Source organism: Leptopilina heterotoma, unplaced genomic scaffold (genome assembly GCF_015476425.1).
Source record: "Leptopilina heterotoma isolate Lh14 unplaced genomic scaffold, ASM1547642v1 Lhet_191, whole genome shotgun sequence".
Taxonomy (NCBI): domain Eukaryota; kingdom Metazoa; phylum Arthropoda; class Insecta; order Hymenoptera; family Figitidae; genus Leptopilina; species Leptopilina heterotoma.
The window spans coordinates 1,515,433-1,656,656 of record NW_025110910.1 but is presented as its reverse complement, the minus strand read 5'-3'; the positions used below and the strand labels follow the sequence as shown (position 1 = coordinate 1,656,656).

Genomic DNA, 141,224 nt, shown 5'->3' with positions numbered 1-141,224 from the left:
TTGTAAAAAATTCTCCCGAAGTGCGTTTTATCTGGAAAGACATCTGCCTGTCGAGGCAAATTAGCTCCGCCGCTGTCTACTAGATATAAACACGGTAGCCTATTTTCTTGAGCAATTTCTTGGGCACGCAAGTGCTTCTTCACTGTCATAGGATAATAAGTCCCTCCTTTAACTGTCGCGTCATTTGCTACTATCACGCACTCAGTTCTGCAAAAGAAACCCTCGTTTTCACTATTTATACTCTCGAAAATCATCGATGTTCATTTTTCAATTATTCAAAAAAATATCCAAACGTCTCATTATGGAACTTATTTATCTTTTATTATATAAATGCTCGTCATATTAGAATATCTGATTATTATCATTACATTTATTCTTTCTTTGCAAATTATTCAATCAGTTTTCAAAAAAATCTCTCACATCCGTTTCAAGTTTTTACATGCGATAAATTTTTATAGTGACGTTATTCACTGTAATAAATTTGTTACTTTTTATTTACCAGTGGAAGTGTACCAATGGGAATAAAAAATGAAATTCATATGATGATGATATGAAAAGGAATAGAGAATAGATTAATGAAAATGAGAATGAAAAAGTGGCGTAAGAAGAAATTCCGCATACCCTTCGACTCTTCCGATGCCTGTGATAATTCCTGCCGCCGGTACCTCTTCATTTTCGTACATCCGATAGCAAGCTAATTGGGAAAATTCAAGAAATGGAGAGTTTTTATCGAGTAGAATGTTTATTCTATCACGAGGTAACAATTTCCCTTTGCTTACATGCTTCTCCTTTGCTTTACGACCACCTCCATCCACTATTTTACTCGTAGTCGTCTTCAATTCATCCACCAAAACTTTCATTTGTGCATAATTTTCCTATTAAAAGCATTACTTTCTATTAGAGTTTTTAAGGGGACTTCTATGCTGTGTACAAAATTTAGATAGTAGATTGCAACTAGAGTAAGAATAAATTCAATTTTTGAGTTAAAGATCTACTACAAATTAATTTACTCCCTTCAGAGTTATATTATGACCTACCTACATAAAATATATCGGAGCTTCAACAATACCGCACATCTGCAAATTCATTAAGGACTATATTGTATAGCAAATTGCATAAAAAATAGCCTTTAAGAAATTTGCAGTTACACGGTTTTGCAGTAGCCCCGCAACCATATCATAAACCTGAAGCGAAAAAAATGAATAATAAGTTAATTATTTGAATAATTTTCGATTATGCGTCTATACCCTTTGAGCTTTCGGAGGAAAAAGTGACAAGAAGATAAGAGTCTGGGACAAAATTCGTGAGAATTGATAAGAGACTAAGCAGTGTAGTAAACAAATAGCCGAGATTGAAAACATCTGCATATGATTGCAAATATTAAAATAGTGTGCTAAATTATCTAATTCCAGTTCCAATTCGGTAAATGTATTATTTTTTTCAAATTTATAATTTTAAATAAGAAACAAAATCAGAATAAACCAGTAATCAATTTACAATCAATAAAAAATAATTTAATGCAACACTTTTTAAAGCTCAGTCATTGTTCTTCAAGATACGATAAATGACAACACTTAAAAATATATATAGAAAGTAATTTTTATATTCAAAATTTCAAAAAGAATTTTAAAAATTTTAAAATCATAAAATTAATTATGAAATTAGAAAACAAATTCAAAATAACTATAAAAATTCTGAACTCTAAACTTGTTTTTATTTTTGAAAAATTAATATACTTCTTATAAAAAGAAGAAAAGAAGAAATTGAGTATAAGAAAAAACTGTAGTTTTGATTGAAATAAATAATATTAAGATTTAAAAAAATAAAACCGTAATTAATTTTTAATTAAATAAATATTTTTATATGAAAAATAGAATATAATCAGAGACGGGAGATTAAAAGTTTCTAATATTATTTCTCGTATACATATGTGTAGAAAGGAAAGTATAAGTTCAGGATCAACTTCTCTAAACAAGATAAACTCAATTTATTCATTTTGATAAAATTATAAACTTGATAGAATACTGAATAATAAATAAAGAAATAAATTAAATAATAATCACATTTCTTCAGTCGTACAATCAAAAAATGTGATTACAGTATAATTTATAAAAAAAGAAAAACTTAAAATAAAATTGTAGTTAGGCAAAAAATAATTTATAGTCTAAAATTCTAACCTGGTAAGTTGAAGAAGTTGTATCTTGTGGAGTACCGATAACAGAAACATTGTGATAAAATTTTGTCCTTAAAGTTATGAGATTATTAACACTAAACCTACAATAGCGTAAACTTTGAAACATTTTTACTTTAACAATTAAAAACAAAAAACAGTCACTAATCTACAATATAGATTTGTCAACACTACAATAGTAACAACAAGGTAAAAATTACGCAGCTCGAAGCTGTTTTAGCTACGTGTACATTAGGTTATGTCTTGGTTATGTCGCTGTAAGAGCCCTGACTTCGAGCAAGAACAAGTGACCACTTTGCTTCGGAGCGGTATGTGACGTCACGAACCACGTTTTCGATGCTTTGCTCCAACAAGTAACGAAGTCGCCAAGCCGGTAATTTATGCCGCGTTCAAGAGTATCGAAACATATTTGATATGTATTTTTTTTATCGAATTTCATCTAGCTAACTAACTTACAAACTAAATTACTAATTAACTTACTAATTATACTAACCAATTAACTTAGTAAGGTATTAAGTAGCGCTAAGTTAGTTATTCAGTAATTAAGTAAAAGTAAGTTCCCTCACAGCACCGGGATATTCAGGATATCCCAGAGACGTCCTGGGGATATCGATTTGTTTTCGGAAGTTTGGATATCTCTGGGATATCCTAGGGACGTCCATGGATATCCAGAGGATAATCCAGGGATATCCAAACTTCCGAAAACAAATCGATATCCCCAGGACGTCTCTGGGATATCCTGAATATCCCGGTGCTGTGAGGGTTGTTTAGTTAGCTAGTTAGTTAGTAACTATAAGTTATGTAAGTAATTTAGCTAATTAGTAAGTTAGTTAGTAATTAATTTTATTAGTTAGTTAGTAAGATTGTTAGTAACTAAGTTAAGTAAGTTAATTAGTAATTAAGTTTTATAAGTTAGTTTATTAGTTAGTTAGTTAGTTACTAATTAGTTAGTTTGTTAGTTAGTAATCGTTGACTTGATTTCGATTTGAAATATAAAATTTCAGTCATAGTAAAAAGGCCTTTTTATGGGCTCATATAAGGGTTAATGTTTTTATTATTATGATTAAGGGTTGATAAGTTAATTATATAGTATTACCATCTATCATTGCATATTTGTAAAAAGGAATCATTACTCTGGAAAAATTATTTTGTTATTTATAAATCGTAACTTCTAAGACTTTCATGTTTTAGGGTTGATACATAGGGGTGCTTTTTCATTATGATCAAGGGTTGTTGAGTTAATGGCAAACCAAATAAAAGGTGGCTTATTTGTAATTAGAAAACATAACATTTTGTTAAAAATCATTGACCAATCGAAGAAATCCCCGTATGATAGGGTTGATAAAAGTGCATTTAAAGGGGTGGGTTTTTAGGGGTTTAATCATCAAATTAACGTTTCGGTTGTTCTTATTGTTCCTTAATTTTTAAATTATAGTTGTAAATATGAATCATTTCTTCTTTACTTCTTTTACAATCTCTTCTATAGGCAAGCAAATTTTGACCATTTTTAAGCATCGTTCTTTATTAAAAACTTAAATGAAAAGAAAACTGTAGAAGATCATAAGTCCATCAGTAAAATTTAAGAAGATGACAAAGGCAGAATTGCTAATATAACCCGAACACGATGATTCTCGGTCAAAACACTCTCGAAGCACTCTGGAGCATGCAATCGATCCAACTTCGAATCAAGTATTCCTGATGTTAATCCTTCAGAGTGCCAGCTGTACAGTACAGAAATTTTATTCACAATACGCGCATGCTTAGTCAATTTTAAGTACATTTTGCTGAATGACAACAATAGCAGAAATACTAAAAGTCAAAAGCAGATATTCCTCCATGGAATTTTATAGTTTTCTACGCAGTGTGATTGTGTTTTGTAATTTATTTTTCTCTTCTTTCTAATTAGGTTTATTGGGAATAATATAAGCAAGTATCGAATATGCCGGATTTTTCAGTTATTACACACTGTCCCTTAAAGGTGAATATGATTTATAATTTTATTATTTGTTTTCATATTTGACTTACGCTTCGGATAATTTTTTAATTATTAATTGTGTATTTCGAAATTTTATGACTCATCTTGCAAAATTAGATGTGCAAATTATCAAGATTTTCATACAGAAATCTATAATTTTTCTAATTTGTAAAAAACGTAAAATTTTATTATAATGTTAACACTACCTATTTTATTTTATTTACTGTTTGTAAATTTCATTTATTTGATTAATATTAACCTCCAATATGTTTTAATATTCATTACAAATTAAGTTCTTTGTCTATTTATCTCCAAGGTAAAAATTAGGTTTAAAAATTTATGAAAATAACTTTTAATTTTCAGATAATTTTTGCTATCCACTTCTTCCTCGTCTCATGGTAGGATTTTAGTTTTAATTAACAAACTATTATAATTATTTTTAATTTACAATTTTATTTTTGTAATTCCGGTTAGTTTGAAAGATTAAGTAATTAAACTTTTATTTGGAAATATAACATTTTTTATTAAAAATAAAACTTCTTTAATGTTGGATTCCAAAACGAATTCTTTATATTTTCAGGGGCCTCCAAGGATTCTTATTTTCGCAATCAATGATATTTTACAATGTTCTATTTTTTATGTGTCTTTTTTGGGCTATTCACAATACAGAAACAGATGAATCCCTACAGTTTGTAAGTATTATTCCTCACGTAGGAACTTAACAATAAACTTCTAATATCTAAATTATGAAAAATAGTTTGCGACATAAAACTGATGAACCATTTCTCTTTGGGATTTTATTGTGAAATTTGTTGTTAAAAAGTTTTTGGATTACAAGCTTCTAAGAAAAATTTACTTCAATTCTAGGCCTTGTTTATTAACGTACTTTCCATATTATTTGACGTGGTGGCATTAGTCGTTTACTTTCCAAGTGGTAAGTCAAAAAATTAATATTTATTTTTATTATTGAGGGCCTGGAACGGATAACTGCCTGCTACGCATTAACTGCGAAAGGGACTATACCAGTCAGACAACAGTGAACGCCTCTAGGCCTCTCACTAATGTCTGACTGTATAGTCTATAGTCCCTTTCAACCATGCGTAGCACGCAGTTATCCGTTTCAGGCCCTCAATTAGTTGAAGAATTGAGAATAAAGAAATTGATTAACTTTTTCAAGTAATTTTATTAAACAAACTTTACAGGTACCTATGAAAAATTCTGCGCAGTAGGTATCATCTTCAACACCTGTGCGCGAGTATTTTCCTCAATATTCCTTCTACGAATTGGTAGAGCAAGAGGTGGACCTTTGGCGATGATGTTCCCTTCGGATCCGGCAATGGGTAACGAAAGACCATTCAATTAATCAAAAGCTTTTGCCATAGAAATTTTTTAACACCTGTTTACTTCGAATTATGTAAATAATACCGTTTCGTATTTATTTATTACAACACTCTTATATGACAAACTGAATTAAATTAATTTCTATTTTTAAAGGTTTTGGAAGACAAGACTATGAAGACATATCGAATCCAATGCCTAATAATTCCGATTTCGTTGGAATTTAAAGTAAGTATCAACAAAAAAGATATATTTAAAATCAAAAGTTGTCAAAATTTATTTTTTTATCAGGAAAAAAATTCGTAGCAAAAAAGATCTATTTTGTAAAATGTACAATATTCTTTGGAGTTAATTTAATGAATTGTTAATCAACAATTAAAGGGAAAAGTTGATAGAGTCTATAGAATGTTAAAAAAAGATTTTTGCAAAGAAATGATATTAGTCCACATTATAGTTACTATTAAGAATTCAATTAGAAATATAAGTTATTATGAATGAGATTATTTACTAAAGATCGGACTAAACTTACTAAAAGCGTAAAAAAGACAGTTGCTGATCCCATAGAATTTAATAATGTTATACTATTTATTAAAGCTTATATATTTAGTTAATAATTTTCATTCATCAAGCGAGTACATAATAGGAATACTAAATTATTGTCATTATTATTCACAAACTTGTAAATTTTATTTAAACAAATATTTGTTTATGTATTTGTGAAATGAACATGTTTTTACGCCATATTCAAACTTAATTATAATGCGTTTTTATTTTTTGCAAAATATTTAATGCAAATAGAATCTTGTGATATAATAAAATGTGTACAGTTGTGTATTTAGAAGTCTGTTTTATTTAAAAAAAATTATTTTTACTAGCACTAGTCCATTTTTTATTAATAATTTTACCAAACAGAACATATATTTTTTGCTATCATCTTAGAGTCACTTGAACAATTAAAATCTTTTGCGAATTCGGGTCTATTGGAAAATGATCCCAAAACCCTGAATTCTGCTGGACTGTATATGTCGTTAGAAATTTTATTTATCAACTCTTTGGGTCTGTATTTAGTACACCAAATTTGAGCAGTACTAATCCAGAAAAGTTGAGATTGTGTCAATTTTGTATCGTAAATCATTTCAGGTCCATGCACTTCTACCCATTTTTTGTAAGCTAAATAGGCAATTTCTATCCCCCCATTATCTGCAATATTTTCCCTTTGGGTGCTGCGTCCGTTTAACTGAAATTATTAGATGCAAAATCGTTCAAGTACCTATAATTTTGTTTTGCAATAATCTATTTTTAATTTTCGAACTGAAAATTAAAAATATGGAACTTACATTCAGACTAACATCTTCAGCTGTGTAATTTTCATATTGCTGAATAAAACATTCAACTTTTGAAATATATTTCTTTGCTTTCTCCTCTGCAATCTTCTTCATATTTATATCGAAAAAGTGAGTAATTTCGTGAGCTATTAAAAAACCGATAGCACCATAATTCATGAACGAGGGTCTATCTTTACTATAAAAAGCTCCTTGAAGAATACCTCCTGGAACGACTAAAAAATACAATTTTAAATTTCAATTAAGTCTGAATAATGTTAATACTTTATTTAGACTTCACCAAAATTTAAAATTACGAATGCTACTAAAAAAATAGACTTACGAATGCTATCAATATTCAACGAATAAAATGCATCTACAATTACTGGGCTGACGCTGAAAGTCCAACTCTCCTTATCCACAGGTTTTTTCCACAGTCCTAATAAATAATTAGTATTGAATAACGTTAGATTCAACATCGATTCGACATGATCTCCAATCGTTATTTCCAGTTTTTCATAGAACTCATCAATCTTTCCATCATCGAGGTGTTCATCGGCATAAGCAATGAAAGCTCCCATTGATTCGAGTTTGTCTAATAAATATTTCTTCGTTACATCGTCTACCCAATTCAGCTAAATTAAAATAAAAGTTACATTTTGAAACATGAGTAAAAAGTAAAAAAAGTAATAGTAAAAGTAAAAAATGTTTGTACCCTTCTCAAAAGATTTCCAAATGCATCTCTTATGTTTTCGAACATTTCTCGTACATCACTTCGAGATCCTCTATTAAAATATTTATTGACATAAATCGAACCAATACTGTGTCCAAAGTTATCCATTGCATGTAAGACACATTCTTTCCATCTAGGTTCTCTTTCTTTTTGTCCAACGGTATCAGTTAAGTATCTTAACTCTCTCATTCGGACATTGTCGTCTAGATAACTGATCATCCCTTTGACTACTTTCCACATAATAAAGTTTGCTTGATCTCTTTTTGGAACATGCTCTATTAACTTTTCAAATTCACTGAAGAAAGTGGGATTCTTGACTAACACCGAATCGTTTTCGTCAATTTGATTATCTAAATTCAGTAAACTGTTGAAGTACTGTTTCCACGACATACTAGTATACTTTTTTTCAAGTTCCTCTATTGTCAGGGAGTACAGCACACTTTCATCTCGATCCTCTGGCGTTGAAATCTGTAAATTATGAAGTGCCTTCAGATCTCTTTCAGTTTTGTTTGTAACATTTGAGATCATTAAAATTTATTAAAATTCATTTACATTCACTAAATTCATTTCTAATTCGAGTGATTTTTTCAACTCCCATTTGGCCTTTGTTTCGTCAGCTCCAAAATCAACTGCTATATCAATCATGTATTTGTAGTAAGCTTCAACAACGTTATTGCTGAAACCTTGTTTAATATTTTCATGAGTCAGATCAAGTAGTGGTTGATCAATCTAAAATTTATTATTGTAAAATTATTATGTCTGAGTGAAGAGTGTGTAAATTAAACGAACAAGATTATACAACTATGCGGTAAAGCATAATTTTACCAACTTACATATAATACTCTTTTTGAACTGTTTTTTGAATCAATAACAACTCCTGATTCGAAAAAATTAGTTAGCGGAATACTTTCTCTTTTAAATTTATAAACTAATTGTTGCCAGTTAAAATTCTCTTCTCTCCAAGAATCTCCTTCCAAAACGGGCCATCCACCTAATTTCTTCAAAATATCAATCGCAGTTTGCAAGCCCTTCTCATTTATTGCAACTAAAAAAATTAAAAGCATCTTTTTCTATTCATGTCACTTTACTTTATAAGGGAGTTATTTCTATAACCTTAGTTACTTGGGTAATTGATAATTAATAATTAATTAACAATAATTAAATAATGGTAAGTGGTAGATAATAAATAATTATTGGTAATTTATTAGTAATTAACTTATAAGTAATTATTAGCAGTAATAATTAATTTCAGAGATAATTGCACTACAACTCACTTTCATTTATGCAATTTTTATAAAAAGTCTTAATTATTTTCACATGTCTTGTCTCGTTATGTTTGATTTCCTCCTCGAGAGCATCTTTCAATTGCACTTGAATTCTATCTTCAACAAAACTAAAAGCATCAACATATGTTTTGTCATCCGGAATAACAATAGAATTTATAAATTTACCGCAAGCAAATTTGTAAAAATTGTCGCACGGATCTATGCTGTAGTCTAAATTCTCTAAAATTTTGGGCAAATAGTTAAATTACCGTTATATGGAAACAGTATAATTAAAAATTTTTTTTTCATTCTTAAGAAATTTAAATAAATACTTAATATAATTTAATACTTCTGATGTAAAACTTACCAATTGCTAAGAAGTTATTTTGTCCATTTGTCAATGTTAAATAAAGAGACGTCACATAAAATATTAATAGACCTCGTTTAGCAGATTGTCGTCTCTTCCACAAAGTGAAACTTGAAATGAAAAATATTACAAAATAAGAAATACCAAAGTATTGTACAAAAAATAGTTTATCTATTGTTTTAAATACCAAAGTAATATTTTAGTAAAATTTGTTATAATTTAAATCAAAAAGGAATAATGAAAATTTGCCTACTTGTCATTGTTGATCATTTTGAGCTTTTAGCAAAAAAGAAAACAAAAACGGAAATCACTATAAAGTGCCAAAAAGTTTAGAAATTATGTCCAGCAGTTAATTTTTGCCTTTCACGATAATACCCATTTCTGATCTATTTATATGAGTGCTAATCGAACTATTCACCACTCTTAATATAATATTTTAATTTAAGATAACAATTACCTTATTTTTTCGAATAACTCAGAAAAACCAAATATTATTTATTTACATGTTTACTTTTACCTGCGGAATAAATTAAAGTTAAATAAATAATGTCTTTTCAACGAATTTCACGCATTAAATGTGACAAAGCTAGCCATTTTTCAAATTTGTGGGTTTAATAAACTTTGACACGTGTAATATTTATTAATCAAAATATCTTATTTTCGTATATGATCAAACGTGAGCTTTTCACATTCTTTATTCAATTGGATATGTTAAAATGTGTCTAGCACATTAAACCCACGTCAGTAGTTAATTGTCTAAATAATAAATTTTATTTTATTGTATATTTTTATTAAATTTTAATTATCTAGAATTACCAATTCTTTTAAATTCAGTTTACTTAATTCATATTTAAAGATTGTATTAATATTTGATTTTAAAGCAGAGTCGCAACTATTCCAATAAATATCTTGTTTGTAAAACTATTTACTAATTTGATTCAAAAAGATTATATCGATTTTCTTTCTTTTTCAAGTATTTATTGTTACTGCATCATTTTCTTTATATTTAATGATAAATATAAATAATATAAATAAATGTAAATAATGTACAGAATTAATACTTTAAAGACCAAATTAAGCATGAAGAAAGGATTAGAACAAACTATTATGTTTGACTTACTATTTACTTATTTTAATGTATTTCAAGATATTTAATTATAATATACAAATAGAGGTTTGGAAAAAGTAAAGTGGGGAAAAAAATAAAGGAAAAGGGGACCTCCAAAATATCTTATGCAGAGTGCAATTCAATCCAGTGTATTTCATCATAATATTTCCAGCTGCTTGAACTGAACATTAATTTTGATATACTATTCTCTTTTCCTATGAACACAAACGAATCGATATTTTTCGATGCTAATAATTTTGCAAAAGCGTTTGTAACAATTTTTGCGTATCCTCTGCGTTGACAACGATCAATCGTTTGAACAAGACTGATAGCACCAATTTCCGACTGAACAGCCCAAGAAAGAAGTTGGCCCGTTTCTCTTGAAAATAAACCTAATCCCCCGTTAAAATTTATCATTGCTGACACTTGTCTGGTTGTTAATTCCGGATCCTCTCTACTTCGATGTGGCCATAGAGCATGTATCAAAGGTACATGACTATGATCAAGTTCTCTCAAATAACAGTCCTCAGGCAATCTAGTAGCAAAATCAATTGTCTAAGATTTTTAATTTTAGTTTCTTCTTAGTTGTATAGCAACAGCTGCCATTAAAAAGTATTGAGAGTCAATTGATTCAAAATTGTACCTCAATTACTTACCTCACTTCTGTAATGGAGCATTCTTCTTTGGACTTAAAGTAACAATCCAACTCTAAACACCACTCCATTTTTATCTTTTTTTCCACCTTCAAGAATTCGATGATGGAGTTAACAGTCTGAATGAGTCGGGATTGCATCGCGGGGAAAAAAATTCTTTTGTCCCATTTTATAAACTTAGTTTCAGTCACAGTCTTGTACAAAAAATCCTCAAAACCTTCATGCGCAAAAGGAAAAACTAAGTAAATTGTGATCTGTAAAAAAGTAAATTATGGATTCTGTAAAGAATCGACAATCATAGAACTGATTTCGCTTAAAAGATAACTCCCTAATCATAAGATTTTTAGATCCTTCAAGTGCCGAAACATTTAATTCATAAAAATGTTAACGCTTGTTGTCTCATCACGATGACTTCTAATTTAGGTAATTAGATCTTTAGATCGAAATTTTTATTTTACCAGAAAATTTGATTAGGGAATCAGATTTACAGGGATTGCATTATCGACAAAATACTCACAGACGATATTGCGATGAATATTCCAGAATTATAATCTCCATGTGGACAATAAACTGTAATGGGGATATTCGGTTCTTTTAATTTCCATTTTTCTGCAGTACGTAGGTAATAGTAACACTAGAAACAATAGAAAACCTAATATGGTTAAAACTACTATAAATGCTCTTCAAAAAGAGACTAGAAAGAATTAACCACACTTTGCCATACGTACTTGAATATTGGCAGGCCAATTATTCTTCAGTGTTTTCGCAAGCAATTTCCATTTCTCTAAAGGTAGTGGTTCCAAAATATCAACAGACATTTATAGTAAAAGAAATTTTTTTTTAATGTTAACTTAGAAATGAAATACAAAGAATGGGTACGAATTTCAGGAAAAAGCCTCATACAAGTGTTGACATTGAAATTTAAAAAAAAATTACATAAGACAATATTTTTTATGGATACTGTTTTATCTTAGCTGAGTAAATTGAAAATTGTTTTATCAGAATTTAACAAAGACTTTCCTTAAATATATCATATATCGGTAAACGACAGATGTTTGTCTCTAAAAATAAAAAATTATACGTTGCTTTAAAAATTATGTGTAGTTAAAATGTTAAATAATAAAAAAGGCCTTATCCAAATATTTTTACAAATAAGAACACATGGATAGCAATTACGTAATTTAATTTCACCTCGGCGAGAAATTCGGTTTCATTTCGACATATAGAATTAATTAAATTTTGACATCAGTCATATATTTGACACTTTAAAATTATATTACACAAACAAATGTGTCATCAACGTTTGAATCGACAATAACAATCATAAAGTTGCTCTTTTCAAATGTATAACCGAAATCATATTCAGGACTCTCTATCATCATCAAAATTCAGGTAAGAAAAAATAATTTTATTATTACGAATTATTTTCTTCCAGAAAATTTGGTTAAGGAAATAATCAGATTTCCAGTGATTAACAATTAACGTTTGGCTCATAATATATTTAAAACTTCTGAATTAATGGAAAAAGAATACAATAAAGTGTCTTTTTAGCTTTAATACGGTTAAACACCACGCAGAATATATTACAAGAATTTATCTTTCTTCAATAGCTAATCGGTGAATAATTTCATTTCAATTAATAATCTGCCCTACAAACAGAAAAACTATATTTTCATCATCGACGAGCAGGTAAGACAAAATAATTTGATACTACACTTAGTAAATTATTTCAAATCGTAATTATTGTTCAATGTTAGCTGTCTACATCAACAGTGATTTTTTTCGTCTGAATCCAGTCAGTGCCATGGACATGTTTCCAATTCAATGAACTAAACATGGATTCCGAGGGAAGATTTCCTTTTACTATGAACACAAACGAATCAATATTTTTCGATGACAATACTTTTGCAAAAGCGTTTGTAACAACTTTTCCATATCCTCTGCGTTTGCAACGGTCAATCGTTTGAACAAGACTGATGGCACCTATTTCCGATTGTGTAGCCCACGAAAGAAGTTGATCGGTTTCTTTTGAAAATAAACCTATGCCTCCATTGAATTGTACCATTGCTAATATTTGTCTGGTAGTTAATTCAGGATTTTCTTCATTTCTATGTGGCCAAACAGAATGCATTACATGTACGTGAGATTCATCTAACTCTTTCAAATAACAATCCTCAGGAATTCTGAAAATACAGACAAGAATTATTATTTTCATTTTGTGTATTAGAACAATAAATCTATTCTTTTTTCTTAGTGAAAAGTTTCATCAATGCATAGTATTTGATTAAAAGATTAAATACACATACACTCCTTAAAAATTTTAAAGAAAACTAGCAAAACTTTGTATAAAAATTCAGTAAAGAGAATTATATTTAAATAAAAAAATTCTTTTATTCGCATCATACTTACTATGATGATAAATTATTACATCTTCAAAATTCAGTTGACAGTATTTCAACTTATTTACTGAAGATATGACGTTATCGAGTTATTGATACAAGATAAATCTTATAGTTTAAACAATGTATGAAGAGTCAATTCCGAAATGCTTTAGAGTACTTATAAAAAACAGATTTATTATTTTAAATGATGAAGTATATTTTAAAAACAAGGATGATTTAGAACATAGAGAAAGAAAACCTACTGCACTTCTTCAACGGCGCACTCTTCCTTGGATTTAAATAAACAATTTCCAGGAACATTCCATTCTATTTCCACCTTTCTTTTAACCTTCATAAATTCAATGATAGAATAAACAGTTGGAACGAGTCGAGATTGAATAGCTGGAATAAAACAACCCTTGTTCCATTCTATAAATTTAGTTTCGGTTACGGCCTTATACAATAATTCCTCAAAACCTTCATGCGCAAAAATAAAAACGCTGTAAATTGTAAACTGTAAAAATTAAATGTTAAAATTTCCTCTTAGCAGACTCAAAGATTTAAAATTTTTTTTTGAATCCAAAAATGAAAAATTTCTTTATACAGTGCGAAATTGGAATACTTACAGAAGATACTGCAACAAATATACCAGATTTATAATTTCCATTTGGACAATAAATTGTGATAGGGATATTTGGTTCCTTAAATTTCCATTTTTGTGCAGTTTGAAGAAAGTAGTAATACTAGAAATTGAATAAATTAATAAAAAAGTCAGTCAGAGAAGCAGGCGCAATGCGCCTATACATCGTAGGGTTTTGTGGCCTAAAATGACAAAAAAAATAATAATTTATTTAGAAATTCTTTTTGAACTTAAGATTGCAAATTTTTTATTCTTACCATAGTATCGGTTGCCATGGCAACGGTTGTTATGGCAACCGTTAACATAGCAACGGTTGCCATGGTAACGGTTGTTATGTTGACTTAAGACATAAGACTTATGTCTTAAGTATTAAAACATAAGACTTAATACATAAGACTTAAAATTTAAGACTTATGTTTTAAGTCTTATTATATAAATCAAGTTTAATTCTTTTAATAACTTATATTATTAACCACATGTTTCGTAAATATTTTACTAATAAATACCAATTTTTAATTTCTTTTCTTTTAAATGCTTATAAATGCGTTTGGGGTAAAGGCATTATTTTGCATTATTTTTAAATTTCATTGAATAATGTATTTATAATTAAAATATACTAAATAGTAACTATTAAATTTTCTTGTTGATTAGTTTTAAGATAATGGAAAATAACAACCACAGAAATTTATTGCCTTGCCCTTCACGTTCCCTCTATAATCTTTGTGTTTGTTTTTCTTTTTGACTATAGAGCTTCGTCGACCGCTTCGCGGTCAACTTCTTTGCTTCCTTCTTTTTTCTATGCCAAATGTTCCTTTTATTTGATTTTAAATTGTTTATTGTGACTCATTTAAAATTACCTAAATTTTTATTTAATTTCTCTAAAGTTAAGTTAATTAAAATAAAAATTGCTACTTCTTAATAATATTGAAAAGAGCAGCAGCTCCATCTTCTAACTATGTGTGAATTTTTAAGGTACTATATTTCATTTGGATTTGGAAATGTGAGTGTGCCCTTCTATGTTTAATTTTCATTGCTATAACTGCGAGAGTACATTCGATTATTTTCGATTTAAATTCGAGATTTCTCACTCATGTCTTTTTTTCTAAAGGAAAATGTCCTTCATTAAATTTGCGCATACCTCTCTCCACGCCCTCCCTTCCCACTAATAGAAACACTCGCCGTCTCATTTTCTAAAGGAAAACTCCCTCATTCTCCCTACGAGAAAGTTGACTGGAGAAGGGGAAATTTTATTAATTTTCAACAAATTTTTCAAGCTGCGTAAAATTTTTCTTTCTTCAGTTCGCACAGTTCGCACAGTTTGCATCATCATGGCTTCACAAAGAGTGAGTATTTTCATTATGTCTCTCTCTCTTGCTCTGTTAATTTCACTATCTTCTTATCTATCTCTCTCTCTCTCTCTCTGTCTTATTCTTTCAATTTCATTTTCTCTCTCTCTCTCTCTCTCTCTCTCTCTTATTCATTCCTTCTTATTTACACACACATAAACAATTTTTAATTTTTCTTCTTCTTCTTTTTAAAACAGTTTTCTCATTAGCTCTTTTATTTATTTATTTTTTTTTTAATCAATTAATATCTATTGTCCATTTGCGACAAAAGGAATATGCGCTCCCTTTTGTCACAAATGGACAATAAATATTACTTGATTAAAATAATTCATTTATTGTAATTTTAAAAAAATGTAATAAATTTATATATTTATTTATTTTAATTTCAGAAATTCTTCTCCTTCTATTTGCAAAAATTAGTGCACGAAGATGTAATGAGAGATGAAGGAGAAGGAATTGAAGGACCATCGACACAACGAACGGACAGAAAAAGAAAAATGGACCAAGACGCAGACAAGGACAAAAGTAAAGGGAAAAAAATTAAAATTATTGACGAGAGTGACACCGATGACGAACAAGAAGAACAGAAAAATAAAATTCCCGACAATAGCAACACTTACGAGGACAGTGATGACGGGTACATTTTAGAAATTGACGACAGTGACACCACCACTGACGACGAACAGGAACAGGATGACAATAGTGACAGTGACAGTGACGATGATGACGATGATGATGATGATGATGATGATGATGATGATGATGATGATAAAACATTTTTATCAAAATTGGTGGAAGGAGTAGACTTTTATTACTGGAAAGGAGTGAAATTTCCGCTAAAAAATTTTTCGAAAAAAATGAAAAGAAGAGAGCAAAAGCAGAAGAAGAAAAATCCGGCTTACGTGATGAATCAAAAGTTTGTTTAGTTTGTAAATATTTTTTTAAAAAAATTGTTCATCCGTTATTTTTGTTCTTTTTGATTCTGTTTTTTTTTGTTTATTTTTTGAAAATGATTTACTTTCTGTTTTTTTTCTTTATGAATAATTAAAAAAACTCAATTTTTTGTTCATTCTTTTTTCTTTAGTTTGTAAACATTTAAAAAAAAATTGTTCATGTGTTATTTTTGTTTTTGCTTTTTTTTGTTCTTTTTGATTCTGTTTTTTTTTTGTTTATTTTTTGAAAATTATTTACTTTTTGTTTTTTTTCTTTATGAATAATTAAAAAAACTCAATTTTTTGTTCATTCTTTTTTCTTTAGTTTGTAAACATTTAAAAAAAAATTGTTCATGTGTTATTTTTGTTTTTGCTTTTTTTTGTTCTTTTTGATTCTGTTTTTTTTTGTTTATTTTTTGAAAATTATTTACTTTTTGTTTTTTTTCTTTATGAATAATTAAAAAAACTCAATTTTTTGTTCATTCTTTTTTCTTTAGTTTGTAAACATTTAAAAAAAATTGTTCATGTGTTATTTTTGTTCTTGCTTTTTTTTGTTCTTTTTGATTCTGTTTTTTTTATTTATTTTTTGAAAATTATTTACTTTTTGTTTTTTTTCTTTATGAATAATTAAAAAAACTCAATTTTTTGTTCATTCTTTTTTCTTTAGTTTGTAAACATTTAAAAAAAATTGTTCATGTGTTATTTTTGTTCTTTTTGATTCTCTATTTTTTTGTTTGTTTGTTTTTTTATTTAATTAATTGTTTGTAATAAAAAAATGTAATAAAAAAAATTTGTTGAAATATAAAAAAATTGTTTTTAAATTTAATATAAATAAATATCAACACTAAATTACAATTAAATATTGACAATAACGGATTTTCAGTTAAGAATAAAACTGGAAAGTTTTATATAAAATATTGAATGTACCTACTTGAACATTGGCGGGCCAATTATTTTTTAAAGTTTCAGCAAGTAATTGCCAATTTTTTAATGATAGAGGTTCCAAAATATCAGTAGACATTTTCTTTTTTTTCTTATAGTGTTCTTTAGAAATCACGCGAGAATGATAATGTGAACTAACTGAATGATTCAACAGACTATTCATCCCATTTCATCGGCGATAAAGTGCTGAGAATGGAACGAGCATGTAAAAACAAAACAATCTTTCTCTAACAGGAATGTACTAAGCGATCACTGAACCTAAGGGCAAAGGAGTTTTTTTTAAACTTGCAAATTAATTAAACATAAATAATAATTACAAATTCTTCTTTCTTTGTTAAAGATACTTTTAATAAAGAAAAACATTTACATAGACAAATTCTATTAATGAATAATCCATCAAACAAAAATTACATTTGATAATTTTTTATGGAAATGAGGATTGTGCTGTACGAAAATTCTTTTAAATAAAAAATTCAACACATGAATTTTCTATTAAATAAATTTCTTGATAAACAATAATTTTTGTAACAAAATTTACTAGAAATAGAATTTTTAATCAAAGAATCTTTAGCGCAATAAAAATTCTAATACATACTTAAAAAATATTTCAAATACAAATTCTTTTATTTGAAAAGTAATGTCCTTTATTAAATTTTTTGTTTACGTATGCATTTTGATATTTAGTAATTTAAACAAACAAAACATCTGTAAAGAAACGTTATATCTTATAAAATTCTTCCTTTTAAAAGTTATTTGGAATGAACACTAGGGGATAATCATGCGCTCTAAAAATTTGCATTCATGGAAAGAAAAAATGTTTTCAAGCACATGAAATGATTCTTTTTTACTTAAAAAATATTTTAACAAATAGTGCACCTAAAAACTAATCATATTTGTCTATATACACTTGCTTTTTATAGCAAATTAATATTGTATCTGCATGGGAAAATTTACCATCTTTGTGCATTAGGAATAAAACATATCGTAAGCAGTACAAACAAATGGTTGCTTTTGTTCCCTTGCTGCTTAATACACTATTTTTTATAGTCAATTTGTTTCTTAAAAATAAATATTTGTTTTTTTAGGAAATACTATTAAAAATAATAACTTAATCAGTTAATAAATTCTTTTTTTGAATGTCTACATTCTATTGGATAAATCATCTCAAATCAGAAAACAGCATTAAAAAATTATAGTTTAGGTAATACTTTATTAAAATTATAAATTTCGAATCTCTAATTCATTAAACGTTAGCAATGGCTGTTATAATGTCCATGAATATAATTATTCCTTTTAGAAAAACATCTTTATTTAAATATTCATTGTGAGAATGAAGAAGCGGAGGAGTATTGTTAATTGGTGTAAATCCTAATGCCGGAATCCCAATCTGCAATTATCAAAATGTGCATTTAAAAATATGTTTGTAAAATGAAACTGCAAAATCTTAATCGTTCTTAAATGTTTTCAGAACCATAAAAAACAGACTTAAAATTAACTGTTTGTCAAGCACTTACAGCTCGTAAAGAGTATGCGTCGGTAGCCCAAGGAGCAATAGAAAGATCGATCTCAACTCCAGATTTAAGACAAGCTTCTCTGAAAGGCTTCCAGTAAACATTACTGTCATCTAATCGTGTGCCCTTGACAGGCACCGAATGATTCTTGGTGCTAGCATCGACTTCACAGCCAACATCCTCCAACCATTTTTGTATCATTTCCTCGAAAGTTCGATAAATTTTAAGATCCGGTGGTATCCTGATATCGAAAGCTGCCGACAGTTCGCGAGGGACAACATTCATTTGAAGACCTCCCTAAGTAGTTTTTCATATTTTATTACATAAAATTTTTCATATTTTTTTTAATCAAAAACTGACTGAATATGAAACCAATTCAAAATGACAGAATACCTTTAGCATTGTTAAATTAATGGACGTAACATTTCCAGCTTTCACCCTTGGATCTATCAACTTCGCCTTTTCCGAAGCTCTGTAATCCATGAAACGATCAATAATGTATCGCAGTTTATCTCCAGCTGTATTGTTGAATAACGTTGAACCATGACCCGTTTCTCCTGGACAATTGATCTGTAGTTGATAAGGCGCTTTTTCCGCATATGTAACGATAATTTTGTTGCTTTCGGAAATGCCTCCTTCGTTTAGAGCAAATCCAACATTTAGATTTTTGAATTCTTGGGAGTTGAGAAAAGCTTCCATTCCAAGTTTTCCTCCGATTTCTTCATCCGGGGAAAAGTACAAGTGAACTGTTCGTTTTAGTCGAATTCCACCTAGTTTTAATCGACGAATTGCTTCGATATGTTGAATACTAACGCTCTTCATGTCCTGAGCTCCTCGAGCGTAAATGTTGCCTTCGGCATCCATTTCGGCTCCAAACGGTGAGTGTTTCCATTTGTCCTGAAGCCAAACGACAGAGAATTTTAGAATTAACGTATTGTGTTAGAATAACTGTTAAAATATTTAATTTTCTTTTTGTATCCGTACTCTTAGCTCGGAGACTTCGGCTTTGTAAAAGAAACAAGAATTTACTGATGCTAATGTTATTAAATAAGTAATTGTTTAGTTTTTATTCTGAGACGTAACGTACAAAATAAAACAAGAGGAAAAGTAACTAGTTTACTAATAACTAATTAATTAGTTTCCAGTAGAAATATTTGAGCAACTTACTGGAAAAACGGGAACGACATCCATGTGACCACTGAGTAATATCGAGGGCTTTTCAGGCTCTGTGCCCTTCCATGTTATCACCGCTTGGGGTTTGTTTGGAGCCAATTCGATTACTTTTATCGGCAGATTCAAAGACTGGGCCTGCTTTCTCAGAAAGGAAATACAGGGAGCTAATGTGGACCACCACAGAAAAAAATAGATTTTACTAAAAGGCAATTGCTTTGCCATACATTAACAAATAGTATAAAAATACTGCCCACATAGCACAGTATTTTTCTGCAAATTTGCTGCAAGTTTTCCATGCAAAATTCGCAAGTTTGTATCCAAGTTTGCAGCAAACTTGCATACATATAAAATTGTCACCCTCTTGGCAAGTTTGCAATGAAAACTTGAGGAAAATTTGCAGCAAACTTTCTAAAATACCTAAAAAATTAAAAAAAATTTTTTTTGTCCTACTTGCACGAAAAGTATGTCATTTCGGGCACTTAAAGTGGGCGCAAAGTAACTGATTCTCGCCCGGGGTCGGGGAAGCGGGCGCAAAAGTACTTTATCGCCCGCTTGCTGGACTTTTGCGCCCGCTTCGCTCGTGCCCTCAATGCCATACTTTTCATGCAGTTAGGACAAAAAATTATGTTCGCAACATGGGCGCAAAGGTGATTACGACTTTGGCGAGATTTCGGGACCTCGGGGACACTTTCGCACCCTCGGCTTAGCCTCGGGCGCGAAAATGTCCCCTCGGTCCCTTCATCTCGCCATCGCCGCAATCACCTATTTTGCGCCCTTGATACGATAATAACTATTTTTCAAAATGCATAAATATTTTGATGAATGATGCCTTACCTCTAAGGGAAGGTGACTAAAATATAGTGCGCAGCTCTAGATGTCATAGTAAACTACTGCGCATACAGTTAAGTTTTTGCTATTTGACGCAAGTTTGCTGCAAACTTGCCATGTGGGTGACATTTTTATATTTATGCAAGTTTATATTTATGGCAAACTTGTAGAAAATTTCTGTGCTATGTGGGTGGTTATTTTTTGAAACACTTAAAAAGCAGTGAAAAATATAATTACTGTAATTGACATTCGGATGGACAGATTCAATTCGAAGATATTCTCGAAAATTATCCACAGCCACTTGATCCAGATTAAAAGCAAGACTCTAATAAGAGAAGCAGTGTTTAAAAAACGAAGTGTCTATACGTCCGGCTAGTCGGACGAAATATTTTCGTCTAAACGTCCGGATATACGGACATATAGCTCCCAAAATATTTCATTCGGCTATTTACTATATGTACTGGTGATAGACGTTTGACAGTATCCGGATAAAATAATGAACTTTATTAAACTTTTATAGTAACTGTAACATTTATATAGAACTATTACTCTTCTTCAAAAAAATTATTTTATTTAAATAAATTATGTTTTATTGCATTTAGACTTAACATACATTTGTTAATTCATGTTTTACACAATTAAAAATTGTAACTCTTTAAAATTAGGTTATTATAAAATTATGAAAAAAACATAACCATTTTATCATTTGAAAGTTTGAGTGAAAAAATTCTATATCTGCTTATGATTATAGTAAATACGAATCAGATAATTTTCTTTTGATAATTATTTATTTTAATGTCAGAAGCCATTAAAAAAAATTCCAAAAGGATTCAAGTCGGAGAAAGTAGTGATTTTTGTTAAAATCTTTTTTAAATGGCTTCTGATATTAAAATAAATAATTATCAAAAGAAAAAAATTGCTTCCAAGTCAAGAAAATTAGTTAAACTAAATAATTAAAATAAATTAACAATTTACTTAAAATTTCGGGATTTTCGGAAAATCTGTGACAAAAAAAATACAAATTCACTGCATTCCCTGCCTTACATCCTCTTGAATTTTTTTTAAATGGTTTCTAACATAAAAATAAATAATTGTCAAAAGAAAAAAATGAACAATTTTATTAAGAAAACTTTGTATCCTGAACTTTTCAGAGAAAAATTTTTTCGTTGAATCAAAATTGTTAACTTCAGGTTCATTTTTACTATATACAGAAAAAATTCCTTTCATTTATCGGGACATTTTAGACTCGAAATATTTTATCCGGCTGACCGGCGATTTAGTTAGTATTTTACTAGCCGGATGTTTAGACACAGTTGTGTTATGCAGCAAAACGTCCGGCTAGTGAGACGTATAGACGCATGGTTAAAAAAAACTGTTACGTAACATGTAAATTTTTATTCTCCACCAACTTTATCAAAATTCTGATCACTTCCAAAAGGAAATTATGTGATTATTAAAAAGATAAAAAAGAAAAAATTTATAAATAAAATGAAAAACCTGAACATCCGTTGTAGCGAGTAGGAGATGAATGATGAACCATAAAAAAGTTTTACTTTCGGAAAACATTTTCAGTTGCAGTCTTGCAATATTAATTACGACAAAATTTACCGGGTTTGAAAGTATCTTTAAGAAATAATAAACAATTGTATAAGCGGGATCAAATAATTAATTTTTTACGATTCCTGATAAGCGTCGCTTTTTTCCTGATAAAGCATAAGGAATCTATATAGAAGTTCGAACTTGTTCGAAGATATACTATGTACCGCTACCTGTCGTCAGATGACACCACAAATTTTAGAGATAAATCTAGGTAAAGAAGGTAAACTATGTAATCCCCTTTAAGCTCTCAATGAGTGTTTTCGACTTCGTCGGTACGCGACGCTTGTATACTTCCAAATTTTTGGGCGAGCAGCGAATTTTCACGGTTGTGAAAACCCACTTCACTAAATATGATTGGCTCGGACAAAAGTTAATTTTCACGCAGCTTTTTGCAGGGCCAATCATATTTAGTGACGTGAAGTTTCACGACCGTGAAAATTCGCTGCTCGCCCAAAAATTTGAAAGTGTGTCAAGCATCTTCACACCCTATCCACACCACCTCTTCATTCGTTTCTTAGTGATTGATGCGACATCGAAAATTCATAACATCGATGTTTCGATGTTTTTTCACACTTCCTTTTGATTCATCAAAAAATATATTTATAAAATTATAATAATAAACATTTGAAGTAGATTTTAAAAAGATTTAAGATAAAATGGTAATTTTTAAAAGCACAATTTCCAGCTTTCAATAGAAAACTAATTATGAAATATAGAAATAAGGGGTCATTCACATATTACGTGATACATTCAGGGGTGAGAGGAGGGTCAGCAAAGTATGTATCACGCTTTAACAAATTTTCTATACTAAACTATAGAAAAAGTATCACGCAGGGGAGAAAGGGGTCTAAAATGCCTAAAATATTTATCACGTAATGACCAATTGCCATTAAAACAAGAAGAAGAAGAAGAAGTAATGACCAATTAAAAAATTAAACACTTTAGTTCAGGCATAAGTTTTTATTAAAATTATAAATTTCGAATGTTTAATTCATTAAACGTTAGCGATGGCTGTTATAATGTCCATGAATATAACTATTCCTTTTAGAAAAACATCTTTATTTAAATATTCATTGTGAGAATGAAGAAGCGGAGGAGTATTGTTAATTGGTGAAAATCCTAATGCCGGAATGCCAATCTGCAATTATCAAAATGTGCATTTAAAAATATGTTTTTAAAGTGAAACTGAAAAATCTTAATTGTTTTCAGAACCATAAATAATAGGCTTAAAATGAAATATTTGTCAAGCACTCACAGCTCGTAAAGAGTTTGCGTCGGTACCCCAAGGAGCAATAGAAAGATCGATCTCAACTCCAGATTTAAGACAAGCTTCTCTGAAAGGCTTCCAGTAAACATTACTGTCATCTAATCGTGTGCCCTTGATAGGCACCGAATGATTCTTGGTGCTAGCATCGACTTCACAGCCAACATCCTCCAACCATTTTTGTATCATTTCCTCGAAAGTTCGATAAATTTTAAGATCTGGTGGTATCCTGATATCGAAAGCTGCAGACAGTTCGCCAGGGACAACATTCATTTGAAGACCTCCCTAAGTAGTTTTTCATATTTTAACACATAAAATTTCGTTTTTTTAATCAAAAATTGACTGAATATGAAACCAATTCAAAATGACAGAATACCTTTAGCATTGTTAAATTAATGGACGTAACATTTCCAGCTTTCACCCTTGGATCTATCAACTTCGCCTTTTCCGAAGCTCTGTAATCCATGAAACGATCAATAATGGATCGCAGTTTATCTCCAGCTGTGTTGTTGAATAGTGTTGAACCATGACCCGTGTCTCCTGGACAATTGATCCATAGTTGATAGGGCGATTTTTCCGCATATGTAACAATAATTTTGTTATTTTCGGAAATGCCTCCTTCGTCTAGAGCAAATCCAACATTTAGATTCTTGAATTCTTGGGATTTGACAAAAACTCCCATTCCAAATTTTCCTCCAATTTCTTCATCCGGGGCAAAGTGCAAGTGAACTGTTCGTTTTAGTCGAATTCCACCTAGTTTTAATCGACGAATTGCTTCGATATGTTGAATACTAACGCTCTTCATGTCCTGAGCTCCTCGAGCGTAAATGTTGCCTTCGGCATCCATTTCGGCTCCAAACGGCGAGTGTTTCCATTTGTCCTGAAGCCAAACGACAGAGAATTTTAGAATTAACGTATTGTGTTAGAATAACTGTTAAAATATTTAATTTTCTTTTTGTATCCGTACTCTTAGCTCGGAGACTTCGGCTTTGTAAAAGAAACAAGAATTTACCAATGCTAATGTTATTAAATAAATAATTGTTTTTAGTTTCTATTCTGAGACGTAACGTACAAAATAAACCATGAGGAAAAGTAATTAGTTTACTAGAAATATTTGAGCAACTTACTGGAAAAACGGGAACGACATCCATGTGACCACTGAGTAATATCGAGGGCTTTTCAGGCTCTGTGCCCTTCCAAGTTATCACCGCTTGGGGTTTGTTTGGAGCCAATTCGATTACTTTTATCGGCAGATTCAAAGACTGGGCCTGCTTTCTCAGAAAGGAAATACAGGGAGCTAAAGTGGACCACCACAGAGAAAAACAGATTTTACTAAAAGGCAATTACTTCCCATAAATTAAAAAATAGAACAAAAAATACTGGTTACTTTCTAGAACACATAAAAATCAGTGAAAAATATAATTACTGTAATTGACATTCGGATGGACAGATTCAATTCGGAGATATTCTCGAAAATTATCCACAGCCACTTGATCCAGATTAAGAGCAAGACTCTAAGAAAAGAAGCAGTGTTTGAAAAACTGTTACGTAACATGTAAATTTTTATTCTTCACCAACTTTATCAAAATTCTGATCACTTCCAAGAAGAAATTATATGATTATTAGAAATATAAAAATGAAAAAATGTATAAATACAATAAAAATGAAGAACCTGAACATCTTTTGTAGCGAGTAGGAAATGAATGATGATCCATAAAACTGTTTTACTTTCGGAAAACATTTTCAGTTGCAGTCTTGCAATATTAATTACGACAAAATTTACCGGGTTTGAAAGTATCTTTAAGAAATAATAAACAATTGTATAAGGGATCAGATAATTATTTTTTTACGATTCCTGATAAGTGTCGCTTTTTTCCTGATAAGGCATCTATATAGAACTTGATAATAATTGAACATTCATTTCAAATTTGGATATTATGATACGATTACCTAATATTTTTCATTTATTATTTATTCATATAGTTAACTTAAACTATTGCGTCTGCAGACCGACTTGAAATTAGGAGTACTCGCATTTTCCTGGTCCACTCATCTAATAAGTTTTCTTGACACAGGAGAGAGAAACTGTAGAAAACCATTTTTCTGAATGCAACCGGTTTATCGACGCCGAGTTCGAATGGTGTCTGAAGTTTTAATTTTTAAACAGATAATTCGAATTTTAAACATTTTTTTCTCATGGCAAAGTTAAAACTGAATTTTTTGTCCCTAAAGTTCCCCAAATCTTCGGGAAACTTTAGTTAAGAATACAGTGCGAGTAAGAGAAGAAGATAATTATATATATATATATAATATAATATATGTGACTGTCCACGAGAAAACACGGCTTAGCTCCCAAACGTGTATTTCACAGGGCGAGCGATTGAAGTTAACTACGCTTGACATACCCATCTTTAAAACGATATATTGTCGAAAGTAATTGATATTTTTAACTTTTGACTTTTGCATTTTATTATATTATTATTATTAATTAATAATAATAATAATAATAATAATAATAATAATAATTATTATTATTATTATTTAATAATAATTTGTAAACTTAATATAGGAGTAAAGAATACAGACTTCATTAGAAATATTCATATTTATTTCAAATTAATATACAATCATAATGACAACAAAAATATAAAATAAAACCAGTTAGTAATATTTCCTTCGATAAAATTAACAAACTTTATATAATGTTTCTCGTTCTCTATCAAAATAACTGATAGTTGTTGCTACTATCAGTACTTCTGATAACAAAACAATTTTTTGAATTTTTATTTTTCAGTTCTTTATAAAATGCACGAGTGTTAAAAACTTAAAATACATTTAAAAAATGGCATTGCTTCTGAAAAATGTCTTATATTCCATACTTTTATTTCAAGTGTGTTGGATACAAAGTTTTGAGGTTGCAATTTTTTTCTACATATTAAATAAATTAAATAGAAAACAATTAGAACAGATCATAAAATTAATATTAATATACAAACATGGCACGAAATATAAGTATATAAATTATAATGATTAATGCGTCAATTTTATTTTTAAAGAATTAACAAAAAATATGTTTTACAATTTGAATAAAATTAACAATATTGTCAAATACTGGGCGGTCAAATAATAAAAATGTCATGTGAATTAATCAAATCAATGTTGATAACAATAATCTCTTTTTGCATAATCGCAGTGCAGTGACTCTGAATTGGATAAAAATGCTTTGAAAAATTTAATAGAATATCTTAAAATAGCAACTCCACATCCCACTGTCAATTATGGTATTATAATTAATAAATTATTATTATTATTTATTAATATTCTACTTATTTATTTATATTTTAATAATGTATAATTATTAACTATTTATATTATATACATTTAGTATAAAATTCATTTGATTTTAGTGCTTGATGCAAATACCATTCATTTGGTTTAAATAACTATTTTAGTGTAAACAAAAAATTAATTGCAGTTTAATTTTCATAGATGACTGTGTCCTTTTTCTGAAAAAACAAGCCAAATCTCTAGATTTGCCTATAAAAATTGTGGAATTACATCCAAATAATCCTATTGTTGTAATATCATGGAAAGGTACTGAACCAGAAAAACCCTCGATTTTACTGAATGCCCACATGGATGTCGTACCAGTGGTACCTGTATGTTTCGCTACATTTACATTTACTCTTTGTTTCAGTATCTAAAACACTTAGAATTTAAAAATGTATTTAATTTAGTCTTTATAATTAACCCAGATAGCTGATAATTTTGCAACAATCTTCCATTTTTTGCATGGTACTTGTCTTTGGTAGGAGAAATGGAACTATCCTCCGTTTGGTGCCGAAATGGACAAAGAAGGCAACATCTATGCTCGAGGAACTCAGGACACGAAATCTTTAACTATTCAACATTTAGAGGCAGTTCGTCGATTAAAATTACGTGGAATTCGTCTAAAACGAACCGTTCACATTTCAATGATTCCAGATGAGGAAACAGGAGGAACTTTCGGCATGAAAAGCTTCGTAAAATCCAAAGAATTTAGGGATCTTAATGTTGGATTTGCAGTGGACGAGGGGTCGGCAAATCCAAGTGAAAAATTCTATTTGTACTACGGAGAAAGAACGGTGTTTCAAATTTGGATTCACTGTTCTGGCACATCTGGCCATAGTTCGGTTTTTGTACCAAATACCGCGGCGCAGAAACTGAGATTGGTTATCAATCGCTTACTGGACTTTAGAGAAAGTGAAGAGATGAAATATCAGGATCCAAAACAGAGGGACAATGTCACTTCGATTAATTTGACGATGCTCAAGGTGAATTAATTTTTGATGTTTTACTTAAAACTATGTTTGTCCCAGGTCCTTGATTCCTCTGCATCTGCTTTTAGGAGGCAATCAATTTCCTCCTAAATTGATGAGTATTCTTTGATGATTATCAAAGACCTAAAAGTCTAGACGAAAATAATAATTCAAGAATCTTGATTTTTAGGGTGGAATTCAGATAAATGTAGTTCCCAGTGAACTTTCTGCGGCTTTCGATATTCGAATCTCGCCTTTTGTAAATCACACGAAATTTATTAACATGATTGAAGGATGGTTAAAGGAAGCTGGCAGTGAAATTAGTTACACTATTATTAGCAAAGACCCGCCAACTGAGAGTACAAAACTGGACTCCCATAATATTTACTGGAACGCTTTTAAAAAAGCGTGCGATGAAAATTCTGTAAAATTAGATATACGCATTCTTCCTGGTGCCATTGATGCTCGATATCTCCGTGCTGTGAGTTTAATTAAAGGAATGTTTGAAAAAAAACATTTTTAATACAAATCACAAAGTATGAATATAAATATAATATAATAAATTCTCAATAAATTAAATTACTTTTAGCTCAATATTCCTGCAGTGTCATTTTCGCCGATGAATGACACCTTGCCTCGAGCACATGCTGACAACGAATACTTGAACAAAAGAGTGTTTCTAAGAGGTATAAATATAATGATGAAAATAGTAGAAAGTGTCGCTAATGTTTGATGTAAATAATTGCAAAAACAAGTTCAAATAAAAAGTTGTACAAACTGATTATTAACATTCGTTTTTTTTATTACAATAAAGCACATCTTACTCCTGCTTAACTCACTTTTTAAGTGGATTTTTAATTAAAAAAACTGAACTCCCAGCTCCTGATGCGTAATTTTTGGAAATTGAGGATTAATTAAAAATAATAAAACAGTAAGAATTTATTTATAAAACAAAACAACTGCGTTTTTAAGAATAGAATAAAACTGTTTTTTAAAAATCTCAACTCTTGATATAAATCAAATCTAAATTTCGTATATTATTTATCGTAAAATTTTACAAGAATAAAAATATTTTTGAATATAGCATTAGGACGATTAATTTCAAATACTTATCAAGTATAACAGACCATACGAAATTTGTGAAAAATAATCTCACACTGTTTATCTCATTAAATTCCAGTCTGTCAGACTTTCATCGTTACAGTTCGATTCCTACAGTCGATGTTTCCCCTTTATAATAATTTTTCCAACAATGATAAACTTTATCAAGTGTCTCATTATTCTTGTGATTTGCGTTAAAATACGAAATGTTCAGGTTTGTTGAAATTTTTAATTGTCAAGTATCAAAACAACGTATAAAATTTAATATCATGAAATTTTCTTAAAGACTAACTAACTATTCAAAAATAGATACTGAAAGAATATATAGTAAATAAATATTATTAATTTATAAATATAGACTTTAATAACTAGATATTTACTGCAGTGAATGCATCTATTTTTATCACACGTGTTAAATGAAAGACAATAAAACATTAAATATAAATAAAGTAAAAGATTTTTATGATATTTGTACATTTTTATGAAAAAAAAAAAAATTTTTCAATGATGCACAGAGTACGGAATCTGAACTGAACGCGTTGGCTTTAAAAAATCTTAAAGAGTATCTTCAAATTCCGTCAGTACAACCTAATGTGAATTACGGTAAATATAAATAAAATACAGTCTTGTTAAATATTACATTTTATATTTAATTTTGAAAAATTAAATAATTATTTATTCGTCTCAGGTCCTTGTGTAAATTTTCTGAAAAAACAAGCCGACTCTTTAGATCTGCCTGTCAAAGTTGTGGAATTGCATCCTAAGAAACCAATTGTCATTATAACATGGGAAGGAACAGAACCAGAAAAACCCTCCATTTTATTGAATGGACATATGGATGTCGTGCCAGTATTTCCCGTAAGTTTCTAAAACTTATAGAAATTTAAATTTTATTTTCACTCAGACTTTCACTTTGACGTTGATTTTCATTTTTATTCCGACTTTTAAAGTAATAAAAATACCAAAATTTATTTTATTTATTTCTCTGCGACCCCGAACTTAATGTAAGTGAACATGAAAGAGCCACATTGCAGGAGGAGTGGACATATCCACCTTTCGGAGCGGAAATGGACGAGAAGGGAAATATTTATGCTCGTGGCTCGCAGGACATGAAAGGTCACAGCATCCAGCAAATTGAAGCGATTCGAAGATTGAAACTCAAAGGTATTCGTCTAAAAAGGACGATTCATCTCTCGTTTGTGCCGGACGAAGAGATTGGCGGTCTGACTGGTATGAAGACATTTATTTTCTCCACGGAATTCAAATCGTTGAATGTTGGCTTTGCAATGGATGAAGGCGATTTTTCCACTGAAAACAAATTCCTCGTGAGTTATGGGGAAAAATCTTGGTTTCAAATATGGATTAACTGCCAAGGTGATCCGGGCCACGGTTCCTCGCTTCTGAATAACACCGCGTCTGAAAAATTGAGATTCATCATCGATCGCTTCATGGATTTCAGAGCTTCCGAAAAGGCGAAATTGCAGGATCCGAATGTGAAAGCCGGAAATGTGACTTCAATTAATTTAACTATGATGAAAGTATGTAAATTTAAAAATAGTTTTTTATTCATTCTTTACATGTTCAGAATTCTTAAAAATATGTTTAAATTAGGGAGGCACTCAAATAAACGTGGTGGCTAATGAATTGTCGGTTGCTTTCGACATTCGACTTCCACCTCAAGTGAATCATGAAGAATTTGAAAATATGATCAACGATTGGTGCAAGGAGGCTGGGGATGGGGTGTACTACACTATTATAAATAAGGACCCACCTATCGAAAATACTAAAATTGACGACAGTAATATTTACTGGGTTGCTTTTAAGAACGCTACTGATCACTTGGGCATGGAAGTGGAACCTTTCATAATGACTGGAGTTACCGATGCTCGATTTTTACGACTTGTGAGTAAACAATACTTCTTTTATTGCTAAATTTAATTTGTCTAGTTCAGATATTTAATTTTATATGATCTTAGGTTGGAATTCCAGCCCTTGGATTTGTTACAATACACAATACTCCCCATCTTGCCCATGCGAGTAACGAATATTTAAATAAAGATATTTTTCTACAAGGAATAGATATTTTTATGAAAATCATTCCTGCTGTAGCATCTGCATGAAAGCATGAAGATGACATTGGATTTTATAAATACAGTCATTCGGACAAGTGGTTTTTTAATATAAAAATTATTCCAACGTTTCGAAATCAATACGATTTCCTCTTCAGGAAATTCTAAATTTTATTACGTGAACGTAATAGAGGCGTATGAATTACTAAATAATAAAAATCAATGAAAAAAAGGATAAAAATTGTGAATAAATTACAAGCTCATTATTACTACCCAATGTATGTGAAATAATTACTTTTTTGCACTTGTAGTAGTAAATTTTCAATTTGACCTAAATTATATCAGAAAAAAATATTTCAAATAGGATGTCATATTTATAAATTATAATAAAAATTGTAACATCGAGAAATATTTTTTTTTTATTAAACAATAATTAAAATCCTATCTGATTGTTTTCATAAGAATGTAGTTGAAATAACAACTCACGCACATTAAATATTGACTTGACCATACTTTATAAATTTTTAATGAACCTAATCTTGATATTATTATCACGTAAACAACGACGCGAATGATGGAAGATAATATTATACTCACTATTCTGCATAATTTCGAACAAAAGAAGTGTGTAAACAGAAAGAGTCAATCAAAGAAAAATGAAGTTGTATTTCGAAAAAATAAAGCGAGCAATAATGCCAATTTTAATCGTAAATTGGTTAATAGGTTTAGGGCCAGTTCAATATCCGATTGGTAATTCTCGAGGACAATTTAGTTTCATTTTTGTCCTCTTAATTGCTTCTTGTTATTTATTTGTCAGTTATACGGAACTTTTAGGCTCATGTAGCGATACAAATGTACATAGTTTTGACTATCTTGTCTTCTCAGTGAATAGATATTTAAACACTTTTACGGCTATTACTTCATTGATTATTGGATGGTTGAATCGAAAAGTGCGTTTTCTAATAAATGTTTTCGCCTCATATTGACTTTCTTAATTTAACGAATTTAATTTTTAAAGAAACTACAACTCATATGGGAAAGAATAACACTAATTGATGAAACTTTCAAATTGTTTGGGCTAAAGAGAAATTATTACAGTATTTTCGTAGAAAGTTTACTGGCATCGATATTATGGGCATTTGGTTTTTTAACAATGTACACCATGGACATACTTGGACATTTGGATGATTGGACCCTACATCGAAGTTTATATTGTGTTTTTCGCTTTCATTGGGCAATTCACACGAATACAGTTGTTGATATTTCTTTTGCAGTAGCTCTCAGGTTAGAATTATTTTTTGTTTATAAATCTTTATTGTTATTAAAAGTTTGCATTGCATGTTTGCCTGCCTTAATATTACTGCAATTTGCTAGTAAAATTACTACTAAATTACTTTAGTAAAATTTACTAAAAATAATTTATTGTGTTTAATTATTTCAGTTGTTTAAATGATAAGTTAAGAAAAATAAACAACATTCTACAAATCGATGCTGATTTAACTAAACTTCAATTGCCTAATACAATTAAGAGGACAAACAAAATTTCATCAGTTTTAAACAAGGATAATTTAAGTAAAAAAAACTTGATAGAGATATTGAAGTAAGTAGTAAAAAAGTTAATATTACCAGAAAAAATAGAATACAATTTTAAAAATATTATCCAATTTTTTAGACATCTGCACTTAGAAGTTTGCGAGATGACTAGAGAAATAAGTGAAATTTATCAAGTTCACATTGCACTAGAAATGATAACAAATTTCTCATCTCTAACTGCAGTTCTTTATTATTTTTTAAATTCAATGTCTGAATTAGAGAACTTTCTCGTCTCAGACAAGAAAATAGCAATTATTGGCTTAATAGGATGGAGCCTAATTTTTTTCAGCAGATTTTTATACATAAACGTTGTTGCCGAAAAAATTTATTCCGAGGTAAAATCCTGCGATATCCTTTGATCGATTCAGTATATTTAATTATTTTTTATGTTCTTTAATTAAAGGCCATCAAAACTGGATACGTTGTTCTCAACTTGAAATCAGAAAATGAGAATGAGACGTTAGAAAATGAGGTAATATTTAATTTTTAAATGTAGAAAAGAACTATAATTTTCTTGAATTTTAATAAAATAAAAAGTAATTTTCATAAAGAAAAAGAATTTTCTTTTTAAATTAGAAAAATTATTTACACAGATCTATATTTTTTATTCAATAAACAGATAGAACAGTTTACTCTGCAATTGACTCAACAACCTTTGTGTATTTCCATGTATGGATTAAATGATTTAGGACATGATTTTATTAAAAATGTATGAAAGAGTATTTTTATAATTTCATTAATTCTGATCAATAATAACTTTTTACTTTGCTTAATTATATTAATATTATTTCAGTTCTTAGCACAAGTATTGGTCTATTTAGCTGTATTAATAGAAATGCGAGAAAGAAATTAAATTTTCAATAACTTTGATAAATTTGTATATTAGTAAAATTGGCATCTAACAAAAAAGAAAAAATTCAATATTTTTGGAAGCCATAACCATTATTTAATAGATGTTTAAATTCATTTGTTTGTCCTAACAGCTTAAAGAAAAAAGAAAAAACAGATTAGTTCCAGGTACTGTTTGAAAACAAGTCAGTATTTTGGAAATGAAAAAGGAAATAATAAATACTCTGCTACTCTTGTATATCAGAGAAACTGAGGTGGTAATGTTTTGGAAATACCTAAAAAAACATTCAATACGGAACAGAAAACGATTAATTAATTAAAAATTCAAAGTAAAATGGATAATTTATTAGTGTTGTTTGTTCGTATGTCATTAGTCTTTCTTTAATTATTAAAATTAAAGTCAACTGCATTGTGTTTGATATGTCATTAGAAAATAGATTTTCAACAATTGAGAACCAGAGCATAATACAATAACCAAAGTGGAAGATTTATTAAAGTGAATAGAGTAATTGAAATCTTCGAAAGGAATGCCGAGTAATAAATTCTCGCTATATTTTTACAAAATATTCAAATGGGAACCGTCGAATATTCACGACTCAATTGTGCCGGTGCTAATTTTGAACTGGATTACAGGATTAAATATGTTTGAGTATCCATTATCAAAAGCGAGACCATTTTTTACCTTTTTTTATGTTCTGCTGCTCAATTTGTCCTATTGGATTGTTGTCTTGAATGTCAGAAGTATGCAAAATCATGATGAAGTAAGACAAATAGGTAGAAATATTTTCATATTAATTGTTTACATCAATTCATGTGTCGCGACCATTTCGATTGTGTTCGGCTGGATCAACTACAAGGTTTGTAATCTTATTTCCCAGTGAAGAAAGAAACTTATTTCTTATTATTAACATCTAAGGTTACAGCAGCATTAACAATTCAATCAAAATATAATTTTATAATTTTTTTCAAGGCATTTAAAGCTAATCTTCAAAAATTAGAATCACTAGACGGAGCTTTAGAAAATGTGGGCATTCCGCATAAATATCGAAGAATCTTTATTAGTTCGATGAAAAAACTATTTATATGGCTTCTCATGGCTGTTAGTCTGATTTACAGTGATTTAAATCTTTTCTTGACAATGTACGATATGTCATCGAGTCTTAATCTTTTATACTTGTTTCATTTTCCACTTCAACTGAATTCTGTGGTTGACTTCACCTTCACTGCACTTGTAACGTAAGAATTTCATATATTAAGTTAAATTCTTCAATTGTAATCAAATTCTGATATTGTCTACTTCTATTAAATAAATAGCTGCGTTGAAAGAAGATTTGCCAGTATTAATTCACTCTTAGAGAAACAATTGCCAGTTTACAATGAAATAGAAGCAGCAAAAGAATTATTTCCAAAACACAATCAAGTTCATATTATAATGGCTACAAAAGAATCAAATTTTACCAATAATTCAGAGCAACTAACAATGTTGATTTTAGTTAGGTAAGATGATAAAAATCAACATTTATGCTTAAGATATGAGTTCTAATACATTTTGCCAAAATTGTAGATATCTTCATATGGAATTGTCGAAAGTAGCCTGGGAGCTGAACAGAATTTATGAAAAGCAACTAATGATGAGAATGGGATCACACTTTATGATAATAACAGGTCTTTTGTACAATCTATTCACTCTGATCTTCTTTGTTAAGGAGACGTTTAACGATACACTTAGAATCATAATCAGTAATGCAATATGGTTCGGAGTATATTGCTATCGATTTCTGAAACTCAATTCCACTTGTGCTAGAGTCAGTTCCGAGGTATATAAAGTTTTATTCAAATTTTATTTTATTGAAAAATTTTAAAATAGAATTTAATTTTTGTGCTATAGCAAACAATGTGTTTGCTATAGATATTTTTATTCCGTGAATTTTAGAGAATAATTTACTTTATGAATATCTAGGCGCGCAGAACAAGGAATATTCTCTTTGAACTCAAGAACACAACCAGTGATAAAGTGATTATTGAAGAGGTACGAAAATTGTGCTTATGGCGTTTATTAATATTCATAATATATTTATAATTTGTTTATTAGATTGAAGAGTTTGCTCTACAATTGACACAACGTCCTTTGGCATTCAGTGCAGGCGGTTTATCCACTCTTGATTATTCTTTTGTGAGAGCAGTAAGCAATTCAAATTTTACAATTTATCAAATTCTATAACTACATTTCGTTAAAATGATGTTAAAAATAATTTTTCAGTTCATAGGTTCCGTGACGACATATCTTGTTTTACTCATTCAATTCAGTCCGGAAATGCGAAAATGCAACAGAGCCAAAAATTAAATACATAACAATTTTTTTTTAATTTATTAAAATTTTTAAATTCGAAACTGCATTTATCTTATATATTATATATTATTATTATTTTAAATTTAGTATAATTAACGATTTTTCTTGTAGTAAGTAAAAAATGACAAAAAACTTGTATTTTGACACTGTCTTATAATAAATTCTTATTGCAAATCTTAATGAAAAAAATAATGTTTATAAACAACAACAGTTATTATTTTACCATAATTTGAAATATAAGTAAGTTTATAATTAGAACTTGGGTCAGGACTTGTTCCGGTGAATGGCAGGATTTCATAATGCATCAACTTATATGCCTAATACGAAGGTATGTCATTATTATGCGAAAAGTTGTATAATTTTCAGAAACACAGATCCAGATGATTTACTTCACTTTTCATACGTTCTTCTGATTAACCAATCAAGGCTGATTTTAAAATTGTAAGTTTCTTTTACCGCTAATGCAGAGTTTCGGCGGATCTATTAATTTTAGCAAACAAACTTTTGGTTCCTCAAAAAATGCGTTAAATAAATAATTGGGCACCTTGTTCCAACTACTTGAATAGCAATAATTGTAAGTTCTCAATTTAAATTAATTAAATTTAAATTGAGAATTACTTTTTTATTTATATACAGTATAGAGACATTTTTTTTTTTTGTATAGGCGTGTACATAGTTAGCTTATATAAAGATTATTCTTTTGTTACCATATGCGTTGAATAAAAAAATTACATCAGGACAATAACTGTCAATTTGAATCTCAGTTTCGACGCAAACCAAAAGAGATTATTATTAAATTTTCCACAATGAGAAAATTTATTTTTGTCATTAGAATACCGCCAGATTTATAATTAGTTTGTATCACTGTCATTACCAATTATACAATGCTTTGGATATATGTTCAGTTTTATTCTCAGAAATTTAATAATTCACCTTACTTTCTCTACGTTTCCTGCTCATATTAGTTAAATATTCATTTCTGATGACAATTTAATGAGGGCCAAAATTATTTAATGTGCAAATTAATTGTCAAGAAATAGAAAGTAAGACTGATTCTTTAAATTTATTATTAATTAATTGAATTCGTAATCATTGCAACTAATGATGAAAATATTTTTTTTCATTTATTGTGTAAGGATTATATTGCATAAAATACAGATATCGAGGATGATTCGATTTAATGAATTCTTGACATCCTTGAGCTTTAGAATCATTTATATCAGAAAAAGAAACATAAATGTGCAAGAATATTGATGTTTCGTATTTATTCAATTTCGTGTCTTTGATTTCATTAACCTTGTGTGATTATTGTTAGGACATATTATTAAAAAATCAGTGACAAAAATTCAAAATTGGTTACTTATTTTTTTTGGTCAAATTATGCGTGCCTGGCATTGAAGGTCCTGTATTTGCATATAAAATTACTTCCCGTTGCTAATAAATACTTTTACTTGAAAGTAGGTGAGGAACTACAATCAGGTTTTGTATATCTGAAATAAAAAATATCCTTTCATCACTTTCTTTGTTTTAATTTCTTTATTCGGAAAAAATACCCGAATAAAAACTCCGAACATTTTTCGCCATAAAAATTACTTTGCAGAGGGAAAAAAGAAAAACGTCATTATTGAGACAAATATTAGCGCCTGGAGCGCTGAGGAAGAATACAACTTCCGGAAAGGAGATGTATAAGTGAATTCGGAAACAAACTTTTACGTCTCCCCTCTCAGATGTGATTCCCCCTTTTTTCTCTCCTCTTTCTCTCTCATAACGCATTGCTTGCACGCTCGTCAGCCTGTCGCACATACACCTTTGCGTCATTAACATGCGCGCGAAGGAAGAACTGATGCCCGAAGATATTGTGGACGCGTGCCATCATTAAAAAAAAGAGAATCCATTAGGTCAACGGTCATGGACACAGTGCACCCCCTGCAGTCGTGATCAGATACAAGTGAACACACGAGCGCGAGACTTTCTAAATTCCCTAGTATTCCGATGACTCTAAATCCTTGTAATCAAGCACGCATCGCGAATCACTTTTACTGATTTTTCATCCGGCAACGCGTCCGATGTTATATCATAAACCACGCGAGCGCGGGAGATGGCGGTCAGTGTCGTCGGATATTTTCTTCTTGTTCTCGTCGTCTTCTTTCTTCAGCAACGTAAGTAACTCGTTTTCCCTATTCTTTCTTCACTTAACGGTCACTTTCAATTTCCCGCGCGCGGCAAGTTTGAATTTTTCCCCTAATTTTCTCTATTTAAATTAAGAATACTTAACAACAATAATTTTAAGAATTATAAGTGTTACAAATACGTATTTATTTTAACAATAGTAAGCATCTCACATATAATAATAATAAGAATAATAATAAAACATTAACTGAAATTAGTAACAATTTTTATTAATTCAAATTCAGAGATTGTAATACTATTAAATAAATTATCATTTAATTATCAACAATAAAAAGCATAATATATTCCAATTATTATTATTGTGATAAATAATTTAAATTATGAATTTTTTAATAAAGTTTTGCAAAAATTTCAAAAAAGGTTTAAGATTTTATCCAGCTATATGTAAATATTTTGATAAAAAAAAGAACAGGTTTTTACTGGATTAAGAATGATATTTTATTTTTAACAATTAATAAACCATCAGACATTTCGACATCAACGTTAATGAAACATAAGATTGCGAATTCTAACCTCAAAATTGTTGAAAATAAATAAAAGTCAAATTAAGTAGTTATCATAAATTACAATTTTTTAAAAATTTGAAAAATAAAACATGTTTAATTTTTTATAATTTATATGACTAACAATTTAGTGTTTCAAACACATGTAAAAGTTTTAGACTCTGTGCAAAAATACAAACTTAAGCCACATTCATTAGACCGTAATTTTTAAGTTAAATCTGCTTTACAGGTTAGGAATCTCACAAAAGAGCACGTAATATTTTTAAAAATTTTGACTAGTTAAAAAATTCAAGTGAATTAAATTTACCGAAAAATATAGAAAACAATATTCAAATTTTGCCGCTGGAAAAATGTCATATTTTTCATATCTTTCATTCTGGGATTCCACGATATTTTTCAGTTCGTTAAAATCATTTATTAAAGTTAAAATAAATAGAAGAAGGATTAAATTTATAAAAAGCGTCTTCCTTCAAACTCATATGAAAATAAATAAAAATAAAAAATAAAATCCCGTTAAAATCGAGTTAATTACCTCCCTGTTTTTTTCGTTCAAGTTAACTTTTCAACGTACTGATGAAATCGGTGATTTGTTGCCTATTCACGCGATCACTTTCGATGCTATGAACGTACGAATGTGACTTGGAAGAGTGTGTGGCCTCTATCAGCTCTGGATAAGTCTTTTTTTTGATATAGAGAGTTCCTTTCTTGAACACCAGACAAGTCTCAATTACGAAAGTAGATATTTCGAATTATCCAACGGGAAAAGTAGTAATTCTCCAAGAAAGCGAAAGGAATGAATTTTTCTACGAATTTTCGAAAATCAACTTTCGTCATTTTTATTCTTATTTTGAATTGAGTCACAATTTTTGATTTATTATTTTAATAATATAATAATAAATATTGTTTTATTAGAAAGTCAATTCCCGCTAAAAATTATAAAACTGAATTAAAAATATTTCTGATTATTAAATTTGAAACTTTCCGTTAAAAAATAAAAATATTCAAAATTGCATAACTAGAGATCGATGCCATTAACCTTTAGTATTCTTTTCTTGAACGCTCCAGCGCTCGTCCTCGATTTCGAAATTACTGCAGAGGATAAAGATTTAAAAAATCATTTCAATTTTGAAAAAAAGAAATCGAAAAGAAGGTGGCGCTAACAGTTTATTTAATAATTGATTAGGAGCGTCCTTCAAAATGTTATACTGAATCTAATGTTGCTTAACTTCCGCGATTATCACTAGGTAAACAAATTGATTTCAATTTGTTGAATGAAGAGTTTTTGTACTCCTTAAAAAAGTGAATATAAAAAGCTGTCAACCTTTACCTCTATTTTCTCACTTCTCGTTACGCTCCAATTAAATTTTCCAATTGTTAAGTAATAACATCAAGTCGGTCAAGCGCAAATGATAAATAGTTTTCAAAAAAATAGATTGAAGATTAATTATTTCTATTTTAAACAAAACTTATTATTAAGTGAGTTAATCGATTTAAAAAAAAAATTTTTTTATAGACGGTGTGACAGCGCAAAATCAACAAAATAAAACTTTAAAGGATCTATTCAACAGTACCTCTTGTGCGCAACCTCCTTACAAGTGTCCTCATCCACAAATCGAATTTTATTTATATACCAGGTAAGAGTGCTTCTCTACTAATTGGTAACTAAAGTCAATTGTGACAATTATTTATTTTTTATAAAATTTCCAGTTATAAATACAAACTTTTTTTAATAAAACAAACAAAGAACTTTAATATACATAAAAAAATAAAACTTTAATATTAATAGTTCTCATTAATATTTTTTACAAGAAATTCAATGCATTGTTTTTTGAAAAATTTTACATGCACAGAATGTATTAACTAGTTTAGTCAGTTAATTAGTTGACTGTCGAAAATTGACTGAAAACTTGGTATAAACTATACATGCCCTTGATTTCAATTAAATAATATGTTTTCTTTATTTAATTTTTATTACAAAGAGGGAAGAGAAATGGAAAAACAATTGTTGTAAGAATAAAGAGAGTGAAAGTCTTCCTTGAAGAGCGAAATTTATAAATAGTAATTATTTGAGATGCATTTTCTAACTGAAAATGAGAGTTTCACTATTTCATTAACGAAACTGAAATCTTATGGCTGTTGTAGATGGATAAATAAATAAAAAAATCATTAAATAAATAAATACATATATACATGTATATAAATGTATATGTATACGTATTGAGAGTAACCCGGCGAGATTTCAAGATCATGATCAGTTCATCTTGGACCGAAAGTGTCCTCAATTCAACTCCTTTCACTGATATCTAACAAGTAGATATATGCAACTACTTGCATAAATATCCCTACCTTATACTATACGAAACCTCAAAATTTCTTGACATTTATTTATCTTCAAAAATAATTTTTTTATATAATTCAATCTTTTAAATATTTACAAGCAATATTTCAGAAACCTTATTAAAATTCATTTTTATTAAAAAAATTGTTTAATTTCACTTTTGTGTACATATTTTTTATTTGCATTCAAAAAAGGACACGTACATAAAAAAATGTATTTGATTAAAAAAAGCTATATATTTAGTTGTTAAATAGGTAAGTAATCAAGCAAATAGAAATCATTTAAATCATGCAAAATTAGTTCAAAATTCAATTCCTTGAATTAAAATCTCAATAAATTATTATAACTTTTAAATTTCTTCTTGGTAATGATACAAATTTTTAACCCACTTCATTTTTTCTAAGATACATTCATAAAAAAATAATTTGCTGACAACATTATTAAAATTAATTCCAAACAGGTTCGTTATGTTTTTCTTGTAATTTCCAAGTGATAGTGCACATATGTACTAAATTTCAGTGCCCTAGGTCAGAAATTGAATAAATTACGTATAAAATTCACTTTCAAGAGTTTTTTTTTAAATTATCCCATACAAATATGCACTGATAACAATATAATATTCAATGCAGTTCGGATTTATAAAATTGTTATTTTACATAAATTATTTTTACTTCTCTAAAAATTACCGTTTATTTAATAATTAATTAATTTTTGAAAATTATTGCATTCGGTTAATCAAGCAGGTCCTGTTTACACACAGGTCTCGTTTCATTGACACCATTGCATCATAAATAGTGATTGAAAAGCTATATAAAAACTTGTATGGAAATACTAAAATGTCAATTTATCAGGATAGTGATTATTTGGACATTTCCAATCAAGTATTTTATGTCCATGCAAAAAAACGCATATTTGGATAATTGTAAAAAAATTTTGTTTAATTATAATTTTTTTTTAAAATTTTATAATTATTATTTATATTTATAATTATAAATAGTAATAATTATAATTTTTATTTTGTTTTGTTAATATAATAAAAATTATTGTTCCACCAGAAAAACTCAAAAAGATCCAGAAATTTTGGACGTTCGAAAGTACAGATCATTGCAGCGCTCTCATTTCAATCCAAAGCATTCAACAAAAATAATTATCCACGGATTTGGAGGTGGAAGAAATCTAGCACCAAGCACAGATCTAAGAGACGGTGATAATCTCACTCTATAATTATAATTTAATGAAGTATTCTAAAACCAATGATTAAATCTTAAGTAAACAGTAATTAATTGATTTATTAATGAAATACGAACATTACAGCTTTCTTTACGCGAGGCAATTATAACGTTATTATTGTCGATTACGGTTCTTTGGTACGGGAGCCATGCCTTTCGCAAATACGATGGGGACCGGATTTCTGTTCACGATGTGTTGCTCAGTTGGTAAAGTACCTGAGGGATCATCCACGGGGTATACGTGTCGAGGATATTCACATACTTGGGTACAGCGTGGGAGCTCACATCGCTGGCCTGGTAGCAAACTATTTGCCAGATGACAAATTGGGAAGGATCACGGGTAATAATTTATAACTTAGTTGAAAATAATTAAATGTTTTGTTAATAATCTGCTAGGTCTCGTCGAGGCGAGTTCTATGAGTACCCACATCCCCCATTTTTATTAAACGAAAATATCGTCTGCAGACGCCGGAAAAGCAACTGCAGGAAACTGCAGACCAAAGAGTTGATAAAATATCGCAAAATTTTATTATTAATATCTAAATACCATTGACTCAACCATTAACTAACTTATTAAGTAAATAAGTGTCATCTGCAGGATAATTGATAGCAACTGCAGATTCTTGCACAATAATTTTTAATCGAGGAAATATTGAATATTAAATTTAAAAATATTTCAACAGTTTTGACAATAAACTAGTATTTGTATTATCCCAAAGTACTGCAGATTCCGTGAAATATCATTTGGCAACTGCAGCAGACTAATATTTCAACTTCGAGATATATGGACTAGACCTAATTGAAATATGTACTGTGACGGCTCATTTTACTCGTTTCGTTGAGCTCTGCATAGATTTCAATGTTAAAAAAGAATTTAAAAAAAATTTTGAATTTAAATTCGTTAAAAATTTTTGAAAACTTGATAAACTCTTACAGGCTTGGATCCTACAATATTTTTCTACATGAATGGGAACAGGTCGATGGATTTAGACGAGACCGATGCTCATTTTGTAGATGTGATCCACACGGGAGCAGGAATCCTGGGACAGTGGGGTCCGAATGGCCACGCGGATTTCTATGTGAACGGTGGATCGAGTCAGCCCGGATGCGCTACGACCTCTCTACTTCGTAAGACACATCTCTTTCTTAATTTTATCAACTCTTCTTTAAAAAATACATATTTACACTATAAAATTTTCATTCAAAAATTTATCTAATACTTTCAATAATAAATAAAATGTGATATTTAAAATCAGGGTTGTTACAGGTCAGAAAATTCAGGGAAAAATCAAATTTTTGTGGCAACCCTGAAAATCTTAAAATATTTTTAAAAATTAATCTATTCACTGAAGATATTTTTAAAAAACTCTAAATTCTGAATAATACAAAAATTTGAGCGAATCAAATTTGTTTGCCTTAAAAATTTAATAATTTCGAAAATGTTTGGAAAGGTGATGAAAAAAGGGTTTTTTAAATATTGTATTTTGCGTAAGAAACTCTGTCCTGCGACCACACCAAAGTCACTCCCTACTACATCGAATCCATCACGACGAAGGTAGGATTCTGGGCAGCACCATGCGGAAACCTCTTCTCCTACCTGATCGGATGGTGCAGCCCAAAAGACGAGGAGCTCGTCCCGATGGGAGAAGATACCCCACATTCGTAAGTCAACTATATTGTTCCTATGACTTTTTACTTTCGTTTGTTCTCAATTTCATTGTTGCTAATTGTCAACCTCTTTTAAAATGTAAACTCCTTTCACTAAATTACAGAGCAAGAGGAATCTTCTATCTGTCAACAAACGCACACAAACCGTACGCCCGAGGACATCCCGGAAAAAGGCTGCAACCGACAAGTCGGAAGCGATCGTCCTACCGCCAGTATTAAGCCTACTAAAGCAGTTAATCAACATAATTATAGAATAGCTTTAATTTACTGTTAGCGTTACACGTAGACTTGTAAAGTTAGAAACTTAATATTAACACATTATTTCATGTGCCTATTCTTTATTACATACTTTACAAAAATTCATTCGTGTCATTATTCAGAATAAAAATATTTTTTATTACGTAACTTTTTGATTCCGTTCTAATTTCGTTCATTTTTACTTTCGCTTCTCTTATATTAATATTATTATTAATCCCATCATCGACATAAATTTAAACATTTCGCTATCGTTTCTGTTTGTATTTTCCTCTATACAATTGAACAATTGAATTGTTCTTTCTTCACTGCGTGAAGAAAACTCTATCCTTTTTAAGTTCCGCTATAAAATTTAAAACTCAATTTGATTTGTTTTGTCGTCATATAGGAGATCGACATTTAAAAATTTGATGTTTGTTTTCTTAATAATTGATCATAAATTATTTAAAATCAACCATAACTTGTGTTTGAACTGAATATATTATTATTTCTTGAAATGAACCAAAAATATGTTTCAATTAAACTTAAATATGTTTGACTGTATATCAAATATATTTTTAAGGGTCGGTTCCGCCAACACAGATTAAAAGTTAATCAATTATTAAATCCTACACTAACAGCAATCATGAGCGGTTAAACTGAATTTAATCATTGATGAACTTTAAATCGGACTTGGTGAAACTGTCCCTGAATTTCATTCAAAGAAAATTTGTTACAGTCAAATAAATTTTCTTATTAAAAGACGATTTCAATATGTTTCACAATATTTTTGTCTTATAATTTAAAATTTCTGCATGGAACTGCGAATGAAGGTCGAATTACTCTTCAAAACTTTTTAGTTTCTAATCTTTTAAGAATATAAGGGCACATACCTTATTCTTTAAAATTTCTAGTTTCCTTCTGAAAGTCAATTTCAATCTGCTTCGACACTTTTCTCCTGTAAACTAAGAAAGTTTCTTCTTGCACGAATGCATATCTATATTAGGGGAATTTCCTCCCTTTTTTGGGGTTTTATGACTTGATTCGACGGTTTTAAAACTCATAATTTCGTATTTTATAAGTAAAAGTTAAATTCTATTTAAGTGGAAGCTTAAAGAATTTAATTTTCAATATCAAAAACAATTAACAATAATAGAATAAACAATAACAATTAGCAGTACGAAATTATGACATTTGACTAATTTGTTTTAATTGTATGTTTATAGATTCGCGTTAGAGTTATATTTACAAAATACTGAAATTGTTAGGGAAATGACGGATGGTTAATGTTAAATTTAATTTTATGACTTCCCAATGGGAAATGCCAGTGTAGTGCCGATGTTCACCACTGGCTTAGTACTCAGACGATTGTTCGGCGTAGTCTAGCCGAGCCTCGACAATTAGTGCTGGCGCAGTACAGAATTTTTGTTTCGCCAAAGCTTGGACAAGCCACGGCGGCAAGTGCTAGCTGAGTATAGAAAAATTGTTCACAACGCTCTTTGCCAACATTGCTTTTTTGACATAAACTTGAAAAAAATTATAAAAAAAGTTTATAAATGTTTATAAATATAAATTTATTGAAAAAAATTAATATTTTACTTTTCAGTTGTTCATTTTTTATTCTTATTAAATTTAATAATAACAATTTAACACAATTCTCTAATTTTGTAAATAATAAATTATTTAAACAAATTAAAATTATAAACAAAATTTAAACTTTAATCTCAATAATAATTTGGTTCCTATTAAAATACTATTATACTTCTTCCTATGAATAAAAAATTATTAAAAAATTACCACGTAATCTAAGAATTACGTAAAATGTTAAATGCAATAAGTAAAGAAATTTAATTTAATTATTAAAAATTTAGTTCAATTTATTTTATTTCAATTTATTATTTCTAACGTATCCCTATTTTTTTCTCATCTTTGACTCAATAATTGCATGTCTGAATGATACTGAGATATTAATACTTTACTGTACACATGTGTCGTTAGCATAGTGGTTAGAGCGTTAGTCTGTTAGTCCGTAGGTCATAGGTTCGATTCCCCTCGTCAGCAATTTTGTTTATTTTCATAGGTTTGCGATATTTCTAGATTCCAATCGTTAGGTACTAAAATATGAAAATCTAATGCACACTTACTGTAATTGTTTATTATTTAATTTTTAAATGTTATAAACAATTTTTTTCTACTTCATTTACTATATCCATTGTTAGTCTCCATCTTTAATACAATTTCTTTAAGAAGAGAAATATTTTATGAATAATAACTATTTATTAATATTATTTACCATTTTGTTGTTAAATTATTTATAATTATGAATTTACGACTAATTAATAGCAATACGGCATTTATTGCGGCAATATTCTCAGCCAGCACTGGTCCAGTGCTGCGCCAGCGCTGTCTGGCAGCACTGACAGACAGTACTTCGGCAGCGCCAGACGGCGTTATCATCCCAGTGCCATGCCAGTGCTGGCTCTCAGCCTTGCCGCCAGTGCTGCCAGTGCTGGCGCAGTACTACGCCAGTTGTAAATTTCCCATTGGGTTACTGTGACTGCTGGAGAATAATTTCATGTCACGTTCAGTACTTTACTTTGTTTACTTGTCAGAAAATTTGAGGTTAACAATTCGCTCCTGCGATCTCAACATCGATTATAGCGCGTTAGTTTAGATCGAAGACCACTTTGCCAAAAATAAAATTATTTGGACTTGGATGCGAGCGCATCGTGTTAACTTTTAGCTTTTAAAACTAATTAATACTCATTAATAATTATTAGTTAATTTATTATTAAATTAAGAGTAATTAATAATTAAATTAACAATAATTAATTAACTAATAAGTACTAATTAGTATCAGTTAATTTTAAAAGATAAACGTCAACACGTTGCGCGCGCATCCAAGTCTCTTCTATACTCTTTGTCTGATCGGTCTGAGTGTCTGACCGGTGTGTTTGCAAGTTTGTACCTACTTAGATTCCACTGTCAAATGTCAACATAATTTGTTTTAAGTGTAAATATTATATTTTATATATTTTCTACAAGAAGAGTCGACGCTTAATCAAAAGGATACAAGTAAGTGTACGATAAGAAGAGGTTATAATTGAAAGAAATTCCAATGTTCACAAACATAACCTCCACAAATTATTATTTGATCATTTTATTATATTGTTTCCTTTTTTATTTTATTAGTTTCGTCAAATAGTGGTCCAGCAACTAAGAATCCAGTCGCACGTGAGTAACTTTCTTTAATTTTATTTTTAATATAAATTTTGGTTTAACTGTTTAAGTTAATTATCAAATAGAAAAATCGTTCAGTCTCAATTTATTTCAATTAAACAAAAATTATTTGATTCAAGTAAATATTTATTTAATAAAGACAAGTAATCTTATTCGAATTAAATAAATTCTTTTTCCAAAAGAAAAGTGCAATGTGCTGTTGAAAATAAATAAGTATTTCAAGTTAAATAAAAAATTTTTGCTCCTTTGAATTTTAGTTCTCCCTGGCGAAAATTGTAAAAGTTATTGATACTTGTTTCAAGAAATAAAAGTTTTTAAATAAATCCATCTTTCTTGCAATCATGATTTTCTGCTTTCGGTTCTGAATCTCAGTCCATAGAAGGAAGGTGCATTTACAATTAGGATGAGCATAAAGTTTCCTACAACGATAGTCAATAAACGTATTTTAATTGCATGTTTGTAGTAAATGTTTGCAACGCAACACTAATAAAGTTTCATACTATTCCTGTTTTTATGTTAACAACAATATTTATTACATAATAATTATACGATATAATAATAGTAATAACCTCTATAGATTTACAATACATCATTCGCCCTAATCTCAATACAATATGTTATGGAATGATTACAAGATTTGTTGATATACGCATCCTCGTCCTCAGCAGGTTTGTGTCGGGCGTGTCCTGCACTCTTTGTAACATGATTCCCTTCAGCAAAATAATAATGCAATGCGAGTCTACATCTATCATGCTAGAAAGATGAATACTTTGTGCATGATGTCGGATCTGGGAAATGAGAATCGCTGAGAGATTGTACTTATTATTTTGTTAACAGGAAAATAAAAAATGGAAAAAGAAATCTCTCTCCCTCAGCGACCGTCAGGCGCAACTCTAGGAACAAACACTTTTTATTTCACAGCGATGAAACTCATTACATAGAAACGCGCAACTATGGGAATGATATTGGATTATCAATTTTTAATCTTTTTTTTAATTACATTTTACCAACTATAGACTCTCTGTGTTTCTTTCGACTTCTGCTGCCCAAGTTGAGCCTCTTTGACAGCCTTTCATCCTCTGACATCCGATCTTATTTCTTATACATCAAAGGTCTTGTCTAGAAGATATTTTTCGACAAAGAGAAAATGATTTATTAGCAAGTATTTTAGGCGCATTATGGTTTTAAAAGTACGAGTCGTGATCAGCTGTCACTAGAAGGAGGCGCCATTTTCGGCAGTAGATCGAAAGCGAGCAGTGGACAATTTTTGAAAGCAGTATAACGACGACAACATCATGTAAATCTCAAAACGAAAGCTTTACAAACACCTTCCTTATTTACAAGATCCGTGCTCTAATAAAGTGCCGTCTTAACCTCGGTACAATGACAAGTGGGTCACCCCCATTAAATATATCATATAATATACGTTTATTATAGTTTTAATTCAATAGCATTAACGTTATGGGGTATCGGTCACTTATGTTTTAATGCAGGTCGCTAATCGATCATTGATAAGTCTCTTATTAGTATGAATCATTAGGACTGGGGTACGTAATTATATTAGGTACTATCGTATCATACTTAATTATTTAGTCGTTATGTCATGAAAGTGCACTCGAGGAGTGGGCAACTCTCGCGTCAGACAGGCCTTTTGGTAAACGATGCGCAGAAATCAAGCTATTACGAAACAGCAAAAAATGTTTGTTTCTTATTTCTTTTCTAGAAGATTTGCTCCACTTACTTTATAAAAAGCACAATGAGAAGAGGCATCGAGGTACGTTTTAGGCACGTAATGTGAACGCGTTGGAGCACCGAAGGTCGTTGCGACATCTTGCCGAAGGTGGTTCGCGAAAAAGTCGCAACGCCAGTGCCGAGAAGACGCGGCATACCTTATGAGTGACATCTGACGGCCGAGGTCACTCCTCGAGCACGCTTCGATTAATGCGTCATTTCCTCATTTTTTCACTCTCACTTTCACTCGCTCCCCTCTCTTTCTTTTTTTACAAACTTAGTACACAGTCAAACTTTGGAATTGGGTTTTGGCTTCAAACGAACGGAAAAATGATCCGAAGCGAACTGAGCAAAAATACAATTCTACATAATTCTAGAATCTAGACTTTTTGGTCTTCATTCCCTTACTCTCGCAACAGATGTTGACTTGTGCCTAATTAACGATCATTATTAATCATCAACATTGGTCGAATATTAATCATTAATAATAATATTAACAATAAAATATTAATCTTAATGATAGAGAGAGAGGACGGATCTTGTCTCTCGGGCTCACTTTGATGGAGAGTCACTGATTGCCCCTCAATTTTTATTTTTTCTCCTACATCCAATTTTGCCTTTTAATCTTTCAATCTCAACTTTTCCTCTCGGGCAAATTTGGCTGTTTTCAGAAAACAATGGCTCTGCACTCAATGGACGGAGTTAGAAGAACAAATCCTCCCTCCTATTTATAATAATGATGGACGAATGAATAGCGCACGATTTTAATAATATTTATATTTATATATATTTATATTTATAGAGCAGAGTTGAAGACTGGAAAAAAACGATTTTTAGCTTAAATTCGATAAAAATGTAGCATATGTTTCTATACTTTGTATAAATGGATATTCTTTCTTCTACAACACGATTACGTAATTTTTTTCTTTCCCTCAAATATGGCACGCACCTAAAAATGAAATTTATTATTATTATTATTGATGCAATGTGTCTACAAAGCGAGGCTAAAAGTGAGTCTGATTCGATGTCACGATTATTCCGAAGCGACACAGTTTTTTCTAAATTACTTGTCTTTAAGTACAATGCTGCCGGTTAATACGTCGTTCGATTTTATTTTGGTAATAAATCTCACGCGATAACGTTAATTGGTCCTGCGAACGAAAAAAAAGAAATCTCGAATTCACAACGAATTCTAAAGTTTGATTTTTTATTAAAATGACGAGTATTTGTAAAATTGTAACTTCTCAATTCGTGTTCGGCGTCATTTTATCAAAATTGTCCGAAGATTCTCTCAGTTTCTATATTAAATTCTCAAAGGAATTGAATAGTCCACTTTTTCAGAAAATTGTCACGAAAGTGACGTGAATCTATAACAACGGAAGCCAGATACAGTTTGTTTTATTTCCCTATAAAAGCAACAATTGAGAAGTTTCGTTAAATGTCAAAAACAGAAAAAACCTGCCAATTCCGATTATAATGATTATTGTATTTTTGTCTTATTTATACATCCGCCCTTCTTGCATATAAATTAATACATTTTTCAATTTTTTTGAAGGGGAATATATTTACACGAGAGATGAGCATGCAATTTATAAATTAGGTACGTATCGCAATAATTATAAATACCATTAAACAATAACAATATCTACACTATTTCTTAATCGCAATATAGAAATTAGTCGAATTATAATAATAAATAATTATACGATATTTTTTGTCGATTTTTTTTTTTTTTTTTGTTAATACGCTAAAGAACGTATTTATCTCACTTATATATCTTACCGTAAATATTACATCCGATAAATTTCTATTTTTTTAAAACACTCAGTTTTCCGTAAATATGTCCGATTTTATTTTTCAAATGAAACAGTTACTAATCTAATTTATAAAATTTGTAATTAGAATTAAATGTTAAAAGTATGAGACGTAACGAGTGCGCGGTAGATCTGCGCAGTTGATAAAAATCATCAGAACAATGTACAAACATAAACAATTATCAAAATTCTCTCTTTAAAACTGGACATTTTGACAAAAAACTTGATATTCTTTTATTATCTAACCTTCATCGATCTTGAGATCAAAATGATGATTTTTAACAGAGAGGTAAAATTAGAAGAAAGTGAAATAAATCGTGTGATTCATATTGATCTCAAGATTTCGATTATAATTGTATCTTCATATATATTATAGAATTTTTTTAATCGTCATTCGACTCAAGTCGAATTTTTTTCTGGAGATCTGAATAGGTAGGCCAGTCTGTGTAATATAAATCCGAACCAGAAACTGATGTTGCATTTGTTTTACGATTCCTGACTCTGTCGGGAACCACTGAAATGTCACTTTTAAGGGTTCTGTGATCTTGAAAATCGATCGTTAACAGTGTAACTTCTAGGGATGAGTGTTTGTATACAACGAAGACATTGCAAAAAAAGCATTGTTCCTTTGCGTTTCAATTTTTGTTTGTATTGAGTACATTTGCTTATCTAACGTACATAAAGAAAATCGTTCAATGTCGGAAACACAGCGAATCGAGGAGAAAATTTGAGCGTTTCAAGCTTGTGCGAGTAGGTGCAAATTCGAAAAAGCAATAATTGTTGGGGTGAAAACAAATCAAATGTTTGAAAATAACTCGCGAGTGATGAGTGGAAATTAGATTTTCAACTAGTCGCACAAGCTCGTTCTTTGTTTGTCTAGAAATCACGAATATGTTTAAACATCGAAAGAGATGACCGATATACAATGATTTCTAAATGAGAATTTGTCTTGTGAGAATTTATAAAAATTGGTAAATTTTCCGAGCTTTTAGCATGATATAAATTGCACGAAAACAGTGCAGGCGTCTCTTTTTTGAAAGGGAACGAAGTGAAGTTGAACGACTTCCGCAAAATCTCAATGCTTTTTGCGAGACCCTGTCTTCGAGGTGGTCGCAACGGCTTTTTTCCAGCCCTTTTTGAAATCATTCAACAATTATTCTACAGAGAAAAGTATAGTAGATATAGTATATGTATATACAAGACACTACACTCCATAAGAACATATTTTTTTTAACACTAGATCTTTTCGGTGGTAGTTATTGTTGTTTTCAGTAATCATAGATCGTTTAATATCTACTGTATGGCTTTTGTCTTTCTTTCCAGCGAATCCTTTTCTCTTGTGACCAGTACCTGTAAAGTGAATTAGAATTTAGAATTGAGCTAGTTGAGCCTACGCGCACTTGCCGTTATTGTTCGCGTAGGCTCAATTAGCCGTTAGCATTAGCTAATTTGAAAGTAGAAATGAAAAATAAAGTTCAGCTACCTTGGAACGTAGTGGAGTCTCTTTAGTCCTTCTTGTCGCCATCTTCGGGATCTTTCAGCGTGTGCCATTGAGCGATGGGACGTCGCGGTGACGCCAACATGTCTGACCAGTGTCTGAGTTCCGTTCCGCTCGCGTTGTAACCAAGAACGACTTTTCCAATGGGTTCTGATGTGCCAATACGATCGTAGTCTACTACCGTCACCATTAAATTTACTTTCTGCAAATTCAACGACAATTAGAAAATGAATCAAACAAATGAACCGTGAATGGAACATGAATCGAGTCGGGACCCACCTGTATCTGTTCGAAGGGAACCTCGAAGGAGAAGGATTCGTTGTAGTATGGATTGAGTGTGCACTTCTTTATGGACGTCTTCTTCTTCTTTAGCCTCTTTCCATTCTGCATCAGAGCAATTTTCACATAGGGATCAGAGAGTCCGCCCACGTCCATCTTCTTCAGGTTCTTCGCCTCGAGAATGACCACTGTCAGTTTTCCCGCAGTTGGCACGTAACGCAGGGAGAAGCAAATGTCGCCGAGTTTGTTGTCCTGTCCACCTTCTCCTTCCACGCTCTGCAATTCCCGCCACTCTTCAATAGTCTGCGCGAGATCAATTTGACAAAGCGGTACTTTAACTTCTCCTATTTGGTCATGCTTGGAGAACCTATCGAAGTCGAAAATTGCGAAAACGAGCGTCTTGTTCATTGCGTCGGCATACGGTACCCCCTGAGGAATAAAGGAATCAATTAAGAAATTAAAATTCAAAGTCCTCATTGCTTTCTAGTTTTCACTTACCTTAAAAGTGAAGGTCTCATTAAACACCGGGTTCAGCGTTTTTCTATGAACTTTAGTTTCGAATTTCTTCTTCTTGTCGGGTAGAAGATAAACCTTGACGTAGGGATCGGAAGTGCCTCCCATGTCCAAAGCTGGCAATTCTTCGGCTTGCATGACAGTCACGGACAAACTGTTCGAATTGAAGTCGTATTCGAGCTGCAAACATTCATAAAATTGTAGTAACCTGAAGAACTTGGCCTGTGGAGTTCCTGTAGGGAGAAAGGAAACTATTGGCTTACTTTGTATTGCAGTTTTCCGAGTTTCACTTCGCTTTGTTTGCTTTCCGCTTCATCGGGTTCTTCCGCATTGTCCGTCAGTTCTTCCATGTCCGGCTGAACCTATACATATTCAAGAGGATTCCACGAATATAAAAGAGCGTCTAAGGACTAAATGCAAGCGCGGAGTAGCGAATACGTACCTTGTCTTTGTAAGTGCCTCCTAACAATTGTACTGATTTGAGATCTACTGCTCCTTTCAAGCCCTTTTTCCCGTCCTTCGATCTTCTTTTGCGACAACATCGTCGTATGCAGCAGAAGCAAATTCCTAGGATTACGGCTCCGACGGCTAATCAATTCAATTTTATTATTTCGTTTCTTGGTTTTATTGTTCCCAGCGGACTGTGCTAAGTCCGCTATGAACTATAGCAAAGCGTTGGAAAGAAAATATACCCACCGATTATTATGGCAACTAATCCCCAGGTTGGAATACCCATTTCTTCAGCTATCTCTTTGGTGACATCGCTCACTTTCTCCACTGCAGTCTCAGTCGCTTTTGTTGTCGTTGGTACACTAGTGCTACTTGGAGTGTTGATGATTATATCTACTACCGGATTCGCAGCTGAAATGTATTAATTTCCTTTTTTAGAAAAGTTGCATAAAATTATTCTGAAGCATAGCCTGCAAGTTTAAAATTAAATTTATCCAGACGATCTGTATAAGTTTCACTTTTAAACTAATACTTTCTTTCTCGAAGATGTTATGTGGTCCGGTTCAAAGAATCAGTTATAATTTTTTTAAGTTGAAAATCGTCCTAAGAACCAAAAATTAGTTTTAAATCACAGTTGCTGGAGGAACATGTTAGTAAGTATAATCTTTATAAAAATGAAATGCTTACAATGAAATAAAAATTCAGAATCCTTTTTTTATTTGGTGCTAGAAAATGTTAAACTACATAATCGGTTCTTTGAACTCGACCCTCATTTATTTGACTCCATTACAAGAAAGATTTTCTCAGGTGAAAGATGTTTGATTACATTCATTACTGGGAAGAAGCAGATAAAATAAACCGATAATTTTCCGTTTTATCAAAGGCGGATGTCGTCCTGTAATTTCTTGCAGAGTAAGATATCTTATGAAAGGCTATTAATCTGCCAATGATCGTCAAAAATTGACATTTATCCTAAACTTTCAGATCTAAAAATGTGTGATAAAAGATAAGATCGGATTGATGATTTATCTATTTAATTTTCGTTTTCCAAGTTTGTATTGATGGTAATTAGAACAATCTAGTTCTAGTTGAGAAATCATCGTTAATGTGTCTCAACTTTCTCCGAACAAAATATCAGTTGCTTTATTTTTAAACTATCAATAATAGTTGTATGACTATTTTTAAACCATGAATGATGTAACTATTATTGATAGTTTAAAAATAAAGGAAGTAAGCTTGCATATCGACTTGAAGACTACTATTCCAGAGAAGTCCGGTTTTTTCTCCGCACTGATATATTAATAAGCTTCTAATCCGCTCTAGATCAACAAAGACTCGACCCCGAGCTGAAATGTCAGACTCCAGCAAACACCAGATATTTGCAGAAACACCAGATTTCGTTAAGTTTTGGAATATCATTTGCAAAAGTTCTTGTTGAGTTTTGCCAGTCTTAGTTGTTGGCTTTCGTGCTCCCCATGACCCCATTTTTCTGTAGCTCCTTTTACAGATGGTTTCTGCCTCTGACCCGAAAACTCAGCTCGATCCTCGGTATCCAGATTAATGGCAGTCAATTTATCGAAACTAATTTTTGCTAGAGTGGTAGAGTATTTCGATCATTGGATTCTCTAGTGCTTCTAAAGTTTCTAGTCTAAAGTCTTGTCTTTGTACTTTTTCTTCACTCTTGAGAGTGAATTATATCCTCTCTAAGATTTTGAATTTGATATGCTTTTGTCAAAAATGTTGTTCAAAAATGTTTTCTTCAACTTATTGTCAATTTTTTCTAGAATGGTTAAACTTCTCAATACTTTGTGACAGGAAATCATTTCAGTGAAGTTTGTGACATTTGTAATTTGATAAATGTCATTTGAATAGCAGTCTCCAGATATTGACGCGACAATGAAGATGTATGACAATTTGTTCTCGAGAAAGAAAGTATGATACTATCAATCTTTTTATAAATTCTAGAATGTTCGAAGCAATTAAAATTAATTGAACTATGAATAGAATGGAATATTCTACATTACCTGATGCCGGTGATTCAATCGTGCCATTAAGACTCACTCGACTTGGCATTTGTATTTCTGAAAGAGGAATCTGTGAGGGAAGTACCTCACCAGCTCTTTTTAACCTTATTACAGGCATTTTCTGAAAAAAGAATAATTTTTCAAATTATCAACTCTGATTTAAAGAAATTTAAAATAATATTTTTTACGCATTTGGACATCAGGCGTCCTAAAGATGTCCGAAAATTATGATTTCCGTAGGTAGGGATTTACCAATTTCCGGACATGTTTAGGACATCCATAGGGTATCCTAAAATATCTGTTGCTTTTAGGGTCATCATTAGTAATGTTAAAAATTCGATGAAGGAACCTTTTGCTGCGATACTTGATTCCGAAGGGAATATCTAATAATCCAGTAAATAGTTTAACATTCAAATTAATAAATAAAGATGAATGGAGATACAATTCGATATGTTTGTCCGGAATATCGTCAGCAAACATTACTGTCTTCTCCATCGTGTAAACTCTGTGGTCAAGTTCATGTTACAAAGGCCGGTTTAGAGTTAATTGACTAACCACAAATTTCGATGAGATCCCCTAGTGACGCACTTATCATTAAAGCAAAATTCTAACTGGAACATTTCATTCTTAAAATTTTCACAAATGTAGCTTCAACAGTTTTTAAGAATTTTTCAAAAAGTTTTTAATCGTATCCGCTAATTTAAATTGACTTAGGTTCAATACAGTTTCTAAATATTTTCTACATTCAAAAGAAGAGTACAGAATATTTTCTATCGACATTCGTTAAAAATTCGATATAAAGTGAAAATATTTTAAAAAGCTATTAATACCGTGACATTTAATTTTGCCCTTAACGATATTTAACTGTTCAATATTCTCAAGTTGTGGTGTTGCAAAGAATAAAATGGGAAATACATGGAAGTGAATGTTTTATGTTCCCACACACTCGTAAATCAAAAGGTGAGAGAAAGAAGCTGTGTGAAAAAGGAAAGTGTGAAAGTTACAAAAAAAAAGAGATGGAAAAAACCCAGACAGAAGTTTCCACTAAGCGGATCAATAAAATTACGAACACATAAAGTTCCGGAAAATTTTCCCCTTTTCTTTCTTAATGACAAATTATTCCAGATTTATACGAATATAGGTAAAGATTAAAATAAAAGAAATATTTTATGTAATATTTATTGATGTGGATGCGAATAGTTTTGAGTAAGAGAAGTAAAATTTTGTCTTTATGGGTAAGTAAATTGGAAAATAAAATTTTAGAGAGAAAAGATGAAAGAAAAGAGTCTGTTGAGAATTTTCCACTTTTCCATTGTGTTCCCCTTATAAAGTCTAACATTGACTGCAAGGTCGTAAGCGAGTAACCCTCGGCTGCCAGGGTTTCGATAACTTTCCCCACCCCTCGCGTTTAGCCAACGCCATCGTCCAACTTGAACTACCCCTAAATCCGCCCTCACCCTTTTGATTGTCTACTTTCTATCATCGTGCAATGGTTATGAGAAGCTCTTATCTTTTTACGTCACTCTTCTCCCTATGATATTGGATTTTAACATCCGAATATGTATAATACTGTATTATGCGAGAAAAGATTTCAATAATCTTCTTATGACGCTCAATATTTCACAAATAGATATTAAATCCCTTTTTTGAAAGAGACGAAAATCTTTAAATTGTCAAATTGCGGTCATTTTTCTTTCGCCAGTTACCCTTTATTATTCGACGAAATATGAAGTTAGTGTTTATTAATTCCCCTATAGTGGAATTCCGAACACATTTCAGAATTAGGCCGAAAGAAGTTTTCTGATTAAATTCCCGTCGTGTGGAATTAGTTATCAAAGTCCGAAATTAATCTGGAACATAACACGTTCTACACATAATCATAAATTTCTTTCCATAGTTTTTTAAATGCTATTTTAGCTTTACAGTCGTCTCATCTTACAAAAGGAAACTCGAGTGAAAAATATTTTACACTCAAATTATTTTAGGATTTAAATTTCAATCTCGGGGTCGATAGACGAAAACTAGGCTTTGAAGTTTGCAAGTAGAGATTTTCACCCCTTTTTTAATTACTAGAGTGAGTGGAGAATGCTGGCGGCCAATGAATGTACAGGCAAAAAATGTCAACCATTCTGTATTTTGCAAGCTATCTAAGAGCTTTGCCAAGTAATTGAAGAACATTTCAAGAACCAGTCTAGACAACATTTTTCAATAAAACTCGAATTCTTCGATTTATTTTTAAATCAGTTTTTTAAAAATTCGTCCATTTCGAAAAGAGTTACTTTTTACAAAAATTATAAAGAATATTTGACAAAGAAATACAGTTTTTGGACTGAATTGTAATTAGCGCTTTGAATTATTCTTTTTAAGAAAATTGCACGTGGAGGGTTTTTGTGACAAGAAGACAAATTCAAGAAATGAACAAAGCTAATTAGAGTTACTTTACTTTAATTTACGGTGAAGAAGTGATGTGTTGACGTCAGAGGACATCAACGCAGAAGCGTGCTATTGACGTAAATACTTAATAAAGTATCTTAGAAGCTCTGAGGGGATTGTGAGCTTTGTAGACCGATTTTCGCAATGTTAATTACCGGAAAATACAATGTTCTCATTAATTAGCAACTTCATTCAATTGTACTTATTAATTTTATAAGAAAAGTTGGTCTTAATAATCAGAATAATTTTTAGAATCAGGGAAAAAGTCAAAATTATAGGTTATGTTTACGACACATTTACCTCGATTAAAAGTTTCTTCTGGTTTCTTTAAAATTAAAATAAGAGATTATTGAATATTTAAGATGTAATAATTCCTTAAACATCATTGACTTGCTTTAAAATTTGATTCTTTTTGTTTATTTTTAATTAAAACTTTTAAAACATGATGTATAATATTTTTGGCTTCTTATGTCCCTTTCTTTATGTCGCATCACAAATATTGTATATTTATTATTATTATTTTGGTAGGAAGACAAAAGTTCCAAAACAAAAGTGCTAATTCCAAAAGTTGAAGAGCATGATTTATCTAAACATTCCTTTTCCAAATTTTCAAGTAGATTTAGTTTTTTCGAAAATTTTACAATTTCAGATCTTTTAACTTTTTTACATTGAAAACTTTTAGTTCGGAACATTTTATTTCTGGAATAATAATATTTTGATTCTTTATGGAAAAATAAATTTTGAATTTTTAACTTTGGAAACTTTTCCTGAAACTTTCAGTTGGGAACTTTTGATTCATAACTTTTGTACCCCAATTATTAATTTTTGGGATGCATGTTAAAGATGTAGTTTCATTGTTACATTTTGATCATTACTGCTGGGTTTTTGATTCCAAAAGCTTTGAAACTTTGAGATGGAAGAGGATGGAAAATATTGTTGAAAGTAAGAAGAGAATTATCCACAAATGAGAAAAATTGTTTCGTACAATTAAAAAGAATAATTTTCTTTCTTGGAATATAATAATAAACTTTCCAGCATTACGTAAAAATGATGTAACATTTTCGATAGTTGAGACAAGCTGCAGTTTTTACCCCACATTTATATACATCGATTAGTATACATTTTTCTATTGCTACCATTATTGATTCGAAGAATATGTTCGAAACACCCAGAGCGAAAAAAATAACTTTTTTGATTTCACTCGAAATTAAAAACTTTATTAACAGTGTTATAAAAAAATGTAATTTGATTTTAATTTTTTAACTTGAAATTTATACACTACAACAACCGTTTCATCTTTGTCACGATGTGACAAAGATGAGAAATTAGATGAAATTTGTGGTACATTATAAATGTACTGGCTGTATTATATCCATGGCTATGGGAACACGAAATCAATAACACGTAAAGTGCGTGTTTTGTATGATATTCAAGAAGCTTGAGATGGAAGAGAATGGAAAATATGAGAAAATTTTTTCCATAAAGATCGACAGCCAATTTAAATGGTTGACGGAAGAGATGGGGCTTGAAATGCTTTCAATTGCATTTTCATTGAATTAGCGCTTTTGACGTCGTATCATTCATAAACGAAATTAGACTTGTTATTGCGACCTTCGATTTCAATTTCACGATTAATAGCATTAGTAACTTTTATGGACATTTCTCTTTACATTAATTGCGATACATTTAATGTCTCCTGGGGATAAATTCCTCGTCTGTGTTATTGAATCATTGTCACATTTATCATTAGTATTGATATTATTTTTTTATTCTTCAATAGGGGTGAAATGCAAACACTTGTGTTTGAAAAATTTCTTTCTTGGGGCGCAGATGAGGGTCTTTGTACCAAAAAAAACTCCTCTTGAGCCTAGGTTTCTGGACCTTTGATCCACCTATGGAACTGTCATTAGGCCTTAGGCATCGGAGATTAATTCCTCTCTTTATCACTTAGAGCTCTGGCCTACTTCCTGGTCCGAGAGCTTTTCTCATTCTGATATAAGAATTTTCCCTTTCTGTAATGTGATTCGATTTGTTGACATTCTCGTTTCATAAAAAGCAGTTTTTACAATCTGTACGCATCAGTTTTAAAACCCCAGGTCGATGTGTCCACCAGTTTACAATATCTACTTCTGAGGCCATTATTCAAGCAGTGATGACACCTAGCAACCGTCACTCCCTTTTTGATTGAGCGAAATATAAAATCAATTTTTATGCTGCTCCGAAGTAGTTTGTTCCATTTAAGTTGAATTGAATTTCTTGGTGTTTGTAATTTCCTGGAAGGCTATGTTTTTCTTTTTATCTTGTTTTTCCGTTCAGCTTATATGCCCTTGCGAAATTTTAGATGGAAATTGTCCGCTAGTGCGACAATAATGAGGCTCGGATTAGAGAAAGGAAATAAGAGTTAAGCAACAATCAGATTGTCTGGATGAAGACTTAAAAAAAGGAGGAAGTTTTCCATATACTTTTTCTACAATTAAATAGACTTTTGCAGAGTTTCACCATAAGGACGATAAACGTCTTTCCTTGATGAATCTTTATAATCATAGTTGATCCACTTGTAATCCTTTCTTCCGTTCTCATTTGTTCTGGCTTTACCGTCACCGTAATTCTAGAATTATTTGACGAGCTTTCCTCCATATTCTGCTTTGGTTCCTTAGTCATTACTAATTCTTTTCAGAACTAGCCCAGTAAAAAAAAACTAATTCAAACGGATTGAAATGAATTAAGATTTTTGGTAGAAAGCGGGATTCATTCAAGCTCTTTGTATATTCGATTGAATTCGATTCAATTTGCCTGAAGTTGTGCAAACGAATTCGCATTCGTAAGAAATGACCAAGGCGTGTATTGAATTCGTGCTGACGAATTAAAAAAAATTAAAGGCCCCAAAACTTGTCTATTGAATTAGTATGAATAGAAGGTTTGGAAGTTCAATACAGTTTGACGAATTCAGGAAAATTGCAACATAGGTCCAATTCGTATTTGTCACAAAGCGGGATTCACTGAAACTCTTTGTGAATTCCTTTTAATTTATTTCAATTAGTTTTTGTTTACTGGGAGACTTCTGATGAACTTAAAATTTTTACGTTAGAACCTATCTCTTCTAATTCTCCAGTCGTAAAAAGCTTCCTCCACTTCGATTAATCCCTCCTATAAATTCTCTCAACCTCCTCCTTTCGCAGTAAACTACGAGGTATTAAAAAGCATTGCAGTTTAAATTTACGCCAAAAAAATTAAAATAATCCATTTGTGGATTAATTTTTCCTATCCTAGCTATGGCCATAATAAATTAGACTTTAGCCACAATAAACAAGCTCAACATTTTATCTGTGGTCAAAATCTGAATAACCAATGGCCAATTATAAAAAAATCAGAATATTCTTCAGGGTCAGGGAAAAAGTCAAAATTTGTCTAGAAATCAGGGAAAAACAAAATTAAATTTTTATGGCCATAGTGAAAAGTTTTTAATTTTTTATACTTTAAAGTATTTTTGTTCTCAATCATGGAATAGTTGAAGAAATAGCCTAATTTTGAGTTTAAAACTAAATTAAAGTCAGTCTTATTATTACTCTTATGCTTAAAATTTAATAAATCTAAACGATTTTAGTCGAAAGTGAGCTAAAGCAAGATTATTTCTACTGTGTAGGTGTCGCCACGTTCTATTGGTCAATTTCACCCTCAGGAAAAATCACACCAACTTTTTGTGTCTTAGTTCAACCTCAATGATATTGACTTTTTTTGGGATGGTTCTTGCTATCTTTTGCAGAAACGTCTCAAAAGTTCACATTAAATATTAATGGACCATTAAGTAACACTATGAGAAAAATTATCAATTTTCTTTAAAATTCTTCATCAATTTATATAATTACAGTATACTTAAAACTAATTACTCGAATTAAAAGAGAATTTTATTTTAAAATAATTATGTTAATGATTTATTATTATTAAATCATTGTATTATCCTAATGGACTTTTATATTTAAGTTCAAGAGATTCTTTTATTATCATCGGTCAGAATGTGTCTCACCATAAATGGCTACATCTACTTGTAGGTTTAAAATCGATAATTACGGCCTTGTGTGCTCAGATTACTCAGACACTCATTTTCCAATGGATTTCTAAAATCAGTGGAACAGCCACTGTTCGGTCAGACAGGAAACTTACTTTTATCAACAGGGTTCGTTTCCATCAGTGATTGCAAAATATAGAAAAATTTAAAAATTTATTTTTTTTAGATTCATAAATTACTAAATTATTTTTAACTTTACTCGGAAATAAGTATTCAAAGCAAAAGATACCCAGGCGCGAAAGACCAATGCTGACGATGGATTGAAGATTTATTGAGCCTTGAACGCCCAGCCTGGGTAACCCAGTGTTGAAGCAGTCTTTATACCACTGTCACTCAATGTTGATTCAGCATTGGACACCACTGTTCGTTCCATGCTCGATTCAAGACTCGGTCAATCTTTGTGAGTGAAGCTCGAACATCTGATCTTAATTCAAGCCTAAATCAATCTTGACAGTTTATTTATTGACGTGTGCACTTAAAAATATTAAATATAAATATTTATAAATTAATTAATATTAAAATATTTTTTATGATAATTTTGTATACTATTTAAAAATTATTATTAATTATTATTATTAAGATATCAATTGGTAAATAAATATTAATATTTATCTAGTGTATAATATTTATATTAATTATTAATTTATTAATAATAATAATAATAATAATAATAATAATAATAATAATAATAATAATAATAATAATTATTATTATTATTATTATTATTATTATAAAAAATATTAAATTAAAAATAAATATTAAATATTATTTTTTTTTATAATAATAATAATAATTATTATTATTATTATTAATTATATAAAATTTATATAAATAAAGTTAAATTATACATTATTATTTTTTTCTTGCAGTGTCAAATAATTGTTTTCAAAGTTCAAGAGTTTCGTTTGTCTGAAAAATTTTTAGTGTTAAAAAAATGTTCATTAGGGTGTAATAAATATTTATGCCTAGTAGTTTTACACTAGGATTAACTGTTTAGTAAATATGTATTATCAAAAAACTATTTTTTGTCAAACGCGTGCGATTAAACACAAATAACCTTGAGACTTTAGCATTGCCAACTTAAGAGTTTAACGTATGTGTTGAGTTGGTAATGCTGGAGTTTCAAGGTTATTTGTGTTTAGTCGCGCGCGTTTGACAAAAAATAGTTTTTTGATAATATTTACTAAATAGTAAAATTAGTAGTATTAGTAAAATAGTAGTCCTAGTGTAAAATTACTAAGCATATATATTTATCACTACCTAATGAACATTTTTTTTACTAATAATTTTTCAGATAAACGAAACTCTTAAACTTTGAAAATAATAATTTGACACTGTATACAAGAAAAACAATAATATATATAATTTAACTTATAAAATTATCATAAAAAATATTTTAATAATAAATAATTTATAAATATTGATATTTAATATTGTTCAGTGCACACGGTAATAAAGAAAGTGAATATTGTATCAAGATTGACCGAGTCTTGAATCGAGCATGGGACGAACATTGGTGTCCCATGCTGAACAAATATTGAGTGACGCGCCGTATATACAGAATATACGGCGCTGGCATTGAAATAGTAGATTAGGCGAGGTGCCTTCCAGCCTTCTGTGGCCGAGCGGTTTAAATGCGTGCGTTTAGGACTTCCGGGTATGCGTTAGGGGCGGGGTGCGTGATCGATCCCACATGCGAGCGAATATTTTTCATTCTTTGTTTTAAGCGTTATATATAATAATAAAATTGTGTGTTGTGTTGTGAATAAAAAAATGTGAATATGTTTGTAAATAATATTAAAAAGTCTGCTGAAAAATCGAGAAAAAAATGTACCGATTAACAGAAAAATTGGTTTCTTTTACTAAAATTATTTTTTTAATATTACTATTTCAAATGAAATTTATTGTTAGTAATATATTATTTATATGAAAATAATATAATTATTATAATAATAACTTATTTCCAAACAAACGCATATAACATGAATAAAAATAATATCAATAATATTCATTACTATTATAATAATAATAATAATAATTATTATTATTATTAATATTATTATTAATATTATTATATACAATTCATATATATTCATATTATATTGAATAAGCGCGAGAGACGCGTAAATTTGGGAACAGTGGAAGCAGCCTTATTTCAGTCCTGCATTATAGGGTTCCGCAGCATTGATTGAACATTAAACGCCAATCTACAACAAAGACTGGAGCGTCAGTCTTAAATAAGTGTTACATTATAGCTAGAAGCAACCTTCGTTCCGCCGTCCCACCAAGGCTTGATCAATGTTGACCAAGCCTCAACGAAGGTTCCGTAAAGCCTGAATCCAGCGTCAGTTCTCGCCTGGGATAAGTTTAAAATTTTTTTTCCACAAAATGTATGGTTTGAGGTTAATTTATTCTTTCTTCGTGTAAAAAAAATAAACACACGTGTTTCTTAAGTCTTTTCATCCCTTGAAACTGAAAGATTTCCCCAGAGCGATCACAAAACAGTATCAAATGAAAGATCGTATAAGAGATAATTTCCAACGTTATCTGAGACGCGTGGGGGTGGAAAGCTATTCTCGAAAATGGGGTCATTATAATATTTTTAAAAATGGATCTCTCTGGATCAATTATTTACAACAAATTTTCTATATATAAAAAATGTACCCATTCAATCAAAGCAATTACTTCTTGAAAAAAAGAAAAAAAAATTTCATAGTTAAAGAGAGAAACTATGTGATTAATTATAGAGATTGAAAATTCATTTTAATTAAAAGAAAATTAAAGGAATTAGATTTAATTCCTTTCCTTCCAATTCAGAGATAAATTTTTATAATTAAAAAAAATGTTTCATTGATTAATTTTAAACTGGTTTACTTTTACTCCCAGGTGCGGACAAATCAATGATCCCCTTATAGTAGTTCATTCATAAACGTAGGGTTTCTAAAGATAGTTATATAGTCGAATGACTGAGTTTATAAGACAGAAAAAAGGTGCTGGTCGGGGAAAAAATATATCGACTTTCTGAGCCCAAGGGAAAAAGTCAAAGTCCAATTTACTCACAAAAGAAGAAGAAGAAGAAGTTGTTGTAAGTTGTAACAAAATTTTAGAAAAAGACTATTTTTGAAAAATCGAATAAGAAAAGGAGCGAAAAAATTCAATAAGTGTTTTTTTTCTATAAGATTCTATTTTAACAATTCATTTTTCCTTATTTGATAATAAATGTTTAGAAAATTTTTCTTTAAGTAACAAAAGAATATTTATATTTATTAGTTGATTCATCTCGTTACTCCATTTTCCATGAATTTCCATTTTTGTTGCCTCAGTTTTCACTGAATGCACGTGCGATTCTTAGCCAAGGTCACGGCAACTTGTTTGACATTGAAAAATATTATAAGAACACAGAGACATTCGAATTATAATATAATACTCTCCTTTCATTTAAATTAATTTAATAAGATTATTATAGTGTATGTACTTAAGACAAAATTGAAAACACACTTCACTTTTTCTCTTTTTTTACCAGCATTCAAAGCGGAAATATTAAATTTGCTTTCAATTTATTTAGCATTCTTTTTGACGCCGCAAGACATTTAAAAAAATTTTCTTTTCTATCTTTTAAAAAAAGTTTGTTTCTGACTTAATTTATGTCAGATTAAAACAAAGAGTCGAAGCGTATTAGAATCTGCTAACAAATTTGATGCTATCAAAGAAATTTTTTATTATTTTATTGGGAACGTTCCCAAATGAGTCACATTATCTTGTCTCTAAAAAACGTGACACGGATTTTCCTCATGTAAAAGTCAGTATAAAATTGTGTGATTCTAAGGTGGCTATTAAATTTATTTAAATTATTAAAAACAAAGTTGAAAAATTAAAAGAGGATTGAGCATTATTTTCCCCAAAAATCCTAAAGACTGAGATATTTATCAGTAACAATAAATAAATATTTAAAAAACACCCCGTACATTGAAAGCAGGTTAGAATATAGAAAACAGAATTTAAAGAAACGATTCTAATCTGTGGAGAATTAATTATAATTACCTACGCTATCCTAAGAATATTAACCCACAGTCACGCATTAAGATTAGCAGATATATGTATGTTGTCAAGTTTCAAGAGTTGAGTGCAAGAAGTTTAAATATCATGTCCTAATAATATTTCCAATTCAGATCTTATTCTCAAAGTTCAAATTGAATCCGCCCTCTTTATTCATAATTTTGTACTTGGGAAAAGTTTAAATTATAATCAGTATATATTCATAAGAAGAAAATGAATACCTGATGTGTACCTTCCACATTTCAAAAATTAGTTTCGCATTTGCAATTTTTATTCCTTTGCATCCTGCTCATTTAATGGAATTTGAAAAATCGAATCTATATATACAATTTTAAGTTCTTTTTTATATTATTTTCGCAATCAGTGCTAAATATGATTTTACTAAATTCTCATCACCGAGAATAATTGGTTGATGTTTAAGAAATTATATGTAATGAAATAGCTTAGCTTCGTAAATTGAAAATCAATTTCGAAGGGTATATTTAGGTCATAAAAATATTTTGGGGGAAATGCCCCTTGTAAATTCATGAACGCCCTTCTGGCTTCGTCAATGACTTCAAACTTTTTTTTTATCCCATACTTCTAATACATCGAATGACCTACATTTATACGCCGGTGTATATTTATAAATTCATATATTTATAAATAACTTTTTCACTATATTGTTAATAAAAATATTTTTAAAAAACAGAAACTTTCCTTTGTTTAACATAGAAAAGTTGGTCAGTTTGTTAATTTTTTTATATTTACGTTCGACGACGAAGGTCATAAAGTCTTTTATTTACCATGAGCGGTCGCCTCTCACAAAGTTCACATGAAACGTGTGTAATAAACTAACAAATTTTTTTTATGAGCATACACTAAAAATGACAAACATTTGGTTTGTCTTTTTCAATTATAACAAAAGAAAAATATTAACAATCAAGTCCATTTTTTACAATTCCATAAAGTCACCAAATCCATTTCATCAAGTCCTTTTATTTAAAAAATCAGAATATGTAATAAAATAGTACCTCCGATAAAAATTCTGATTAATTGACAATAAATTAAATCAAAGACAATTTATAAATAATGTGAAATAAATTTGTTGATAGAATAGGATTTTTTATTGGCGGAAAGGAAATTCAGAAGTGTTTTTCAGAGAAGATAATTGCATTGCCGAGGGTAACCGACAAGTTGAGAAAAAGAAAACAGAGAGGGTGTGTTATTTGCAGGAATGATAGGTATTATTTTCCTTTGCCGTGAAAAGCCTCACGTCTCATTTAAACCAGATTAGAGGGAAAGAACCAAAATAAGTGCTCCGCAATATTTCTCTGAATAAAAAGTTTTTTTCTGTTATCGATAAAAGACTGAAGATTAGAATATATGAATCATCTTTTATTTTTCAAACAATATAAAGAATTTATCATAAAAGAAATTATGAATATAATTCAGTATTGTTTGAATCAAAAAATATAATCATACTTTTAAAACTCCGAGACTCCGACGAGTGGTAGAGAAAAGAATTTTGAAAAAAATCCAGATGGAAAAATGCTAATAAAAAGTTAATATCGTTTAAAAACAAAAGGAAGGAAAAATAATTTCAAGTACTTTGAAACTTTAGAAATTGCGCATAAAATAGATTTCAAAGAGAAGAAAAGGGAATAAAAATGTAAAAATTAAAATTAAAATTTTTAATGTCATTGCTAAACAGCAAAAGTAATTCTAAAATTCGAAAATTTGTTTTATTTGCCTTAATTTAAAAATAAAATAAAAAGATTTTTACTTATTTGTACCAATATTTGATCGAGAAATTGCACTAAAAAGAAATAACTTATCAAAGGTACAAATTATTGACACATATTGAAAAAGAGGTAATGAAAAAAAGGCGAACGCAATATGGAAGAAATATACGAGGAAAGCAAAAAACGATGAATTTTATTATAGAACATCAAAGGAAGAAGGAACGAGCTAGAAAAAGAGATATTAAAAATAAGTAAACGGAAGCAGAACTTGGACAAATAGTTGACTTTTGAGGACAAAACAAACAGAAAATAAATATTAAAATAGATATAGATCGACATACAAAACGAAGAGAGAAGTAGACAACAAATGGAAATGTTTTGAATAATAAGATAAAGATACAAAAAAATTTTTTCAAGAAACAATATATAGAGCAGGAAACGAACTCGTTAAAATTCTGTTGAGGATATAAGAAAAGATGTGCGGAAAAGTTAATAAAGACAAAGAAGAAGAAGAAGAAGTCCAGTTCAGGTGTCTTTAAAAGTTATATACGAAAAGGTAATAAAGTTCGAAAGAGTATAAAAGACACTTTACAATATTGATGACAAAAGCAAGAGACGTGAAAATTTACAGTTTATACACGAGATAAAATTTTATAAAAGTTTTAAACAAAATATTTTCATTGTTATATATTTTTAATTAGGTAGTTTTTCGCAATTTATGCGAGTTCGAATATGAGCTAGGAAGACACTGTATAGCGCATGGTGCTGAATAGACCTCTCTCGCTTGATCTCTAATTTATACGACCTATCGACCAAGCATGTAAAAATAAGTAAGTTTGATGTAGTGCACGTTTCCAAGCTTTTTTTTATTTTCCCAAAGTAGACGATTTTCGAAAAGTTTTTATATTTCGAGCTTAATTAAATTCTATTTCAGTAACTGTAATGTACGAACCAATAATTAGGTGATAATATCGTTTTTCAACCTTTGACTAAATGAAAATTAACTACTACTACTAATACCGATGTACCTAAATTTTAATAGTAGTTACTTTTCATTTAGCGTGCTTTTTAATAAAGGAAAAAGTGGTAAAAACGTAAACCTTGGATCTGAGGTACCTTTAGTAACGGAGCGTCACATTTGTGGAAAGAAGGTGGGGACATTTTGGGAAATTTGGTTTTAATGACAAGGGCTTACTTTGCTGCATCATCGTGATCATTAAGGGTGAAGAAAGAAGTGTCACAAGAGGAAGTAAATCTAGCTTCTGATGTGGTAGTATTAGCATAAGAACACTTAGCCTGATGACATCGAAAACCATAAGCGAAGAATGCGCTGAGTTTTTTTTTTGGAACAAAAGAAGAAATTTTTCCTTTTCTTCATTGGAGGAAGAAAGGAGACAAAAGGGGAAACAGGTCCACAAAATGCTAACTACTACTTTCAACAGAACATTAATTCTCAAAACTATTAGAAAAACTGCATAGTAAAAGGCGTTGAGTACCTTCATGAATATATGTCGGTGCTGCAGAAGAAAACCATAAAACTAGCAATAGCAGAAGGCAGATCAATGAAAGAAGTTTAAAATAAGCTTAAATGTTCCACCAGTTCAAGTATAGACTAGACACTGGAAAGAATGAGTCAAGAAAAAGAGGAAGCACTAAAAAAAAAATACCGAGAGTAATAGCAGAAGTCTAGAAAGATTAGGAGAGGATCTATGATGACCATTAAGATCACTGAAGAAAACTTGCACATTCTAGTGGGAGACTTCGCAAGGAAGCAAGTTTAGATGACAGACATTCACGACGGTGATTTCCGAGAAGAGCGACCTTTTTAGAATTAAAGGTTAAAGAACTAAGTGCAGAGCGCAGATTAAGATTAGAGAACCAGGAAAAATATAGATGCAAGGCCAACAGTAAATATCCGGACCTGGATTTTCTGGATGAAGAAAGAAGAAACCAAGAAGACTCTAGACGGTCCCAGAACCCAAATAACTTAGAAGATCGTTGTTGTATACCTCCTAAAAGAACAGAACTTTGAACAGATTAGAATACATTGTTAAAAATTAAACTTCAACTATTTTTTTCAACAACAAAGAAACATCTTTTAATTTTAAAAAGAGATTCGAGGAACAGTCAACTAACTATAGTGGTTGCGGGGACTCTTCAACCTTTGAGAAAACAGAACCCGAAAGAAGTAGGTCAGAACAAGAACCGCATCTCTGCGAAAATTGAGGCCTGACGGAAGATTTATGTAAGTCCGAAGGCCCAAGTGAAATTAGAAACAGGTTTTATTTATTAGTGCGGTTAACGCTGTATCGCCATTCGGTTCCTATATAAAATCTTTTGTCTCCTGATCGAAACCCAAAAAGAAAAGAAAATAACAAGAAATGCTAAAAAGAACGAAACTCAAAATCATATAATAAATGTCGGATAGATATCCATCAGAGGTGCTAATGAAGTATCTTCATGACACTTCATATTACTGATGACAGTGGTTCAATGCTGATACATTTAAAGAAAATTAACTATATTTTTAGCGTGTATAATTCCAGACAAAACCGTGCGCATTAATTATTTGAAGGTTAGGTTACAAAGCAGATTGTCTCACTGGGTCATCTGGTGATTTTCCAAAGAAAATGCGTCCACGACTTTCGCTGCGTGGGTAGAAAGTCAATTTATTTACACTTCTTACGCCAAATAAATAGTATCGATTTATAAGGGTACTTCTACAATAAAAAAATAACTCCTTAATTGCAGATAAGAAGTTTAAGATTTGGAAATGTTTCAACAGTTGTGCGCCACTTTGAAATACACCCACACAGAGTGATAGGAAGAAGATTTTTATGTTTTCGGTGAAAAATTGTAGAATTGCCCTAAATGTTAATATTTCTCGATATATCGAATGAATGAAGAACTGGATTGGTAGGTTCTTAGGGCCATATTCAATTGTCCATTAGAATCAAAACTAAATACAAATTTCTCAGTCATTCAATATATCGATCAAGTGCAATAAACCACTATGAGCGTATTTTAAGGAGGAAAACAGTTAAAGTCAGTCAAAACTCTCTTAGCATACTAAACGTAAAAAAATGAAACCAAACATTTCATAAATGTGAAAATTAAAGGAAAAGTAAAAAAAGGAAAGTTAGAAGTCAGTAAAGTGATGAAATCATTTACAAGAGTTTGTATTATTTCTAACAAGTGATAATAAAAAAAGGAAATAATTGAAGAAAGAGATTCTCTTCTCTAAAAATAAAAAAGTCGTTAATGGGACTGAAGAAAATACACCCCTCCCGTTTTTAATATTCAAGTTAGATAAACCCTCCGGGGTTAATTAATCAGGTAACTAAGACAAGTAAAATGTCTCGAAAGATTGCGCTTTTATTTTAAAATAAATTGCACTAAATTCAAGATTGCAAGATATCGATTGAATTCGCAAGGAATAAGGGAGAATAGGATACAAATTGAATCACCTATTTTCCTATATCGTTAGTATTGTCAATTTCCAATTTTATCAGTTTTCAAAGGGGCGGAGATATTGGGACTCAAGGTCACTGATGAAAAGAGTACCAAAAATGAGGAATTCCCAAAAAGGTATATTCGAAAACCACGAATAGAAACGAAAAATAAAACCTAAATTTTCGATTTTTCACAGTGGGCAGAAATTGAGGATTGACCTTTTAATGGAGAAAGAGGGAAAATGTAGGCTCTTGGTATGGAGTACTCACGATTTTGTGTCGTTGGGTTTGTCCAAAGTGAGATGGAAAACTCGTTGATAAAACAAACAGCGAATTTTAGCACGCACTTTTATTTCAAGATTTTTATTTCAAGGTTTATATTGGATTGAAAGTTATTGCAAAAAAATGTCCTTCTATTAGTACAAGAACATTATGTTGAACGCTAGAAAAGAAAGGCTCGCGCGATGAACAACTCGGGGAAAATCTATCCGTGGCACGTCTCTCTCTCTCAAGAAAGGGCGAGAGTGCGCCTGATCAGAGTTTGACGAACATGGCCGACTCGACGAATCGATAAAACACGTTACGTTTTCAAGCACAACGTCGACGTGCCTCCACACCCCCGGAGGCAGAAGCGAGCCGAGGATGTCTCGTTTCAGGATCGACTTTATTCTGACTGAAACCAGTCTTCTTCATTTGACAAAACAATTTCCGCTCAGCCTATTTCTTCAGGAAATTGAAGGTTAAGTCCAAGCTTGAAGAAAAATGATGATCATTACTTCCATTCAAGACAGTTACCAGCGGTTAAAGATATCAGGGATTTGACGAATTAAATTTCCAGAGTGTACAGTGGATAGTCGATAAAATTTAATTTTTTTTCTGGAGACATTTATTATTTCGACTTTCGCTTTCATTCTCATTTTTTAATACCGTGTTGACACTCTCTTAATCTGATTTAGTAAAATTCTACTAAAAAATAGTAAAATTCTACTAATCTTTAAATCTGAATTAGTAGTTTTCTACTAATCAAAAATACTAATTTCTACTAATTCATTAGTAAATTTTACTAATTTTACTAATTTCTAGTGATTAATTAGTAAAATTTACTAACTCAAGAGCAAAGTGTCCGTCACCAATTCAAATTAATCTCTAAAGAATAATTTAATATTTACTTGAATCAAATAATTTTTAGTTGAGTCAACTAAATGGTATTTGAACCAATAATTCAGTATTTGAAGCAAATGCCCTTTAATTAAATCAATTAAAAATTATTGAATTCAAGTAAATAGTTTAATTGATACCAGTCAAGTAATCGATTATTTAAATCAAATAATTTTTTTTAGTGCAATTTTTTCTAATGAAAATTAGTAGAAATTAATATTTATTAGTAAAAGTTACCAATTCAATAGCAAAAAGTCAGTTACTAATTCAAATTAGTAAACATTTTTACTAATTTAAATTTAAAGAGATTGAAGAAAATTGATTTTATTCAAATAACTGATTACTTGTGTACTAACAAATAAATACTTACTTCAAGCAACTAATTTTTATTTATACAAAATAAATTGTATTTCCATTGTATTTGAACCAATAATTTTTTTATTTGAAGCAAATACCATTTAGCTATAAGGTAAATAACAATTATTTGATAAATATTTATTATTGACAATAGACGAGTCATTGTTTATTTGAATGAAATAAATGTTTTTCAAGTGTAAGTTTATTAAAAATCCATGCTGATACCATTCAGGCCGATTTTGTTATACAGACGAAATCAGTTCTGGTAAATATTAATTTTTTTTATAAAAACTTTTAAAATTTGCAAGAAAATTTATTATATTTATAAATTTTCGGAGTAATTAATTATGCAAAAAGGAAATTAAAATCGATGTTTTTAAATTATTTTGCGTCAGTTATTTTCATACTAATTTTTTTGTATGAAGAAAAGTGGAAATCTACATTATCCTTGGAGGCTCATAAGAAGATTCTCAACCCTGAGTTTCACCGACTGTTTCCTGTAGTTCTTAAACATGTCGTGTGCGGCATAAGATGCGCATTCATAAATACAGAAGGTTCAACTTCTTTAGTGCTAAAGTAAATACAGATATTTTTTATGATCTAAATTATTAAACTTTTACAACATTGATTTGTTGAATGAAGGAGAAATAGAATAACTCTAAATTCTTTTTTACTCTATTTTAAAAGCTGTCGAAAGATCATCGATTGTACGTGAAACTTTAAGTCATAACAATGTTTTGAATGCATTTCTACCCTTTGGAGACGGACTTCTGACTGGCGGCTGCAAATATTAGGATCATCAGTAGTGGTTTCAAAAAAAAGTGTTTGTTCGAAAACTAAATCGTAAAATTTCGAATTCTATTTCCTGCCTTTATTGGAAGCAATTGGAAGCAGATTGCTGAGATAGTTTAAAAATTAGTTAAAATAGCTGACATTTTCTTCTGCATCGAAATAAAATATTCTTGTTTTGAGAGGAAGATTCTTTTGAAAAGATCTTGAACTAGGAAGACTAGGACAAGGAGACTATTTCCTCTCATTTTAAGAGGAATACTCTCAAGTAGAGGATAATCCTCTTAAAATAAGAGGGCATTTTTTAGCCATATTCAAGAGGAAAATATGCATAAAAATAATCTTCTTAAAACAAGAATATTTTTTTTATGCAGGGAAGTATATCAGCCTGTCGGAAATTAGGATATCAATAGGATGTTTCAGGCTTCCAGGGACATCCTTGGATATTCTAGGAATGTTTCTCAAGGTATCCTAATTTCTAGAAGCGTTTCAATAAAGTCCATATATAATATGAGGATGTCCTGAAATATATACGAAGACAAGTTTAAAATCTCTCTCAAAGCGCGCCTTATTGACCTGAGAAGGGTGCTCAAACCGGTTTATTTTGCTCTCGTGTGCCCTTTTCATTGAGCACCCTCGAGCACTGTCCATAACGGGAAACGGTGCTCAATCTCAACTCTAGCTAGAAGACAAAATGACAATCTAGGTTAGGTTGCAAAAATGTCAAATAACTCAATCTTATAAAAAATAGCTCAGTTTTTTTACTTTTTGCGTTAAATGAACGCATTAAATTGAATCAGTGATTGAAAATGTGTTTTCTACTCAGATGGAAGTAAAACAAGACGATGGGACTGTTCAAAGCATTGTTTTCGACTATTTTGGTCTTTCATTATCTTCTCAACATTTGTACAACTCACTTATTAATAAATGTTAAGAATCAGGTAAGTTGGTTTTTAGTTTCTATTTTGTATTAAAAACAAGAAGTAAATTACAATTTTGGTTCAAATTTTTAGTTTTCATTTGTTTTTGAAAATTTAGGACTATTTTGGTATAGTCTAACCTAAAATCTTAGTGGTAGTACAAATAAAAAGTATTTGTTTTTCAAAATTAGAATCACAGCACTAATGAAAGAACTAACAACAGTAAAAGAACAAATTCTGTATTTTTTATGATATTTAACAAATTACTATTTTTATAATTCTGTAGAGTTTGTGTTTAGTATGCAGACTTCTTACAAATCTTTATTAGATTGAAAATGCAATCTACTTTCATTACACTTTTAAATGTTATTATCAAACATAAATATTAAAACAGTTATATTACAATAAATTACAAAATTACAAAAAGGTGGTTCAGATATGCTTCTTTTACTGTTAGCTTCACTTAATTTAAATCAAGTATTTCTAAAAATAAACTTTCTAAGTCTTTAGTTTAGTATTATCATTTTATTGTTTAAAGTATTATCATTTGGAGATGTTTGTTTTTAGGGTGGCGACATTTTATTGGAAACTATTTCGTCCAATGTGACTGATGATACAATAACTTTAGAATTTCAACGATCAGATGGAACTTTAGTCACTCAATTAATAGATTTCCGAAATGTGAGTTGATTTATCCTTATTCTTTAGTATGGTAATCTTTAAAACAATCTGTTAATAGTTAAGTTTTTGGATTAATTAATTAATAATTTGTTGAATTAAACAGGAAGTGCAGGTGATAAAGGCATTGGTCCTAGGCGAAGAAGAAAGAGGACAAAATCAATTTCAAGTTATGTGTTTTGTAAATCATTTCTACAAATCAGACTTTATTTCCTCTGATGCAATATCAAAACTGCGACAGAAAAATCCCGGAACAATTCGTGTTGCCGAGGAAGACAAGGGCCACTCTAATTATACAATGAATTTATTTCTCGACGTCCTGCAATCAAAAGTAATTTCAAAACACGTCGGTATTCTTTGCGCTGATGCTCAAGACTCAACCTACACTCGCAACGAAGATCTCAAGCAATGGATTCAAAGACCTGGTTAGTATAAGCGAAAACGATCTCATCGACACTATAAACAAACAAGATTTAAAAAATAATTTCGCTTTAACAGGAACTTCTGAAGTGGCCCTAACATCCGCAGTGCGGAGTTTCACTTCAACCCGTTCGGACTCGAACGACGTCAAATCTTATCTAATATCGAAATGTGCAGACACTTCGAATCTGTGGGCACCTTGCACCTGTTCCTTGGAACTCTGCATTGGTTGGTACCCCTGCGGACTCAAGTTTTGCAAAGGCAAAGGCGAAGGTAAAAAAGCGAGTAGCATGTACCGTTGTGGTATAAAAACCTGCAAAAAATGTTTCATTTTTTCCTACTACTCGAAACTGAAACAAAATTGCCTCTGGGACGAATGACACTTACGTGCTTCCTGAATCCTCAAATTTATACATTTTTATAACGATTACTTCGAATTTTTGCATTTAATTAATGAGAAAAGAAATTTTCAAAAAGATGCCTTTGCTGTCGGAAAATCAGAGCTTTTGGAAATTTTAATATAGGGATTAATTCTTGCTCTCTATTGTCGCCATCAAAACAAAAAAATCATTTCATCACCAATTCTTGATATTGATACTTTTTATACTCCATACTCTTCAGCGTTGCATTTAATGTTGCTCTTTAACGTCCAACATTCCTAACATTGCATTTCTTGAATATCATTCCAATACTCTCTCAATAAACTTTTGTTTACTTTCTTTGGAAAAATTTCCAATTCTAAGAAAATATTTTAAAATTACTCCTGAATATTGCAAGAAGAATAGGTGTTTTCTTATCTAAATGTATTTTTTCTATATCTTAAATGTTTGTGCCATTTTCTATACCCTTTTTTGCTCTCTTCAAAATATGATCAATTTTTATTGAAATTAATTGACAATCTCTAGAATCGAAAGAAAGGGAAATTTTTAATCAGTTTTTTGATAAGAAAAGACTGCCGTTATTTCTGTCCTGAGGAAAGAGCGAAATCATTCCCATAATTTTTTTTTCTCGACAAAGCTCTAATTCCAGGTTTTTTTGTTATAGAATAGAATTAACCAAAAAAAAAAGAAAAATGCAAACGAGTCAATACGTGTTAACTAGTTAAGAGTTTAGAAATAGAAATCAGATGTGATTTTTTTTAAATATATACTTGAAATACAAAAAACCAGTTAATTTCAGAGCGATTTTCATACAATTTTTGTTTTTCTCAAATTCAGAAATTTTATCCTGAAAAAATACTCAATTATCGCTCTGCGTGTTGTAAAGAAAAGAAATGTCGATTATTGAAGTTAAAACTGAAGCGAAATTTAATATTAAATGTAAGGAGAAACTGTACATAAAAAAATGTATATAAACCCTAAAGAATCGAATTTTGTAACTGGTATTTGTAGTTTGTTAACCAGAGAGATTCGTTTTATTAATGAAGTATACTTACGAATTTGTATTTAAAAAATTTAAATACTTCTTTTTCCCTGATTATTAACAGACATAATTATTTAAATGTTTATTGTATATATTTACATTAATATTAAATCTAGTCATTATTTCTCAACAAGATCATTTAAAAAGTGACTTCGAAAATTTTGTCGAATATCTAAAATTAATTTCTATTCAATTAATTTTTAAAACGAATTTCGTTTTTATTTAAAAAAATGTTTATAATTACTATTCTAAATAAACAATAGTTTATATATTAAATAAACATTTTTTTAAATACTCTAAACGAAATTAATATTTATTTAATTATAAAAATTATGTAAGAATTAAATTATTGAAAATTATTTTAAAACGTGAATATATTGTGATTTTCAAAAAAACTAAAACTATTTGTCAATTTTTTTCCAGTTGAGAAGTTTTGACTGTTTATTCTCTTAAAATAAGAGAGGAATTCACTATTTGTTGAAAAGAAAGGAAATGACTAAACGAAGAACTTATTAGAAATGAGAGTCAATCCCTCATCTTTATTGTCACTCCAAGTTCGTACTCTGTAGCGATAAAATATGATTTACGCTTTACATACAATGTAACTTATATACACATATTTTTTATAAGTATTTAATAAAAATAACTTACGTGAACGAATTCGTTTTCTCTATCGTGAACGCACCCAGTCTTAGAAAATAGATTCCCAATATCAGTCGCATTTTTGCTAAATTTTATTTCAACAATTTTTTTTTTTTTTTTTTGCTTTCAAAACAATTTTGTTATTATACACCCTTCCATAGTAATAGAAAAAACATTGACATGATCAATATCTCTAATTTTTTATTCGTTTTATATAAATAATATCGATAATCGAAATATAAATATATTTTTTATTTATTTTGATTTCGATTTAAAATGTGAAATATGAAAATACGAAATCGAATGTCGATTATAAGAATACCGTGAATTTTTCGCAATTTTTGATATTTGATAAAAACATATCATATCAGAATTTTAAAAATAAATTTTAACTAATAATTCATGTAGTTGATTATTATTTTGTAATGAATTGTTATTATATATTTTTTATCACTTTTTAGATTATAAATATTAAGTACAATAGTAGAAAAAAACAATGTTGGGCTTATAGAGGTTCGCTGCTCGAAATCGAAGAGCAGGTCGTGCAGGTCAGTCCATCGATCGAGATCATTTGAATTATCAACTACATGCCTGCTGGATGGACCTAAACACATAATTCTAAAGTGTAGAAGTAATTGCAAAAAAAATTAAGGCTCTTTGCCGCTCTTAACATACTATCTGTTCTATTTGTACACTAGATAAACGTCGATCAATGTATTTTGTAACATACTTTACAAATTTTCAAAACATAAAATTTTGTACGGAAAATTATTTAAAATTTTATAAGTACAAACTAACATCGACTGTTGGTAGAGAATATTTAACGACAGTGGAAAAGATTTCTACCTTACCGACTTTATTATTAAGTTTTAGAGGTGGCGAAGAATTTTAATAGCCAGTAATATTATAATTTATATTTGTAGTCTAATGGTTTATTAAGCCACAAATATATACATTTAGTTCTGTTTTATAAACGAAATGCATTTTTTTAGGAGTCGGATTTCTGACCTGCTTCAAATATAAGAATCATCAGTGGTGCTTTCAACGAAAGGTGGTTCCTTTAGAAAACTAAATCGTAACAAAATTTCGAATACTTCAACCCCGTTTTTCTCAAAATTGAGACGTGATACAATTTCACTCACAGATTCGTAATCTACGTCAAAAATCCTATAAAAATTACTATAGTTTATTCTTGTAGCAAAAAGAAACCTTAATTTTGTCGACCAGTGATATTAGGATCATCAGTAATGGTTTCAAAAGAAAGGTGGTTGCTTTAGAAAACTAAATCGTAACAAAATTTCGAATACTTTTTCCTTCATTTATTTGGAAGCAGATTGCTGAGGCAAAAATTAGTTGAAATATATGTCCTTTTTTAACTCATGCTTTGCGTTCGATTAATTTTCTACCAGCAGTCGGTAAAATAAAAAACTGATTTGTCAAAACTCGATAAATTCTTTCAATAAAATAACTAAAACTGAATGAAAATTCAGAAACGATTCAATTTATAACAGAGTCCATAAAAATAGAAATATCGTTTTACGGAGAAGTATTAAGGGAAACAGAAAATAACTAACTACTGTAACAAGTTTTTCGAACATCCGCAAGAATTACACTGAAATCATCGTCCGATTTTGGGGGATGTTCCATGTTTTGAACCTGTTGTGGTGGCGGTTGTTGTTGTTGTTGTTGCTGCTGCTGTTGCTGATGGTGATGATGAGTTTGCGGATGTTCTTGATACTTGGTGACATCAACGCCCTGATGATACGTTTGCTCCATGTGAGTTATGCCTGAAACACTCGAGCATTGACTGTCTTTATTCGGTTCATCGATAATGCACTGGGAACTCGATAAGTCGAGATGTGACTGCTGAGGCGAATAGTAACGCAAATCGCTCGCGTAGTTGTGATTACTGTCGAGGAGATTCTGTGTAGTGAGACTCGAGTGACCGACTGTCGATGGTTGTGTGTATTTGAAGTATTTGTCCAACTGAAGATTTTGCTCCTCGCCATCGTCATGCAGATTCGTCTCCATATGGGACATCGGGACTTGTTGTTGCTGCTGGGTGGAACCACTCTCCTGATAATCCTGATGATGCTGGAGTTGATATCTGTGCGAAACGCCTGCTGTTGGTAAAGAGAAATTGATTAACAACCGACGAAGAGGAAAATGTTTCTTTATCTACGATCGGTAAAGGCACTGTTATCGATCGTAGGTAAAGAAGAACTAACAAAAGTCTTTACCAGAGCAGCCCTCACTGACTCGCAAACCCAGGTTCGGTTGCCTGTTGCACTGAATATTATATCCACTATCGACTCCAGATTGCATCGAGTAATTTGATTTTGATGGCGGAGCGTTACTGTAGTGAATAGACTGATCGTGAGGAGAAGCGACCGGAGGATAAAAAGTCCCCGTGACCGATCCAACGTTTTCAAATCCGGATCTCAATTTGTTGCAGGAGACCATCATCCCATTTGCAATTCCCACGGCTGCTATGCTTGAACTTTGCCTCTCGAAATTTAAATAACTCACCTGCGAATATTTGGGGAATTAATAAACTTGCTCTAGAAATAATTTCGAAATGTTCGTTCTCAATGGGAAATTAAATTTAAATTGCTTTCGAACCTTCTTGTAAGTTAAGGTGTCCGTATAGCCCCCAGCACTTGGACAGGAAGATATGCTCACTCCACTGTGTGACGGATGCATTTGGCTCTCATTCATAAAGGAATAGCGCTTCGTCTGCTCGGAAATCTCACTGTGTTGCTTCGATGTGCCTTCCATCATGTCCCGATCCTGATCCTGATTTTGGGACGATGAAATGTGTCCATCCGCTGATATGATTAAAAAGTAAATGAAAACCTTGTTCATGTTTCTATTTAGATTTTAGAATGTATTTAATAATTACCATCAGGCTCGGGACTAGCAACAGGAGTGATGTCCGGTGTGTGAATGATGGGCGTGTAGGGACTTCCGTAAATGGAATTATTCTCCGATTTGAATTCAGATAGACTCTGCTGCTGTTGGGGATGATAGAGGGAAGAAATCGGCGAATGTCCACCCCAGGCCATCTGGGACATTCCCTGATAGCTCTCCATTTTCGACCTTTGGCAAAAAATGACAACATGTGAACTATCGATAAAACAATATACATTATTATGCGCAGTCGGTAAAGAAGAATCGAATGACAAAATTTTATTATGATATAGTGAAATGTCCGGAAAGGAATTTAATAAATGTGAATAGTTTGAATAAATTTGTTGTCGATAAGGAAAGGAAAAGGGGGGAATCGAAGAAATTGAATAGACAATGGAGTTTGGAGGACTCTAAAAATACTAGTTGCGATTTACTTTTGGCAGTTGTTTATAGCTTCATGAATAATTCATAGTGCGAGGAGGAGATTCTGCGGACTAACTTACATGGAATGATGGATGGCGGCGGTGTTGGGGTTGCTCCTACTGCCAGGGGCGTTTGTCGCCGACGGAGGTGAGGAGGGGGCCCCGGGGGCCCTTTTTGCGTGTTTCCTCCGACGCGGCCGGTACTTGTAGTTCGGGTGCTCCTGCATGTGAATCACCCTCAGCCTCTCGGCCTCCTCCACATAGGGCCTTCTGTCTTGTGGCGTCAGTCCTCGCCATTTCTTTCCTGAGGGCAAAAAACAGATGGGAACGATACTAACAAATTATCTTAAATCCTCTTTTCCAAATGTAATTTAGCTTTTCACTTTTGCTTCTAAATTCAATGCATTAATTGTCAAAAAATTTATTCCTACTTTTGCTTGAATAGTTTATCTTTTATAGGGAAAAATCCGTTTCTTACCGTAAAGCTGGATCCAAGAATGAGTGCAGAACAAAGAGAAAAACGGTTTTATAAGCAGACAAAATTACTTGGTGGTTGATTTAAAGTAAAATTTCATTCATAGTAAAAACTAAGACCAAAATGAATTATTTTAATCCTTTTTGGTGTTAATTTAATCCTAGAGAGCAGATTAGACTGTTGCAGATTATTTTGTAGTACTTCTAGAATTTTGTTATTTTTATTAAAAACTTTTTGGCTATTTTGAAATAAACATTTTTTTGTTTGCATTTGACCGAATTAATTTTTGAAATTGTCAAAAATTTGAAAATTTAATGAGACGAAAACATATGGCTAGATATTTGTGTGTATGTGTTTCATGAATGTTTGGGTGCAATTACGTTGTTGTTGAGATAAAATACGAGTTTACGCTCTACTTTTAATGCAGTCGTATCTCACCGATCGCTTAAGAAAATTAGTAAATGGCAATTAAGGGTAAAGGGTATGATTAACTTAAACATAAATAACTGCCTGGAGCAGATGCTTTTTGCGTCTCAGTTCGCATAATTAATCTTGATTTATGTGAGAAATATCATTTTTTAGAAACTTGATGCATGAATCAGTTTATAGACTTTAATCTCAAGTTAATGTTAATCAAAACCTCCGAATCACATTGTGAATTTTTATTTTACTTATTAGGAAACAAATTATTTTTTAAAAGTTGATCAAATTTTGACTAAAGAAAAGATGATTTTATTTTCTTTTTCTACCCTTTCCACTATGTCAAAAGTGACTTGCAATCAAAAGGAGAAGAAGGAAAGAAAATATTCTTAAAGTCAACAATGGAAATTATACACCAAGTTAATTTGGTTGTTTGATTTTGCTTAAAAATGCTCGATCGAAATGGCCCACAATTATGATGTGTTGAAAATGGTGAGATATCATCTCCCAGAGGGAAAAGGGTTCGAAATTAATGAAGTTGTCTGGAAATAAGGGGTGGGGGAGAGCATCAAAAGAGAAGGGAACGAAGACCATAAAGAAGGAATGAACACGCGTAGAGGGGGCAAAATTAAGCAAGGAACACGGATCCATTAGAATACTTAACGAGGACATCGCATATACACATGTGTACATTGTGGGACGTTCGTTCCTAAAATGCGCGGGTGTGATGATGAATCACTGCGGGAGATTGCTCGCTCAGAAATATTAAATTTAAATCCACTCATTGTTGGCCGAAAAATTTTTCGTGTCACTTTCCTGACTTGTTAAAAGTCAACAATCTTTTAATGTCAACTCATTTTTCATGTTAAAAATAAAAATTTGCATCTTCCCAAATGGGGATATTCTGATTGTAAAAACTTATAAAAACTTATAAAAAAATAGTGGAAACAATTCAGAAGATGAAGAAATCAGGTCTAATTTATAGTCGTGAATATGAACTGACAGGTGCATCCAATAATTTTCCCTTTATGCGCGAGCACACCCGGAGGATAAAATGATGATTTACAGAAAGCAAGTTAGGACCAAACAAAGCCGGTCATTGTTGCGGGAATTATTATTATTCTTGCCTCTAAGGCAATGCTTCCTTAAGTTTCTTTCAATGACGTTGAGCTTAGTTGGCAATAATTCTGCGTTGCGAGCGGAACAATCGATTTCTGCTAATTAATTATTACAGTCGATGGTTAACAATTAAAGCAACACTGACGCCCTTAAATTCATATCTGCCTTTTCATTACATTAAATCAGATGTCTCTCTCACAGCTATCTGCACTTTCATCCAAAAAGAACCACACAAAGTCAAGACAAAGTCAAGACAAAGTTGATTAAGTCTCAATCATTAATTTCCGAAGAAAAACTCTTGTTTTTTGGTCTTATCTTTGTAAGCGAGAGAATAAGATTTCGATTTGAGGATACGCTATGAGAAAAGACGGTGAAAGTACATAAGAGAGACATGAAAATGTGGGAGTAGAGAGAGGGTGGATATTCAACTCTCTTTCTTTATCATTTCCTTTTTTTACGAAAGCCCTACAGGTTAGCATCTCCTTCGTATGTAGTTGAAATACAAAATGAAATATGAAATAATGGTGCGCACTCGCGGCTGGCTGAAGGCACGGGCGCACCCATATCTACGCCCCCATACAGCTTGCATCTATCTACCTAGATGTGTATAAGTGTTCCTCTATATATATATTATATTATATACGTACACAATTCTGCTCGGGATGAAAAATTCAACAAAAATTTCCATTTACATTTCGGGCCTCGTGTCAGTACATTTTCTGGGTCATGTAAACGGTAAAAGGAAATGTATATAATTTTACATTCAACTTAGAGTCATACATGAAATATCTAAATAAATCTCCAAGTAATGCATTTTGGAAATTAGCGTCACATAAAAAACTGGGTTCATTTTTGTTGCAGACAAAGCTCGAACTAGTGAAAGTATCTAAACTATTTCACAGTTTTGGCTAGTTTTTTGGAAGAAGATGAAAACAGTGTTAGTCTCCGAAAATTCTTACAACAAATGTCAATTATTCATCTGTGGGTTTTAAGAACATTTTAGGATGTGTGCACTTGAAGGATCAATATTGATGAAACTTTTGTAAAAGTTGGCACAATTTTTTGTGATATTCCTCTATTAGATGATTTATACAAATAAAAAAAATGCTTATAAATACGTATAATTATAAACGGAGAAGTTGTCCGGAGAGATTATTTTCTACACTTGTTGAACTTCAGTAGGTCGCGATAAAAATGGGAATATTCGTATTAAATGCAAGTGCATGAAATATATCCGCAGAACTCGTGCAATAAAGGAGTCCCCATTAAAATTCCCCATAGCAGAAGATAGCAGGACTTTAGCATATGCTGATCTCGAAATTCTCGAAATAGGGCAAAAGCTCAGGTCTGAGTTAACGAGATGAAATAAGAATAAGAGAATCTGGAGTAGAGGTCGAGATCATTGATTTTCGCAGAGAGAGAGAGAGAGAGAGTCCACTCGTCGTCTTTGGACGAAGATTAACCGCAAGGTTGGAGGGGTAGGGAGCAAAAGGAAGATAATGAAAAAAGAAGGAGAAGTCGGAACGAAAGAAGAGAAAAGGACTATCGACGATCTATCTGCACATCTTCGAATTACAAGTGACATTTCCCTGAAAGCGTGAAAGCGTTCAAGTCTTTTTATTCCTCTCCCCTTTCTCAGGAGTTCCACTTCTCCTCTTCTCTCTTTCTCTCTCTTTCACTTTTCCGCTTTCTATCACTCTTCTATCTCTTTATCTTGTTGGTAAACCTAATTAACGATTCCGTGGAGACAGACACGTGGGCTCGGGGTATTTCACGATTACTGTTGTCGATGACTTTTATAAGGAATCATGTACAGACCTCAGGAGAAATTTGCAAAATTCTTTTACTTTCTCGCGTAATTTTCGTTTCTTGTATCAGGAGCTGTTTAACTGTCTAATATATTTGCAACTTGACTTGAAAATCGTAAATTGGGAATGTTTTTTTCCTCAGTCATCAAACAACTTTGAGGTATTAGTTACTTTACCTCAAAGTTTTATGATGAGGCTAAGGAGACATCAGAAAAACAAAATTAAATGATATCTTTTATCTATAAAAGGTTTAGATTTTTTTTGTTTCGTCCGAATCTAATAAATTGGATCATGTGAATAAAATTCATTGAAGGAGAATCTGTCTTGAAATTGGAGATGGATGCACAACACTGCAGTTGAATGACCTTCTGATACCTCCTGAGTCCAGGTATCGAAGAGTTTCTTCCCCTCCTCGTAATGCCTAAATTGAGGGACCAAATCCCATAAATCTTCCAATTTACTTGAAACTAAATTATAATTATCAAGAGCTAAATGATTCGATAACTTTATACTTAAATTCAAATTGGCTGACTTCAGAATTATTTTATTATTTCTTCCATTATTTCAAAAAAGTCTTATTTTTGAATTCAACATCGAAATACCAAGACTGAATTTGCGGCAAGAAATAGTTTTACAACAAATTTTTTTTCATAAGAAAGATTTATGCGAACGTCGATCTTAGTCACACCATAGATATAGGATTGAATTGATCGAGAGAGAGAAAGAGGAAAAAAAGATTACATTATTGCGTAATTTTTATATGAGTTTTCTGCTAAATCAAGTCTATGGGATATCGGAGTAAAATATCCTTTCTCTCGTGTTTATAACGCAACCGTTTAAGTTAGCGCCGATATATACGCTCCTTGCACACCGCGCGCTCACGTCCGATGATCGTGGCATCTTTGTTGAAGCCGCGAAGAAAGGAGTGCGTTCGATCAGCAGAGTTATTTGTTTATCTCAAGAGAGTCTATTGCGAAAGTCATGAGAGAGGCGAAACAGAGATACCTGCCAGGCTAACTTTTAAAAGAATTGAAGAAAGATTCTGCGACGCTAAAAGGCCGCGCACGTTCCCTTTGAGGAATTTCAAAATTTCTCGCTCAATTCTCAAAATGTCACGTTCTATTTCCACGTGCGTTTCACTGCTTCAAATTCAAACATAAAATACTCTTTTTCCATCATAAATATCACTAATCTTTTGCTACTGGGTCTTTTGTTCCAAAATAAGCTTTTAGTGGCACAAATCTAAAGAAAGTATCCAAATAGTAGCAAATCGAAAAGAAAGTAGTTGCAAATAGTAAACAATTGGTGTAAACACTTGATGTGATATTTACAGATGCCGGTTGTAAATAAGAATAATTAAAATTATTTAAAATGATTTTAATATCCAGGTGTCGAAGCTTAACGTTTGAAAAAAGTGGTCTTTGATGATTTACGCAAGGCACATGCTCCCTATCAACAAAAAGAAAGTCCTCAAGGAGTTAATTATGCGTTTACGTCGCTTATTCGCAAAGCGGAACATGGATTGATTAAAAGCGACCAACCTCACCAGGGGAAGTGTCGTAAATCTTGGAAATTTATAATTTACACAGACTAATGCCTCCCTTTATTGTTAGGGCCCCACTAAAACCATCAAGAAAATTTCAAGAGAAATACCCTCCACAAATTATTGCCTGCTTGACTCAATTCTTAATTCCCTTTAAAATATAATTATAATAAAACATTTTTAATTTTATTCTTTATCCACTTTTGAAAGTAACTGACGAATAATATCGAGATTATTAAGAAAGAACAATTGAAAACTTAATTATATGCTTGTGACAAAGTAAAGGCGCGAGGGCTACAAATTAATGACGTGACGAAAAAAGAAAAATGCAGGAATTTAATAAAGTCAGATTGAAAATGGCTCGCCATTCGTCATAAATATTGAAAAAAACCGATTGCATTGATTAAGAATTTATGACAGTCTTGATTTGGAATTGTGCATTATACCTCGTGCATACTAAGATTATTTTTTGAGATAGAAAAATTGATGATAATGTCTTCCGAATAGAATATTGCATCCGATTAAAAACATGGCAAGTCATTATTAAACCCATAATTTTCCATTTCACCAAGGTGGTTTTAAAAATAATTTCATTACAATAATCGTACACGGAATTTTACATTAGAAGCTATCAATAATAACAATAATCTTATTTCAATATAATCATTTTTCTCTTTTCAGAATTTAGAAAAAGAAAAGAAGAAACTATAAAGACTGTATTTTAACACTAATTTCTTCATTTGTGATTCTTTTCCAATAAAAATTAAACCACAAAAATTAGGTATTCACCAACATGAAACAAATTAATCCATTTAACTAAATTAATCTTTTTTGGTAATAATTTAAGCTGCAACGCTTTTTAATACTTCTTAGTTTACTGTTTGTGTAATATGACCTCAGATGATTAGAAATAGATCGCAGGATCGATTTCTAATCCAGTTTATCGAGACAATTTGGAACCGTCTAAAACTAAAGTTGCTCGGAAAGATTAATGTCCTACTTTTTGATTTTTGAAATAAAAATTGATATCCCTCGCAGGATGGTCACAAAGATTTGCATCAATTTTTTATCTTCGTTAAAGATCTCGAGTGTTGACCGATTCTATCAGAAGGGTATTGTTTCGTTTGACTGATACAAATCTGCTTCACTTCCGTACTCGCGAACTGATAAATGGGTTAAATAACTGAAAATTCAAAGATGGTTCTTAAATTTCTATATGGAAATTAAAATAACTTTGAAGTTACGATTTCGGTATTTTTTTTGTCATCAAGGAAAATCTATTTCTCAAAAGAAGAAATCGAAATTATTGGAAACAATGTTTGGAGAGGAAACAAAACCTGTGAAGAAGGGGATTTTGCGAAAGTGCATTTTTCGCTGGAATATAATTGAATTAAGCGAGTGACGTGTTATTTAAATTTTTCTGCGGGAATAAAGATTTTTTATCAATTGTAGTTTCTTTCGATTTACGATCGAGTGAACACGTAATATAGGCAATATGGGCGTGATAGGAGTATGAGAGGAGTGTGTGTGCGCAGTATAATAGGAAGACGTCCTCCTACGATTCCTTGCAGCAAGGAAGAAACGAGTACAAAGCCTCTCTTCTTATACGCGCCGATCGTTCACGAGTTAAAGTCTCTTCCCTGCCTTCTATTCTATTTCCCCAAGGAACACACAGCTGAAAATTAAATTACAACCCATTATCGTGCACTTTTTTCATCTCTAATATAACAATTTCAAGTTCGATTCCGTTGAAATCGCGGCCTTTTTTGAGGTCACGAACCTGAGTCTCATATTTTACATGCAACTCCCCTTTATCGCGAAACTATTATGTGATTTCCATTTCAAAAATGCTGTTTGCAAATAAAATTGTACTATTCCTTATCCAGTTATCTAGTGAAACATTTAGTAATGTGAGATTTAAAGTGAATCGTTTTGTACCATTAGTATAAGCTCGATGTGAAAATCCGAGCTAAAACTATTACATTGCCCTCGAGCATATCGCCTTGTTTTGTATTACAAGAGCAAGAGCATGCGGTACCGATAATAATTACACTTGGAAATTTGCAATACATTTTTAAATACACAAATATTTAGAAACATCTCTGAAGTTAAGAAATTTGTAAATGGAAATGCTGCTCATCCTTTGGTATCCTAAAAGAGGTTGAACATCTGCTAAAACTTTGTGAATGACTTGTAACTGCACTTATGATTGAAAAAGAAGGTCATGGGAATAAGTTGGAAAAGTTTCAGAGAGCTGATAAAACTGCTAGGAAGTTAATTGTAACTATTGTTAGGAATGAGCCATTAGATCTCTAGTTGTACAAGTGCTAAAGTAATGCGAACGGAATTAACGGATTCTGCCAGGGGAGTCCTTTCGATTTTAGCACACAAAAATATATCATTTTTAAAGATCGTGGGAAACTGGAAGATTTGAAGAAAAACTTTGAAGATAGGAACAAGACTTACATTTGAAATGTAATGTAATAATTAGAAGTAATAACGAGAAAAAGTTTAGAGAAAGCAACAACTCACCAGCTACTTCCAAAATTTCTGAAAGCATGAGTACCTTCAGAGGGACCTACAGCATCTGTATTACTTACAAGATTTGTGTTACAAATACAAATCTTGTGTTAAGTTGCATTAAGTCCTGCAGGTATTGTAATACCTGCAGGACTGCAGGATTAATGCAACTTAACACTAATATTTTCAGATCTTCATTTATAATATTGTAAAACTTTGACGTAACATCAGTTTCAGAAAGGCTCGTACAACATTATGTATAATAAAGTCTCTGCTTTTTAAGGACTTGGTGTAGCAATTGCAGAATTATTCTCAAACTTGATGTAGCACCAATTCCAGAACAATTTACTGTCCACGATTCAAATCCAATTGCGAGACTACTTCAAGAATTGGATGCAGCATCAATTCTAGGATTACTTCAAAAAGATGATGCATCAATAACAAGACTACTTTCACCACTGTTTGCAGGACGTTAGGTACCATCTGTTCGGGAACTATTCTAAAGAACAGAACTACTTCCAGGATCTAGACACTCAGTACTCCTAACTCTTCTATTAATCTAAATTCCAGAAAACACCATTAAATATTTATATTTACAAATTATGTTTTGGAGAACAGATAGAAATAATCCTCAAAGACTGGAATTTTGGGTTAATATGTACTATAAAAAATTAGCAATTACAGTTGAAAATTTGTAATTACTTATTTATTGACCGATTGGGGGTAAAAGAAACAAGTAATATTGCATAGAGGTATCGAAGACAACAGGGATCTTGATGTCTTTGTTCGTGAGTATTGTGAGAGTAACTGTCAAACGTGATGGGTGAGTCGAGAGTTAGTATTTCTCCATCGATCCTCGCATTGGTCACGTAAGAGCAATGTGTCGTCATAACGGTGATACGATCACTCTGATTTCGATACACGTTCTCGAGTTCGAAAAGACTCTATTCGTCGGAAGGCAATTATTGAGACTATAATATCTTTCTGGTAATAATTAACTCATCGCTACAGAACCCGTAATTATTAAGTACACTTGAAAATCGAAATTTGTCAAAATGCCCCTTGAGTTTAAATCCTTGGCCTGAAAGAAACTGGACCAATGAACTAGATTTAGAGAGTGCGAGACAAGGGGGATTATTAGGAAGAGTGAAAGGATAATAAAGAAGAGGAAGAAGAAGAAGAAGAAGAGGAGGAGGAGGAGGACCAGTGAATGAGGCCCACATACATCGTGGTGCGGTGGGACCACAAGAGTGTGCACCCCGCCCAACCCGGGTCGCCCACTGTCACCATTAATAATACGTCTCCCGTCTGGTGATGTATCTCATCTCTTGCCTCGTGTCGTGTCTTGTCGGTGTTTAGCCTTCGGTGTTGGTACCCCTGGATCTGGGAGGGGTCGCGTGCAGTTTCGCCAGACGGACTCGCAGACGCAACGCTGCACTTCATGCAATTCATGCAATTGCAAAAACTCGCCGCTAATCGAAAGGGAATGGACGAGGAAGGAATTAATGGAGGAACGTTAATTGCTTGGAAGTGGAATTTTCTGCCTGATCTATTCATTTCTATGCTAATATTTTACAACCAGTACTCTCCCTCTTTGTCGTTATTGGATGTTTTATTTTTCGACACAGATAGGTGAAACGCTTTTTAAATCTCGTTATGGATTATTACAAGTCTTGTAAGTGGGTACTCTATAATAATTTTTTCTCTCTGGAATTAATTTGATTCGGAGGCTTTAAATACCAACTGGCGAGCCAACTGGTTTTAAAGAGACACTTTGTTCCTGAGTGTGAGACAAATTTTGGAGCATGCATTTTTTTCCTCCAATCACCTTATTGTACAGGTATTGAAATATTTTGTTCCTTTTTGTAGCATTCACAAGACAAGCAACGACAAATGTGGCAGTAGCCTACAAATAATTTGGCGCCATGTTGTACCGCACACGACAACACTAAGAAAGATATAGAGGAATATCTGTCAACTCGTATCGTTATTTAGTGTCTCTGATTACCTAGTAGGTTACCGGAGGGTTTCTCAGAACGAGAAGAAAGAGATTAAAAATCCGGACTCCGAGATTTATATCATTCAACTGGAAGCAAAAATAGTCTAATTATTTCCATTTAATAAAAAAAAGCAGCGAACTAATTTTGGGTGACGAAAACCTAATTATGAACCAGATTGTTTAGGACTAATTGAAACTTAATTAACGATTAGTACGAAATTTTTTGTTTCATCAAAGAATAGTAGCCAGACAAAAGCGCTTTATTAAATAATTTCCCCCTCCCTTCGAGTTCGGTCATTTAGACCTACAGGACGGAAGTTTGGTACTTTTTACATCCTACACAAGCAGCGAAACTTGCAGCAATATTAACAACATTCGTGGAACATAGTTTACAGAAAATGTCGCTTCTATCCATAGAAAATATTTTTAATCAAAAAGTTAACTAGAAATAAATATATATGCAATGGAAGTCAGTTACTAAGAGAAGAAACAGATAGAATGCAGTATATCAAATAACTCACCAGAGAGAAAATAATTAGAAAAATAAAAACATTATGATTAAAGTTGTTAATAAATTATGTAAAATAAGTAATAACTTGTAAAAAGGAATGATCGCTGACTCATTTTAATTAGTTATAATCGACATTTAACGCAATAAATGCATATCACTGTACATTCAAGTTGAGAGATGCATTACAATAAAATGAATAATGAAATAATAATAAATATCGAAACTGATTGAATACACAAACACACGTAATAACTTGATAAATTTCCCACGTGGTTCTTTCGCAAACGCGAAATATTGACGAAAAAAAAAATAAAAAAGTTCTGACAAATGATGAAAAAAGAGGAGAGGGGAGAGTGGCATGTAAAACCACTACGAAACCTTTCACGTGTGGCAAGTGCAGTCTTCCGGTGAATTATTATCCAATAGTCGATTGGTGTACTTGTCAGAATAGAGGAAAATTTATTGTACGTCACTTGAACGCGTCAAATACGCACGAGAAATTGATAGTCACGCTTGGCTACACGCTGCGAAAAGGGTGCATATTTTCTCGATGAACACGTATAAATTAGGAGAGCATATATATTATGCACCACTTTCCTTTCTAATTCCCTGCCAATTAGTGGCGCAAAATACTATTAGGAACTACTGAGGAACATTGTCAACATCTAGTTCTGCTTTATGATCCTATCTTCGTCATTTACATAAATCCTAACCATGTTAATTACTAACTTGAAACTATTTTAAAACTATTTTTAGGTATCGTATGGTTTTTGTAACATTCTGACCATACTTTTCATCCCATCAAAAACCAAAAAAAGCTATTTTTTTATAAAAGAAAGAAGAAAATGATATATAATAAATGTATTTTGCGTTAAATATAAACATTCTTGCAACAAAACAATGTTGGGGTACTTTTGTACCCCAGTTGTATTAAAGGAATATTCCTTTCCGCACATTTAGGATTGAAAAGTATCGAAACATTAGATCAAATCTTACTATCAAATTAAAAAAATGATGTGATAAAGTAGAAAAGAGATTTGACAAAAGAGCCAAGGGATACGAATTTCAGGGCTTGAACGAGGTCCATAAATCCCGTAAAGGTCCGTAAATTTGCTTCAAGTTCGTAAAAGTCCGTTTTTTTGAAAAAGGTCCATAAAGTCCGTTGATTGAGAAAAGACGAAAAGTTCGGGGGTTATTGGGGTCGTTGATTACGAATCTGAAGTCAGATTTTCAGAAATCAAAATGGCGTTTCAAGTGAATCCGTTAAATTTTTAAAAATTTGTTCGCCATATTGGATCCGCCATTATGAATTTTTGAAAACTAATAGCAGATTCGTAATCAGCGACTCCAAAAGCTCCCGAGTAACAAGTTTCAAGTAAATGTGATGAGTTTTTATATTTTTCTCAAGCATCTCAAAAGGTGGTCGATATATCGACCACTGGACATGAATTTTTAATTTTTGGGCCGTAAAGTCCGTATTTTGAAATACTTTGACTGGTTCGAGCTCTGGACAAGACCAGAGTTCCTGAGGTTGAGAAAGACGTTGGACGCAAGCAACCCTTGAAGAAACGTATGACTAATTCCATTAGCATGATCGGGTGGTAAATCCTTGATGTCGTAATCGCAAAGTTGAGGCGCAGAGGTGGGTCTGAGTAGCGTGCATCGCGTGAAGGTGAGGTGAGGTAAAGCAAAGGGTGCGGCCAGACTGAGCTCGACTCCACCTCATTACCCGGCATTCTATGCAGAAAAGACTGCGCTTATGGCTTATTATTGCTTAGCTCAGCTCACCTCGCTCTGAGCGTCCTTACAAGTATTACTTTAGTGCACAACATACACCAATATAAAACAATATAAACGTTAAACGTACCAGATCCACACCCTCTCTTATTTTCCATGTACGCGCAATTATCGAGATCTTGTCTTCGCCTGCATTGCTGCGATACCTTTTTATCAGTTATATTGTTGCAGAAAATCACTTTTTTCATTTTCCCGCGCAAGGTCCAAGAAAAAGATTCCTGTGTACCTATTATAAGCAAACGTCGACTCTTGAACAATGTGAGCAGATGTTCTTTGGGATCGTTTATTGACTCCAATTATTGATACTTGGTAATTGGGCTATTAAACGCAATTTCATTGTCGAGCTAAGTGAAAAACAGGTGTTCCAGCTTACAAACATACAAATGCATTCATTATTGTGCTGACAAGTTGGATACGTATTCATTCCATCCACAACGAAAATAGTGTTAAAATCACTATTCGATTGGTTTCATTTTTAGAATTCTGAATTTTCCTATCTTTTTTGTTACCACGAATTCTAATACAAAACCTTCAATTTTTTCTACTTCTGACAAGAAAACTATGGGTCATTATTTAAAGAATCATATTCCTTAAATATTTCAAAATTCATTAACAATTCTTAATTTATTTTCCCCATTCATTAAAATATCGGAAATGTTCATAAAGCAGAAAAATAATTCTCAAAGAAGAGGAGAGAGAAAATATAAAGTAAAGTACTTTGAAAAATCGAGGAATGCGATCTCGTTCCCTTTTCTGTTCCTGTTTTTTTTTCTTTCTGTTTTGAGATGCAGCACGATAGTCTCTAATTTTACGGACCGCGCAAAGTAACCGGGCCGTCGCCTCGGTCGAAGTAGAGTGGACCGGAAATGGGGTGAAGCGAGATCTTGTGTCGCGATTTCCGGCACGCCCCGAGAGCCACAACCGCTCCTCGAACAAGAGACTCAATAGTAATTAGCTGCGGCTAAAAATTAAAATCAAAACGAGCACTCTCCGAGACTCTCAGTGTGACGACAATAATGCATCGGAGGTGGAGAGATAATAATTTTTGGTTTCGTTAAGATTCAAAAAGAGAAAGTTATTATATTCTCTCTTGACAATGCGATTGTGACTATAGACGCTAAAGTGCCGGTCCCAATTCGACACAAGAAACAAGGTCAGTTTTTGAAATAAATATATCATCGATTCTCCGTAAGAATAAGATAGTGTCTTATAATTAGCTTTATGTTATTTAAACATAAATTATCATTTATCAAAATTTGAAAAGCAATTGCCAACTCGAGATTAAATTTCTTTTGCAGCATTTTATTTTATTTGTTTAAACAATTAAAAATACTATTCCTTTGTTTTTGGACGTCTCAAAAAGTTCTGAGCTATTTTCGATAAAATTTTAACCCTGAGTTTTCCAATGTTAATGGGTATTCCTTTAAAGACGAGTTAACGGTTGCGGTACAGGAATGATTAATAAAGATGCACGGACACGCATGTCACCGGATACAAGGCCCACACAAACGATCGACTCGATGTTCCTCTCTAGAGCTTCCACTTGAATACGCGAATCGCAAAAATCAAGAGAACAAAATATTCGCCACCGCCACTTGATTTTTGACGTCCGCAACGCTTTAATCCATCAAGAATTAAAATAATCCATCGACGGATTAATTTTTTCAAAATGATCTATAAATGATTCGGTTTTGACTTGGACATTTTTTTCAAGGAAAAAATTGATTCCAAAGTGAATTTATTTAATCTTTTTTGGTGTTAATTTAAGCTGCAACTTTATTTTTGTTTTCCGGAGAATGCCAAACGTAAAAAAAAGTTAAAATAATTGAACCGCCAGCGACCAAAAGGGCTTACGCGTCACTTTCATTGGCCCGCGCTCAGTGAGTCACCGGCGGTTCAACTTTTAAGTCGCAATATTAAATGGCATTTGACTTAAATACTAAAATTATTGTTTCAAATAAATTTATTGAACTTAAATAAAATTCATTTGATTCATAAGTAAATATGTATTTGATAATAGACAAGTAATCGGTTATTTGAATCAAATAAATTTTTTTTCCTAACGTATCATTCTCTGCAATGTTCTAGTATTAAATTACATCTTTAGAATACAATAAAGAAATGAATAGACGCATTCGAAATACATATGTTGGATGTTTGCAAAAAATAAAATAAAATAGAGAAAATTATGAGGATGAGATAGCGCGAAGAAAATAAGAGGGAAAAAATGATGATAGAGTGGGAGGTGGGGTGGAGGGCGTTTTACTTGATGCGCATAGTAATCGGGTCCCGTCATGCCAATAACGGCGGCAACGCACGATCTATAATATCCCATCGATAAGTCGCGCTTTTCCCAATAAGGCACGAAAGGAGGGTCTCAGATCCATAAAATTCGAAAAAACAATTCTTACAATTATTCTCGTATTTTTAACTCACCACTCATTCAAAATTATATCAAATCGTAATTTAAAAGACCAAAAACAGTTTCTTTAAATTTTGCAATAAATAATTGAACCGCCGGCGACTAAAAGGGCTTACGCGTAACTTTCGTTGGCCCCGCGTTCAACGAGCCTCCTCTATTCGAGGGGCCAACGAAAACCTCGCGATGGCGGTTTAATTTTTCCCATAAAAATAGTAAAAATAACCAATTAAATACCAAAAATTGATTATAACTATTAGTAAAGTTAATTATACGAAATTAAAATTTTTATTAGCACCGAAAAAATATGCCAAGTTGCAGCTCCTAATGTAACGAAAACCTAATAAAAAAAAACACACTTACGGTCTTGAGGACTAATTATAATCCAGTTTTTTTCATTAACAATAATTTTTCTGGGAAATAACAACTGAATACAATGATAATTTTTTTAATAACATTCAAGTTTGTATTATATAGCGCTGCGCTGGGGTGATGTACGAAACGGAAAACATGATTAGAATCGAGTTTCAACGTGGGAAAAGAAAGTGCATCAGAAAACTGTATGTGTGCATTAATTAAGACGCGAAATTATGAAATATTTATACATGATTTTATTGATATCAAAGTGTAACTAGACGCGGATATTGTACCTCATACCAGAAGAGGTTCATAATTTACGCGGTGGTATAATGACGGTAATTCAGAGACTTGATTACCGGTAATTGCCAAATTACAAACTACGGTACATTTAACGGGACCGAGCCACATTTCTCAAATAATTATCCTTAGACTTGTTTTCGTGTTAAACAATCAAATAATAGTCACCAGGCATTCTATCAGGTAGGCAAAATTTGGACGTCTTTTTAAAATTGCAGCGCGAAAAATATTGAGCGGCAAATTTGATATTCATTTCAGCTTTGAGAATTTAATTTCCTTTTGTGCGGAAAAATATATTTTGTGACTTATTTTGACAGAATTTTCTTATGAATTCGAAAAATTTAATTTTTCCTAAAAATCCCTGACTTACCTAACCTATGGCAACGCTGTTGTGGTCAGTAATCGTTGCGGTCGACGATTGTCGATAATAATTCAAGGTACACTCGACCGGTAGCGCCGATAACGATAACGATAACGAGGTGTTGACAAGGACCTACACTCGACGCTCGATAACAAAAGATCGAGGAGAACGGGCACTACCTTTGTATTTTCCTAAACGGCCTCGGGAAAAATTAAAACAAAACTAAAATTTTTAATTTCGCGTAGGCAGAATCGCCGAAAACGCGTTTCCTCATTAAATTAATTTCCGGACTTGAGGAAAATAAAAAGAAAATTACGTTCAATTAACATTTTTAGGTTGTGAAACTACTTCTCACTTCCTGGCATAGGCGTTAGGCAAAAAAGAAAAAAGTGGTGTCGCGCGAAAGTCGGAGCATCGTAGGAAAAATTTCTTCTCTTACTATAAATGGACGACAATTCACGCGGGAGCGTTTTAATTATTAAACGTGTAACACATCCGTTATTTTTATGCCAACTTTCTTATTTCCCCCTGAATCTAGATTTTAATCATCGGCACTTACAAAAGTGTTGATGAAAATTAAAACCAGTTTTTTAGTCCAATTACGCGGTTGATGTATGGAATCGAAGGAGATTTCAGGAAAAAGCTCACTTCTTGATTGGACGATAATTCCACGGGGAAATGTCAATTAAATGGTACGTTTTTAGGAATTTTAAACACAAGTGAGATAATTTGCCTAGATTCGGCAAGTGAGACTGAGTCCACTTGCTACCAGGACAAACTATATGCTTTCTGTTACTTCCAAACCAATCATTATTAATGTTACCGAAAAGATCGTGAAAACACGTTTCCGACAGTGTTTCAGAGAAAAGTTTCAGCAACTATCTACTATAAATCGATGAAATTTATTGCAGTTTAGATTGACTTACCGAGCATTTTGCTGAGATCGGCATTGTGAAGATCGGGATTCTCGTCAGCCAATTTCTTGCGCTCGACCTTTGCCCAGACCATGAAGGCGTTCATCGGTCGTCGAATGCGCTGCTCCTTCAGACTTCTTTGAGCGGAATTGCCAGGATGGCACATTTTAACGCCAGCTGGCATTGCCGAAATGCCCTGCTGGTAATCCAGCGACGTCCCGGACGCCAGCCAAGACATGTCGTCTAATCTCTGCTGTCCTGGCCCGCTCAGCATGCCTGGAATCTGATCCACCAAAAATTCAGTAAAAAGATTTGATACATTTTCTATAAACTTTGTCTTTCTTGTTTGGCTATCTAATGATTATTGTTTCCTTTTGGTGTGTTTCCATAATCACTACTTACAAAAAACGGATTCAATTTACTGAACTAACTTCTGATTAATGACACTGATTTTTTATTAGAAAAGAACAAGACAGTGAACACTAAAGAACTGTTCCATAACTGTTACGGATATTGAACGAATCTGTAACAGTGATGGAACAGTTTTTTGGTGTTCACTGGGAATGAACAAAAAACGCAACACAATCTTATGGACTAATTACAAATCAGTTATGTTTACATGACTTATTACATTTACATGACTGAAGTAGATCTAAAAATGTATTTATTTCTTACTATTCCAAAGGCGAATAGTAAAAGAAGCAAGTAATAAATCTTCGTTGCCTTGAACTATATCAAGGATATTGAACATCAATAGAAAGCTGTTCCCTAATTAAAAATAAAAGCCCTTTGATAAATGGTATCATGTCAGAGCTAATTATCTATTTAAGCAGTCCTAGTTATGCCGTGAATTGCGACATTTGCCAACAGTTGCGATTAGTCGTTATCATGTCCAATGAAAGTCGACACCTGACAGCCTTATCAAATGTCGCAATCTAGGCCTGTACTCGATTAAGCAATGGATGTTCTATCGATCCTCGTTTTCAATAATGAATCCTGTATAGAGAAGCACCATGTTACAGACGAGATGTCCTTAACCAAGTTTCTATTTTTCTTTGTTGCTATACAAGAATCGTTGGCAAAACCCTGGCTAAAGACACCAACGTCTTAAACCTGATAAAATCATGGCTAAAGACACCATTTTTTTAGCACTGAAGAAAACATGGCTAAAGTTGTTATAGTCTCTTCAAAAATATGATTTCTTTTCCAAGGCAAAACCCTGGCTAAAGACAACATTTTATCAACAGAGACAAAACCATAGCTAAAGTAGTAATTCTATTAGGATTTCTTTTCCAAGAAAAAATCCTAACAATTTTAAAATAAAAAATACTAAATTTTAAATTCATTTAATATTTGACTACCAACAGACAAAAGTGTCCAATTTCGGGTACAATCCTCAGCGAAGAAATGAATCCAACCCGAAGCATAATGATTACGCAATTAGTTTGTGTGGAGCGACTTTTCAGCATTATCATGCTTGATAGAAACTTAGAAACTTGTTTAGAATCAGAGAAAGAGAGAGGAAAGGAGAGTGGGAGGTGGCGGTGGATGAAGAGCTGAGGGAATCGGAGAAGAGATGAGCGTGGAAGTAAACGTGCAGAGGTTGATCATCCTCTCAACTCGAATTATCTGGGACCTCTTTTATCGTGCGATTGACGCCGGCATATTCCTCGTCGTACTTGTTTTGCAATTCAAGTTATTGCGCTTACCGGTATAATCTGAGTGTCGATCGGCATTGAGCCCTCGCTACCATCGATGTTAGAATCGATGTCAAACGCTCGAGAAGTTGGCGTCGCATAGAGAGAGGAGTGCAGTGCCAAAAGTCCTGGTGTACTTCCGTAACTACTGACCGGTGGCGGTGTCACTTCCCCCCGTTCATAATTATCCAGCATCCTGAAAAAGATTTCAATTTAAAACACTCGTCAGTATTAAAAACGAATTAATGTTTCCAGAAATATGATTGTTGGGTAATTTTGCATAAAAGAGAGCGGATTGTAAAGTCTGGGGAAAACGGAAGAGGAATTAAAAACAATGGAGGCGATTGTAACGGTGTTTGTTAATTCCTAATTGACTAATGATCCCGTGAACTTTGAGGTACTTTGAGGAACATTGAGGAAGAAGCGATCGGAAGAAGTTGTTTTGAGAATGAACGGTAATAGGAGAAGCGTGAAGAGTCCAGAAATGGTCTGTGCCACGAGGCCGATTGATCTGTCAACCCCGTTAGGGAAAAAGAGTTGATCGACATGAATGAACCATTCAAGGCCACCTAATGGAATTCCCACGATTGTCCTTAAGGCATAATGCGACGACCGTAGTGGGTATAATAGTACGAACAGCTGTCTGGCTGTGAGCACATCCACTCGGACACATACTATATAGGTGCACACGCGGTACGTGAATAACGCCTGTAAACAAACGAATGGCACCCGACATGTGTGGGTGCTTGATACGACGCGAGACACGTACGTGTGGAGACGCGAGTGTTCCATATAATGGCCATTGTTTCATTCTTCTCGCGAAGGAGATGCTGATGGAGGCAAAAAGCATTCCGGCATTTTCATTCAATAAAGTCAACGCTATTCTGATGTGCGGGCGCCATTTCTTCCGTCTTCAACGATTGCTTACGTTCGCTTCGTCTACTGACCTCTTTCAACTTCTGCAAGCTCATCAAGTCTATATTAAGCTGAATTCTAATTGATAAACATTTTTCGACTTTCGATATCAAGTTTCGAGTCGACTCTCATTGTTTACTCTCTTTACCATTTGTGATATCAACAAAGGTCCCAATTTTTAATTTTTTCATCTCTAAAAAAGGGTAACTGCTTCCGGACAGCATATAAGCACTTTCCCTTTTCGAAAATTCAGAAAAGATAAACCAACTTCCGAACAAATGAACCTAATTCTTAGGCAACTTTGCATAAATAAGTATATAACTGACATAACTGGATTATTATATTATATATGAATTTCTAATCAGGGTGCATAATAAAATTGACACTGTCATCGAATTGGGGTCAGTAAAAGAGAGCAAACCGCAAGAACTTTTCCAGGAACAAAATGACGGCAATGCAGTAAAGTATGAAACAAGGAATAATAACTCGGAATTAGCGACGCGTCAGTGGGTCATGGCTAATGAATCGGCGACAGCAATAATATCGACGCGCGACCACCGCAGTTACATGCCATGAAACAATCTTTTATACAACTTTATTCCATTCGACAAAATAATTAAGTTCTAAAAATTAGGGGATTTACCTAAAAGATTATATGTGACGCTGCGCGCGCATCAGAGGTTGAACATCCGAAATGTGACACTATTTTTTTTATTGTTCAAAAGTAAATTATTATTCTAACAATTATTAAATTATTATTCTTTAAGTATTATTATTAAATATTTTATAAAGATAGTACTCAATTTTGATTTTTGTGAAAGCTAAGACGATAGTTGTCAAGATTTCCAAAGTTGTAATTTCTCGATTCTAAGCTATTGTAGAAGGAGCTTGATGCTGCATTTTCTAAAATTGATTGCAATCGTAAAACCGCAAGTGCATCTATTTTGCCAATTATCATCAAATTTCATGTTTCACGTTCCGTTAGCGTAATACATATAATATTACTAACTGGGGTACTATTAACACAAGTACTTTTTGTTGTAAATTTAATTTATAGGATGATATATAAAACTTATACTGCTATTATCTTTTTAAATTTATTAACTTATTTACCTACTGTTATTAATAATAGTATAAAATGGTGTCAAAAATTAACCGCGTCTAGTTTAGGAAAAATGGGCTATTATTCAAAAAATAAATACAGAGAAAATTAAAATTTTGGTAGAATTTTCCATGAATTTTCATAGATTAAATTATTTACAATTAAATGAAATGTGACGTTCTTTGAAGAAAGGTACCTTAGAGGCAAAAGATTTGAGGTTATGTTTATAAATGTTGAAATGAAAATATAACAAACATAACCTTAAAATTCTTTGCTTCTCAGGTACCTTTCTTCAGAGTACCTTTCTTCAGCGTTACAAGTATAATTGTAAATAAATAATCAAGAATGATTTTTACATTTTTTTAAATCATTTTTGATTAAATATTTTAAAGATTCTATTAATATTTCTTTGGATATTTAGAATCAGAAGTGGATTTTCCAAATAATCTCAATTCCCACGCTTTCCTTAATGTAAGAATAAAAAAAACCCCAATAATCTCAAGGTTTGTCAATAGGCCTCGAAGACATTGCGGTGAACGAGGTGAATTTACAACTTTCCTGACCATGAAAATGCGACTTTTCAATAGCGAAGAGCGAATTGACAAAAAAAAGTTTAGAATCGAGCAAATTTTTGCCCTTTCGAATCTTTCAAAAATTGTCTACATTGTGTAATGATTTTATTAAAAAAATAATTTTACGATGACCAAATGTGTCATAAAATTTTTTTTACAGATTTGGAAAATCTTGAACAGTGTTCAGAGGGGAAAAAAAATTTATATTCCCTGACACGCATTTGCTTGCAAACGAGCTGGTAAGTTTTGTTGAAAATGAAACTCTGTTTCCACGCAAAAGCCATAAACTTCGAAGCAATAAATTGTGTTGAGCCGCGTGTTTCTAAGTGCGGAGTCTGCGAGAAGAAAGCGACGTGCCAGTGTATATATACACACATGTCGAGACGTATTTTATTCAAATAATCAGGTATCGAACACACCCTGGCACGTTATTAGCCAAGTGTAGGTTGAGAGTGGCAGCTTGCGAGAGAGCCCGGGGAACTGTAATTTTATAGTCCCCTGATTAAACTTTTAAATCGAATGACCAACGCGGCGGCTCAGTTGGTAAGCGGAAATGACGACCTCAGCCAGTCACCTTTGCACTACTAGCAACGCTCCGTCGCTCTTGGTCGCTCTCGAGATTTGAGAACACGAAGAAAGCGCATCCCGAAAAAAACACACCATTCCTTGGTTTACGCCAGCGGAACGGCCCCTTCCCCCACCCCTCTCTCTGGGTTTATGACCCCAACCAAATCCATTACATTCGACTTCCGCTTTCACCCGGGGCATCCCAAAAGTCACGGGATTTACTTGCAAGATAAAGATATATAGGTCTCATTTTCGACTCTTCGCCCCATGAATATTTCATTTCCCGGCACTTATTTCCCGGTCCGGTCGGTCAATTGCTTTTTCCTTCTGCGTACGGTGCGTACGAGTTTCAATTATTGCACTGAAAAATTTAATTTCTTGATAAAAATTTCCAAAAAGCTAAACTAAGGTTTTATAAAATGTTGTATTCATAAAATAATTCAATTATTTTAAAAAATAGAATAAAATTCGTTAGAAGAATTTAATTATTTTTATAAATAATAAAATTCATAAGAGGATTTTGATAATTTATAATAAAATTTTAAATGAATTCCTCGAAAAATGTAATTATTTTGCAAACTTTTTTTTTATTCTTCAAAACAAATCAATTATTTTCAAAAGTTTTTGGAAAATTTTTGGCAATAGTTTAATTATTTTTACAAATATAATGGGATTCTTCGTTGAAAGTCAAATATTTTTAATATCTACTATTTCAATAAAATTTTCCAAAAGAATTCAATTATTTAAAAACAAATTAATAAAATTCTTCTCAAAATTCAATCATTTTTAATAAAATTTTGAATTAATTTCTCAAAGAATGTAATAATTATTTTTAAAAGTTTTATTAAAATTCTTCGAATGAAATCAATTGTTTTCAAAAATTTTGATAAAATTCTTTATAAATATTAAATTTTAAGAAATAATTTTGAGAACAATAAAAATTAATATTTTCTAAGATTCAATAGACGTTCTTTTACTATAAAAAATTTAAAACTTCGGGGGATCGAACCGTAAACGCACGACCAGACTTTATACCAAAACCTAATTTAAGCTCTTAAACGACTCTGACTAATAAATTTTTTTTACAATCTAAATTTTTTTCTAATTTTCCAATTTTAAGATTTAAGAAAATTAAAAAGGAGTGAAAAATGTTGATTAGTTTTGATGTTTATTTTTAAAAAATAATTTTTAAGCTTATAGTTATACGAAATGGAATTAAAAATATAGGGGATTAAAAGTTTAACTCTCCAAATTTTACTCTTTTTGCCTCAAATTTAAATAATTATGCCGAATTTAAAAAAAACACGCATATTTTAAGTTTTTTAAAGAAAAAATGTTTTGGTAAAATTTTAGCAACTTTTTTGGTGTCAAATATAAAGTTTCTATAAAAAAATAGTTTAACATTCTCCTATTACTCACAGTAATAAATTAAAAAAAAATTAAACAGGAGAAATGTGTTCGTTTTTTCACATAATTATAATAACAAGTAAAAATAGAAGTGTAAAAAAGCAGATACGTATCAATTATCAAAAGAAACGTCTCCTTCCCAGAATTATTGACGTTTGTACTACATGCAATCCTTACTTGCAAATCAAGTTCATTTGTTCATTGTTTGGATTTATGACATCTTGAGAACATTCAATGGAACAATCTGTTTGGCATCAACTTCTCGGAAAGCTTTTTAAAAAGTCAATAAAAAAAAATTTTTTTCTCCTAAACGAAAAGTATTAAAAAAAAAAATTAAGAGAAATGTGGAAAAGAAGAAAAATAAATATTTACAAAAATGAGAAATAAAAAAAAATTACAAACATAAAAAAAGTAGTAAAAGTAAAAAAATATAGATAAAAGTTACGCGATACAAAGTAAAAGTAAAAAGAAAAGTGGTACTTTATTATAGGAAAATAATAACTTAATCTTCAAACGCAGGAGATAAAAATAAATAAAAAGGCGCATGAAATAAATATGGAGAAAAAAAAGGTTGCTAATTATAGAAATTTAATAACTTAATCGCTTGGAGAATTTGTATTAGGTATATATTAAAAAAGTAAAAAATTGATGAAAATACGCAGAAAAATTTTATAAAGTTCAATAAAAACTATTTGGCAAATTTCAAGTCAAGAAGAAAGAAAACAGAAATTTTTGATCCAGTTGAAAGATATTTTTCAAAGGAAAAAAAAGGAAATTTAGAAAATTATTTAGAAATTAAAAAGTGTAAGAAAACGTTCGAAATTTTTTATAGTAATTTTTTCAATTTTCGATAAGTCATATAAGGAGATGTAAGATAATCTTTGTCTAAAATATAGGTTAGATGCGACGGTTTCAATTATGTTTAGAAAAAATGTTCAACTGGATATAGGTATAAGTGCCATATTCGACGATACGCTTGGCGTTTCAAGCGACGGCCGTGATCACAGTATGGAACGGAGCGGAACGATAATCGTGACATCGTACAACGCTTGTCAAGAAGAATTATACATATCACGAAAAAATTCCATTTTCCCCTAAATACTTTGCATTTAATGCTTTAAAATGTTCTCAAGCTCTACTATTACTTTCATTCTGATTTAATCTCTCGCTGATTTGTCACTAATTTGCGAAAAGGAAAAAAAAATTCATTTTATTTTTTTTTTATTATATTTTTTCTCATTGTAAACAAACATTAATGTTTGAGTTTTTTTTAAAGATTTTATAAGTTAAATTTTTAAATTTATGTTGATTTTAAAATCTTTAGACTTGTATTTTAAATTTAAATTAGCATAATGGTAGGTTTACTTCATAACTTGAAGGTTAAGATCCGAAACTGTTGATAATTAATAGAATAATTATTATTTGAATTCTCCCGCGCGTCTTGAGTTTCTTGAGGGTGGCGCGCAGGGCAGTGAGACAAGCAGACTACTCTGAACACTAGGCCAACGACTAGCTTTCTGGTATTATTTTAGTAATGATATTAATTTATCAGAAAAATTTTATTTTATATTTCCCTTGCTTTTTTGAAAAAGATATTAAAGAACAAACCTACCAGCAGATAGAGACTCTCGCGAAGTTGACTATGGAAAAAGTATCTTTATTAATAAGTGAGCGTATAGGCACAAGTGAAATATTGATTGAAGGAAATTCATAACTCGCAAATATCAATATTATCCATATATTGTTGAATTTGCGTGGGAGTATAAAAGCAGGGAAACGTCGCGTATTCATACTGGCAAAAGAGTAACGAGGGGTTAAGAGAGAAACGCGCATCACCTTACGGAGGACTTGCGTGGATCGCGAAGTTGGCGATTGGCGATTACACTAACCAAACACCGGGGTACGCCCCTGCAATTTGCCCCGAGATCATCTTTCCCCTAATCGCCGCGCTAATAACAGGATTACGGGGCCTGACCGCGGAATCGTAGGTACACATATACTTATCCCTAATTTGCCATATCGTTATTAATATGCAATGCGATATAATACAATTCCGACGGCTCAGGTCGCGATAAGCCTCCGGCCACACTCGATTTTACACAATTATTTTCAAGTACTGCGAGATTTATTCCCCATATACTATCTTTACGTCAGTTTTCAATGTAAATTGAAATTTTCGATTATTTTATCCCTCCTCTTCACTCCTTCTCTCTTGCTCTCTACTTTCATTCAAATTGGATCGCTCTCTATTTTTTATTTCAACAAATTTTTTCATTCCTTAGCCCTATTTAAGATTAACGAATACGCGATGTCAGTTTTTCAAAATTCAAAATGGTGGATCCAAGTTGAAAGGGATTAGGATTCACTATCTAGTGACTTTCTGGTTTTTTAAAATTTGACCACTTTCGCGTAGGAAAACAAATTACATTTATCGGAGCAGAAGAAAATTAAAAATTAAAACTCACGTATAATGAGAGTAAGAAGGACTGGGCTGATTGAGGTGGGAGGCAGTTGAGAGGCCCTGAATTGGGTCCCTAGCTGGGGAATTTTGAGCCGCCGCTCCTCCCGGTACAGCGTGATGATAGCGCTGGCACATTTCGGCCAAGTTCCATCCATGGGCATCCATATATTAGCACTGCTTCTCTCTCCTTCTTTGGTACACCATCCATTTCAATCGTGAGGCACTCCCTGATCCACTTTGTTTTTTTCTTCTCTTTCTTTCGTTTTTTTGTTTACGCGCACACTATTCACGAAATTAGAAAATCTTCACGCACAAATCACTCCAAAAACATCCTCAAGCACCTTGAAGTCAAATTCAGTCCACACAAGTTCCTCATTGTTTCCTGGAATTAAATTCAATTTTATTTAATTTATTTATTCAGAAATATCATTTTTATTACTATTTGTATTTGTTTAATAATTTATTATAATAATTTATTAATAAGAAATGGCGTCTAGTTTAAAAGAAAGAGACGCAAATATATATCTCCTTTTCTAACTCATGCTTTGAGTTCGCGAAACTATTGTGCGTTGGCCTTAAGCTGCTTTAAATGAAAATAGGGGATTCCTCAAATGAAGGCTAGTCTAGATTTATTTCGGTCTTGTATTGTGAACCAAGCTTTAATTATGACAAAAATAATTAACTCTATACTAATTTTAATTAACTTAATAAAACTATATTTGTGACGTGCTTCCAAGAAAGGGACCTAAGAAACAAACGAATTGTAGGTTAGGTTCGTGTTAGATTTATCTTGATGATCTTGATTAAAATTTTATTTTTAATTATTTGAATTTGAAACCAATTTTCATTGAATATTTTGGATATAATCAAGACTTGAAGTTCAATAATTTTTAATTAATAATTGATTCTCTTTCTATATTTTCACTCAAAAAATTAAAAACATAACCTCAAATTTGTTGCTTCTTACGTACTTTTCTTCAGCTCATTGACAATCGCAAACATATTTTTAATTACATCAAGAAAATAATTTAAATATTCTATAAAATAATTTTTAAAGTAATTTTTCGTGAAAAATTCAATAGTCAGAAAATAAAATCGGTTAGAAAATATTGTAACCTTTTTTTTCTCGTTGAAGAAAGTAGTATTTTTGAATTTCTCACAAAGTTTTCTGATGATCAGTTTTAATAGCGATTATTATTATTAATCTTTATATTTAATGATTGGTATACAGTAATTGTATTTTTTGTGTGTGCGGTTAATTTTCTGAGGATTGCAAAGGTTCAAAAAGGGTCAAAGATAAAATAATAGAGGACTTCTGAATTACATGACGATAGACTACATTCCAATATCGTTCAGATGTTAGATAAAGTTCGTAATATATAATTTAAAAATATACTTTTATACCCCGAACTTTATTTACCGCAGAAAATTTAATCTAAATGAACAATTTTAATGAAAATTAAATCCATATAAAATTTTCAAGTAATTAAGATGAAAAATATAATAATACATAATAAATAATAATAATAAAATAAATTAATAATAAAAAATTAGAATTTAATTCCAAACTAAAAATATAGATAAACTTGTTTTACTGTTTTAAAAAAACAGGCGTTAATTTTTAGTGTTCATATGACAGTAAATGTAACACTATTAACTTTTTATTAAAAGTATGTAAGATGAAGTATTTATTGATTAAATGTCGAATTAAAATCGAATAATTCATGAAATTTACTCATGTAATAATAGTTGAGATAATTGAAAAATTAAACAAAGAATGCCACTCATTTTGATTGGAGGAGACGAATGAAAAAAAAATCTTTCGAAAGACATATTTCTGTTGTTTATACGAATCGACATGACTTGAAAAATCCTTCTGACGTTAATGACTAAGTTGTTCCCACCCAACGAGCAAGCGTCGTGTGCATTAAATTAAAATCAATTCCGGATAGCTATATTTACAATATCAATCATTTTCATCAATTATGCAGCAAATTTACACGATTTTTTTTTTATTTTTATTAAAATTATCTTAGAAAAACAAAGACAAAAAACAAATAACAAGAGAAAATGTTTTGAAACATGTTCGTTAAACAAAAGAAATTCTCTTAGTGCCACTTTGCAATAAAATAAGAAATATTAATGTTTTAATTGCCATTAGATGAAAAAAAATGTGTATGGACATTGAAAGAGTGATAATAATTAAATGAGTAAAAAAATATCAATGTTGCAGAGTAGAATTTTTCCAAGCTTTACGTTATGTGACACCCGACATTCCAGACTTTTATATGCATCCATCCATGTAATGGCATCCATCGTTCGACGGCAGTGTCTATCGCGTATCGATCTGGCATCGTGATTATTATTGCGTTATGTCTTTGCCGCGATTGAGACCTCCTTTATTCTATGCACTCATGCTTTGGCTCCGCATTAACATACAAACAATAACACGCGGGAGCATAATGTACATGTGGACTACTGTGATTAAAATTAACAGAGATCATTTTTTATTATTGTTCAGAAATCAGTTTTTAAGAGCTTTTTTTGAATTGCTTGCAAAAACTGCTGCGCACGTGCAGACTCTGTGCGACTGTAGTGCGCAGGTCCGCAAATTTTTCGTGGAAGGGACAACTCATATCGAATGTAGCATTGTAGAATTGGCCTAATGTATCAATTTTGGACTTCCCCCATAGACTTTGGCACCCCCCCCCCACAATTGTCCACGTGGACATTTTTAGGTTTTGGTTTCTAAAAAAGTAAAAGTAACTTTCAACAACAAATGAAAGTGAAGAAACATTCATGATTCTAAAAAAATTCTGAGTACCTCCGTGTTTTGAAAAAAGCTCTTTTTTAAAAAAAACTTCCAATTTGGTGAAGACTTGATAACCAACACTAAAAAATGTTAAAACAAATTGTCAAGACTAGCGTCTTTTTTTCAAGATTCAAATTTTTTTTGAATCGGAAATAAATTCTAAAAAAAATCTGAGTACCTAGGTGTTTCGGAAAAATCTCTTCTTTAATATAAAAAAAGCTCCAAATTGATGAAAAAAGCCCAAATTTCTAGGGGGTACTTCCATGGAATTTTTTGACGTGGATATAATGAAGTATAGACTTCTATTATTAATTTTAAAAATTGCTGCAAGAAAATAATTTTGCGAAACAGATTTAACGTCAAAAATGCCCTCGAACGGCATTGATTGAAGAAAAACAGAAACGTGATCTTATGTATGAAAAAAAAAAACAATAGTTAAAAACATCATGGTCATAGAACCCGTTAGTTGTGAACAGTGAAATAAAACGATTTATATAGTTAAAATAACATTTTGATGTAAACCAGAATAACATTGCAGATGAAATTTGTAAATGCATGCATTTACTGAAGATGAAATTTGAAAAAGAAGATCACATTTTTGCTAAAAATCACACATGCGAAAAATAATGGAGTTCGAAAAAGACTCTATAATGTAAAAGTTTTTCAGATTATAATTTGAATTATTATTCCCCTATGTAAAGATTGAGATAAAGATAGGGTATTGAAATACGATCTAAATGGTATCCGACACTGCGGATAAAAGTTAAGCGTGCTGGTTTGTATATAGTGTAGAGCGTTGGTAATGCTACATATATGTGCTACCATTCAGCTCGCTCGGCTTATCTCGGTCTTATAGGAGCGTTTTCCATGGGTGATCGACGATGAAACACGAGCGATCGATGAAAAACGAGGTAAGTGCCAATTCCTTCACTCGCAATATAATTACGATGTATGAGAAATATTAACTTCATTTCAATCGGAGAAGAGTTTCTCTAAATGGAGGAAAATTTATAGTAATTATTCTTTTCCTTTATTTTAATTTTCCCAGTGATTTATTTCACAAACCATAAAGTTTCATGGTAAAAGCCGTAAAAATCATATGGTCAAAGATTTTTAGGGTGTAATTTATGTATTTACGGAAGTAAATGCAGTTTTTAATTTTAAAGGGGTCAAAATAAAGGTGGGCCTACCTTTAAATTAATCTCTTATTTTTATAAACGTTACGGAATTAAGCCGTTTGTTCGGTTGTTTATGTTAATGTTTCTTTTAGCTTATTGAATGTTTCGTAGGTACAAATAAATAATTTGTTTGTTTGAACCAACAAAATCTTTGGTTACCAGCAATGCAATTATTTTGCTATCAAGAATTCGGTTGTTTCGAATAAAATTTTCTCTTAGTGGATGGAACTCTAAATTACTATATCTTATAAGCATAAATTTGGAGATGTTAGATCAATTTGGCGATTAATTGTTATAGCAACAATTCTAGGTGCCATTTCAGTATATGAATGGATTCTTGATAATTCGTAATCTTAGGATCCTTGTACCGATCCAATGAGTTTAATGACTATTTTCAAGCAACATTTCAATAGAATTCAGGAGCAATTCCAAAAGCGATTCTAAAATACACTGTAGGAGCAATCCAGGAATAAATTCTCAAACATAAAGATTAGAAAATCGAAGACCCTTATTTTTGATCGAAGGCAATATTGATGTCGACATTCTGACATGGACATGAACAAGATGGAAACAGTTTCTCCAGAGAGTTGACGTGTGGATTATGTTCTCCTCTACTCAAATTTGCCGTAACAAACGTAGATAACCCAGAAAAGAAGTGACTGTGAAAAAGTTATATATTCATTATTCAGAAAGCATCGGCGTGAAGAAGCAGCAACTCTAATTTTGTGAAAGTAAAATCTTCGGATTAATGTCTGTTCAAAGAACACAAAACACTACGCAACTCAGTTTAGCTCAATATTTTCGGTTCGTAATCCGAAATATTGAGCTAAACTGAGTTTCAAAAATATTGAGCTTATACGGGTACTTTTTCAAATTTCTGCATTCACAGCAAAGGTCAAGTCTCCCTTGAGCTTGAATGAATTTTACGGGTGAAAAAAATTCACGTATAAGTCTCGGATCGACACTAATTGGGGACGTCGCTGAAGATTTTCCCCTTTCGAAAAGTCATCGCCTATCTCGGCGCTTACTTAGCACGCCCACGATGCCTCGTCTCTCCTTTTATAAGATCGACTTAACAGAGAGAGAGAGAGAGAGAGAGAGAGAGAGAGAGAGAGAGAGAGAGAGAGAGACGGAGAGAATTTCTCGCTTATTATCCGTTCCTTCGATTTCTCGCAAAAATCTCAACAGCGTCTTCGTGTAAGTTCCACGAGTGACTCATGCACAATGGGCCTCGCAACAAGCGCAAGCGACGCGTGATTTACAGCTCATTACCGATTTCATACGTGACATTACATCGAGCGATCTGCAATAAGGCTCTTCACATGAGAGAGAGAGAGAAAGAGTCCTCTCATAGATATGCCCGTGAGGGATGATGATCGCTGTGTGACTGACTCGTGACCAAGGCGACGACTATTTGTGACTATTTAGGCGCGGCCCAGGTCTCAAATTAAGACACACTCTCACGGTCGGTAAGGCAGATTTACGAGATCAAATTGATAGGCGACAAATGGGACGGATCGAATTGCAGTCATGCATTCCTTGCCTGTGTTAAACGAGAAGGTGAATGCCAAGTCGAGATCACATTCTTATGAACCGAACTATGCGAAAAATATTTTCTATTATGCAATTGCAATATTCCATACTCTGCTTTTTAGACCTGGAGGTTTTACGGAAAAACTGGACCGAACCTTCATAGTATCCCTATCGGTTCGATTAGTTATCATCCCTCTGGATGATATTCCAAAGCTAGGGTTAGTTCAGGTCCAACTTTCATCGATTCTGAATCGAACTGCGAAAAGAATAAAAAAATGGTGGATTAGAAGGTGGAGCTTGAATCAGCGCAGTAGGTAAATTTGACCATTATGCGCAGACAATTAGCCCGTTTTCCAAATAAAGTTCCTGCTTAAACTATGAATTCTGTTTCGAAGAGTAGGTAAACTTCTGCGCGAACCGAAACATTGGATCTTTTCTACAAGTGTGTTATTTCTTTTCTGCGTTCATCGTAATTTGATATTACTTCTGAATTTGTGATTAACTTATTATTCAGTAAAACGCCTTTGATTTCAAGGTCCTAAGTATTAATTTTCCTCTATTTTTGCCTCCATCACACCGTGACTTGACGCTTTAATAACTGACAAGAAAATGTGTTAAAAGCAGTACAGCCGCGAAATAAAATAACACTACTCAAAATTGACGCTGGTTTTTTAAATTCTAAAATAATAAAGTGAGATTATGGGACTTTTTAATGAATCAAATCCTAATCATCCGGATCGACTCCTTGACTACACAGAATGGTCCACTAGCACAAAAAGTCTTAAAATTCAATATTTTTCCTTTCATTTTTTAAGAAAATTGCTTTAATATTTTTGGGCTCTTCAAAAATACTTTACTCAGTTTTTTAACTTCACTCTTTCGTCAAAAAACTACCCTGACTACTAGCCCAACAAATCGAAAATCCCTAAAATTCAACATTTTTCTTCTATTTTTAAGCAAATTGATTTACTATTTTTGGGCTCTTCAAAAACACTTTGCATTTTTAATAGTCTCCACCCATTGGATAAAAATTTAAAATTTTCATAAAATTATCAAAAATTCAAAAATCCGAATTTCTTAAAATTCAACATTTTTTCTCCTCTTTTGTGGCATTTAGCTTCATTATTTTTGTGCTTTTGGAAAATACTTTATTTATTTATTAGTCTCGACTCTTTGGATAAAAATTGAAAATTTTCAAAAATTATCAAAAATTCAAAAATCCGAATTTCTTAAAATTCAACATTTTTTCTCCTCTTTTGTGGCATTTAGCTTCATTTTTTTTGTGCTTTTGGAAAATACTTTACTTATTTAATAGTCTCCACCCTTTGGTAAAAAATTGAAAATTTTAAAAATTACCAAAAATTCAAAAATCCGAATTTCTTAAAATTCAACATTTTTTCTCCTCTTTTGTGGCATTTAGCTTCATTTTTTTTGTGCTTTTGGAAAATACTTTACTTATTTAATAGTCTCGACTCTTTGGTAAAAAATCTAAAATTATCGAAAATTATCAAAAATTCAAAAATCCGAATTTCTTAAAATTCAACATTTTTTCTCCTCTTTTGTGGCATTTAGCTTCATTATTTTTGTGCTTTTGGAAAATACTTTACTTATTTAATAGTCTCGACTCTTTGGTAAAAAATCTAAAATTATCGAAAATTATCAAAAATTCAAAAATCCGAATTTCTTAAAATTCAACATTTTTTCTCCTCTTTTGTGGCATTTAGCTTCATTATTTTTGTGCTTTTGGAAAATACTTTACTTATTTAATAGTCTCGACTCTTTGGTAAAAAATCTAAAATTATCGAAAATTATCAAAATTCAAAAATCCGAATTTCTTAAAATTCAAAATTTTTTCTCCTCTTTTGTGGCATTTAGCTTCATTTTTTTTGTGCTTTTGGAAAATACTTTACTTATTTAATAGTCTCCACCCTTTGGTAAAAAATTGAAAATTTTAAAAATTACCAAAAATTCAAAAATCCGAATTTCTTAAAATTCAACATTTTTTCTCCTCTTTTGTGGCATTTAGCTTCATTTTTTTTGTGCTTTTGGAAAATACTTTACTTATTTAATAGTCTCGACTCTTTGGTAAAAAATCTAAAATTATCGAAAATTATCAAAAATTCAAAAATCCGAATTTCTTAAAATTCAACATTTTTTCTCCTCTTTTGTGGCATTTAGCTTCATTATTTTTGTGCTTTTGGAAAATACTTTACTTATTTAATAGTCTCGACTCTTTGGTAAAAAATCTAAAATTATCGAAAATTATCAAAAATTCAAAAATCCGAATTTCTTAAAATTCAACATTTTTTCTCCTCTTTTGTGGCATTTAGCTTCATTATTTTTGTGCTTTTGGAAAATACTTTACTTATTTAATAGTCTCGACTCTTTGGTAAAAAATCTAAAATTATCGAAAATTATCAAAAATTCAAAAATCCGAATTTCTTAAAATTCAACATTTTTTCTCCTCTTTTGTGGCATTTAGCTTCATTATTTTTGTGCTTTTGGAAAATACTTTACTTATTTAATAGTCTCGACTCTTTGGTAAAAAATCTAAAATTATCGAAAATTATCAAAATTCAAAAATCCGAATTTCTTAAAATTCAAAATTTTTTCTCCTCTTTTGTGGCATTTAGCTTCATTTTTTTTGTGCTTTTGGAAAATACTTTACTTATTTAATAGTCTCCACCCTTTGGTAAAAAATTGAAAATTTTAAAAATTACCAAAAATTCAAAAATCCGAATTTCTTAAAATTCAAAATTTTTTCTCCTCTTTTGTGGCATTTAGCTTCATTATTTTTGTGCTTTTGGAAAATACTTTACTTATTTAATAGTCTCCACCCTTTGGTAAAAAATTGAAAATTTTAAAAATTACCAAAAATTCAAAAATCCGAATTTCTTAAAATTCAACATTTTTTCTCCTCTTTTGTGGCATTTAGCTTCATTTTTTTTGTGCTTTTGGAAAATACTTTACTTATTTAATAGTCTCCACCCTTTGGTAAAAAATTGAAAATTTTAAAAATTACCAAAAATTCAAAAATCCGAATTTCTTAAAATTCAACATTTTTTCTCCTCTTTTGTGGCATTTAGCTTCATTATTTTTGTGCTTTTGGAAAATACTTTACTTATTTAATAGTCTCGACTCTTTGGTAAAAAATCTAAAATTATCGAAAATTATCAAAAATTCAAAAATCCGAATTTCTTAAAATTCAACATTTTTTCTCCTCTTTTGTGGCATTTAGCTTCATTACTTTTGTGCTTTTGGAAAATACTTTACTTATTTAATAGTCTCGACTCTTTGGTAAAAAATCTAAAATTATCGAAAATTATCAAAATTCAAAAATCCGAATTTCTTAAAATTCAAAATTTTTTCTCCTCTTTTGTGGCATTTAGCTTCATTTTTTTTGTGCTTTTGGAAAATACTTTACTTATTTAATAGTCTCCACCCTTTGGTAAAAAATTGAAAATTTTAAAAATTACCAAAAATTCAAAAATCCGAATTTCTTAAAATTCAACATTTTTTCTCCTCTTTTGTGGCATTTAGCTTCATTATTTTTGTGCTTTTGGAAAATACTTTACTTATTTAATAGTCTCCACCCTTTGGTAAAAAATTGAAAATTTTAAAAATTATCAAAAATTCAAAAATCCGAATTTCTTAAAATTCAACATTTTTTCTCCTCTTTTGTGGCATTTAGCTTCATTATTTTTGTGCTTTTGGAAAATACTTTACTTATTTAATAGTCTCGACTCTTTGGTAAAAAATCTAAAATTATAGAAAATTATCAAAAATTCAAAAATCCGAATTTATTAAAATTCAAAATTTTTCCTCCTCTTTTGTGGCATTTAGCTTCAATATTTTTGTGCTTTTGAAAAATACTTTACTTATTTAATAGCCTCCACCCTTTGGATAAAAATTGAAAATTATCGAAAATTATCAAAAATTCAAAAATCCGAATTTCTTAAAATTCAACATTTTTTCTCCTCTTTTGTGGCATTTAGCTTTATTACTTTTGTGCTTTTGGAAAATACTTTACTTATATAATAGTCTCGACTCTTTGGTAAAAAATCTAAAATTATAGAAAATTATCAAAAATTCAAAAATCCGAATTTATTAAAATTCAAAATTTTTCCTCCTCTTGTGTGGCATTTAGCTTCAATATTTTTGTGCTTTTGAAAAATACTTTACTTATTTAATAGCCTCCACCCTTTGGATAAAAATTGAAAATTTTCAAAAATTATCAAAAATTCAAAAATCCGAATTTCTTAAAATTCAACATTTTTTCTCCTCTTTTGTGGCATTTAGCTTCATTATTTTTGTGCTTTTGGAAAATACTTTACTTATTTAATAGTCTCGACTCTTTGGTAAAAAATCTAAAATTATAGAAAATTATCAAAAATTCAAAAATCCGAATTTATTAAAATTCAAAATTTTTCCTCCTCTTTTGTGGCATTTAGCTTCATTACTTTTGTGCTTTTGGAAAATACTTTACTTATTTAATAGTCTCCACCCTTTGGTAAAAAATTGAAAATTTTAAAAATTATCAAAAATTCAAAAATCCGAATTTCTTAAAATTCAACATTTTTTCTCCTCTTTTGTGGCATTTAGCTTCATTATTTTTGTGCTTTTGGAAAATACTTTACTTATTTAATAGTCTCGACTCTTTGGTAAAAAATCTAAAATTATAGAAAATTATCAAAAATTCAAAAATCCGAATTTATTAAAATTCAAAATTTTTCCTCCTCTTTTGTGGCATTTAGCTTCAATATTTTTGTGCTTTTGAAAAATACTTTACTTATTTAATAGCCTCCACCCTTTGGATAAAAATTGAAAATTATCGAAAATTATCAAAAATTCAAAAATCCGAATTTCTTAAAATTCAACATTTTTTCTCCTCTTTTGTGGCATTTAGCTTTATTACTTTTGTGCTTTTGGAAAATACTTTACTTATATAATAGTCTCGACTCTTTGGTAAAAAATCTAAAATTATAGAAAATTATCAAAAATTCAAAAATCCGAATTTATTAAAATTCAAAATTTTTCCTCCTCTTGTGTGGCATTTAGCTTCAATATTTTTGTGCTTTTGAAAAATACTTTACTTATTTAATAGCCTCCACCCTTTGGATAAAAATTGAAAATTTTAAAAATTACCAAAAATTCAAAAATCCGAATTTCTTAAAATTCAACATTTTTTCTCCTCTTTTGTGGCATTTAGCTTCATTATTTTTGTGCTTTTGGAAAATACTTTACTTATTTAATAGTCTCGACTCTTTGGTAAAAAATCTAAAATTATCGAAAATTATCAAAAATTCAAAAATCCGAATTTCTTAAAATTCAACATTTTTTCTCCTCTTTTGTGGCATTTAGCTTCATTACTTTTGTGCTTTTGGAAAATACTTTACTTATTTAATAGTCTCGACTCTTTGGTAAAAAATCTAAAATTATAGAAAATTATCAAAAATTCAAAAATCCGAATTTATTAAAATTCAAAATTTTTCCTCCTTTTGTGTGGCATTTAGCTTCAATATTTTTGTGCTTTTGAAAAATACTTTACTTATTTAATAGCCTCCACCCTTTGGATAAAAATTGAAAATTTTCAAAAATTATCAAAAATTCAAAAATCCGAATTTCTTAAAATTCAACATTTTTTCTCCTCTTTTGTGGCATTTAGCTTCATTATTTTTGTGCTTTTGGAAAATACTTTATTTATTTATTAGTCTCGACTCTTTGGATAAAAATTGAAAATTTTCAAAAATTATCAAAAATTCAAAAATCCGAATTTCTTAAAATTCAACATTTTTTCTCCTCTTTTGTGGCATTTAGCTTCATTATTTTTGTGCTTTTGGAAAATACTTTACTTATTTAATAGTCTCGACTCTTTGGTAAAAAATCTAAAATTATCGAAAATTATCAAAATTCAAAAATCCGAATTTCTTAAAATTCAAAATTTTTTCTCCTCTTTTGTGGCATTTAGCTTCATTTTTTTTGTGCTTTTGGAAAATACTTTACTTATTTAATAGTCTCCACCCTTTGGTAAAAAATTGAAAATTTTAAAAATTACCAAAAATTCAAAAATCCGAATTTCTTAAAATTCAACATTTTTTCTCCTCTTTTGTGGCATTTAGCTTCATTATTTTTGTGCTTTTGGAAAATACTTTACTTATTTAATAGTCTCCACCCTTTGGTAAAAAATTGAAAATTTTAAAAATTATCAAAAATTCAAAAATCCGAATTTCTTAAAATTCAACATTTTTTCTCCTCTTTTGTGGCATTTAGCTTCATTATTTTTGTGCTTTTGGAAAATACTTTACTTATTTAATAGTCTCGACTCTTTGGTAAAAAATCTAAAATTATAGAAAATTATCAAAAATTCAAAAATCCGAATTTATTAAAATTCAAAATTTTTCCTCCTCTTTTGTGGCATTTAGCTTCAATATTTTTGTGCTTTTGAAAAATACTTTACTTATTTAATAGCCTCCACCCTTTGGATAAAAATTGAAAATTATCGAAAATTATCAAAAATTCAAAAATCCGAATTTCTTAAAATTCAACATTTTTTCTCCTCTTTTGTGGCATTTAGCTTTATTACTTTTGTGCTTTTGGAAAATACTTTACTTATATAATAGTCTCGACTCTTTGGTAAAAAATCTAAAATTATAGAAAATTATCAAAAATTCAAAAATCCGAATTTATTAAAATTCAAAATTTTTCCTCCTCTTTTGTGGCATTTAGCTTCAATATTTTTGTGCTTTTGAAAAATACTTTACTTATTTAATAGCCTCCACCCTTTGGATAAAAATTGAAAATTATCGAAAATTATCAAAAATTCAAAAATCCGAATTTCTTAAAATTCAACATTTTTTCTCCTCTTTTGTGGCATTTAGCTTTATTACTTTTGTGCTTTTGGAAAATACTTTACTTATATAATAGTCTCGACTCTTTGGTAAAAAATCTAAAATTATAGAAAATTATCAAAAATTCAAAAATCCGAATTTATTAAAATTCAAAATTTTTCCTCCTCTTGTGTGGCATTTAGCTTCAATATTTTTGTGCTTTTGAAAAATACTTTACTTATTTAATAGCCTCCACCCTTTGGATAAAAATTGAAAATTTTCAAAAATTATCAAAAATTCAAAAATCCGAATTTCTTAAAATTCAACATTTTTTCTCCTCTTTTGTGGCATTTAGCTTCATTATTTTTGTGCTTTTGGAAAATACTTTATTTATTTATTAGTCTCGACTCTTTGGATAAAAATTGAAAATTTTCAAAAATTATCAAAAATTCAAAAATCCGAATTTCTTAAAATTCAACATTTTTTCCTCTCTTTTATGGGATTTAGCTTCATTATTTTTGTGCTTTTGGAAAATACTTTATTTATTTATTAGTCTCGACTCTTTGGATAAAAATTGAAAATTTTCAAAAATTATCAAAAATTCAAAAATCCGAATTTATTAAAATTCAAAATTTTTCCTCCTCTTTTGTGGCATTTAGCTTCAATATTTTTGTGCTTTTGAAAAATACTTTACTTATTTAATAGCCTCCACCCTTTGGATAAAAATTGAAAATTTTCAAAAATTATCAAAAATTCAAAAATCCGAATTTCTTAAAATTCAACATTTTTTCTCCTCTTTTGTGGCATTTAGCTTCATTATTTTTGTGCTTTTGGAAAATATTATGGAATATTAATGCACTTTGAATGAGATAAAACTAATGTATTTGCAAGCTATTGTAGATACTCATTTTACAACTAGGTGTGAATTTAGTGGAATCCTTTAGGAAGGGGGTAAAATTTAGCCCGAAAAATCATGCCATAGTTTGTAAATGATCCCTTCTTTTTTTTCTATACCTTAAGCTTTGCGTTAAACTCAATAATGTGCTGCAAAATGTCCAATTTCTTGTATGAAAATTGTGCATCTATGCGCATCGCGTATAAAAATGCAATATACCGATTCTGTTAGCGTTGTAAGTTCAGATACAGTGGGGGTTGATAAAATTGTCAGTTTACTTAATAAAATGTTCCTGATCGAATGAAAAAGACCAAGTTATTTATACTGAAGTTATTTATATCTGCCAAAAAATGAAGACAGAATGAAATTGAAAAAATGGCATGTAACTGTAAATTGTTATGAATTTACCTCTAGTTCTTCGTCGTGATCTATAGAATCAAGAATGTTATTGTTGGGAATATTCGAAGAGACAGTTACGCACGAAGAGCGTCTTAACCTCTAAGGATATAATAATGCGGTGCCTGGCACCTCGCGCGGAAATGTCAGACAACGTGCACGAAGTGAAGAACCCAGGCAAAGATATCCGCTACAACGGCGACGGCGGCGACAACATCAGCAGCCGTCGCTCGCGTGGGAGTGTGACATAATAACGTTCGATCACCAATCGACACTTTTCTTCTCTTCTCTTTTTACACAGGAAAATTATTTCTCAACACGCCGTGAATCTCTTCAATCTCTGCTTTTTAATTAAGTGCATCCAATTATTTCAGAACTTATTTAATTCACTGTTGAAACTTAAAAAGTTAAAAGTATCAAATTTCAACGAATTGATAACAAAAATGTGGATCTAATCAAATATTGATCTGAATTTTTGGCATCAATTTTTGATACTTTCAAGAAATCTGTGAAAGTCACCCATAAATCAACAAAAGACAAAAGAACCAACAAAAACCTAGAGGATTTTAAATATTAACATTCGATATTGAGAATAAGATTTTACAGATTATTGACCTCAGAATATACATCAGTTCCATCTAAAAGTAGTAAAATTTATTCATTTCCTAATAAGAAAAGGCATTTATTTTATCAGTCTCCCTCGTTCGCCTATGTCAATCAATTAATCAGTGTAGCTGACTTGAATCAATCAATCGGTTAATCTCAATCATTAATGGGAGTTCAAATTTGATTAGGATCTGCTGGCAAATACTGATCGATGTTTAAATTAAAGAAATTAACGTTAGACGAAGTCAGACAGTGTCTTTGCCGATAAGGATCAAACCGTAATGTGAAATTAGACGAAGATTCTCTATCTATGAAGAAAAGGATCTCAAATGAATATTTACAACTGAATACAATTAATCAATATACTCAATTCTTTGGGTCTTGAATTTTTGAATCTGTTATTTCGAATTTAGAATTCGTATTTCACGACACCCATAGAAAAATTATATAAATATATAATTAATTTATATAAATATATAAAGTCTGATTGGTAAGTCAAATGACTTGGAGCCAACCAGACTTTTTATTTGGTTCAAATAAAAATATTATTTTTTTTCTAATAAATATTAGAATCAATTACTATTAAAAATTATTGATCATCAAGTATTCACTACATCACAGTTTTCCTGAAAGTATCAAATTGATACCAAAGTGGATCAAATTGATGCTAAAAGTTTGGATCAATTTTTTATTTGATCTACATTTTTTATGTCAATCCATACATTTTATGTCTTATCCATACATAAAGAATAACTAGTAAAATTAAAAAAATTCTTCTACTATACTAGAATATGTTGAAAATGGGAGAATTACTATAAAAATTAAAAAAAAGTCTTTTGATATGCTAGAATATGATGAAAAAGGGAGAAATGTGATAAATATATCTTTAAATTATTATTATTATTAGAGTTAAATAATTTAAAATTTAAAAATTATAATTAAAAAAGATGATGACTTTTATCGGATGAGATTAGATGATATTTTAAAAATTATACGCGGACAAAATAGTAATCCGATTTACTGATGTCATAATAAAGCGAAGAATTAATCATAAAAAATCAGACGATATTTAAATTATTACGAATTCTTTTGTAACGGATTAAATTGAAAAGTCATATTGCGGACACAGACACACAAGCAGACGAATATAAACTATTGATAAATTACGATTTTTTTTCTCTTTAAATTTCTTTGAAAAGTTAGAATTAAATGCTACAAAAACCATTTATACATGCAATTTTTGTTGTTAGTTTAAATATGACGACAAATTTTTAAAAATGTATATTTTTTAGTAAAAGAAAATATTTCCCCCTCGAAATTCATTAATTTTGGTTTCTAGTCGATTTTTATATAAATTTTTAATTCTAAGTTTAGGTATATCAGTTTAGACCAGAAACATCTTATATTAAGATTTTAGACCAGAAACATCTTAATATATGATGTTCTAAATAATTTTGTAGTCACTTTTAAGATACTTCTTTTTGCAGTTTTTATCCATGTTCTAGAAACGTGCGAGTAAAATTGTCAAAATCAGTTTTAGATAAAAAAAGGTCTTTAGGATTTCAACCTTCAACCAAAATTAATTAATTAATTTTTAATCCTTCATACTGGTACTAGCATTTTTATAATTGTACTTTAGCTCCTATACTTAAATTAACTTACATATCTACTAACTCCCTTAAGTAATTTTTACCAAAGAATCTAAGTTTGTCTCTTGATTTTATGATCTTAAAACCTAACCACAATTTACGATCATCCTTAGGGTCCTTCTAGGAATATCATTTCTGCAAAAATTCTAATGTTTCTTCCTTTAGAGATTCAATGTCCATTTTATCCAACACTTCCTACTGAAAATTACAACTTTGGTAAGGATTCGAAGACTGTCTTTTATCTGAAAGTCTTCAACATCTTACCAAACATAATTCCTAGGTGACACTCCAACTAACCCCTAAAATTAGTATTTTGGAAGACATATTAAGAAGGTCTGGAGACCATTAAGATAACAACTTTAAGAAACCTTCAGGACTCTAGTATTCCATAAAAAGACAAAACATTTTTAGGGTAGCAAAAGTGTATTAAGTTACAACAATATTTCGGTAGGGATTGTAAGGTTTTTGCTAACTAGGTATTTAATGATGATGATTAATGATGATCCAATGGTAAAACTAGAACTTTAGTACATAAACCCTAGATATTTTGGGTTGGGGTTTATGATGCCGCAGCATGAATCTCAATTTAAGGAGACAAGTGAAGAAAGAACAATTTCAAAACAAGTGATATTTTGGGTGGGGTTTATGTTTCCTCGCAGGAATCTCAATTTAAGGAGTCAAGTGAAGAAGACAAGTTCAAAACAAGTGAAGAAAGGACAGTTTCAAAACAAGTGAAGAAAGAACATTTTCCCCAGAAGCAGTTTCAAAAAGACCCTACCAAAATTAAAGAATTTTTCAAGGGTGACAAATCTGAATAAAGTAGATCGTACCGTTCATGGACAGCCACAGGAGTCATCTCGCACGACCGTCACCACAGTCAGTCACGAATCCAGAGGTGGCAAGTTCCGTCAAGCCAGGTCACTCAACACCAACATCACCAGGAGTTCGTGTCCGTTGTCGTTTTTTCGTTTCAATCACAAAAGCACCACGCAAACAATCACAATGTGTACGTCCAACACTAGTGGGCGGGCAGGCTATTACAATCAGACTATCAAATTTCCCCTCACTCTCACTTGTTATCAATATATTCACTACAGGGTCTTTTCAGCGAACACAAAATTGAGTCACGTGCGCGAAAATTTTGGCGCGAGCGCGTGCGCCCAGAGGAATGGGAAAGAGAGAATGGGAGTTGGTTTATAACGAAGGAGCTCGAGAATGGATATCTTGCGTGCTGCCTGGCCTGCGTGTTTCGTGGTGCACGACTCGGGCGGACTGAGTGCCTTGAGGTGAACAGAGGTGACTTGCGACTCGCGAACGGCGAACCACGCCGCGCGGTGGTGGAACCGAGCGCGGGCGGGAGAAGGCGCCCCGTGTGCTTGTATGGAACTGAAAAACACACACGTGCACCGCACACAAAAAACGATAGGCAGAATCGACTAAATCTGCTCTCGCGGTCGCTCAAATAAATTGCCGACCCGATTCGTTAAACGGAGCATTGTCGTCGATTCTCCCGTCCAACAGTTTTACTCAAGGACACTCTTGGCCTCCGCTAGCTCTCTGTGTGCAACCATTTGAAAAATCTGCTTTTATGCTAAAAAAGAAGCATCTCGATGACCTCCACCAAAATGTTTATAATGCTTTCTTTGGATGTACTTCGAAATTCATAATTAATGATTTTGTTATTGACATCCTGAGATCTTTGAATCCTTAGAAAAACTGTGATGTAGCCTATCAGATAGATCAGTCAGGTTGGGTCAACATGTTTAAAATTTTGAATCAAAGAAACCTTCCGCTTATAGCAGAATAAGAACTATTTGGATCACTATCCAAATTGTAAGTGGAAAAAATAATCCTTAAAATTCGGTTTGGCCAAAATGGTATTGTGACCAACATGTAATGTCCACGGCTCGCTAGTTGTGAATATGAAGCTGTGGCATGGTGATTCACATACCTACCCAGTTCGTAAACCAATCCACAGAATATTCTGCCTTTCTCTTCGTCGTGCGCTAATCAATCCGCATCCTACGCTCGTAATTATGTAACGGGGTTCTGACGAGAATTCAGAGGGCAACTTTGTCAACTTCAACCGCAAAACTAGATAATTGAAATTAACAATTATCACCAATTGTTAATGTGTCTATTATCTGTATCTTTATAAATATTTCCAAACTCAATTTCACATCTTTTTGAGATTTTCTTTTTTCGGAATTGATGATTCTCTTCACTCTTTGAGATAAATTTAACGCTCCTCTTTTTTTTCACGAGGTTCTATGACGCCGAATGGAAAATCAAAGACAGCAGATAAGAACTTCTCTTTCGCTGGTTACACCATTCGGAAAGCAATTTACGCGAGACAAGAGCGATTCATTTATACCCAAAGGAATTCCATTTGAGCCCAGAGTTCGACTTCGTGAATTCCTTTCAACAGCAACTGATTCCTGTCGAGTGCTGAAGATTTCTCCTCAATATTATGGTGAGCAAGAAAACTGCTACTGGTCTCGGAGAATTTAATAATTACTGCGTCGAAAGGTCAACAGTCAATCTGTAAGTTAGAAGTGAAAATAATTAACATCAAATGTTGCAGCGTGTACAGTAATTTCTCCTTAAATTGTTGTTGTATAAATGCACACACTTTGCAACAAAAACAAACAACTTTATCCTAGTGTTCCTTTTTTCCATTGAACGGAGGTTCGAAAACGATCAGAAAAAGAATTTTTAACTATGAATCTTAAAAATATTTGATTAGAAGCTAATTTTGATGATTTTGATAGTGTGGATAAAATAGAAAAAATGTAACACCGAGATGTTGAGAATTACTTTCACTAAATTACTAATACTAAGTTTAGTTAGATTGACCAATAGAATCCCAATGAGAGTCGGCAGAGATTAAAAAAGAGATAATTTTCCTGTCTCCATTGGCGCATTTAGAAGCAGTTTTACACTGACAAGAATGTAGTAACTTTTACATTTTAATCCAACAAGACTTCATTTCCGAAGAGGGTAAATGTTTTTTGCATATGCAGGAGGAGGGCTTTGATTTAATCAAGTCATTACGCATTTGCGGGTTCAAAAAACTTGTGATTCCCAAGGAATCCACAGACCTAGGTCACTACATTTTCAACCCTTTACGTATTTCTCAACGCTTAATTATTACCTTTTATAATTATATGTTTTATATCTGCTACATTTATGCACCGCACCTGCTTCGCTTTAACGCTTCGTTAACGTTGAGCGCACCGTTTCACGGAACTTCTCAAGAACCAAGAGTAGCTGCTGATATACATGCGTGATGATATTAAAAATTAAATGGCTAATTTACGACATAGAAATTCAGTTAATATCTAAGGCATATTTTATTCACTTTGGGAATATAATGGAGATGTTTCAGTTCCCCTCCTCCCCTAGGTCAATGTAAATAAAATAACTGTATTTCTTATATGTGCACCTGACTCTGAAATTTATCCCATGACGTATCAAATTTCAACCATCCGAATAAGACAGAAAAAATACAACATTTTCAAATTCAAACTAAATTACTATTTTAATAAACTTTTCCAAAAGAATTTAATTATTTAAAAAAAGTTTTTATAAAATTTAAATTCAATTGAATTCAATTCAATTAGTTTCTAAAATAATAAAAATTTCACAGGAATTCAATTATTTACAAATATTTATGAATTTCTTCGTAATAATTCAATTGCTTTCATAAATAATTGAATTAATATAACATTTTTTACAGGGATTCAATTATTTTCATAAATAATAAAACTCATTGCAGAATTTCAATTATTTTTAATACAATTTTAATCTGATTTCACGAAAAATGTAATTATTTTTAAAAATTGTATTATAGTTCGTCGAAAGAATTCAATTATTTATAAATTTGTTGATAAAATTCTTTATGAGAATTCACCCATGCAGAAATTGAGATTGGAATTTTATGGGGTCCTAGCCAGAATTCCCTATCTGTAGTGGGGAACTGATTAGAGAAAATCGTTAGAACCCAACTACTTTCATAACGGTCGGCAGATGGGGTATAGACTAGAATATCTAGTCGGGAACTAGTATTAAAACTAGCTGTGTGTTGATAGGGCCCCGACTAGAATTTTCTAGTTGACTTTTAAAAATTATTATTTTTCAACTTAACCTATTTATAATTAAATTCTTCATTCATATTAACATTATTAATGAATGTTGTACACGAAAAACCTGAAACTTGAGTTGAAAAATCTCGTGCCCATGGGGGATCGAACCTTGGACCTTGGGGACTCCAGTCGGATACACATACCTCCCGGCCGTGATAGCTTGGAAGCACCTCCGCTTAAATAACATCCCGTGCAGCAATTCACCATTTGCCCCTATCTCTAGTAGGGCTCTCGCTAGATTCTAACTAGAATCTCTAGTCTAGAAAAACTAGTCGGGTTCCAATCAAATTCTAGTTAAATAATTTTTACCAGCATTATTTTTTAAAAAATTTTGCATATTATTTAATTATTTCATTTTTTAACATATTTGAAACCCAATTTTTAATATTGTAGAACATTCTTACATAAAATTCCAATAAAACAATTTTATTAAATAAAAATCTTTTATTTAATAAGTAAATTAAAAGAATAAGACACAAATAAATATTAATTATGTGAGTATAATTAATTTTTATTACCTAAATATTGTAATATTATCCGTAAAAATAATTATTTAAAAATATATGTAAGTGCAATTATACTTTAAAATGTTTTTGACAATTCATAAAAATATTTATTTATAGAAAGACAATTTATGTATATTACTTGTACACTAGTTTGTCGCTAGTTGGAAATCAATAAGGTCCTAGTGAGTTTTTCTAGTCTGAATTATCTAATAATTTCAATTAATAATAATTCTTTATAATCTAATAATAATTTAAATTAAAAAATTATAAAGTTATTAAATTATTTAAATTATTAAAATAATAAATAATAATGTCAATTAATAATAATTCTTTATAATACAAAATTAGTAATAATAATTCTTTAACTAGAATTTGATTGGAAACCGATTAGTTTTTGTAGACTAGAGATTCTAGTCAGAATCTAGCGAGGTTCTAGACAGATTTTTCTAGAGTAGATTTTCTAGGATGGTTCTAATCAGAATCCAACATTTGGTAGGGACAAGTAGGGAAATTTCTACATGGGCAATTTAAAGAAACATTCAATTATTCAATAAATTAATTATAATTGAATTCTCGTAGAATTTTCTAATAAAAATTAAAATTTATAAATGAAATGTAGTTAATTTTAACAAATAATTAAATTTTAAAAAAGTTTCAAATTAAAATTTTTGAAAATTTAAATTTTACATACTTTTAACTGACAATTCTGAAGAATTAATTTTTTTGAAATTTAATGATCGATTTCTTCATGTTTCTTAGGAATATTCTTACACTGAAAAATAAATTTATTTGATTCAAATAACCGATTAATTGACTATTATCAATTAAATATTTACTTGAATCAAATAATATTTATTGGAGTGAATTAAATGGTATTTGAACCAATAATTTCAGTATTTGAAGCAAATACCATTTAATTGAGTCCAATAAATATTATTTGATTCAATTAAATATTTAATAATAGTCAAGTAATCGGTTATTTGAATCAAATTTTTTTTCATTGTATAAGTTATTGAAGTAGAAAAATTGCGCTAATGTATGCAAATTTTCTTACAAGTAGGGAGGGGGGGTTAAAATTTAAAAAAAAATTATGTAATTTATGGACGCGGCCCGATTAAAAAATGCCTTTGATATAAAATTATAAATCTAAAAGTGATAAATAGAAAATATTAAAGTTTGATGAGAGTAATAATTAGTAGAATTAAAGCGATTTTCAGTGACAGAATTTTAAAAAAAAGATATCATCAATGAAAGTACAATGTAATCTAATGACTACTGGATAAATTTCGGTCAATGATTTTCTAAACAATTCGAACTTGTCCCAAATAGCAGTTTGTAAAAAGTTGACATTATATTTTGAATCTGAGAATAATGATAGAGTATTTGAAGAAGTACAAATGGAAAAGAAGAAAAGAAGAAATATATGGAGGAAAATGAAAAGCAGTAAGCAGTAAGCAGTAATTTTCTTTTCGATGTGAGATAAGGCATTGTACGGTTTTATATATTGAATATATTATAGGCTTAGAAGAGGGGCGCGAAGCGACTTTGGTGGCAAGACATCGTCGAGAGTCAACTAAACAGCGAGCACAACATTATGGCCTTACTTTGATGTATCGCTACTTACAGACATAAGTACCTTGGTATTGTGTGTACGTGTATTCAGCTGTATTCAGTGGTATTCAGCTGTATTCAACGAAGGCAACGTATACATATAGGTGCAAAGCGGGTCGCCGGCACACGTAGATTAATGCAACAATAAACGGAAGGAGCACGACATTCAAAGAACCGTAAAGCAAACTGAGAAAAAGTCACGCTCGGTCGGCCTTCGCTCACCTGTGTGCAACAAACTGCAAAGGTTCATAGCCTGTCTATGTATCAGTGTATTCCCTTTCGAAAATCCCTTTTTCTCCATTCTTTCCATTCTTTCCATTATTTCCATTATTTCCAGTATTTTAGTATAAGACCAAAGTACTACTTTAGCGTACGTCACTTTTTATAGAGAATTGAGCCTCACTATATTATTGTCAGTGTTGCAAGCTGAGATTCTGGGATTTAGGAGCAAGTGCTTTATTTATATTTCCAAACTAAAACACTCCATTACTTCATTACCTAAATTATTTATTATAGCTAAAAATTATACTAACGATGATACCAAAAATTATACCAAAAATAATATTATAAATTACACCAAAAGTGATACTAAAAATGTTCTACAAATGTTGGGCTAGCACCAGTGAAAGTATTTAAAAATACGGACTTAAGGATCAAAAATGAAAAATTACGGACCATTTAGGGACAAAAATATAAACAGACCGAGTCAAATAAGAGAACATTTTACTTAAAATTATAAATTAAATTTTTCATAACTATAAAACATGAAGATATCGATAACTCCGAGTCTTCGACTCGGAGAGATCAGTTTCTTCATGTTTTATAATAATTAAAGATGACCGAGTGATAAAATCATTATCAATTAAATTATTATTTTCAAGAATTTTTAACTAAAATTCTTCTTTAAATTGATTATTTTAAATAATTCTCGCAAAAGTTCTTTGACAATTTTCAAATCCATTTGTTTACAATATTCAATTTTACGAAATTTTAATTATTCGTTAATTCTTCAATTAAATATATATTAGAAAATAAAAACTTCAAATAATTTCAAAACAAAATCCGCAATTAAACTTTTTCAAAAAAATCACTTCCACAGTATTGTTAGTTAAAAACATAAAAAATTCAAATTTTCAAAAATTTTAATTTGAAACCTTTTCAAAATTCAATTATTTCTAAAAATTAACGCTCTTAATTTTTAATATTCAATTATAATCTAAAATTTTAACTGAAATCCAATTTTAAATCAATTTTTATAAGAAAATTCTACTAGAATTTAATTATTTAAATAAAAAAAACAATTTACTGAATGTTTTTTAAAATTGAACTCTCGTAAAGAATTTTATCAATAAATTTTTAAATAATTGAATTCTTTCGACGAATTTTAATAAGTTTTTTAAGAATAATTACATTTTTCGAGAAATTCAATTAAAATTGTATTGAAAATAATTGTAATTTTGCAATGAGTTTTATTATTTATGAAAATAATTGGACTCCTGAGAAGAATTTTATTATTTATGAAAATTATTGAATCCCTGTAAAAATTTTAATACTTATGAAAATAATTGAATAATTGTGACGAAATTTACAAAAAATTTGTAAATAATTGAATTCCTGTGAAATTTTTATTATTTTATGAAAATAATTAAAGGTTTGCGTAGAATTTTATTAAATTTTTTTTAAATAATTCAATTCTTTTGGAAAATTTTATTAAAATTGATATTAAAAATAACAATTGAATTGAGGAAAATTTTTGAAAATAATTGAAATTTTGCCAAGAAATTAAAATTTTTGCTAATAATTGAATTTCGGAGAAGAATTTAATTATTTCTAAAGATAAGTGCAATTTTGACTAGAATTTAAAAAAGTTTTTGAACATAATGGAATTTTTGCGAAGAATTTGATTACTTTTGAAAATAATTGATTTTCTGCATTTGTAATTTCTCTAAAATTCTCCAAATTGCATCGTAGAATTTACGAACTATTCGTCTTTTCTCAATCAAATTACGGACTTTACAGACCTTTTTTTTAAAAAAAAACTGACTTTTACGGACTTGAAGCAAATTTACATTTACGTTTCAGGTCCTATTCGATTTTCTTATAAATTTTGATTTTTAAGTTCGTATTGAGTCTGAAGAAAACTAAATTTAGAAACTTATAGGACAATATTATAACCCAAAACTTATGTACTTCTTGCGGTGTCCTTTTCGAGAGAAATTTAAAAAAAAGTTTGTAGCAGGACATTAAAAATCGAGAAACTCTTCGTAAAGTAAATAATAACTTTGTGGATGATGAAGCTGCAATAATTAAATGGTTTCAGCAATTACGAAATAGGGAAAATTCACATATGCGAATATTATGCAATTAAATATTTTTATAAATAGTGACACGAAGTTTGTAATGTAATGAAGCAATAAGATAAAAAAAGTGAATGCGCAACCGTTTGATGTCCGTTGACGAGAATTAGCGATATACATCGAAATATCATTGTTCCATTTGATATTACACTGCAACCTTCTGTTTCGTAAATAAAGCAGACAAATAGTATTAAAATACTAGTAATACTAGTAAACCATTAGTAGTATTTTAATACTATTTGTCTGCTTTATTTGCGAAACAAGGTTTTGAACTAAGTGAACAGACTTTAAAATACAGACTTGTATAACCGAAAATTTCCGTTTTCTAAAATTAGAAGATTGAACAGAATTGGCAACTCCTTGGTCCGATCAATGGATTGGCACATTGAAAGTGAAATCAATCAGTTAAAAGAATATTACAGGATTAACCGATCAGATGTGAGATAAGATGTAGGTTACTTGCAGGGAGTTTAGATTTAAATTCACGTAGCCATCTGAAATTGGTCCATTGTCAAAGACTGGAAGTCGATCAGATTGTCTCGTCCAGATTGGCAGAATGTTGGCACAGGATTGACAAATAGACTAGAAGTTTCTCGAAGATAATTTGTTTATCATCCCTTCACTGGCACTATATGTTGACTCAAGACGATGATAATGATGATTAAGTATAGAAAAAAGCACAAACATGTAAATGTTGAATTTATGCATTTCAAAATTTTATTATTGACGATTCAATTAAAATTCTTATTTTTTAATTCAAACATTAAAAATGGCGGATCCAATATGGCGGACACTTTTTCAAAAACTTACTCGAATTTCCTTAATATTACGAATCCCTTCAAACAATTTTAAATTCTTTTAGATTCATAATGTTTAAAATACTGTATTTTCTATGAAATCTCCATTTATTTGAGTGGATGCTAGTAATTCTAATAATATAAATTATAAATGATATTTGAATAGTGTTTAAAAATTACAATCTGAATACTGAATACATAATGATCCTTTTAATCGATTCCTCCAACTTTGAATCATAAATACTCATTACCCGCAGAGCATTTGTAAAAAAAACGTCAACCTTTTTCTTGAGGCCAGTTTACATTCCAAAAATTCCCAAGTTCCACGCCTACTTTTTGCCACATTATCCAAGCTTGTACTCCCCCCTTCCATTGACTCTCGACATTTTTCTCGCTAATGGTAATCTCAACGACATTTTCTCGATCAAAGACGCATTCTGTCTTTAATTCTGCACTATTGTAACGAATGCGGCATAAAACAAATGGAGATTGCACAGAGGGGAGAATTGAAATGAAAAGGAACAAGAAAAGTTTGTAGTTGCTTTGCTGCGAAAAGGGGGGAGAGAGAGAATATTCACAATTATTTGGTCTTTGTTCAAGCAGAAAAGTAGTATTTTTACAAAAATCTTTTGAATTGAAAGAATTTTTTTAATTCTTTGAGTTAATTTTTTTGTTATTGAATAAATTTATGTGCAGTGTAAAAAAAAGTGCCAGATAGTTAACACTCATAGATGGCTCACATATTTCTTGTGGAGGTTCACCACCAGATATCGCGTAAAGGGTAAGTGGCCGAAAACTCTCTCACAAGCGCAAATGCGGATCAACCCCGTATATATACTAGCTCCGAATGCCGCATTCAAAATTGAACCAAATTTTCTATTTGCGGACTGAAAAGTAATTTCTCACCTTCTTCGCGTATTTCTAGTACCAAAAACTAGATGATTTTGATTTCCATGAGTTTTTCTCCTTCGGATTCCACTTTGTCCGCATGGTCAAGAAAAAGAGAGGTAAAGAAAAAGAATCCTAAGATTTAAAGGCAGTCATCTGCGGGTATGGATTGCATATTTAAAGAAGCAGCAAACGGAGTGTGTTTACAGGAGAGCCAGTATCGTCCGGCAGGTTCTCTAACAAATTAACAGGCGATCGGAGCCGCTCCTGCCTTCTGGCTCCACCTCCTCTGGTCCGCGGGCATTCAGGCCCTCGAGAGAGATCATTTTTGCCATGTATTTGCAAACTGAATAATAAATACGCGGATACGCGACGAGCCGCGTTCCGCCTTCACGCAGCTCGCGCTACGCGCGGATTGGTCGCGCAACTCGCGAGGGGACGGCTGTAACCGTTCGCTTGTATTTTCTCCATGTTCAACTCTTTTATGTGTAGGTACACGCGCACCCAACGAGTATCGTTGCTGCTGGACCTACTTTGTACACCATGCACTCTGTGATGACAGTACGATGCGATTCACCAACACTGCCAATGTTCGCGCATCACTGCCACTATCATCAACTAACTGCGAAAATTTTAACCACTGGGGCTTTCTATTCTTTCTCTTGCCACACACTATTTGCTGCACCACAAAATTTCCCAACTCTGATGATATTAAATTCTGCTGATGGCAAATATCCTAATCTCGTCCTAACTGATGCAAAAGCATCAGTTAGGACGAGATTCGAATTTAATTCCAATTGCGGATTTTCAAAATCAAACTATTCGGAGATTTCAATTCGAAACGATCGTTGTAACAATCATCTTATCAATGAATATAAAACCAAGTAATCGAGTTGTTCTTGTTTGTCATATCCTTGCAATTCGCTATTTTCGGCGATCCCCTTTCCTGTTAACGGTGCTCTTCCTCCCTTTTCCAACGATTTTATCACTCATTATAAAATGTAAATTCTACTAAATCGTTGCAATGAAAAATTCAGATTTAGGTACCTAAATCTGTTATATTTTATTAAAATTACCAATCAACGTATTTTACCAAAATACTACATTACACAATTGATGCACAATTAAATCAGACAAAGATAATAACCTTAGAAGTGGGGTTAATGTGGTATGTGTTAATAAATTGCAATTATTTCATGATCGAATGTTAAGTTGGAAATAATCATACGACTTTTTCCCGGACACAATTAATTCAAATTCGTCAAGCAGTAACTTGAATTATTATGAAAATCAATTAATGGGATTTGTTACGGATAAAAAACGGTAAATTCTTATGAAAGCAATTATTTTAAACACTGTACAGGTAATTATGTTTATAAATTGATTTAATAGTTTTGAGGGGTACTCCGCTAATTATTTGTTAGTTGCTAATTATTTATTTCACAATTAATTAACGGCAAATTATGTAATTGTTCATCTTTGAATTTCGTGAAGTTGTGCTGCTAACTTGATATACGTGTCAAACTTAATGATTTAGAGGATTATCTTAGGGGCCGTGCAAATAATTTTAGCTAAATATTGAACACTTTAAGTTTAATTTTATATGCAAACAGCAAAAATCTTAAAAACTGTTATGATTCGTACGGTAGCAGTAAAAAGAAAATCTTAATTTAGGATCAGTTTTAAATTCTGCATTGTCTGTTTCAATCTGAATCAAATTGACACCAAAAGTTTAGATCAATTTTTGATTTGATCCACATTATTGGTATCAATTTGCGTTGGTTTGATACTTTTAGGTAAACAGTTTTATGTCCTAAATGAAATTAATTTTTTTAATTTTCTATTGCATCAAAATATTTAATATATTCCACCAACATCTTAGACATTTCACGATATTCTAAACATCTACTTAAAAGTTATAATAAAATTTTCTATCCTGCAGGATGTTGTTCAGCAACATCCCAGCAACAATCTAGGTAGTAAACAGTCTATAAAAAATAATAAAATTGTTAAGAATTTAATTTAAACGTCTTTTTATGACAATTATGATCTTCTGCTAGTATTCGGCTGTGGTTACTACTACTTAAAATCGTTTAAAAGTTTTAATAAAATTTACTATCCTTCAGGATGTTCTTCAGCAATAGTCCAACAACAATCTAGGTTATCATCGGTCCATAAAAATAATGAAATAGAGAAGAATTTAATTTAAACTTCTTTTCATGATAATTATGATCTTCTGCTGGAGTTCGGCTGTGGTTACTATTATTTAAAAGCGCTTAAAAGTTATAATAAAATTTTCTATCCTTCAGGATGTTGTTCAGCAACAGTCCAACAACAATTTAGGTGGTTACCAGTCCATAAGAAATAATAGACGTTAACTATTGATATTATCATTTAAAATAATATTGTGAGGGACCTGTTTAGGGGACTGAAAGTTATACTCTATGCGAGACAAATTGTACGCGAGAGATGTACATCTCGCCATCTAGCAAGAAATTGTTGATTGATGAGTATCCACTAATGAATCAATCAAAGACCTCGTATTAGGTATGATTAATTAACTATGCTGGATTGATGATTGATGAATCAAAAGGATAATTAGTGAAGTGATTAGTGGATTAAATGACTAGTGAATTTATTAATTGGTGTCCTGATTGATTGATTTAGAGACAGGAATACTACTTCCAGAAGTAGCACTTGTTTCTAATACGAGCTAAAAACTGCGAGTGCAGAAATTTCCTTTCAGCACTCGTCCCCTATTTCATTTTACCCTCAAGCGTGGGTTACTTACCTAAGATTTCTTCTCTGAATTCCGAATCTTGACCTTCTTTCCCGATTTGTGCAGAAAACCTGCAGAAATTTTTGAGATGAGGCGATCCAGAGTAAAAAACTGAAGATTGGGTATTGTTGAAAATATGAAAAATGTAATGTACGACAGCATGGGATGACTGTTTGGTCAGAGAAGTAGTAACGTCCACCACTGGTCAGCCATTCCTTTGCGTCGCTCAAGCCACACGTGATACTTCTCAGAGCCCCGAGGAGAAAAAGTATCTCGATGAAGATGAAATGAAACAAGAACAACGGAGAGAGGAATGACGTGCAGACTTCATTAGCTTCGATCGCAATCGATCAACAAATCGATATTTCTCAACGCTAATGACGATCGCTTTGGTGTCTTCCCGCTTATCGTGCGGAATTCGTACAAGAACGAGTGACTTGGCACATGACTTGACACGGCGATACCTCCTGGAAGGCGAAACCTCGGCCATACGGTGATTCTACCGGATGACCCCATTGAAGAAAACTGCCAAATGTTACCCCACCGTCAAATGGGGTCATTTGTCAGTTTTCGGTGGAGTAATTTATTGATAAAGATTTTCCTGTTGCGTTGGTTTCTAGAGGTAAAAATGTGCGAAATAGTGAATCGCTGAATATACGCGAAGGTGCGTGTCGTTTTCTCGCAGTAGCTGAGGTCGCGAGGAGTTCGAGGTGAGCTTAGGAACGAAGCAGTACCCAGGCCGGTGTAAGTCAGCACTCAGGATATTTCGTCATTTCCTGCTTCTCACGCGATACAATCTAAATTAACTATGTTCGCTTGGCTAGGCCGCCGCCTCCACCTCCGCCTTCCCGGCTCCCCTGACCCATGGGCTCCCTCGCATCTCTTAAGAAAATTTCTTATTTCCTAGGGGGAGGGCTGCACCGGCAAACTCTCTTGCTGCTGCCTGCCATACTTTTTAAACAGGCGACCGAGGAAGGGGGGCTTTCACAATGCTCCCGTTTTGCACCGCGAAGGCCGTAAATAATTCGCCTAGGAAAATCCGACTGTTTTAATGTCCATGTGACCGGAAGCGGTGCGTTGGAGAAAAAGGGCTTCGTGGAAAGCGCCGCTATCACTAACCAAAGTTTCCGTTATGTAAAGCAACCTTACCATACCATCTCAGAACGTTTCCCAACATTCCCGCAATATTCAAATATTCAGATCTTGTCAACAGTTTGGGTGTCGAAAGTTGTTCTATTCGCAATTTGCTCATTTTCATTCAACTTCCAGAAAAACTTTTCGGTGGTTTCCTTTCGTTGTAATCATAAATAACTACTTGGATTTTTTCTAGGCCTCCAAGCCTCCATAGCATCTAAACTTGCAGCAACATTGACAACAAAAATCGTATGGTACGCGCTATAGCTACCAACATGCTGAATCTAATACCGTTCGGATTTTTTGTTTCACACCATCCATGACTTCTTTTAACGCGACTAAAGTGTCTAAACCCCTTAAAATAACAACAGTATTGCTAAAAATTAAAAAACAATAGGTACGAATGCTAAAAATGCAAAAACGAGTATGCCATCCAGTAAGGGGAAACACTGAAGAAACTAAAGAAGAAGAAGAAAGAGAAGAAACTAAAGAGAAAGATGAACCCATGAAAACATTAAAACACTGGAATAACATTAGTCATAGCGAAATAGTAAAGCGAGATAATGATCAAAAAGTAAAAAAGAAGGTGTTATTTATAATCTTTCTTCACTGCAAACGCAAAGTCAACCAATTGTCCATTTCCTATGAAGTAGGCAGCACTCACAATTAGCATAAATCCAGTAAGTTTTTTTCTCGTCGAGTGTGCATCGCGCGCTCGAAACAAGGAGATCGGAACGATCGACGTAACTACATCGTCTTGTCAGTTACAAATCAAGATTTCTCGACCGTGTCAAGGCTTCGTGGATAGAATCATTTCGCAGAGACACTGCCGAGTCCTTCATGGATTCATATTAAGCTCCACACCCTTTGGAGACACACTCGTACACACACACACAAACCGGAAGTGACGTTGTTTACGCACCATCGGAGCCTTCAGCGTAATGAACCCTGATCTCTTCAAGGGCCGCACGTTACCTTTAAAAACAAACATCAGCAATTACAATTACTTTTTTGGAATAATTGCTCATTTCCCCTTCAATTTAGTGTTTTCTCGAAAACTATGATAAAATTGATGCTAAATTGAATCACTACTGTACGAAAAATTTTAATTTTCAAAACTGTGATGAAATTCATACCAAATTGAAAGAAAATGATACCAGATTGAACCAAAATGATACCAAAACTTTGAATCGAATTATGATTACTTTTTGGAATCCGTATAACCACGTCAAAAATTTCCATAAAACTTCTCTATAAAATTTCCATTGAGTTTCCATGGAAATTCTGCAAGTTTTTTATTATTAAAAATATTTTAACGTTTCTAGGATTGACACAGGTCAGGAAAAGTCAGAGATTTTTATTTATGTACTGAAAATAATTGAATTTAAATGAAGTTACAAATAATTGCTGAAATTCAATTATCTTCAAAAATAATAAAATTCTTCTGCAAAATTTAATTTATTTTTAAAAATTTTAATCGAATTGCTTGAAAAATGTAATTATTCTTGAAAATTTTATTATAATTCGTCGAAAAAACTCAATTATTGAAAAATTAGTTGATAAAATTCTCTCTGAAGATTCAATTTTGAAAAATATTTATTTATTCAATAAATTATTTATTTTTGTATTCAAATAATTGAATTCTTGTAGAATTTTCTAATAAAAATTGATTTAAAAATAAATTTCAGTTAAAATTCCACATAATAATTGAATATTAAAAGCATTATAGAATGAATTTTCAAAAATAATTTAATTTTAATAATATTTTTAGAAATAATTACATTTTTGGAAGAATTTTATTATTTAGGAGAATAATTGAATTCTTGGGAAGAATTTTTATTACTTTTTTTAAAAATATTTGAAATTCTGTGTAGAATTTTATTATTTATGAAAATAGTTGAATTCTTGCGACGAATTTTTATTACATTTTTTTTTAAATTATTGAATTCATATAAAAAAAATTGATTGCTTGTAAAAATAATTGAACATTTAGTTGAAGAATTTCGAGGAATAATCGAAATTTTGTAAAACTGAATTGTAAACAAATAAATTTGAAAATTCTCAAAAGAACCTTATCAAAAATTATTAAAAATAATTTATTTAAAGAAGAATTTGAGCAATTCCACGGGAAGTGATCTGAAGAATTTTCGATGATTTTAGCAATATTAATAATACTTACTAAATTTGTTCCCTCATATACATGGAATAAAAATGTATAAAAGTTTTTTCAAAATTTTCAAAATTTTTTGAGTTACCGCTTACTCAAAATTTTGGTCGGTTTTTCAAAAAAGGCACATAACTTTTTTCTTTGTTAACCGATTAAGATAATTTTTTTTGGAAAATACTCATAATAAGAAGCACTTTAAAGAAAAAAATAAAAAGAAAAAAAAAAATTTTTTTTGCCCGAAAAAATTTAAAAAAAATTTTTTGAATCAAAATTTTGAAAAAAATACCTCTTTGATTTGAAAATTTTTTTTTTGTAGTTATTGTCTATAAAGTCAAGAATACTTCCTATAAATTTAATTATGGGACAACAATAACTTTACGAGAAAAAAAATAAAATGTCCAGCGCGGCATGCCGGGACTCGTGCATGTATTCGCTTATGGCGGTGCAAGTTTCGTTCCAAATCACTCTACAAGTCACAATTTTTTGCCAAAACGATTTTTCTTTTTTTCTAAATCTTCGTAATTAAGTTTTTTATCGATCTCTCGAGCCCGGTTTTAAAATTTTGGTTTTTAAACATTTTTTTAATAACAATAAGTTTTAAAAAAATCATAAAATCGTAAAATATATTTTTTTCAGCTTCAATCATTCAGAAAATTAATCAAAAAACCTATTAAAAGAATGTTTGAGTTTTTCTGATGTATAACAAAAGTATACCAATTTATTAAATTTTTTAAACAATTAATTGTTATTTTTTTCCTAAACTGTACTTAGAGTTAGAAACTTCTAGTTTTTTTTAATTGTGCATTTTTTGTAACTAAAACATTCAAGAATAAAAGAAAAACTAAAAATTAATTATTTAAACATTGTTTAAACAATTTATTTTTTGTAAAGTTTTCAATTTACTGAACTTAAAACTAGAAACTTATTATTTAATTTATAGTTTTTTATTTTTTAATGAATTGTACTTTGAAAAAACTAGAAACTTTAGCCCTAAGTGCAATTTATGAAAAAATGGCAACAATTCATTGGCTAAACAGTTTTATAATAAATAATTTTTTATTTCTTATCATCAGTAGATGTTTTACTCATGAAAAATTGTAACAATTGAGAAAAAACTAGAATTTTCAAACCCTAAGTATATTTTATGAAAAAGTAACAACAATTAAGTGTTCAAACAATGTAATAAATAAATAATTTGGTTTTTTTCAAATGTAGATGTTTTACTCCTGAAAAATTGAACAATTGAGAAAAAACTAGAAATTTCTAACCTTAAGTACAGTTTAGGAAAGAAATAACAATTAATTGTTTAAACAATTTAATAAATTGGTATACTTTTGTTATACATCAGAAACATTTAAACATTCTTTTAATAGGTTTTTTGATTAATTTTCTGAATGATTGAAGCTGAAAAAAATATATTTTACGATTTTATGATTTTTTTAAAATTTATTGTTATTAAAAAAATGTTTAAAAACAAAACTTTAAAACCGGGCTCGAGAGATCGATAAAAAACTTAATTACGAAGATTTAGAAAAAAAGAAAAATCGTTTTGGCAACAAATTGTGACTTGTAGAGTGATTTGGAACGATACTTGCGCCGCCATAAGCGAATACATGCACGAGTCCCGGCATGCCGCGCTGGACATTTTATTTTTTTTCTCGTAAAGTTACTGTTGTCCCATAATTAAATTTATAGTAAGTATTCTTGACTTTATAGACAATAACTACAAAAAAAAAATTTTCAAATCAAAGAGGTATTTTTTTCAAAATTTTGATTCAAAAAATTTTTTTAAAATTTTTTCGGGCAAAAAAAAATTTTTTTTTTCTTTTTATTTTTTTCTTTAAAGTGCTTCTTATTATGAGTATTTTCCAAAAAAAATTATCTTAATCGGTTAACAAAGAAAAAAGTTATGTGCTTTTTTTGAAAAACCGACCAAAATTTTGAGTAAGCGGTAACTCAAAAAATTTTGAAAATTTTGAAAAAACTTTTATACATTTTTATTCCATGTATATAAGGGAACAAATTCGGTAAGTATTATTAATATTGCTAAAATCATCGAAAATTTTTCAGATCACTTCCCGTGGAATTGCTCATTTGAGTTAAAAATTCTAGAAAAAAATAATTGAATTGAAATTATAAAAGTAATTTTAAAGAAATTAACAAATAGTCTTATATATTATAATGTAAAATAATGATGTTATCACTCGGCCACCTTTTATTGTTATAAGTTATTACATTTGATAAAGATTTGATTTTGAAATTTTTTGAAAATCTTAATTCCCATGGAATAGTAATGATTAAATATTTATTTAAAAAAGAATTTATTGATGTTTTCGAATAATTTTAGGTATACAATTTAAAAAATTCGTAATTAAATGTAATAGAACCGTTTTTTGAGTATCTAATCATTTTTAGAGTGAATCACAATATTCTTTAGGGTCAGCGAAAAAGTCAAAATTTTGTCTGAAAGTCGGAAATTTTGTAAATTTTTTTAAAATATTATTTTAACATTTTTATTATGATTAGAGTCTAATAATAAGCTTTGTTGCAATTTTTTTGCAAAATGCGTGTTTCATTCAAGTTTTGCAAATAAATTGCAACAACGCTTATTATTAGACTCTAATCATAAATAGAAATATTGTAAAATAACATTAAAATATAAAACTTGCAGAATTTCCAGGGGGTACTTCCA

At 31.0% G+C, this 141,224-nt stretch overlaps 16 protein-coding genes across 23 annotated transcripts in view; 8 read left to right on the top strand and 8 right to left on the bottom strand.

The window, feature by feature from the left end:
- LOC122500929 (methylcrotonoyl-CoA carboxylase beta chain, mitochondrial) overlaps window positions 1–2,449 on the bottom strand; it is a 4,475-nt gene extending 2,026 nt beyond the window's left edge. Inside the window, exons 1-3 of one of the 2 annotated variants that reach the window (XM_043610098.1) lie at window positions 2,178–2,449; window positions 622–875; window positions 1–207 (exon numbers count right to left, since the gene is read on the bottom strand). The exon at window positions 1–207 is cut by the window's left edge and continues 65 nt beyond it. In XM_043610098.1, coding sequence (XP_043466033.1) covers window positions 1–207; window positions 622–875; window positions 2,178–2,300 — 584 coding nt within the window. In that variant the 5' untranslated portion in view covers window positions 2,301–2,449. Of the gene's footprint in view, window positions 208–621; window positions 876–2,177 lie in introns of those variants that run through there. The other variant, XM_043610099.1, reaches the window with a different exon arrangement.
- Window positions 2,450–3,951: 1,502 nt separating this feature from the next.
- Window positions 3,952–6,338, top strand: LOC122500928. 2 transcript variants are annotated; one of them, XR_006301520.1, is made up of 6 exons: window positions 3,952–4,169; window positions 4,530–4,564; window positions 4,747–4,858; window positions 5,034–5,100; window positions 5,369–5,580; window positions 5,661–6,338. XR_006301520.1 is itself a non-coding variant. In XM_043610097.1 (6 exons), exons 1-6 carry the CDS (start codon window positions 4,131–4,133, stop codon window positions 5,729–5,731), a joined length of 462 nt encoding a protein of 153 aa, XP_043466032.1. In that variant the 5' UTR covers window positions 3,955–4,130; the 3' UTR covers window positions 5,732–6,338. The 2 variants fall into 2 exon arrangements, 1 of the variants encoding a protein (XP_043466032.1); XM_043610097.1 differs by having other exon boundaries at window positions 3,955–4,169; window positions 5,369–5,506.
- Window positions 6,339–6,363: 25 nt separating this feature from the next.
- Window positions 6,364–9,570, bottom strand: LOC122500773 (neprilysin-2-like). Its single transcript, XM_043609858.1, has 8 exons — window positions 9,567–9,570; window positions 8,834–9,064; window positions 8,393–8,604; window positions 8,112–8,288; window positions 7,542–8,027; window positions 7,170–7,461; window positions 6,842–7,062; window positions 6,364–6,741 (listed from the first exon to the last, which is right to left on the bottom strand). The coding sequence occupies exons 1-8, from the start codon at window positions 9,568–9,570 to the stop codon at window positions 6,406–6,408; spliced, it is 1,959 nt and encodes a 652-aa protein (XP_043465793.1). The 3' UTR covers window positions 6,364–6,405.
- A 737-nt stretch (window positions 9,571–10,307) lies between these two features.
- Window positions 10,308–12,193, bottom strand: LOC122500944. The gene is made up of 4 exons (XM_043610120.1): window positions 11,681–12,193; window positions 11,470–11,586; window positions 10,956–11,206; window positions 10,308–10,834 (listed from the first exon to the last, which is right to left on the bottom strand). The coding sequence occupies exons 1-4, from the start codon at window positions 11,768–11,770 to the stop codon at window positions 10,423–10,425; spliced, it is 870 nt and encodes a 289-aa protein (XP_043466055.1). The 5' UTR covers window positions 11,771–12,193; the 3' UTR covers window positions 10,308–10,422.
- A 230-nt stretch (window positions 12,194–12,423) lies between these two features.
- LOC122500945 lies at window positions 12,424–14,612 on the bottom strand. Its single transcript, XM_043610121.1, has 4 exons — window positions 14,480–14,612; window positions 13,960–14,076; window positions 13,597–13,833; window positions 12,424–13,135 (listed from the first exon to the last, which is right to left on the bottom strand). The coding sequence occupies exons 2-4, from the start codon at window positions 13,998–14,000 to the stop codon at window positions 12,706–12,708; spliced, it is 708 nt and encodes a 235-aa protein (XP_043466056.1). The 5' UTR covers window positions 14,001–14,076; window positions 14,480–14,612; the 3' UTR covers window positions 12,424–12,705.
- Window positions 14,613–14,654: 42 nt separating this feature from the next.
- On the top strand, window positions 14,655–16,245 carry LOC122500772 (prostatic spermine-binding protein-like). The gene is made up of 2 exons (XM_043609856.1): window positions 14,655–15,316; window positions 15,709–16,245. Exons 1-2 carry the CDS (start codon window positions 15,302–15,304, stop codon window positions 16,243–16,245), a joined length of 552 nt encoding a protein of 183 aa, XP_043465791.1. The 5' UTR covers window positions 14,655–15,301.
- A 2,138-nt stretch (window positions 16,246–18,383) lies between these two features.
- On the bottom strand, window positions 18,384–22,481 carry LOC122500943 (aminoacylase-1-like). 2 transcript variants are annotated; one of them, XM_043610118.1, is made up of 6 exons: window positions 22,203–22,480; window positions 20,943–21,030; window positions 19,872–20,041; window positions 19,098–19,601; window positions 18,708–19,001; window positions 18,384–18,580 (listed from the first exon to the last, which is right to left on the bottom strand). In XM_043610118.1, exons 1-6 carry the CDS (start codon window positions 22,269–22,271, stop codon window positions 18,437–18,439), a joined length of 1,269 nt encoding a protein of 422 aa, XP_043466053.1. In that variant the 5' UTR covers window positions 22,272–22,480; the 3' UTR covers window positions 18,384–18,436. The 2 variants fall into 2 exon arrangements, with proteins under 2 accessions (XP_043466053.1, XP_043466054.1); XM_043610119.1 differs by lacking the exon at window positions 20,943–21,030 and having other exon boundaries at window positions 22,203–22,481.
- Window positions 22,482–23,269: 788 nt separating this feature from the next.
- On the bottom strand, window positions 23,270–25,468 carry LOC122500941 (aminoacylase-1-like). 2 transcript variants are annotated; one of them, XM_043610116.1, is made up of 6 exons: window positions 25,241–25,468; window positions 24,995–25,082; window positions 24,696–24,865; window positions 23,945–24,448; window positions 23,560–23,853; window positions 23,270–23,442 (listed from the first exon to the last, which is right to left on the bottom strand). In XM_043610116.1, exons 1-6 carry the CDS (start codon window positions 25,307–25,309, stop codon window positions 23,299–23,301), a joined length of 1,269 nt encoding a protein of 422 aa, XP_043466051.1. In that variant the 5' UTR covers window positions 25,310–25,468; the 3' UTR covers window positions 23,270–23,298. The 2 variants fall into 2 exon arrangements, with proteins under 2 accessions (XP_043466051.1, XP_043466052.1); XM_043610117.1 differs by having other exon boundaries at window positions 25,225–25,467.
- Window positions 25,469–26,343: 875 nt separating this feature from the next.
- On the top strand, window positions 26,344–28,647 carry LOC122500940 (aminoacylase-1A-like). Its single transcript, XM_043610115.1, has 6 exons — window positions 26,344–26,482; window positions 26,762–26,849; window positions 27,058–27,227; window positions 27,381–27,881; window positions 28,057–28,347; window positions 28,456–28,647. Exons 1-6 carry the CDS (start codon window positions 26,411–26,413, stop codon window positions 28,597–28,599), a joined length of 1,266 nt encoding a protein of 421 aa, XP_043466050.1. The 5' UTR covers window positions 26,344–26,410; the 3' UTR covers window positions 28,600–28,647.
- A 408-nt stretch (window positions 28,648–29,055) lies between these two features.
- On the top strand, window positions 29,056–32,018 carry LOC122500939 (aminoacylase-1-like). Its single transcript, XM_043610114.1, has 6 exons — window positions 29,056–29,181; window positions 29,483–29,570; window positions 29,656–29,825; window positions 30,002–30,505; window positions 30,579–30,869; window positions 30,944–32,018. The coding sequence occupies exons 1-6, from the start codon at window positions 29,119–29,121 to the stop codon at window positions 31,085–31,087; spliced, it is 1,260 nt and encodes a 419-aa protein (XP_043466049.1). The 5' UTR covers window positions 29,056–29,118; the 3' UTR covers window positions 31,088–32,018.
- On the top strand, window positions 31,693–33,344 carry LOC122500771. Its single transcript, XM_043609855.1, has 6 exons — window positions 31,693–31,986; window positions 32,055–32,320; window positions 32,478–32,636; window positions 32,709–32,964; window positions 33,033–33,101; window positions 33,249–33,344. Exons 1-6 carry the CDS (start codon window positions 31,693–31,695, stop codon window positions 33,342–33,344), a joined length of 1,140 nt encoding a protein of 379 aa, XP_043465790.1.
- A 165-nt stretch (window positions 33,345–33,509) lies between these two features.
- Window positions 33,510–35,834, top strand: LOC122500938 (putative gustatory receptor 28b). The gene is made up of 7 exons (XM_043610113.1): window positions 33,510–34,335; window positions 34,449–34,714; window positions 34,793–34,975; window positions 35,043–35,295; window positions 35,439–35,507; window positions 35,571–35,660; window positions 35,739–35,834. Exons 1-7 carry the CDS (start codon window positions 34,006–34,008, stop codon window positions 35,820–35,822), a joined length of 1,275 nt encoding a protein of 424 aa, XP_043466048.1. The 5' UTR covers window positions 33,510–34,005; the 3' UTR covers window positions 35,823–35,834.
- Window positions 35,835–37,436: 1,602 nt separating this feature from the next.
- On the top strand, window positions 37,437–44,161 carry LOC122500937 (phospholipase A1 member A). Of its 2 annotated transcripts, none has more exons than XM_043610111.1 (7): window positions 37,437–37,987; window positions 40,035–40,155; window positions 41,915–42,063; window positions 42,174–42,428; window positions 43,025–43,216; window positions 43,569–43,750; window positions 43,861–44,161. In XM_043610111.1, the coding sequence occupies exons 1-7, from the start codon at window positions 37,927–37,929 to the stop codon at window positions 44,011–44,013; spliced, it is 1,113 nt and encodes a 370-aa protein (XP_043466046.1). In that variant the 5' UTR covers window positions 37,437–37,926; the 3' UTR covers window positions 44,014–44,161. The 2 variants fall into 2 exon arrangements, with proteins under 2 accessions (XP_043466046.1, XP_043466047.1); XM_043610112.1 differs by having other exon boundaries at window positions 37,455–37,987; window positions 43,582–43,750.
- A 4,037-nt stretch (window positions 44,162–48,198) lies between these two features.
- On the bottom strand, window positions 48,199–71,775 carry LOC122500936 (synaptotagmin 1-like). Of its 2 annotated transcripts, none has more exons than XM_043610108.1 (9): window positions 71,541–71,775; window positions 55,540–55,660; window positions 53,762–53,926; window positions 53,508–53,653; window positions 53,329–53,427; window positions 53,051–53,245; window positions 52,553–52,981; window positions 52,259–52,475; window positions 48,199–52,125 (listed from the first exon to the last, which is right to left on the bottom strand). In XM_043610108.1, the coding sequence occupies exons 2-8, from the start codon at window positions 55,655–55,657 to the stop codon at window positions 52,281–52,283; spliced, it is 1,347 nt and encodes a 448-aa protein (XP_043466043.1). In that variant the 5' UTR covers window positions 55,658–55,660; window positions 71,541–71,775; the 3' UTR covers window positions 48,199–52,125; window positions 52,259–52,280. The 2 variants fall into 2 exon arrangements, with proteins under 2 accessions (XP_043466043.1, XP_043466044.1); XM_043610109.1 differs by having other exon boundaries at window positions 53,329–53,421.
- A 2,450-nt stretch (window positions 71,776–74,225) lies between these two features.
- On the top strand, window positions 74,226–77,670 carry LOC122500818 (out at first protein). The gene is made up of 4 exons (XM_043609930.1): window positions 74,226–74,515; window positions 75,062–75,175; window positions 75,279–75,597; window positions 75,671–77,670. Exons 1-4 carry the CDS (start codon window positions 74,420–74,422, stop codon window positions 75,970–75,972), a joined length of 831 nt encoding a protein of 276 aa, XP_043465865.1. The 5' UTR covers window positions 74,226–74,419; the 3' UTR covers window positions 75,973–77,670.
- Window positions 77,524–123,272, bottom strand: LOC122500817 (putative transcription factor SOX-15). Of its 2 annotated transcripts, none has more exons than XM_043609928.1 (9): window positions 122,979–123,272; window positions 106,257–106,634; window positions 99,241–99,424; window positions 97,544–97,814; window positions 81,070–81,292; window positions 80,559–80,755; window positions 80,279–80,484; window positions 79,897–80,185; window positions 77,524–79,779 (listed from the first exon to the last, which is right to left on the bottom strand). In XM_043609928.1, exons 2-9 carry the CDS (start codon window positions 106,415–106,417, stop codon window positions 79,226–79,228), a joined length of 2,085 nt encoding a protein of 694 aa, XP_043465863.1. In that variant the 5' UTR covers window positions 106,418–106,634; window positions 122,979–123,272; the 3' UTR covers window positions 77,524–79,225. The 2 variants fall into 2 exon arrangements, with proteins under 2 accessions (XP_043465863.1, XP_043465864.1); XM_043609929.1 differs by having other exon boundaries at window positions 77,524–79,776.
- Window positions 123,273–141,224: the final 17,952 nt, after the last annotated feature.

Bases quoted from the DNA above. Each gene is read 5' to 3' on its own strand.
- LOC122500928 (XM_043610097.1), top strand. From the start codon at position 4,131: ATGCCGGATTTTTCAGTTATTACACACTGTCCCTTAAAG. The intron at 4,859-5,033 runs GTAAGTATTATT...CTTCAATTCTAG, and splicing joins CAGATGAATCCCTACAGTTT to GCCTTGTTTATTAACGTACT. The intron at 5,101-5,368 runs GTAAGTCAAAAA...CAAACTTTACAG, and splicing joins AGTCGTTTACTTTCCAAGTG to GTACCTATGAAAAATTCTGC.
- LOC122500773 (XM_043609858.1), bottom strand. The intron at 8,605-8,833 runs GTGAGTTGTAGT...TAATTTTTTTAG, and splicing joins TAAAAATTGCATAAATGAAA to TTGCAATAAATGAGAAGGGC. The intron at 6,742-6,841 runs GTAAGTTCCATA...TAATAATTTCAG, and splicing joins CTGAAGATGTTAGTCTGAAT to TTAAACGGACGCAGCACCCA.
- LOC122500944 (XM_043610120.1), bottom strand. From the start codon at position 11,770: ATGTCTGTTGATATTTTGGAACCACTACCTTTAGAGAAATGGAAATTG. The intron at 11,207-11,469 runs GTGAGTATTTTG...ACTTTTTTACAG, and splicing joins TATTCATCGCAATATCGTCT to ATCACAATTTACTTAGTTTT. The intron at 10,835-10,955 runs GTAAGTAATTGA...TTTTGCTACTAG, and splicing joins TGCTCCATTACAGAAGTGAG to ATTGCCTGAGGACTGTTATT.
- LOC122500945 (XM_043610121.1), bottom strand. From the start codon at position 14,000: ATGGAAATTATAAATCTGGTATATTTGTTGCAGTATCTTCT. The intron at 13,834-13,959 runs GTAAGTATTCCA...TACAATTTACAG, and splicing joins TATTTGTTGCAGTATCTTCT to CGTTTTTATTTTTGCGCATG. The intron at 13,136-13,596 runs GTAGGTTTTCTT...CTGTATTTTCAG, and splicing joins TGCGCCGTTGAAGAAGTGCA to AATTCCTGAGGATTGTTATT.
- LOC122500943 (XM_043610118.1), bottom strand. From the start codon at position 22,271: ATGTTTTCCGAAAGTAAAACTTTTTTATGGTTCATCATTCATCTCCTA. The intron at 21,031-22,202 runs GTTTTTCATTTT...TTCTCTTATTAG, and splicing joins TCGCTACAACGGATGTTCAG to AGTCTTGCTTTTAATCTGGA. The intron at 19,602-19,871 runs GTAAGTTGCTCA...GTTTGGCTTCAG, and splicing joins ATGTCGTTCCCGTTTTTCCA to GACAAATGGAAACACTCACC.
- LOC122500941 (XM_043610116.1), bottom strand. From the start codon at position 25,309: ATGTTTTCCGAAAGTAAAACAGTTTTATGGATCATCATTCATTTCCTA. The intron at 25,083-25,240 runs GTTCTTCATTTT...TTCTTTTCTTAG, and splicing joins TCGCTACAAAAGATGTTCAG to AGTCTTGCTCTTAATCTGGA. The intron at 23,854-23,944 runs GTATTCTGTCAT...AAAACTACTTAG, and splicing joins TTAATTTAACAATGCTAAAG to GGAGGTCTTCAAATGAATGT.
- LOC122500940 (XM_043610115.1), top strand. From the start codon at position 26,411: ATGGCATTGCTTCTGAAAAATGTCTTATATTCCATACTTTTATTTCAA. The intron at 26,850-27,057 runs GTATTATAATTA...TAATTTTCATAG, and splicing joins ACATCCCACTGTCAATTATG to ATGACTGTGTCCTTTTTCTG. The intron at 28,348-28,455 runs GTGAGTTTAATT...AATTACTTTTAG, and splicing joins ATGCTCGATATCTCCGTGCT to CTCAATATTCCTGCAGTGTC.
- LOC122500939 (XM_043610114.1), top strand. From the start codon at position 29,119: ATGATAAACTTTATCAAGTGTCTCATTATTCTTGTGATTTGCGTTAAA. The intron at 29,826-30,001 runs GTAAGTTTCTAA...GCCACATTGCAG, and splicing joins ATGTCGTGCCAGTATTTCCC to GAGGAGTGGACATATCCACC. The intron at 30,506-30,578 runs GTATGTAAATTT...TGTTTAAATTAG, and splicing joins TTAATTTAACTATGATGAAA to GGAGGCACTCAAATAAACGT.
- LOC122500771 (XM_043609855.1), top strand. From the start codon at position 31,693: ATGAAGTTGTATTTCGAAAAAATAAAGCGAGCAATAATGCCAATTTTA. The intron at 31,987-32,054 runs GTGCGTTTTCTA...TAATTTTTAAAG, and splicing joins TTGGATGGTTGAATCGAAAA to AAACTACAACTCATATGGGA. The intron at 32,965-33,032 runs GTAAAATCCTGC...CTTTAATTAAAG, and splicing joins CCGAAAAAATTTATTCCGAG to GCCATCAAAACTGGATACGT.
- LOC122500938 (XM_043610113.1), top strand. From the start codon at position 34,006: ATGCCGAGTAATAAATTCTCGCTATATTTTTACAAAATATTCAAATGG. The intron at 34,976-35,042 runs GTAAGATGATAA...CCAAAATTGTAG, and splicing joins ACAATGTTGATTTTAGTTAG to ATATCTTCATATGGAATTGT. The intron at 35,508-35,570 runs GTACGAAAATTG...TTTGTTTATTAG, and splicing joins ATAAAGTGATTATTGAAGAG to ATTGAAGAGTTTGCTCTACA.
- LOC122500937 (XM_043610111.1), top strand. From the start codon at position 37,927: ATGGCGGTCAGTGTCGTCGGATATTTTCTTCTTGTTCTCGTCGTCTTC. The intron at 40,156-41,914 runs GTAAGAGTGCTT...TTGTTCCACCAG, and splicing joins GAATTTTATTTATATACCAG to AAAAACTCAAAAAGATCCAG. The intron at 42,064-42,173 runs GTGATAATCTCA...CGAACATTACAG, and splicing joins AAGCACAGATCTAAGAGACG to CTTTCTTTACGCGAGGCAAT.
- LOC122500936 (XM_043610108.1), bottom strand. From the start codon at position 55,657: ATGCCTGTAATAAGGTTAAAAAGAGCTGGTGAGGTACTTCCCTCACAG. The intron at 53,927-55,539 runs GTAATGTAGAAT...AATACATTTCAG, and splicing joins GATTGAATCACCGGCATCAG to CTGCGAATCCGGTAGTAGAT. The intron at 53,246-53,328 runs GTAAGCCAATAG...GAATGTTTGCAG, and splicing joins TCGGAAAACTGCAATACAAA to CTCGAATACGACTTCAATTC.
- LOC122500818 (XM_043609930.1), top strand. From the start codon at position 74,420: ATGGGACTGTTCAAAGCATTGTTTTCGACTATTTTGGTCTTTCATTAT. The intron at 75,176-75,278 runs GTGAGTTGATTT...TGAATTAAACAG, and splicing joins AATTAATAGATTTCCGAAAT to GAAGTGCAGGTGATAAAGGC. The intron at 75,598-75,670 runs GTTAGTATAAGC...TCGCTTTAACAG, and splicing joins GCAATGGATTCAAAGACCTG to GAACTTCTGAAGTGGCCCTA.
- LOC122500817 (XM_043609928.1), bottom strand. From the start codon at position 106,417: ATGGATGCCCATGGATGGAACTTGGCCGAAATGTGCCAGCGCTATCAT. The intron at 80,485-80,558 runs GTAATTATTAAA...TAATCATATCAG, and splicing joins TGCTAGTCCCGAGCCTGATG to CGGATGGACACATTTCATCG. The intron at 79,780-79,896 runs GTAAAGACTTTT...CTTTACCAACAG, and splicing joins AGTCAGTGAGGGCTGCTCTG to CAGGCGTTTCGCACAGATAT.